The sequence below is a fragment of the Lygodium microphyllum genome, chromosome 14, assembly GCF_053477565.2.
Source record: "Lygodium microphyllum isolate KBCC chromosome 14, Lygodium_microphyllum_v1.1.10, whole genome shotgun sequence".
NCBI classification, from domain to species: Eukaryota; Viridiplantae; Streptophyta; class Polypodiopsida; order Schizaeales; family Lygodiaceae; genus Lygodium; species Lygodium microphyllum.
Genome location: NC_141148.1, coordinates 107,294,322 through 107,438,500, shown reverse-complemented (window position 1 = coordinate 107,438,500; position 144,179 = coordinate 107,294,322). Strand labels below are relative to the sequence as shown.

The 144,179-nt window shown below is 42.0% G+C and overlaps 1 protein-coding gene across 1 annotated transcript; it reads left to right on the top strand.

Annotated features, from left to right (window-relative positions):
* The first annotated feature begins 50,459 nt into the window (after positions 1-50,459).
* ELM1 (fission ELM1-like protein (DUF1022)) lies at positions 50,460-108,602 on the top strand. The gene is made up of 10 exons (XM_087693202.1): positions 50,460-50,939; positions 97,066-97,295; positions 97,453-97,549; positions 98,801-98,950; positions 99,033-99,159; positions 99,252-99,364; positions 107,327-107,390; positions 107,483-107,576; positions 107,668-107,776; positions 107,858-108,602. Exons 1-10 carry the CDS (start codon positions 50,754-50,756, stop codon positions 107,957-107,959), a joined length of 1,272 nt encoding a protein of 423 aa, XP_087549328.1. The 5' UTR covers positions 50,460-50,753; the 3' UTR covers positions 107,960-108,602.
* Positions 108,603-144,179: the final 35,577 nt, after the last annotated feature.

The following is a 144,179-nucleotide window of genomic DNA, read 5'->3' as shown; positions in this document are numbered from 1 at the left end:
TTACAAGTTCCTTGTATAGATACTTTTAGAGATTATAGGTGCTTCTTACTACTTATAATAGGCACTTTATAATCACCTAATCAAACTCTTCCATTAATTCTATGCTTTAATTTGTAATGTATCTAGAGTATGTACTTTATAGTACCTATGGTTTTTATAAATAGGCTATTTAGGTGTTTGCCAATCATGAACCAAGTTATATGCCTAATTAAATACTAGTTACTATAGATGTTTTTGTAGCACCTATGGTAAGTAGCTTATAGATACTTGCACTAAACAATTCAAGATCTACCACATAAGGGACTTGTAAAATATCTACACCAAGTACTTACCAAGTTCATTAACTTAAGTACATAGTTATAATAGATCCACCTTTCACTTAACGGTAGACATGATCTTGTCTACTCCAAGTAGTACCAATGCGTTAGAAAGTGTAGAAGTCCATGCTACAACTTCTTTCATATTCTTTGAGATTGTAGATCTTGCTTTCTTCATCACATGATCCTTTTTTTAAAAGCTTCTCCAACTCTTATACAAGCACAAATTAAACAAACAATCATCATTATATTTTTAGGAGTGCCGCTTTTTTACCCTTTTATATACATGAGCCACAACTATCTTTGTACGTCTTGTTAGTAGTAGGCATTATGCTTTCCTACACATCATATAGTTCTTACTTGATAAAGTTCTTATCTGAAGGAGCATTGCCCACATGCTACGAAGTGCTAGCTACACTATCGACTTTGATCCAAACATTTAACTTCTTTTCAATTCCCCCTTGGTAGCCTCTTACAATGCTCCACAACCTACTCTATAGTAAGTGCCACACAACCTTATAAAACCAATGGGGTCTTTCTTGGCAGTTTGACATTGCTTGTATGCAAAGCATTGAGATGTGTAAGTAATCTCATTTTGATAGTGGGGCCTAGTACAATTTGCATTCTTCCATGTACTTTGGACATAACATGTGCATGAAAATCTTTGAACCTTTCTCTCATATGCAGTAAATATACCAAGCCGCTCATAATTGGGGAAGTCTTTAGGACTGAGATTTTAGTGGACCTTGCCTTCTAAGATCAATCCATGCTCTTCATGGAATCCATCCCTACTAAAGCAAAAGTACCTTGGCTTTGGATAGCAAAACTTGTCTACTCAAAAAAAAAAAGTCAAAAAGATCATAAGAAGGTCACACATGTATCATGAAAGAACTTACTGAGGATTACTTGCTCTAGAGAATTTTATAGAGCTTTCTTTGATCTGATCCTCATCTGATCATCCACAACACTAATGGTAGACTTATTACTTGTTGAAGTGGGCGCCTTTTTTGGAGTGTATTTTGATAGTCATCTTCGTTGTACTACAAATAAGAACAAGCACCATGCATTGTAAAACAATCATATGTTTGAGATCCTTATGTGGAAACATATCTCTAAAATATTTTTTAAAAAGAACACAACTCTAACTAGTGAAAATACTAGGACCATTTTTTTGACTTTTGCCATTCTAGTTTGCAATACATAGTCCCAATGTAAAGCATAGAAAATTATCACAAAAGTCAAGTGTTTATTTGTCATTTGTGGTACCTAAAGATTAAGCAATGCACTTTTTAAAAAGAGAAGCGCATTTTGAAATAGGTAAATATTTGAGAGTTTAATCTACTTCCTACTCTCATTCCAATTATGGAAATCTTGCATGTGCAATAGAAAATGCCAATAAACATGCAAATTTGATGCATCTCAAAACATGGTTTACAATCATGGATCTTAACAAGCACACTTCAATAGGGATATCTATATAAAACTAGAATTTGTTACACATGCATAGACTTGTAATTTGGACTTCTTCATCATGCTATAAAAGGAGTTGACCATCCTAACCAAAGAGGTTTTGACAAAGAATACCTAATTTAACTACTATGTTTAGCAAAGATAGTAATAAAAAACCCTCAAACCCTAATATAGAGATTAGTCTTCCTCAACATGAAGTTATTGAAATACTTTTTAAAATTAATATTGAGATTGCTATAATGATGGGGGATTTTTTAGTGAGCTTTCTTAGGCGATCTTTTCTTTTTTGCATATCTTAGTTTTAGGTGAGCTTTTTCTCCATGGTTTAGAACAATTAGATCATGGTTTATTAGATGTAATCATATCATTACAACAAGTAGGTTTCCCGAAAGATGTCACATATAAATGAGTGGGTTTTGCCTCCAATTAATCAAGACACTTTCCTTTGCATCCAATGGAGTCCTACGTATTTCCCACCATACTCGATTGGATCCAAAATTGTGGATTGCTCTATCAATGGTGTTGACAATTCCAATTTCAAAACTATTATCTAGTGCACAATTCCTCCATTCTTACTACTGACACCTCCACTATGACCCATCTAACATGTGTTACTTGCTTCCACACAATCAAATCAAATTTTTTGAGGGCATCGCTTTTGTTTTCGGTCTCTAATTTACATGAAAACCTTGGCTTATGATAGTAAATTCCTTCTCCTTTTGTACTACATAGTCTCCTTATTCCCTTATAGTTCTTTTTTACTACATAGTTTCCTTGCCCCCTTATGGTTATTTTGCACTACATTGTCTCTTTGTTCCCTTACAGTTCTTTTGTTCCTCAAACATGAGAGTCCCCACAATTGCTTCATACACCACACTTGTAATTTGTGACATGCTTGAGATGGTCCCTTTGCAAGCTCATTGTAAAGGTGCTTCCATGCTTGAGCCATTATTAAGATGTCTAAAAAAAATGTGTGTGTGTTGATTATATACAAATTCTCTCTCTCTCTCTCTCTCTCTCTCTCTCTCTCTCTCTCTCTCTCTCTCTCTCTCTCTCTCTCTCTCTCTCTCTCTCTCTCTCTCTCTCTCTCTCTCTCTCTCTCTCTCTCTCTCTCTCTCTCTCTCTCTCTCTCTCTCTCTCTCTCTCTCTCTCTCTCTCTCTTAGTGAGCTTAGGTCTAGGTTAATTTCAAGCTCCTTGATTTTTCGTATTTGAGTATCTTTGTGAATTGTGAGCCCTCAACTATACATTGTTCTGCATGGTCCCATGTCCTCTTGCATTTCTTGGCATCAGAAACATTATGTTTGCTTATAATATAAACTTTGTTACAGCAACATAAATTGCAAAGCTTTGGTGGTCCATTGGTTAATAAGATTCACTTATGATGAGCAAGTGGTAAGACCGGTTGTTCCTAGATAATCATATTTTTGCTTTTTACATTATTGGTTAAAGGGATGCTCAATTAGACATGTTTTAGTTTTGATAGGTCTTTGTATTTTGGATTACTATCTAAAGTGCTTAACTTATACATGTTTTTATTTTTTAAAATTATTGTCTAAAGCAATGGTTTTAAAGTTTTTAAGACTTTGAAATTTACATCTGAAGCCCACAATGTACCAAGTCGAAAATGGCCATATTGTTGATGAATGTTCACTAGGTCCTATAATATCTCAAACTTTGAATATAAAAAATGCATTAAAATAAATGTTGTTAAAAGAGCATATACATGGATTTATGGAGAATTATGACTTTATAACGTTATTATAAAATGTATTAACATGGACACTTAGTATTGTTAAATGGCTTAGCTAAAAAAAGAAAATCTAAACATACATGGATGCCAAGTCTTCCACATTGACTTAAAGTTCAAAATGAAAATGCAACATGAGAATGTATAAATGTTGAATTTAACTAAATTTTTCACATCTTAAAATGTGCATTTGAAGGAATAAAAACCTTAATCCCATTCCAAGTCTCTGAGAATGGGTTGAAGCTAATGACCTCACAACCCGAATCGTGATATAAGCATGTTTGCACTTCTTACCTCAAGAGTTATTCAATCAAGGGCAATTGCCAATGGCTTACCTACAAAATTTTAGGATACGGAAATTCCACAATATTACGTGCTTTTCATTTACTAACATGAGGTAGATTTACTAGCATTGACACAAAGGTAATGGCCCATTATCACTAGCTACACTTATACGACAATTAAGGGAGCATGAAATTGACCTAGATCAGTAGTCACCTTTCAAATGCTAGGCTCACAAACCAGAAAAGAGATCACAAATGTGGCATGGAAAAGGCAAGTCTGCCAACTGCTATGTGGTCTCCTCTGTCGCTTCTCTCATGTCATTGGTGTTGTTTGTGTCGGTGGTGATGGCAAGCATGTGGTTGGTGGTGGCAATGCATGGTGGGGTTTGACTTGGCAGTGGCTATGCTAACAAGCATTGCATTGCTAAGTATACAATGCCAAACCAACAACAACCAATATAAGGACAAGGTCATTGATAACATATAGATCTTGTTGTTCACCCTGAAGACACCAAATCGAGCATATGCCCATTCATCGAACTAGACCGCTCGGGTGTGAACTAGAAGAGGGTCCAAATAGAGATGATAGTGCACACAGTCCTTGATCACAAATAGTAGTATATCATCTCATGGTGAACTCTACCATCATCTATCTACCACCTCAAATCGTCCTCGGCTACCATTAATGGCATTTGGTCCCAAGATCACCTTGGAATGCTTTGTCCCTTGAAAACTAGTCTACTAAGCCCTCGTCGCTCACCCCTTGACTCATCCTGCTATCCAAATATCCACAAAGGTCACCTACACAAATAAAAATTGATGTGAGCATAATCAATATAAAGATTCAAGCAAAGTACAGTGATATAACTCCACATATACTAGAAGGTCGATAGAAAGGTCACAACAAAAGGATAACTCCGCCTTGTTCTCAAAGATTTCTTGGCCTCCTGTCTTTCCATCATTGTTACCTGATTTTGCCTCCTCTACATGCTCCAAGCTTTGGGCGGCTTCCATCCCTTGCAATATTGACCCCTCTATCCTCATATTGTCCTCATCTACACTAGGAACATTGCTTTTATCATATACTCTCGCACTTCAAGGAGCTAAAGGTACAACATACCTCCATCGAGGTTGTTGGGGGTTTGGATAGAAAATTACATGTTCAAAATCACATATATTAGAGATTTAACATTTGTGATGTAGACCATGTCGTAATAAAATTTTAAAAAACATAAGGTCATGCACATGTTCACAATGTGCCGGCAATACAAATGTGTCACACAAATCCATCCATCTTTTTTCGAAATCTATTTTGAGAAATCCAAATGGACCTCGTCAAACAGTTGCCTCGGCTCCTTCCACTACCACTTTGAACCACTGCACATCGAATAGATTCATGGAGAAGCTATGGTAATCCACCATGATAATACTTTGCAAGTTCCCAAACTACTCCATCTCATCTATAATGATGTTTGGATTCATGGCTCGCCCTCGTCAAACAGTTGCCTTGGCTCCTTCCAATACCACTTTGAACCACTGCACATCGAATAGGTTCATGGAGAACCTATGGTAATCCACGATGATAATACTTTGCAAGTTCCCAAAATACTCCATCTCATCTATAACAATGTTTGGATCCGTGGCTCACCCTCGGTTCTCTTGCTCGAACTTTGTCATGATACCATAATCCATTGTGGAGCGCATTTTGTCGATACACTCCACACGGAAAGATCATCCGCATAACCACACCACACTGTATATTTTGTACTGTACATTGAAATGGTTAATTAGTTGTCACATATAAAATCTAGATATGACAGCTTATAAAACATGTGGTCACCTTTGGACTACATCCCCTTGAGAATTCCCACTCCTCAATTGAGATCTCCACCCCTTCGCGAGAGGCTACGATCAAAGCTCCATATAACCATCACATTGACATAAACCCCGACATCTCCTCCATGCTCTCGGGATATCCAATCGGTCAATGGCACATACTACGTCAAAATTCGGATCTCGCTTCTTTTCGATCTTTCCTGACTTGCTCATACCTAGCGAGCCGCCACGTCTCCATGGAGGAATGGTGCAGCATACAAAAACAATTCACTTTCTCCTCCATTGCAGCATCCATCCTTTTTTCTACCCCATTTCCAACCACCACATCTCCAATCAGTCTATCATCGTCCTTCAATGACCATAGCATACTATTGTCTGAATCCACCGTTGGTAGCCACTGTGAAATATGCACTAACTTCTCGCCACACCAACCAACCTTCAGCCATACTACCTTCTGGCTGAGCTCATTTTCACACAAAACCTTTTAGGGTTTTCATGAAGTGCTCCAAGAAGAACATCCATCGTGTATGGACAGGTCCAGCAATCTCCACATCTTCTACAAGGTGCACCAAGAGCTGGGTTTGTATCGTGAGCATGCTGGTGGCAAGTACTTCTCAAAGAGACAGACTGTCTCCACTACTCCCCACCTTGCGAATTCAAAAGAGGATGTCTTGATCTCCTTCTGTGAGATCCATTGCACTAAATTTGACAACCTGTAAATCGCCCTGTGTATTTCTAGAGTAAGGCATCCTACGATCATGATCAGTAGTACAATCTATCACAAATGAAGAAGCATTACGAATAATGACTACACTCCAAATAGCAAAATACGCAGGCCACTTATAATCCATTCGTAGTACAAACCTGACATATCTTATGTCAATCATGGGATTTCAGCCCTGATACTTGGTCGTCTTTAGAAAATGTGGATTTGAGAGAATGCATCTTACCCCTCAGAGTCCGGATAGACCTAATAATTTGCTTCACAAAGCACTTTTCTTTGGTGGAAAAAACCCAAGGACCGCGAGTAGTTGCAAGTGACCATCAGCACCGACTGAGACTGCCAAAGCACCTCCATCTTGCCTACCTCCTTCAAATTCATTCGTGCCCCTGCAGTGTCTCTATAAGTGGTTGATCTATAAGTGGGACCAATACGGCAACTTGTAGAAAACTAAGAACCATCGCATTCCATTTGGATGTGACTCCATGTGGACCATTTTCAGCTCTTACCAACTTTGGATGTGTCACCATAGGGGTTTGGCAAGCAAACCAGACAAGGTAGATAGAGATGTGTCTTCAAGGGATAGATTACAATGAATGTTTAAAGGTTCAAGAGGTAATTCACGGTCAATCATAGGGTTTTGGGAGAGAAGAATGTATGGGGGTTCAAGAGCTTAGCCTCCGAAGATGGTAGAGATAAGAGAAGGGTTGAAGGTTTCAAGCCAAGTTCTTGAAGATATTAATAGAGCTTCCAACTACATGTTCTTAGCAAAGATCACAAGAGTCTCATAAGTTCTAACTCAAATCAAGCTTGTTTTCTTGATTGTAAGAGCAATCACAAATTATAAAATCAAGTACAATATACTATCATGTATCATAAACAACTCTGCATCCCATCATTTATACATGATGCCATAGCATGAATCAACTTTGCATGATTACATTCAATGTAGACTGTTAGGGACAAAAGCTTATGAATCAATTACAAGGCTTGTAAGGCAAAGATTCTTGCTTCAAGAGAGCTTCAAATTGAGTTCCTGATAAGGATAAGTTACCACGGCCAAGAAATAAGAGAAAAAACTCTGCTAAATTCAACTCAAAGCATCTATGAATTATCTACAAACATTGCCCTGCCATAGGGCACATAATACTTGCATATTTTGACAAGATGTCTTCTGTAGAGTAAGAAATGAATTAAAAGAACACTGTTGTAGCTAATTCTTTGAATATGGCTGAAGATATTAGCCTCAAATCAGCCCAAATATCTTTTGGAATTTACCTCTGATGATAGCATAAACTTCCCCTAACACGATGTCGGTGCATTTGGTGTCGAAAGTCTACCACGGGGGTAAGAGACAGCAAGATGAAGGGAGATTCATGGAGAGGAGTAGATGGAAGAGAAGGGGTTCGAAGAAATAGAAGACGTAGAAGAATACTCCCAGAAAGAAATAGAAAATGTAGAATAATACTAACAGAGATAAAGCCTATCAGTTTATTTCTGCATTATGAGAATATAAAACTCTTGTAGAGAAAAACGTGTATAAAATAATGCATTCCTCTATGCTGCTCAAATCACCAATCTGATGCCTCCATTGGCTCCAAAAGAGGGTAAAATACTGGCACACGACCAGAATTTTGCTAGATCACTCCCTCTTCATCTCCCACTTCAGAGTGTTGTTCACTGCCTGAAAACAGTAATCACTGTCATGCGATTTTGCTAATCTTTCTTTTTATATAAAATCCTCTCAAAATAGCTGAAAGCTACATGCCTTCTTTTACATGTTATCCTAATCTAGAAGTTGTCTACAATTTTATGGATTTTTACAAGAGATAATATCTAAACTATCAAAAATTTGCTAAAACTTGTCCAAAAATCTAATATATTTGAACCATGGACACTAACACTAATCCAAGATCTCCTATGGCTATAGAGCCACTCACGGTCATGTTGCCCCTAGCAAACCTACATGAGGCCCCCAACAAAGATCTAGATGAACTAGAAGAGCAACCAATAGAGGAAGAAGGTTAAGAGTATAGGGAAGCATACAAGACTATGGAAGAAACCTTGAAGATATCGTTCCAAAAGGTAATTGATCACCCTCTTCCACTTGAGATCTTATAGCAAAAAGAATAGGAGAATTTATAAGAAGATGTGAAACGGTACTAAGAAAGACACAAATCAAGCACCTCAGTAATGTTTGGCTTCAAGGTGAGTGAGGAGAGGAGATTCAAGAGACCACTACCCCTTGTGCACAATATAGTTCCTTATTCAAGTAGTTGAGAGCATAACAAGTAAACTGCTCAACCAGTTGAATCTCCTAGCCTACCATAAGCTTTGCCATATGTAGGGAAGCAGGAATAAATACCTCCAAAAAAAAATTGAGGGAAATATGGCTAGGCTTACTAGACTGGTGATACCCCATCCTCAAAGACAACAAAAGAGAATGGGAAGCTTACAATTACTCACATCAAGATGAAAGGGTATCCCCTCTAATGCCCCTATCCATGGAGGCACATGAAGAAAGTAAGCGTGGAAGGTACAAATTTTCCTGCATTCCAAATGAAATGGCCATCCATCTAGACAAGACCTACTAGTTTCAACCCTTAGACCTAGTGCCTTCCATTGGCCACTTTGTGCAAGATTTCAACACCTCCCAAACCCCTCCTTTATCACAACTTGTAACTACATCAAGCTACTATAGCAACTAGTCACACCGTATGAAGATAGGATCCCATCATTATTATTTCATATGAATGCATTATCTTACTATTGTATTGCCTATTGAGAGAGGGTGTGTGATAGAGTAGAGTAGAGCAGTTTATTATCATCCACGGAAGGCCAAATTATGACCCATTGGACCTTTCCAGATATACAATGTTTCTCCTCCCCCATGGTAGGAAAGGGTAGCTACAATGAAAGAACTATCTATGCAGTGTGGTTCTCCCAAAAGTGTAACATATAGGTGATGAGAGCCCCTAACTTTGATATAGGAGTAGTGGTAAGAAATTGGTAAAATGGTGATAGAGAGAGGAAGTGAGGGACAATAAGTGAAGCTCTCTTCTTTCTCCTATCCTTACTGTGGAGTGCATGGTGCACATGCTTGTGGAACTAGGAGATGGATCTAACCTTGGGCAAGCCCTTGATGGTGTCCCATACTGAGGACCCAGTTTGTGCATAGGGGAGGTGCTGTGCATGGGGCTTAGGGTGACATGTCTAACCATAGGCAAGAATTGCCTTCTTAGGTATGTCATGCCCATGATGTGCCCTAAGCATGTGTCGTGGGGAATCAAAAGGGCTAGGGGGTTAGACATGGAGCCAACCGTAGACCAAGGCCACCGGATGCACCTAACTTGAGAACCCCTAGGTGCAGTGACTGTGATCGACGTGCAGCTTGTGGTGTCTTGTGTGTTATCTCTTTCCATTTCTCTCTTCTTCTTTTTTTGAATAAAGAGAGCCTCGACTTTGGTGGGGTAGTACAAGATAGAGGATTTATTCTTCGGGTTCTTGAGCATGGGATGTGGACGTAGGGGGCTTTAATGATTTATATGGAAGTGCCTACTTAGCATGTACCCTTTTTGGCCTATTCTAACATGGAGAGGGGTGGTGGAAAAAAATGGATGGCTATAGTTGGTGAAATGGTTGTCATTCATGTCCTCAAGGAGGGCCATGCAAAATGATAGGAGTAAAGCAACACGTAGCATTAGCCGAGTCATGGCGCATCCATCTATTCCCGTAGTAATGTCAAAAAAGAGCGGCGGAAGATGGTACTTTTCTGTTGTGGGGGGTTGCCTGAGGAGAGTCCTAAGTAATCTAATATAATTACATATTGTTACAAAGGCGGGGTTTGGACGAGGTTTGGACAAGAGGAGAATTCCATCAGGAAATGGGCCATGGAGTCCCATAAATCTTGTTCTGAGAAGGCGAGTGCTTCCTCCAAATTTGTGGCATTGATTTTGTAGATCTTCGGGAAGTCATATCGGCCATGGATGTCAAGGTCAAAATCTACTCCACCCTCCGAGGATATGGTAGATAGGTCGGGCCATTTCATTCTAAGGGCAAGGAACCACAAAACGACATCCACGCATCCACATTACCATTCCAGACTCTTCTTCTCCACTTAGGTTGGGATTCGTAGCCTTTCACCATGTGGGGCACCTCCTTGTCCCAATAATCTGGGGATTCTATCCCCAAGCTGTTGGATTTTTCTCTCTTTCAGCGAGCCATCAGTCACCAAGCCTTCTTCCTATGGCGATTACTTCCATTACCACTTTGATGGATAGTACTTTGCTCAAGGCCACTGGGTATCAGAAGGTGAAATCGAAGGGTTGGTGGAGATTTTTCCACTACTCCCAAATTGATAGCTCCTTATTCCAGTTCATGGGTGAGCAATCCCTTTTTGGTGGGATGGGAGGCTGTGGAGCTATAGGGGTTGTGCTTTTGCCCTTTTGTGTGCTTGATCTAACATTCTAGCCCTCTTCTTTTTCACTTCTGCCCTCCTTTCTGTTGTGGCATCGTGTTCTTGAGGGGGCTCTGGTTGTGGTGAGGGAGGTGGTGAAATCCACTCCCCATCTTGTTGTGCTCCTTCATGGCTTGACCCTGCTCCTACCTCCAGTGGTTATTCTTCTTGGAGTTCCAATGCGTCAACCTCCTCTAGTGTCAAGCCTGCTCTCAACAGATTCTCTCATTGATCTTCCCCAATCTAGTTGAGACTTGTGTCTTGGACCCAGGAGCACAACCCTTGTTTAATTGCCTTGTGGGCTATCTCCAGTTTTCTTTTAAGCACTCAACTGCCTCCTCCTCCTCAAAGAGTGTGATTTCTAAGATCGTGCTAAGGAAGGCATGTTGTTGGGCTTCGAGACTAGCTTGAGCAGCACTTGCCCTACTTTCTACTAATATTATGCTTCCTTCTGCAAGGGCCAAGCGGCTCGCTAGGTCTTTCACTTTCTTCTCGCTTTTGACTTCCAATTCCCTTGCCTTCTTTTTCATCTCTTCCAAGCCCTCACTTTGCGTTTGTGACAAGGCCACTATCACCAGCTCCTGCCTTTTCCATTTTTGTATAAGTTCCTCTTTTTCTTCTCTCAGGCACCCAATCTCATTTTCTAATCTTACTTGTTCTTCCCTTTGTCTTTGCATTCCACACTCTACTCATTCCCTCTCTTTTTTTTGTTCCTCTTGTTCCTGTGCTCTCTTTGCTTACAGCGCGGTGAGCTCTTCCATGCCCTCTTGGAGTTTTCTCATCTACGTTTTGAGTTGTGCCTGCTGTAGAACTAGGGGTTTGTACTCCCTTTGCATTCCGAGCAGCTCTTGGTTCTCTTCTTCTAGTCGTTTTTGCCACTGTTTCTCTTCATCTTCCCTGGTCCTTAGCTCCGCTTTTAGTACATGGATTTCCTTTTGTTGCAAGCCCACTTGGTGGGTCTTTTCTAGCTAGAAGGCGTTTGACATTTCCCTCTCCGTTTCCAGCTTTGCCACTGTTGCTCTTTTCTCCGCCTTTGCCCTTTCCAATTGAGCATAAAGCTCCTTGACATACTCATCCTGGTCAGTGGGTTGTGCCTCCGTGGTAGGGGTACATGTTCTTGGTCGCTTGGGCCCTAGTTGAGATTCGGCATCTACAGCTGTTAGTCTTTTCATTCCTATCGTTGGGGTTCCTGCACTGGAGGTGGGCATTGGGGTATGTGCCTTATCAACTAAGAACTGCACCCATGCCATGAGGTTACTGGCGTCTACTGTGGCTGGAGTGCCTGGCATTGCTGGGACGATGGTCGGCATATTTGGCAAGAGGGTAGGTGGGGTCAGGTGGAGTGTGGCCTTGCCCTTTCCTTCTAAGACGGGTGGAGGTAAGTCTTTTGATGCTTGACCATTGGTTCTTGCCCTGCCCTGCCTTGGCGGGCTCATTGCTGCTAGTTCCTAATGCCTGCACTATTGCTCAACAGACATGTGCATGGCTTGTGCCAAGTCCTCCTCTTCTTTTCTTCTCAACTCCTCCTCCTTGTTGAGAGTGGAAAAAGATTGAATTTTTGACTAATTTTTGTTGTTTTTGAGGTCTGAATGATTGATTTTTGATGGATTTAGAGTGATGTATGGTTGTTATTGGAAGTATTTGAGAGTGTTTTGGATGATATTGATTATGTTTTGGAAGTTCGTGATGATTTTTAATGGAGATATGAAGCTCTATGATGTTCTGTTAAGGTTCTGATTGGTTCTGTATAGCTTCTGTTTTGTTCTGATTTTCTTCTGTATGAAGCATGGATTGATGTTTGATGAAGATTCAGATGTTTTGGAATCCTATTGAATAGTTTTTGATAGTATGGAATGGTATGAGTATGAGTAATGAGATTCTAATGACCTTCTGTAACCCTCTGTAGACCTTCTGTAGAGCCTCTGTCTCTGCTCTGTCTCTGTACTGTAACTGTACTATAGCTGCTCTAGTACTGTTCTGTAGATCTTCTGTATAAGTGTTCTATAGAATTTATGTGTGACTTTGGGAAATTTTTCTAACTTTTGGAAAGGATGAATCTAAGTTCAAAAGAGCTAAAACAAGTGGAAGATGCAGCTGCTGAAGACTGAAGAGAAGACTGAGTGACAGTGATAGCAACCCACTGGAAGTTGGTAGACAGAGTGTTTTTCACAACATACACTATTAAAACCCTCAGAAGATGGCATTATTATAATGATACAACAATAATCCTAAGAAGAATGAGTTTTGATACTTTTAGAACAGAATATCTTCCCCTCTGTAGTGGTTTGAAAGCTGAATTCAGAGATAGTGAAAACAAGGAAGTAGATAAGATGTTGGCCAGAGAATCCCTCAGAGGACTGAAGCCCTCTATGATACTATCATGTTGAATACAGACCAACTAGTTGGAGCCAACCCCCTAATGAATGACACAATCAAGAGGTAAGCGTTAGAACGAGTCCAGAGGTACGTGAGAAGAGAGAAGGCAAAAATCAAAGCTGAGAACGAGCTCGCAGCAAAAGCTTCCTTTGACGCCCTAAAAGCACTCTTTACAGAAGTCCCCATGACAACTCAAGATCCCTTTCTAGTCAGATTCGTCTTGGAAATATTGATGACATGCTAGCAAATGTAGTCCCATTGCCAGTCTTTAAGGGAGAGTACAATGAAGACCGTGATCTTCATGTAGCAGAGTTCATGGTAGCATGTGTGGCTAACAATGCCAGAACCCCTGAGCATTGGTTAGCAATATTCCCCGCCACTTTCAAGAGCGTGGCATTTCAGTGGTATGAGAGACAAGCAGCACGAAATTTTGGCACATGGGACGACCTGAAGTTGGCCTTCCTCACTAAATTCAGACGTAAAGGTTTCGAAGAGCGGATGCGAGAGGAGTTCATGAACCTAAGTCAGTCCTCTGGAGAAAGAGTAGAAGCTTATGTCTCACAAATGGAATCCATCCTGAAGAGATGGACTAACCATCATTTGGATGAAGGCATTCAAAAAGGAGTGTTTCTTAGAGGCCTACAACCAGAAGTTTGCAAGGTCATAGAATTAAGAAGACCAGTCAATCTGCAAGCTGCAGTGGAAGGTACAAGATTGTATGACGAAGTTGAAGGAAGGTTGTCAATGACTCTAGGAAGAGGAGTCTTACCTCCTCCCATGCCAGGAATGGTATATCCACCAAATGCAGTCCCAAGGACAGTTCCCTATCCCTATCCCCAAATGCAAACAGTGCCCAGTATAATGCACCCAATCCAATATGGTCACCGCAGACGACAGTGCCTCAAATGATGGTTCAACCACAACAACAATGGCCTCAAACAATTCCTCCAATGGCGACTCAACAATAGTGGAATCCTATCAACTGGAATCAACAACCCCAAGTCTCAACAAGAGCTCTGAATCAGAGCCAGAACAGAGGACCTTCTGGATCAACCCAACCAGTGTATGCAGTAATTACAGAGGCTTTACAAAATCCCACTACAAGTACTTCAGGAGGGGAAAATCTGAAGGACTACTTATCCAACTCAATTGCAAGTATCAAGAAAGAGCTTCTGGATGTGATTACAGAGTAGCTACAGATACTGAAGTTGAATACTGCCAATATATCCACTCCTGTGGGAGTTGGAAGAGATGTGATGGGCTCTAATACATGGTGCAAAAAGTGTCATCAAATGAGACATTTAGCCACTGAATGTACCCGGAAACCAACCATTCCTGGAGCCTTCTATTCCTACTGTTTGAGAAAGAACCATACAGAGGATATTTGCTCTCTAAAAGAGATGCATGAACAAAGACAGAAGGATGAAAATGCAAGATTCAACTTGTTGAAATCCAAAATGACAACACATGATATTGGACTAAAGCCTAGGGAATTTGGTCCTAATTTCAGTCCAAGAAGGTTTCCCTCTCAAAGTTATAGAGGATGACAGTATGGTAGTGGTCAGAGATAACAGGTGGAATGTTACAGATGTGGAGAAAATGGGCATATCTCCCTGAATTGTCCAAATCCTAGACGATCTATGGATTATAAGCCCTTATGCAGCCGATGCAAAGGTGAAGGCCACACTGCAAAGGACTGTCCGAGTCCAGCCCCTATAAAGGCCAATGGCACTGATAGCCAACAGAAGGTACAAGAGCCTGCCTCCAATTTGGTAGAGTTGGAAGTTGTCGTTGTTATGCGCACCAAGAAGAAGGAACCAGTTGTTCAGAACGAAAATAATTCTCCTGCTAAGACTGTGAAGTTCAACCTGCCAACAAAGGGACAGAGCAGTACAGAACAGAACAGTGCAGTACAGAGCACTGTAGTGCCACAAAGAGTTACAAAGACAACCCCAGAGATAGGACCAGAGGAGATAGATGAGACAGAAGCACTTCCAGAAACAGAAGAAGTGCCGATGTTGCAATTATTAGAAGAAAAAGGAAAGATGAAAATGGGTATAGCCCCATTCCCCAATCGGTTGGAGAAGCCTGTGGATCCTATCAAAGATTATGACTTGGTCAAAGACCTACACACTTTTTAACCAAACCTAACATTCTGGCAGTTGCTGATGTTGTCTCCCAGCTGCCGAAAGAAATTCAAAAGCATCTTGACAAGAAGACATGGACTAAGGATTGCTCCTTCAACAGCGACTAAGACCAATAAGGCCCCAGAGCCTGTAAAGGAAGTAGATGTGGCTAATGCCTTCCTAGATCCTGGAACCCCAGAGATTAGTGTGTGGATAGAAGGATGCTTTATTTCAGATGCATTGATTGATGGAGGCTCATTAGTAAACATAATGACGGATGTAACAATGAAGGACTTAGGGTTGCAAGGAATTCAACCTACATAGTGGCTTATCAGATTGGCGGACCAAAGCAAAATCAAACCGTTGGGCATCCTCCCATACGTAAAAACAACCCTTGTAGGAAGAGACTATTGGCTGACATATCTGGTGGTCAAACCAAATTCTTATGGAACCTCATACCCTCTGCTATTGGGTCCACATCCATTGAAGTCATAACTGACTCCTCCAATGAGGTAACAGATGGTACATCAGGAGATGAAGAGGTTGTTAAGCAGATCTTTCCTAAGAAAACAAAGGCACAGTCCCTAACAGTGGGCACTATAAGCCAACTGCCAAGGGAAGTAAAACCCTTGTCCATGGGTGAATATCTCCTGCCTCAACTAGAATTAACATTTGAAATCACCTCTGACAATGAAATAGAAGCATGGATGTACTATTCTCCCTGTTACATGACAGTCGCAGAGACAGAGTAGAGACAGTACAGTTACAGACCAGAGACAGAGCGGATACAGTACAGATACAGAGCAGATACAGAACAGAGATAGAACAGAGATAGAGCGGATACAGAGACAGTAACAGATATAGAGCCAGAGCCAGAGCCAGAAGCAAAGTCAGAAGCTATAACAGAAGCAAAAGAAAATGTAGATGCAGAGATAGAAGATCTGTTCTTCTCCTATAGAGCCTCTACAGAAGCAGAGACAGAGCCTCCAAAGAAAGAGGATGAAAATGATGAGGAAGAAAATGAAGCAGGTTATGAAAGTGCAGATGAAGAATTTTCTCTGATAGCAGATGATCTTGTTGATATCCCTACAGAGGCCTCAAAGGCAGAAGATCTCAGGGTGTTGGATCGAATGACCATGGTTCCATTTGGGTTGACCAATGGACCACAAAGTATGCAGAATCTATATAAGCAATGGATTAAAAGCATAGAAATTAAGTTCACCAATGGCTCCTGTCGCCCTAACTGTTCAGTCTAGAGAAAAGATGATGATGATGCCCCCTGTCAACAAAAGCCAAAGCCCTCATAGCCCCGGCATCTAGAAGGTCCGTGCTATGTGACATTCCTAGACGCATCCTCTAAAGATGAATACCTAAGTCCAAAAGAAATTACCACTCACATAGAAGCAAGCAAAGCTCTGATACCCTTCCAGCAACCTCAACGGACAAAGGAGTCATCTGTTCAGAAGGAGAACGTTGGTTCTAGCACAACATCAGACGAGGATACTACTCTCTTGAAAGAGTCAGACCTCTACCCAGAAGCAATTCATGGGACATTTATCTACGAAGTGGAAGGTGAAAGACAAGTAACATTCCTGGATACTGACGGTACTAAACGTCACCTAAAAGTGGATCTCAATCTTCCAGAGGGAGAACTAGTGGTCCTGCAAAACCTAGTCAAAGAGAACTTAGACATGTTTGCTTGGTCATATAAATACCTAAAGGGGATTGATCCCACAGTATGTCAACATCATATTGACCTAGAGCCTAATGCCAAACTTGTGAGGCAAAGACAAAGGCGTATGAATCCTAATTACACTGCTCTGGTGAAGGCCGAATTATTGAAACTCCTTGAAGCCGAGTTCATTTATCCTGTGGCTAACAGTGAATGGGTTTCGCCCATTGTGGTTGTACCCAAGAAGAACGGGAAACTTCGCATATGTGTGGACTTTCGAAAGCTCAATTCGAAGATGAAGAAGGATCATTTCCCTATCCCTTTTACAGATCAACTGTTGGACATAGTGGCAGGCCATGAGCTCTATTCCCTCTTGGATGGATTTAGCGGCGAATATAACCAAGTCCAAATTGCAAAAGAGGACCAATCCGAAACAACCTTCACCATAGAATGGGGGACCTATGCCTTTAGAGTGATGCCATTTGGGCTCTATAATGCTCCTGCCACCTTCCAACGAGTAATGATGGCTGCCTTCCAGAATCATCTGCATGATTTCATTGAGGTGTATCTTGATGACTTCTATGTCTATAGTTTGATCTGAGAGCACTGGGGACACCTAGAGCAATGTTTTGACAGATGCTGAGAGTATGGGATTTCTCTCAACCCCGACAAATGTGTCTTTGGTGTCTCATCAGGAGTTCTTTTGGGCCATATTGTCTTAGCACAAGGGATTGCAACAGACCTGGCGAAGATTGAGAAGATTGTCGCCTTCATAGCATCGACAAACCTCAAGCAATTGAGAAGATTTCTTGGCCATCTAGGCTACTACATAAGATTTATTGCACATTTTTCAACCAAGGCAACCCCTCTGCATAAGCTCCTAAGGAAAAATGCGGATTTCCTTTGGACTGATGATGACTGTGAAGAAGCCTTTAATACCCTAAAACAGTGCCTTATCCAAGCACCTATCTTGCAGCCTCCTGACTAGACGAAGGAGTTCCATGTGCACACAGATGCTTCAGTTGAAGGGCTAGGTGATGTCCTATGTCAAAAGGGCCCCTCTAAATTAGATCAACCAAATTATTATGCAAGCCAAAAGGTCACTGATAGGGAACAGAACTATACAGTGACAGAGCTTGAGTGCTTGGCAATGGTGTTTGCACTAGAGAAGTTTAGACACTATCTATTGTCAACGCATTTCAAGTTCTACGTGGATCATAAAGCCCTGTCCTTCGTGATGAACAAAGCAGATGTTAAAGGATGACTGATGAGATGGTTACTCCTATTCCAAGAGTTTGATTTTGAAGTGGTCACTAAGCTTGGTCGTTCCCATGTCCTAGTGATCATCTCTTACGGATCCCTCAAACAAAGGAAGAGGAACAGGATGATCCAGACCTTCCTGATGCTTCCTTGTTTCTAGTTGAAACAGTTACTCCCTAGTATGCAGACATATCCAATCTCCTAGCAACTCAACAGTATCCTCCTGGCATCTCAAGCCGTGAGAAGAAGAAGCTTCTGTTAGAATCAGCCCCCTACACTTTGCTAGGCGGTGCACTATACAAGAGAGGCAAAGATGAAGTGCTGCGAAGATGTGTTGCAAGGGATGAAATCGGCATCGTATTTAAAGCATGCCATGACGAACCATGTGGTGGACACTTCGCAGGAGAAGCAACTGCTAGGAAGGCTCTGTTAGCGAGATACTGGTGGCCGTCCCTCCACAAGGATGCATATGACTACTGCAAGAGATGTGATGCTTGTTAGCAAATGGGGAAGCCCACCAAAACAAGTGCCATGCCACTGCAACCCATTCTTCCCCTAAAGCCGTTCGAGAAGTGGGGGATTGATTTTTTGGGTCCCATTGATCCACCCATTAGACAAAAGCAGAACCGATACATCTTAGTATGTATGGATTATGTCACAAAGTGGTGCGAAGCTAAAACCCTAAAGCAGGATGATGGTAACAGCGCAGCCTTGTTCATGTACGAGAATATTATCACCCGTTTTGGCAGTCCTCTCGAGCTGGTAAGTGATAGAGGTACTCATTTCCTTAACAAAATCATGGAGGAGTTGACAGAGCTGTATAAGATTCGCCATCATAAGTCCACTCCTTATTATCCTAGAGCCAATGGCCAAGTTGAAGTTACCAATCACATCCTTTGCTCGATTCTAACAAGAACGATTGTTGCACATCGTCGCAACTGGGACGATCGACTTATAGAGGCCCTTTGGGCATACAAAACCTCCCATAAGGCAGCTACATGACAGACCCCTTTCTAGCTAGTGTATGATACAGAAGCCGTCTTTCCTGTTGAGCTGGAATTGCCCTCTTTGTGAGTGGCAGTTAAAGAATGCTTGATGAGTCACTTCAATGCCATCTCCTACACTTGGAATGCTTGGATGAGATACAGCGGATGGCCCTACAGTGCATGGAAACCACTCAAACGCGACACAAGGCCTATCATGACAATTTTATCAAGCACAAGGAGTTCAAAGAAGGTGATCTTGTTCTAGCCTATGATTCGAGATTTGGCAAGTTTCCTGGCAAGCTTCAACAACTGTGGATGGGCCCGTACAAGGTACTTGTTGTCAATCCTAACGGCTCTGTTCAGGTGCAGACTGTTGATGCCTCTAATGATCCTTTCCTAATCAATGGCCATCGCCTAAAGATGTACTTTCCTCCTTGGGGATCTTGACAATCACAGTCAACCTACCCTTTCCCTTTTAGGTGGCGCACCGTCCTTCTTGTTGTGCTTCTGATAGCCCTTATGATTTTCCTCATGAGGCAATCTCGTTCTGCTACCCCCTCTCCAAAACATCTCCACCCAACCTTGTTCTCTTCTCGTCTAATCCAACAATGATGGCAAGGTTGGTCACATGGTATTTCTACCATTTTTTTTCTTAACGAAAAGGGGAAAAAAAAAGGAAAACAAAAACAAAACAAACAAAACCATTATGGGAGAAAATGAAGAAATTCCATGTCATAACAGGCCTCGTTCCAAGAAAAGGTGGAAACACCCTTGGGCGAGACGCTGACTGTGGAAAAGGTGGTAACACCCCGCAGTTCAGGATAGCTGACTCACCAGCAGAATCTTTCTAGCAAGTAATTTGAAGTCACCTCCCTTGGTGCGCTATCTCTGCAATATCAGTCCGTCTGTCCTTCTTAACAGACAACTTTTCTTACCAATCATTGAAGTACGAGATTTGTTGGCTACCTCCCTGGGTACGCCTCGTCTTCAAGATCCTGATGACAACAACAGCCAACATGATCTTCATCATCAACCCCTTGAGTGACGCGAGCTTTCATCCTAACAGGATGGGGATGTGCGTATGGTTTGTCCTCTATATCTATCAACGTAGCGTGAAACAGAGGTGGGGTGAGTGACCAGTTTTTCCCTTCAAATCAAATGAGAGGTGAGATGTGTGAATGGAGTATTGCATGCACGGGATCGGCCTCTCAATGCATAATGCACAATATGTTCCTGTGCACTGCACCATAAGGCTCCCTGGCCTTCCTTCTTGCACTGTATGCCGGCACATGGTGGGATGCACAGTTGCACCATCAAAGCGCACAAGACATACAACCTCTGCATAAGTGACCGTGAGGATTACATCAATGGGTTTTAGGAATGGGTTGCCCTGTGTATCTTTCAACAGAGCATGAGACAGAGGGTGGACTGAGTGTGACTAATGTTTCTTCAATCAATTATTGAGAGGTGAGGATTGAGTGACGTTACGACCCTTGGAGTCAGGTACTTTCCCGTTCCCCTATGCACCCACGGGTTGGGTCTCTGCCATCAACACAGGACACGTCATTCTGTTCTATACACTGCACTACAAGGCTCATCTGGCCTTCCTCCTTGCACCTATGCCATACGGGGTTGGGCGCACTGATGCACCATCAATTGTGCACCCTGGCATACTCTCTTTGCACCATCCCTTTGTCGATTTCTAAACCTGGTGTGAGCTCTGGGTTTTCATCATTATTTCCTTGAGTGATGTTAGTAATGGGGCGAGTGACTGCTCTATCATTCCATTTGCGTGATTGTGAGTTGAGTGCAATATCTCTCGCCATCGACCAATTTCCTACGATTCTTTCAGCCAGCTACCTCCTTGGGTGCTGCCACATGGTCCCTGCCACGAAGGACGTGTACTGTGAAGACAACTTGTACTTCTTGCACCGACAATGACACAAGACGCAACCTCGATAGTTGGCATTCCTCCTCGGAAATATAGGCCAAGTTTTTCTCACCCTACACCTTCTGCTTCTTAGTGACGGTTATGTCTTAAGTGTGGGAACGCTCATGGTTAGTCTGATGTGTGGTACTAGATCCTTCTTGTTCGATTTACCCTTCCTGCTAAGGTTTTAAGTGTGGGGACGCGTCCCTGCACGTCTATGTTGCATACCTGCATGTATATACCCTATTCTAATTATGCATCTATGCCATGACTTCATTTTAACCTGATGGGGTCCCTTCCCCCCTCTTTCGTTCTATTTCACCCTATCCTCGAGGTTGTTCCTTGACCGATTGCCTTTATCCTTTGTTTTGTGATTTTTTTCATGTGAATGCACCCTACGTTCACTGAGACTCCCATCCAACCTTACAGCCATGTTTGTCCCTTCGAACTGCCTATTTTTCCTTCTTAGCAACCCCTATTCTAACAGACGGTTCTCAAGTTATTAATTTTTGAAGCAATTCCCGTAAAATGGATAGTTTTCAATGTGAATGCATCTTTATTGCTTCAAAACCCTGATCTGATGTGCTAGCCCTATCCTACCCCTTCCCCTTGATATTTTTCCTTTTTACTCCGTGTCATCCCGATGCACGGTTCATCTGTTATGAATTTTAACGGGTTTTTGGGCCCTTTTCGTACCTATTTTTTACATTTTTCCATGTGAACGTGCCCTATTTTCACCAAAATTCCAATTTAATTTGACAACCGTGTCATGTCAACCTTTCCCCCACTTTTTCATTTTTCCTCCCCCCTCTTTCACTTGTCCGATTTTTAGTTATTAATTTTTTCAAGTGTTTTCGATGTGATTTTTGTGTTTTTTTCCACGCGAACCCCTCCTAATTTCCCCCAAACTGAGTTTTGATGCACCAGTCCTCTGAATCCCTTTTTTTCGGACATTTTTCCTTTTACTATCCTCTATTCCGGTACACGGTTCTTCCCATATTAATTTTCGAGTCTATTTTCGAGTCCCTTTTTGGGGTTTTTCTCATGTGAATTCAATCAAAACTGTGTTTTATCACGATAAGGTTGTAGCACACATTGTTCTACACACTTTTCCTTCTTTTCGTACTTCATTCTGATGTGCGAATTTTTTGATATTAATACCCGTATGTGTTTTCGGGTTTGTTTTTTATGTTTTTCCCATGTAAACACCCTAATTTTGCCCCAGAACCCGTGTTGCATATTTCCATCCTTTTCCCCTCGTCTCCTGACACATTTTTCCTTTTTACGGATTTTTGAATCGACGAACGGTTTAGATTTTATTACTTTTTTTTCATTTTTCCCATGTGACCGCGTTTCTCGTGTCGCGTGTGAATGCTCCTGGTTTTGGTTTTACGCGCCTCGGGACGCCCCCGTGGCATCCGTGGCTTGCGCGTCACCATCCCTCCCCCGTTTAACCCCTTCACTGTAAATTTTTTTATCCCTGCCCGTGTATATGCACGAGGCGGGGTGTTTTTTTTTTTTTGCCCGCCCATTTTCTTTTTTTAAATTTTATTTTTATTTTTCCCAAAAAAAAGAGAAAAAACAACAAACAAGAACAAGAAAAAGAAAAAAAACAAACAAACAATAAGGACACCAAAAAAAAAAATCGAATAAATAATCATAATAATAAATCAAAAATTTTAAAAAAAGAAACAACAAAGCAACAACAAAGGAAAAAAAAACAAAGAAAAAAAAGGAAAAAAAAAAGAAAAAAAAACACATACATGCGTGACCGTTGTCGTCCCTGCGCTCCCCTTCTCCCTTCCTTCTTCTTCTTCTCCTCCCCTTCTCCCTTCCTTCTTCTTCTTCTCCTCCCCTTCTTCTCTTCCTTCCTTCTCTTCCTTCTTCTCTTCCCCCCTCGGCCGTGCACCTGCGCCCTCGCCGCCGCCCTGTGACGCTGCCTCCTGCCGCCCGTGGACGCCTCCCATCGCGCCATCACCAGCCTATTGACGCCGCCTCCTGCTGCCCATGGACGCCTCCCTCGTGCCATTGCAACCCTGTCGCCGACCGCCAGCCCTCCTTCCTCCTCCTCCTCCTCCTCCTCCTCCTCCTCCTCCTCCACACTAACCACTCTGGTTAGTTTATCTAACCCTAGGTTATTATCTAACCCTAGTTAGTTAACTTAACCTAACACTTGTTAATCTCCCTAATCCTAGTTAACTTAACCTAATCATAGTTAACCTCAACTAACCCCAGTTGGTTCCCAACTAACCCTAGTTAATTTTTCCACTAACCCTAGTTAGTTCCCAACTAACCCTAGTTATTCCCAACTAAACCTAGTTAGTTCCCCATTAACCCTAGTTAGATGACTCTAACCCTAATTGGATTAACTAACCCCTAGTTAGTCTAACCTAACCACAGTTAGCCTCCCTAACCCTAGTTAGATTAACTTACCTTCAGTTAACCCCCTAACCCTAGTTAGACTTACTGAACCTAACCAGAATTTACCAGACTTAACCTACCCAACTAGACTAACCTAGTTAACCTGACTAACTAGACTAACCTAATTTACTAGACTTAACCTAAGTAACTAGATTGACCTGACTAACCTAACTTAACAAACTAACCTAACCTAACTAACCTAATTGATTTACTCAACTAAATTAACTTAATCAACTTTCTCAGACTAAGCTTACTTAATTCACTTAATTAACTCAGTTAGCCCCCATTCCTGCCCTTTCTCCTTCGTTGTTTTCCCACTGTGTACGAGTGTGCTAGCGGGCGTTCACACGCGAGAACGCGCTTCCGACTTGTCCGTGCGGTGGCGTGTTGCAGTCAGCCATTCACACGTAGTCATCCTTCGCTGTTTAGACACAGCCTGGGTACCGCCTTTTATTTTCCAACCCACAAATATATAAAAATACATAAAAATAAACAAAAAACACATAAAAATCCAAAAATTCATTTAAAATTCAAAAAAATTGATTTTTTTTGAAAATTTACCAATATTGCTGAAATCATTTGGAATATTTTTAAAGTGGAAATTTAAAAAAATAAATTGTAGAAAATTCAAAATCTGAAAATTTATTCAAAATTACATGTAAAATGAGTAAAATTCATTAAAAATTAGTAAAAATTCAGAAATAAATTCAAAAAAATTCCAAAAAAATCCGCAAACCCCCTTGCCTCTTTTGCCACTAATTTCTCAATTAAAATGCTTCCATAAAAGGCCAAAATATTATTTGAAGCAAAAATCCTAATTTTAATAATTTACTTTATAAAAATTCATTTTAAATTCTAAAAATCAGTTGAAAAATCATGGATGAATTACAATACATTGTTAACACTTGCTAGATGGCTAAAAAATCACTCTTACACTTCATAACATATTCATGTGTCATATATCTTAAATTTTTTTTAACAACAACAAAAAATAAAAATAACAAAACAAATAAACCAAACCAAATAATATACACAATACAAACACACCTAAAATTCAAAAATAAAAATAAATAACCTAATAAAATGTCACCCATTGTTAATAATTTCTTAATATGAACCCTTCATTAAAATAAATTTCCCTCACTACACATTTCCCCCCCCCCTTTTAATAAACACGCTTCATGGAATGGGCGCGTAAAGTCCTCTTAGTTGAAACTGATGGTCAAGGTTATGGTTAGGTCATGATGTACATTTTTATGGTATTATGGTTTGTTTATGTGCTACAATTACGAGTACGGTTTGTAGTTTTTTCTTTTTTTCTTGCCTGATACAGGGTTTTGGGTACCTGTTTGTTGCATCGCATGAAGTTTTCAATCGCATATGTGTAGAGGTCATGCCGAATTTTTTCTAGGATGTGGGTTGTTTGGGGTGGTAAATGGGTTAGCTACGTATGTGTGTGTCCTTCTTTTGATTGATTCCTTTTTGATAGCCCTTTGGTTGTTTTACAGGCATTCTTGGTGATTGTCTGTGTTGTGGTGTGTGTGTTTTCCATCTGAATGGCGCCTCCTACTCCTCCTCATATCCAGTATGTCCCGCTGGTCAGTAGGGATTATTCTTCCCTACTGGCTTTTGAGCCTATAGTGAAAGCAGGACTTGCGACTTTCGTGGCTGCTTCATTCCCACTAATTCTAGATGATACATCCATGTGTGATGAGTTCCTTGCATCATACAACAAGAAGTCGGGCCTGGTTCATGGTGCTTCCATGATATTGACACACCGAGGGTTAGGAAAGGATTTGTCTCTTCCCTACAAAGGAGAGCCCTTTGTTACAGCTAGACAATTATTCTCCAACGATGAGATTTTCAAGCTGTTACAAAAGCAGACCAAGGAAATTCTGGATGTCAAGAAAGTGATAAACACTTCAGGAGTATCTTTTTCCATGATCACTGATCCTCTTTGGAAGTTAGTCTACTAGTTTCTCCAAGACAGGTTTATGCCTGCCAAAACAACATCCCATTACTTGTCCAAAGAGCTCTTCACATCTTCCAGGATTGTGTTAAAAGGGGTGGCCATTGATTGGAGTACTTACCCGCTTACAAAGATGGACCAACCTTTTGTCAAAGTAACCAGAGGAAATGTCACAAATGTCACCTATAGTTCCTACCTGTATGCTTTCTTGACATACTCGGGGTTAAAGAAGGGTGTGCTTCCACCTCCTCCATCTAATCCAGTACCTCCCCCTCCACCTTCCAAAGAGTCAAAACCTATTGACATAGAGGATCTTGATTCCCCTCCTCCACTGGTCATTCAGCGAAAGCGCTTGAAGCATGTGGCAAATAAAACTCCTTCAGTTCTTCCTTTAGTCACGATTCCTGCTACATCTGGGAGTGATCTCCCTGCTTACCTCACATGTAACAATTTGTTCAGAGCACGTAGAGAGGGTTCCTTGGACATATCAGTCCCTTCCTTGAATAGTTTAGTGTCAGGAGATACCATTCCATTCCTCTGTAAAGACATCCAGAGTTTGATTGAACTTTCAGTGAACAGCCTGTGCTCAACAGTTGTATGCTTCTTTTTATGAAGAACGGATGCAGTCCACAGACCAATTGCATAAGGCAACCTCAGAGTTAGCCTCTGCTAAAGACACACTTGCAGATCTGTTTAAGAAAATGGAGCAACAGACCCAAATGATTGAGACTCAGAGAGAAGAAATATCTTCTTTGAGGATTCAGTTAACATAAGCTCAATCAGAGGTCACTAAAGTCTCAGAGGAGAAGGAGAGAATATCTAAAGAAGCTCAAGAGTTTCAGACTCTTTTAGATGCAAAACTCTCAGCCTTACAGACTGCTCATGACACATTGGAATCACAAGCTTCCCAAATCAAGCAATTGCAAGACCAACTGACGCAGTCATGGTCTGTTCCTCCAAGCCCCAATGTTCCTATGATTCCTTCTATCTCTAAGCAAGACTTGGCAGTTCTCCAGAGACGGGCCACATTGTGTCCTTTGTTCCAAGATAAAGTGAAAAGATTGTAGTCTAGGATGGATTTGTTATGGTCTACATTTGAGCACTTTAAGGAGTATGTTCCTCCGGACCATTCTTTCTTTGTCCACTATCAATTGCAGAAGTTGGCCTTGTATATGAAGCTTTCAACGATGGATCTTCCTCTTCCAGAGGATGGTTGGAGTGGGGCTTGGTCTCCTGAGTTGCTGAAGAAGTGGTCCGTATGGTGTTTGAAGATTCTGTGACGATGAATACCATGTTGCTGACTAACATGTATCTACGAGGTGATCTGTTGATTCCAAATGAAGTAGATATGGCTTGGTATGTGGGGGATGTGGTTTTGCAAGCTGTCTTGTATGTCAACTATTTGGAGTTGCAGATAGATGACATGTTCCAGTGCTATTCTTCAAAAGTGGCTACTTGCCCTGACAATTCCTGGCACTCCATGATTGATTCTGTGGTCCTGAATCAACGTCAAAATACAGCTTCTACCTATGTGCAGAGCACTAACCAACTGAGGGTGGATCTCTTAGCTTATCTTTCCAAAAACCATCCATTTGATTCAACCTTTTTTTATGCCTATCAGAGAAGATTTGTCTTAGGTCCCTCTGTTCCTAGTCTATTGTACTATCAACAAATGGCTCATTGCTATGATACATATCTTTCCCTTTATCAAATTAATTCAGCAGCAATCTTACCTCTTCTTTTCCAACCTCAATGTTTTCCTCAAATTCCCATATTTACCTATTATTATTTTATCGAAGATAGAGTATTTTCCCCTTCTCCACCGTGCCCTTCACCATCTATCCATATACCTTCTACTTTTTCTGTTTATCAATTAACACCTTTCCTAACTGATTCCCTTAAATTTTTAGCCACTCCTTCTTTAACTTATTCCTCCTTTTATGATTTTGCCTACCCATCTCTTCATCCTCTTTTACTTATTCCACTTCCATCTCCTGCCACTTCTATCTCTCACCCCCCTCAGTTGGTTAGTGAATATGAAGGGTTTGATCAGTAGATTCCTAGAAGAAGAGGATGGAGCTCAACTGATTCTCTTACAGGACCCCAGATAAAATGGCCAATAATTCTAGGGGATTGGACAACTGCCAGTCAAGCATACTAGAATTACCTCCATTTTGCTCACAAAGCATACCAAAATTACCTACCTGCTTTGAGGAAGAACTTGCAGCTCTCTAAGGCCTTATAGACCCTAGATACCACAATTGAGGTTAGCACCTTGAGCAGCAACAATATCAAAGATATGCCACAGTAATTGTCAGGATCAGTAAGATCACCCTTCTTCGGGATGGACACCACAATGGATGACTCCAACACCTCCAGAATCTTGCCAACCTCAAAAATCGTATTCAGTACCTTCAACATTGCTATCCCATAGGGGGACTTCGGGATTTCCCTCTGTCCACGGCATCCATTGTCCTTGTATGCGATCTTGAAGACCTCTAGGGGGATGCCGTCTATGCCTGCGGCTTTATGTCTCTTTAGTTTCCTAAGCACATGTCGGACTTCATACCACGCAATAGGAACATCTAAGTCCTTAATATGGGGCCTTAGGCGCAAGCATGTATCCATTTGCTTCCAATGGTTGACGTCATTACTTGTTCCTAGAGGGTCATCATACACCTTAGAGTAGTGGCTCTCCCATATCTTCATGAGTTCAGGGGGTTCCGTCTGTAGAGTTCCGATAGCATTCTTAAGTGGTTGAGCCTTTTTCCCACCCCGATTCCTGACCCCTATGATGCCTTTCTGGAGCTTCCACCACTTATAAGCCAACTTGGCTCGCTGCAGACCCTTCCCCTTGGCAATTATGTGAGAGAAGCTTTGGTTCTCGCTATCACGACAAGCTTGTTCGGCTCATTTCTGAATCTCAACATACTCTTCGAAAGTCTCAGGGTGAGACCCGAGTCGCTTCCAAGCCTTCCTTTTCAAGTTGATAGCTCGACGTGCCTTGGGGTTGAGCCTAAAACGATTCCTGGGTGGCGGTGGTGGCCTAACCGTCATGACTCCGTTTTCTCGTGCAATAGCCTTCATCGTTTCCGTAAAGGCTCTCGCCAAGCAATCTGGGAGTGGGTCCTCCCCCTCCGCCTCCTCATTGAGGCTGACCAGTGCTGCCCACCTATTGCTAGACAGGAAAGCACTCGCCGTCGCGTCTACCCTGCTCGCATCGATACAGGGTTTAGACTTGTTTCCACATCGTCCACAGTTTGCATCTTACAAGTGATAGGCTAGTGGTTGGAGATATCGGTCGCTCTAAAGACATGCGCTACTGAGAGTCTGGAGATCGCGGCATCATTCCCAACAAAGAAGTCGAGATCTGACTTTCCATGGCCCATCTTGGAATGGTGTGTAAGCTCGGAACCAGCAATGCACAACACAAAGAATTCGTGGAAATGTGCTTCCAGATATCGACTTAAAATCTTTTGCTTGCAGTTCCAATCACCCCCGACTACCATTGGAATTCCTTTCCGATTCAGGGTCCTCAATTTCTGGCACATGTCCTTCAGCACTTCTTTTCTCATTGCACACAATAGTTTTTGGGGGATATACACATTCCCATGGATCCATGGCCCTTGCTTCCCTGCGTCACAAGGAAAAAACTGCACTAGTAGGCAATTCGGAGTCGATTGGCAAAGCTCAAATGCTCTATATTCCCAAGAGATTATGGTGACCAATCCTCTCTCGCCGAGAATGTTCGAGCCCATGCATTGGAATGAGTCATAACCAAATAATCGCAGGGGCCATCCCCCTTGAAAAATTCGTGTCTCCTGCAGCCCAATCACGTGCCAATGTTCCTTTCGAGCCAGCATATCGAGCTCACCCCATTTGGAATGGAGAGAGTTGATATTAAGACTCGCCAGGATAGATCTCTTATCAAGGCCTTGGCTTGGCCGCGATGGGGCTACATTCTTGTGTTCACCAAAGGGAATCGACAGGTGAGCATGCCACCGACAAAATGCACATTCCTCTTTAATATGAGTCAAAATGCTCAAGGATGCTTCACGAGACTCGACCATTATGTCAAACCACACAGATCGGTTTCGTAAGCACCTAATTCTATCGCGCTTCTTAACCTTCCTATATAAATCCGACCGGAGCATCCGTCTCAAGGCACCCCACATAGACCGCTTTGTGAGGCTTCCAACCCCCCATATCACAATTCTCGGGTACGTACGCAAACTCATGGACCTTAATGCTATAGCCATGTCTCTATCCCTCCTCGCGAGGACAGTGTGGGTCTCACTACGAGGCATCGAGAATCCCACTATGGCAGAGGCAATCGTGCTGCCATCACCGACACTGGTTGAGCTGTGCTCGATCGAGGCATCACCGACCGTGCTATTACAGGGTCTCTCCCTGTTCCTCTCACTCCCATTGTGTCTAGTCACCTGGGAATTTTGCCATGCGACGACCGAGGCATATGTCATTGTGCTCTGTCTTCTCCCGCGATAGAACCCTTGATCGTGGGCTAATGTACCTGTCTCGCTTGTCATGTTTGGTAATGGTATAAACACGGTCCCCCATTGGGATCCCATCTCCTCCATCCCGAGAGGTCGCTAGGGTAACGACGCTGGTTGGGTACCTAGGACTTCCATTCTGATCCTAGTACACCTAGGGATTAGGGTTTTCACCCTCTCCATTGCCCCAGTTTAAAGTCCCTGCTGGCACGACTATCTCGTATGCTTTAGGAACACTTCTCGTTCAGGGGGAGCGCTATGTTAGGCAAACCCACCCCTAGGCCATTTACCTCGCCCGGCTCCAGGTTTTCTCTTTTTAGTTTAGGGACTGGTGAGTAGGCGATATCTAGTCCGCCACCCCAGAGCATCGTCGGCTCTCAGGGGCCAACACCCCCTCATGGTCGGAACCGAGGCCTCGTGTTCCTCGACGCGTTGAATGTCTACTCCCCTATGACCGGTCCCCAAATCTGGCCGCAGGTTTCAGCAAAGCCATGCTCGGGACCTTGAACTCACTACAAGAACCAACACCCACCCGCTTAAGTGCCCAAATCTATGCAGGCACATAAGCAAAGTTCGAGTCCAGGTGGCAAGCGAGCAGCATCCCTATGAAGCATTTGGAGGGAATGAAGTTAAGTTCTCACCCTCACTTGAGCTTCATAGCTCCACGGAACCATGTGTGCTCGAGTCAATTTCCTTAAAAATCATCAATCACCCCCCAAATGGACCTGTGCATTAGGCAGTTGGATCGCCCCTTGTCTCAATCCGGTCGCCTAGGTCAAGTGCTATGATGCACGTTGGGATCTCGTGGCATCAACCCTCTTCTTGAGGGTTAGCCTTGGTTTCCCGGAGATCCTGCATGTTTGTCATCTGTGGCAATTTTTCTGGGACTAGGTCCCCACCCTTTTCAGAGGTCGAACTTGGTTTCGCGACGTCCCGGGGTTGCCATCCCCTTGAGCTCCTGAACGGATCATGAGGTTTCGTGTCGCCCCTCTCCCTTTTCATGCCGAGTCCCAGGGGGCATTTCATGCTAGGATCCTGCATACTCTTGGGTTACAAGTTGGTTGCACAACTCGTTCACCTGACATAACTCTTGGATATGTGGCTTTCGTGTGACGAGATGTCCCCGTAGGGGCATCCCAAGTCACTATGGCCTATCTTTGAAGTGCTTTGGCATAGATGCATAAGCCCCTCGGCGAGTCTCTGACTTCAACTTCCTTAAGATCCCAATGGTCTATTCAACTTATCGGGGTACTTGGAGTTAGCCTAAGTTTCCCTTGGAGAAGGAAAAAACCCTGCTAATTTTCCAATTTTTTGGGGTAAAATACGCCCAAGTATTCATAATCAACCTCTCTGTAGCAAGAATATACAAAACCCGGTGCATACATCTTGCAATAAGGTAGGAGTGGGCATCAAACATGTCACCACAAACACTACCTTACTTCTTGAAAAGATGCATTATGGTACTTGTCGTATTTTGAACCCACCTCGTGCAAAGCACAAGTTGAGACCAAGTTCAAAGGAAGGCACGAGTTCATGGCTCACCGGACTCTTTCGTGTGGCAAAGGATTCCCCTTGCGCGATTCGCATTAGGGCGTGAGACCTTGGCTGCACGTCACCACTTGCTTTCTCGCTCGCCTCAAAGTTGACCGAATGGAGTCTCCGTCGATTCTTCAAGCTTATTCCTTGCTTCCTACAGGAGTTTCTCGGGTAATTCCCCTTGGAGGTCTTGCCGGCACCATGCCACTTAGAGGGTAAAACACGCACACAACACATACTACACTCCTCTGCAGCAAGTGTATATGGGTACCAAACGCATCACCGTATACTCCTTGCGATTGAGCAGGTGTGGGCATCAGACATGTCACCACACGCGCTACTCAATTTCTTGAAGGGGTGCAGCATGGCATAGTTGTATCTTGAACCCACCTCGTGTTATCACGAGTTGAGACCAAACTTGAAGGAGATCAAACCTCATGGCTCACCTTCACTTTTGTGCGGCAAGAGAGAACTCTTGCGCGAGTAGCATTAGGGTGCGAGACGTTGGCTACACGACACCACCTGCTTCCTTGCTCGCCTCAGGAGTGACTGGATGGAGTCGCATTGTCATTCCAACCTGCTTGCTTCCTAACGGAATGTCTCGCATATGGTGATCCCTTAGTTTGGGCTTGTGAAGCTCGTAAGCTGGGTGGCCGCAACAAGGCAGGCCACCATGCACCCGGAGCAGACCACCATGCACCCAGTTAACCCCCTCAGTTGGTTAGTGAATATGAAGGGTTTGATCAGCAGATTCCCAAAAGAAGAGGATGGAGCTCGACTGATTCTCTTACAGGACCCCAAATAAACTGGCCAATAATTCCAGGGGATTGGACAACTGCCAGCCGAGCATACCAGAATTACCTCCATTTTGCTTACCAATATTCACAATCTCTAGATCCTTCAATGAGATTGACAGTTCATTTTGCTTGGTATCTAGCATACATGAATAGGCATTCCCATAATGATCAAAAGGCCATTCCAAAGCTTTGTATGAATATCAATGTGAACATTGATTCCCAACAGCTGGATGTCCTGTATTTTCATGCCCTATGTCTAGCTAGCAGATACCTTGTTTTGCTAGAAAGGATGTGCTACCTACAGTTCTTTCAAAATCCTCCAAAGACATTTGTAGATGAATCTTTCTCCATGGATCGTTTTCGAAACCACCAAGCCTTCAAAAGAGATCATCTTCATTGATACCTTTGCAACGTATTTTGGATGATTCTTAATGAGATATATCTCTCTTTTTGGAGGTGTCATTCAGATGGTTGTGTTAGTGTTTGTTTGTGTGTGTTGTAATAATTGTATGTGATGAGTTTGTGCTGATTGAGAATAATTTGTTCGAGAGCTCTTTTCAAACTATTGATGGTGATGATGGATGGATGCCTATGGTGGAAAGCTAAAGACGAACCTCTTATATCCTTTACAAATTTGTTATGGATTTTAAATGATTATCAGATGTGTTAACGAATAACGAAATTTTCCTTTAGTAGTATTTCTCTATCAGATACAAGTGATAATTTGGGGTCGTGTTTTGGAAAGATTATTGAAGATACTGAAGAAGATCAAAATTGAGCTTTTTAATGAACTTATATTCTTCTTTTCCTTAGGTCGTGAGGACGCTTCCTTTCTAAGTGTGGGGATATGTTGAGAGTGGAAAAAGACTGAATTTTTTACTGATTTTTGTTATTTTTAAGGTCTGAATGATTGATTTTTTATGGATATAGAGTGATGTATGGTTGTTAGTGGAAGTATTTGAGAGTGTTTTGGATGATATTGATTATGTTTTGGAAGTTCATGATGATTTTTAGTGGATATATGAAGCTCTATGATGTTCTGTTAAGGTTTTGATTGGTTATGTATACCTTCTGTATAGCTTCTGTTTTGTTCTGATTTTCTTCTATATGAAGCATGGATTGATTGATTGATGAAGATTGAGATCTTTTGGAAGCCTATTGAATAGTTTTTGATAGTATGGAATGGTTTGAGTATGAGTAATGAGGTTCTGATGACCTTCTGTAACCCTTTATAGACCTTTGGTATGAAGATGTTGAAGATTATGGTTGATTCTATCAAATCCGTGGGAGATATCTACTATGATGTTGCGTGAAGAATTGTTGTTTTCTTTGTTTCGATGATCAAAAGAATGAAATAAAAGCTTGTTGATGTTACAAGATAAATTTTCTTGCAGTAGAATCCATTTTTCCTTGGTGTTCCTCTTGGGGCTCCACTCCTATTCGACGGCTTTTCTCCTTCTCTCTTCGTCCATTCTTTTTGACTCAGTTTTGGCCTTTTGCAAGTCCACTTCCTCCTGATTTTTCTTTACTGTCTTCTTTTTAGGCGTCCTTGCCTTCCTCTTGCTGGATTGAGCTTCTTGCTCTCCCTCTTCTTTATTGACCGTCCTCTCACTTGATTGCTCTTTGTCTTGACGAGGAGGTGACCTATCAGGCATTTCATCTGATTCCTCTTCTCCATCTTGCGCCTCTTTTATCACCTCTTGGATAAGGGCAATCAAGACTCCTCCATACCTTATGAATGAGGCCTTGGCTGAGGGCTTCTTCCTGTCAGTTCTTTTCAATGTTGGGGATTCTCCACCCTCCAGTCTACTTCCAAGGGCTAGTGTTCTGGTGGTTGATTGATCTATGGTTTTTGTGACATAGCCATTACAATCCACTTCATGCAGTGAATGAGCTACCATGCTCTCCAGCACGGGTATGCTGATCCTATGCATGAGCGAATTGTATCTTTGGCTGAATAAGAGGGAGTGGATCACCTTGGCTTGCAGCCTCTAACCTCTACGTTGGGAATGTCCTGGATGCTTATGCCATCATTCGTCAAGACACTCTCTTTTTTTATCCCTAACATGGCATAGACATCTCTTTTCTGCCTCTTCTCCACCTTTGGTTCCAATCCCAACACCTTTTCTACTAATGTCTTACTGAGCAGGACATGCACATGCTTGATTCCTTCTTTTCTTGCCAAGGATACTATCCCACTCTCCTTATTAGGGTCATATGTCCTCAAGAATTCCATGCACTTAGTGTGGTCAAACCAAACTTTTTGATGTACATGGCAAGGTTGCACTAGTCCACAATCCTCCTGACGACCTCCTCCCTGGTCACTACCCCTTCAATGTTGTGGATGCTCCTAAATCTAAGATAACAGTACGCCCAATTCTCAAGGGAGAGGCCGTACTTTGCTATTTCCTCTTCTATGAAGGGGAGGCAATGGGCTTGGTGTTGTTGCGATATCTTCAGCTCGTATCATAAGCCATGGTTTGTCATTAGTACTTTTCCAAACAATCCCTTGCTGGGAGAAAAGACTTCATGCTTGGTAGATTAAATTATTTTTAGTATAGTATTAGACTTTTTTGTCCAAGCAGTCTATTGATTTAAAATTTTATTGTCAATTCCTCAATCACAAGTTGCTTCATCCTACCATTGAGGTCCCCTATGTGTGTTTTTCCCTTATTGTTCTCCTTATGTGTTTGGTTTGATTCACCGTACCTCCCCACCTTTTGAATTGAGCAAAATCCTTCCTAGGATTAAAGGTTTAGAGGATGAAGGACCTGTAGCACATAATCTTAATGTTTTAGTGTTGCATGAGCTAAGCATAGAAATTCGGGTTATATTTTAAAGTAGCATAGTTGTCCATGTCCAAAGGGCGTATACCCAGATGCGTAATATAAGTGAGGACATCAAGCAAAAAGTCATCGGAGTCCATTCGGCTAGCGATGTGCAGCTCTTCCTTGGTGAGGATGCGATCTAAATAAGGATGTCCCTTAATGTGTTTCTCCAGCGGTCGGTTATGAATGGTAGTCAGCACCCTATAGGAAGTTGGAGCTACATAAGTTGGGTCATATTCCAATGACTTGATTGTGCGTCGTTGCTCAACGTTGGTCATGATTTGGCATCCTTCTAGTTCCCATTGCAACCAAAGAGTGTACCATTGCCGCAAGAAGGATGATTTTATGTCACCAAGTTGTTGCAATCGCGCGATTTCTTGGTTTGTGGCCATGAGTGCGGCTCTATGATACAACATAATGAGTCAGTATGTGGTTGCATGTTCTTTGGATATCTCAGTTGCAATTAACTCCTCAGCTACTTTAGAAGCCTTTACAAATACAAATTCTGACTCTTTCCACAAGCAAGGGAGCATGCGTATTTCCATTGCTATAGGCTCTTCCAAGAGACCTAGGTCTAGTATATCATAGTTTTTAGCTAGTGTCATGAAGGTAGCATCCAAGTGTCTTAGGCAAGAGACCAAGTCGTCACCCATATTTTCAGCTAGGTCCGCAACCAAGGTTAGAATTGAGCATCGTTGATAAGAGGGTTTAAGGCCAACAGTGGTTGAGGCTTAACGGCAATAGAGAGTTCAGGTTGTTGTTTGGTTTGCTCCTAGGGGTGTAGCTTGGCCTCATGTTTGATGGGTTTGGGTATAGCTACGATTGTCACGCTACTAGATGTTTCTGAGATCTAAGGAGCACCATCGGTGCTAGATTTGGGTGGTTTGTTAGTATAGCAGGTTGCGATTTTGGGTGATAGATTCTCACTGATCTAGGTTTTGGAGGTTTGATTCTCTTGTGGCTCGAGTGTCTTTGGCTTAGTGTTTCGTGTGGTCTAGTTTGAGGGTGGCGTTTGAGTGGGGCTTTTGGTTGTGTTGACTTTAGGTAGCCAAATCCAAGTGTTACCCTCATAGTAGCCTTGCACTTGCAATAAGGTCTTGGGGATCCCGACCATGCGTCATGTTTTATAGTTTCGTCTTGGCCTCCTAGGCTTCGAGCGTGGGTCATTAGCCTTGCGCGTTGTGGATTTTTCGTTCCGGGTGGTGGTCCTTGATGTCTAGGTACCCACTTGAGTTGGGGTATATGGGCTTCAACGTTGGGTTCAGCGGTTTGCTGGCATTGGGGCTTGGCGGATTGTGATGAGTCATAACCCCTCTCCGTAGACTTGACGGTGGGTTTCTCTATCGGTGGCTTCATAGACTTGGAAGGAGTCATGCTGCCCTTGCTAAAAGCTGTAACTATTTAGGCGTTGCCTATGGCTAGGTGGATACGTTGCGACTCGTAGTCGACAGTACAATGAGCTCACTTCTTAAAGGTTCCTCCCAACAGGGATTCTATGCCTGCATCTTTAGTGTTAGGAAACACATAGAAGATCATCGGTATGCTTTTAGACTCGATAAAAACTATGACCTTGCACTTTCCCAAAAGTGTGTAGGGTCGGCCTCCATAAGGGCTAAGCTTAGCATTAGTGGGCTGCAACTGCGGTTTGCCAATTTGGGTCCAATGCTTATGGGTTAAGACATTAAAATCATCTCCCTCGTTCGTCAATCAATACATTGATGGTGCATGTATGCTTGGAAATGACCGTTATGCTTAGGTAAGTTAGTTCTACAACTTCCTCATCCTCATCATCCATTTCAGTGATAGTGGCTACTCGTACAGGGGATGCTAGCATTTGTGGCTCATGCAAAGGGTGCATGGGAGGGAAGTACTTCTTTATGCAGCTACCATTGAAGAAGCCTCTCTACGTTGCTAGTTACGCTGATGGTTTGAACCCTAAAAGGGTCTGGCCCTCAAAACTTCAATTTATGCTTATGTCCTTTGACTGAGTATAGCAACACTAAGTCTTCATGTTCAAAGTTGCACTGCTTAACATGCTTGTCAAACTAGCGTTTGCATCTTGCCTTCTCACATATTAGTGCATGGGTGGCTAAAAGCCAGGTTTTCGATAAGCATTTGAGCTCAATTAAGCATTCTGTCCATGCCTCTTTCCCATCCCATCTCTCTTGAAGGGCTATCCTAAGGCTAGGTACGAAGAACTCCAAGGGTAGATTTGCATCCGTACCAAAGGTCAACCTAAAGGGGGTCTGTCTTGTAAGTCATGTGGTAGGCCCACAAGGTCGCCATCAACTTGTTATCCCAATTACTATGTGAAGCAGAGATGACCTTCGTTAGGACATTTACTAAGATTTTATTTGTGGATTTAGCTTGACCGTTTGCTTGAGGGTATTAGGGCGAAGATTTTCGATGGATGATTAGGAAGGAGGACAGGAGGTGAGCTGTCACTTCGTTGATGAAGTGAGTGCCTTGGTCGCTGACTAGTTTGATGGCGCAGCCAAACCATGAGATCATCTACTCCCATAGGAAGTTGGCAGTGGTCCTAGCATCGTTTTTTATCGTAGCTCGTGCTTCTGCCCATTTCATTAGATAGTCGGTGGCCACAATGATGTATTTGGCTTGTGAATACCGTGCTGCGAGACTAATAGGTTCGATGAAATCAATCCCCCATTTCTCAAAGGATTCTCATGTGATAATTGGGGTTAGCTCCATGTGATCTTCACGAAAAGGGACTTTAGTTCGTTGGCACTCATCACAATGCTTCACAAATTGTGCTGCATCTTGGAAGAGAGTAGGCCACCACAATTGGGATCGCAGCACTTTGCAAGCTATCGCGTCTCCGCTGAAATGTCCTCCTACGATTCTGCCATTGTCATGAGATTCTTTGCCCATGGTTTAAACATAAAAATTTTAACCTTTACATATATTACTTAGTCACTTGTAATTTAGACAAACTATAAGAGACTTGCCTAGTGCAATAAAACATTAAGCCTAAGTCCACCAGCATATGGCATGGTGAAGCAAAGATGGTGGGGAACTCTACCTTAAAATGCAATAAATTTACCATGGTCCCTTGTCAAAATGATTGAATTTGGTTACTTACTCATAACCTTCCTTGTATTGTTTACATGAAGTTGCTACAAGTTTTATACATCATAGTATATTAAGCAAGAAGAAATATAGTCATGAGCAAATGGCTTGGTAGACTTCCTTGAGTTTCATTTTTTAGAAGCCAATGATGAGGTTGTGTACTTCTGATATTCAAAAATGTTAAGTATATTTACAAGCCAAGTCACAAGGAAAACTGGAGTTAACTAAGTTAACTATGCATATGACATTGTATATGTCTTGTAGCATTGCCTATGTGACTAATGAAATAGTCAAGAGAGGGTAGCGTGAACTACGCTGCATTTTGCGGGCAGAACTCAAGGTTGAGTAGCCACCATGGATGGAGAAGGGGAAGAGGTGTCCAAAGCTATCACATAAAGGGGTAGTTCAAGACATGCAACCACAGCTAACTTGTCCACTTGACATGTAAGTGCTACTCCTTCTGTGCTTTGACGAAAATGGAAGACCGCTCTTGGCTGAGTTAATAGGACAAAACCATGTATTCAAAGGGCAGCAGCCCATACAAAAGAAAGCTCAATTATGAGTCTTGAGGAAGGACTAGGCCTTGACCTATGTATGCTAAGTTTGATCTCCCATTTCAAAAGATACACTAAATCCACTCTCATGAGTCTTTTAAGAGCTGAATAGGGATTGCTATTGGCATTCTAAACCTGTAATATGAAGGGCTGAAGTTCATCTTCATACATTCCTGTTTAATCTTATCACAAGGGGCTCATTCTTGCTCTTGGAAGCTTACTACAACTCCCATTGTAGAAGCTTGTAGAGAGGTGTGTCAAGAAGTCTTCTTGACTTGTTTATGAGAAGGAAGTGGGCTGAATATTTCAGCCCAAACAAAGAATTTGTGGCAGCATCACTTATCTTTCTCCCCTTGAAGATTCATGGCATTGCTATGCTTGATGCAAGTGGATATTTCATAAGCATGTGGAAGGGGTAACAAAGGAGCATCTTGATTGCTCTATGTACATGCTCGGGGCTGAAATAGGTGGCTGATTTTAAAGCAAACAAGTGCAACAGGAATTCCTTCTTCTCCCCTACTTCTACATGCCTATTACAAGCTACCTATTGCTTACTTCATGCTCTTGAATACAGGGCTATTTTTGTACCTCATCAAAGTGCCTTCTTGGGAGATAAATGTCATGAATGTGGGCTGAAATAGGCAGCCCTCACAGTGATTTGTGGACAATAGTTCCTTTTACTTCTCTATTGCTTCATATGGTATGATTTGTACTTGTATTTGGTTTACCTATGCACTCTATATTAGAGAAAAGTTTATGCTATCATCAAAGGTGAATCTTGGGAGTTTATGGGCTGATTTGGGCATGTTATCTTTAGCCATATTCAGAGGGTTAGCTTCAACAGTGATCTTTTAATTCATTTCTTACTTTACAGTTGACATTCTGTCAAAATACGCATGTATTATGAGCTCCTATTGGCGGGGCAATGTTTGATGACCATTCATTCATGCTTCGAGTTGAATTAAGGGGAGCTTTTCCTCTTAACTTCTTGATTGTGGAAACTTAACCTTATCCGGATCTTTATTTGAAGCTCTCTTGAAGAAAAGTTCATTATCCATACATTGAATGGAATTATACAAAGTTGAATGATGGGATGCAGAGTTATTGATGATACATGTACTTAATTTCACAATCTATGATTGCTCTTACAAGAAAACAAGCTTGACTTGAATTTGAACTTAAGAGGTAATACTCTTGTGTCAACCCTTCTCCTATCTCAACCAACTCTGGAGACTAAGCTCTTGAACCCCAATACAATCTTCTCTCTCAGACCCCAGTGATTGACCAAGAAGTACCTCTTGAACCTTTTAACACTCATTGCAATCTACTTAACTCTTAAAGACATTTCTCCATTTATCTTATCTAGCTTTCTTGCCAAACCCCTACAACGACCTTCAACCCTACGCACAGTGACACCGTGCATCTTTGTCACAGCACGTCATGTATCTAATGCTCGACACTCATCTGTACAGTAACCCCTCTTGCCCCATCCTGTAAAGTTGATTTGCTATCAATTGATAGGGTTGGATCTTCATGATGAGGTGCCTAAGTCAGGCCTTTTCTATTGGTCATTCTGGCAGTCTATGCTCAAGCACTTGAACTATGTTGTCTGCCCAATACGGTGTCATGTCAGCTCTAAACAAATCCTTTTCATTGGATAAGCGAAATAGATGTGCGTATGGCAGTTTATCCACAATGCCTTGTCTAGCAACTTCTCCCATGGGGATATAAGACAGATGGTCAGCCATGTAATGCTACTTCCCTTTACGTACTACCACATAGAAGTCAAATTCTAAAAGTAGAAGTAGCCATCGAGCGATGCGTCCTATAGCACAGGATTTATTAACAAGATATAATAGGGCTTGATGGTCAACAAAGAAGGTAAATGGCGTAGCCAAAAGATAATTCCAAAATTTCTTTACAGCAAATACCATGGCCAACCCCTCTCTCTTTGTTGTTGAGTAATTCATTTTGGTCTCAGTGAGTTGTCTACTAGCAAAGCTCACTAGGTAGTCTAGGTTGTGTTCATCGAGTTGGCACAACACAGCTCCTACGATGAATTTTTAAGCGTCAATGTGTACATGGAATATGAGTTTCCAATCTCGGGCTTGTAAAATTGGTGTTGTGGTCAGAGCCTTTTTCAGTTCCTCATACACGCATTGGCATTCCTCGGTCCAATCGAATATGATCAACAGCTTGTATAGAGGCCTAGCAATCAATGCATAGTTCGACACGAACCGTCGGTAATACCCTATATGTCCCAAGAAAAACTGAATACCCTTGTAATTAGTTGGGGGTGGAAGGTCAACGATGACCCTAATCTTTGAGAAATCTATGGCAATGCCATTCTTCGATATCACATGTCCTAGGATGCATCTATACTTCACCCAAAATTGGCACTTCAAGGGATTCAACGAGAGGTGATACTGTCAACACTATTCAAAGACCGCTCGGATTCTGTCTAAATGTTCTCTCCAAGTAGAGTGAACACACAAGTAATCCACAAAGACCTCTAGCTCCTTCCTAAGCATGTCCTTGAATATAGTGCACATTAGTCGTTGGAAGGTAGCTGGTGCATTAGTCAACCCAAAGGGCATGACTATGTAGGCAAAGATACCCCATTCAGTGGCGAATGTGGTCTTATGCATGTCATTAGGATGCACTTGCACCTAATTGTATCCAGACAAGCCATCTAAGAAATTGTAGGCCTCTTTGCCAGCTACTCTCTCAAGCATGTGCTCGGTGTACGACAATGGATAGTTATCCCTCTTTATTGCCATGTTTACCTTCTTGTAATTGACACACACTCTAATCTTTATGTTCTTCTTTAACACGATGACTATGGGCACAACCCAATCCATGTGTTCAATTTCGTGGATGAATCCCACTCTTATTAACTTATCAATTACTTCCTTGATGGCGTGGGCATGCTTTGGATTCATGGGATACGGTCGCTGATTGACCGGTGTTGAGTCAGGTGTCATGGGTATATTGTGAGTCACCACACTTAGGTCTAAGCCTTTGAGCTCTTCTAGGGGCCAAGCAAAGACGTCTATATATTCTCGCAAGGGAGTAACAAGACTTGCCTCGTCTTGCTCAGTCAACTCATCGGCTATAAAGACAAGTCATGGGGTGTCCCCTTCCTTAGCTAAATTGGCCTCTTTGACCTTGGCGGGTCACTTGCTTGCCCCTATCTTTTGGCTCCCAGCAAGATCACCACCCTATCTTCGTTTTTGAACTTTGTGAATCACTTTGGTAGGTCTTGCGATTTTTGTTGCTCATTTGTCTGTGTTTCTTTAGGCAGCTTTCATCATTCTTCCCTTAACTGTGGGTGTCTTAGGTGGACGGGTATATTGAGTCACCACACTCAGGTCTAAGCCTTTGAGCTCTTCTAGGGGCCAAGCAAAGACGTCTATATATTCTCGCAAGGGAGTAATAAGACTTGCCTCGTCTTGCTCAGTCAACTCATCGGCTATAAAGACAAGTCATGGGGTGTCCCCTTCCCTATCTAAATTGGCCTCTTTGACCTTGGCGGGTCCATCGATTGGTTCACTTGCTTGCCCTGATCTTTTGTCTCCCAGCAAGATCACCACCCTATCTTCGTTTTTGAACTTTGTGAATCACTTTGGCAGGTCTTGGGGTTTTCATTGCCCATTTGTCTGTGTTTCTTTAGGCAGCTTTCATCATTTTTCCCTTAACTGTGGGCGTCTTAGGTGGACGGGTAGGTCTCCCTTAGTGCGTCTAGTCTTAGGAGGTCGAGGTATCTCAAGATTGCTATCTAAGCTGACTTCTGACTCACAATCAAACTCTCTGTCTTCGCTAGAAGAGGGGCTCTCTCCTGGTGGTCGTAGCTCAGAATGTGAGCTCATTCGTAGCAGTGGTGCATCACTTGATTGGGTTAGGCCTGCCTGCTCGTAGTCAATTGCGCCTATATGCTCCAACTAAGTTCGATCACAGTCCTTGTGTCTGACTCCTTTGTCTACTTTAAGGGCGCTCTACTTGCGCGGTCTAGAGTCTACTCGTATTTGTTCGATTATATGCCCCCCAGTGTCGTATTCTATAATATCGATTTTCCTTTCACTCTCATCACTGAAAGGACAACAGTCTTCGTATTCATAGTCAGAGTTGTCTTTTCTCGGTTGCTCATCATTCTCCAAGTTCTGATATATCTCCTCTTGCTGGTTGAGGATTAAAGCCCACTTGTACCTCAAGTTTAAATCATGCACCTTAGACCATCACCATTCAAGCTCGTCTAAGAGATCTTGGAGAGGCTTGAAATTCGTTCCTGGATTGCCATCCAACTTGTCTATCAGATATCCTAGGATCTCCAGGAGTTCTCATCTATTGTTTGGGACTCAGAATGTGAAGGGGTTGGGTCTTCTGAGTTGGCTTCCAGCCATCATGCAGACTGGTACTAAGGGTGTGTCCTTGGGTTTGCTAGTTGCCTTGATGGCTTGCTTGTACTACTCATTGTCCGAGAACGGCAGGTCAATGGTAGCAAGAACATGCATCCAGTCTCACTTGTCCTCTGGGCATGGGATATACTTGGTAAGGGCCCCATAGGATCTCTAATATGTCCATCACCATTCAACATGGTGGAGATGGCATCTAGGTCAATCGGCATAGTCTTCCAAGTGTCCATCTCTCCTCTTACAACCTCCATTCGATTGACTAAGAAGATGAGACCATTGCCCCAATCTTCTACGACTCTCTCATTGTGCATCCAGGGTCGGCCTAGTAGGATGTCGTAGTCCACTCCCCATGACTATAAAGTCGATAGAGAATTGGATTCCTACGATCTTCAGTGGCCAATTTTTCAACACTCCGAATGGTCTCACCTTCATTCCATTAGCCAGTGTGACATTTAACCTAGTAGTCTCGATCGGTGGGTTACCCCAAGTTTGGAGTACCACGTGGCTTAGTACACTCACTCCTACCCCTGTGTCTACGATCCCCTTTCTTGTGACATCCCCCTGAGCTAAGATTGGTAGGATTGCATGCATTTTCGTGCCTTTCCAAAAAGCATTGACGTACAAGGATTTAGGCAAGGAGTGCAACGTCAAACTCGATAGTTGCATTTTTGCGTCGTGCTCAGGCAAGTTTGTGGTAATTGGCTCATCTGATTCCTCGACCCACTATTTCAACTCTTGCCATAGCGTTAGATGTTGCCTAAGCAGGTCGTCGAAGCTTAGAGTCACAGGGGTGGTCACCAGTGTATTAAGGCAGTTGTTAGCCACTTGCCTTTCTCCCACAACTCTGCGGTTCTTGGCCAATGGCCTTGACTGGTTTGCTAGCCTGGAGCATTTAGACTTTGTCTAGGTGGCCCTGCTTGTGGTGCCATCGCCTCCCTTGATTTTGGTCATGGGAGAGAGACTAGCATGCTTATGCTTGAGAGATCATTGATCTTGTCTTCTAGTATGGGCTTAGCATCTTTCAGATGCTACTAGGCCTCCTTCACCCACTCTTTCACCTTCTTGATGGCTTCGAGTTGGCACTTCGAGTTGGGGTACTCCCGAACCTTAGCATTTTCCTTTTCGACCATCCGTGGAGTCGACATTTCTTCCTTTGTGTCAATGACTTTCCTCCCAAAAGATAGTGTTATGGCACTTTCGGTTTTGAGGGTGACCTTGGTGTCTGGCCTTTTCTTCCTACGTCTTCGACTCTTCTTTTGAGCTGAGGTTGCGTCAAGGTTACTAGGCCCTGGCAATGATATGCCGGCCTGCTTCGTTTATGCGCGGGCAATGACATGCAATGGGATAGACGTGGCCTCCCCATTGAGTGTCTCGACACCGAACAACCCCAATGGAATCGATGGCTCATTTGCCGAACTAGAGGATGGCCTCCGTCTAGGGCAATCAATAAAGAGATGAGTGATTCCACACTCAGCACATCTCAGGTCAGCTTTATCTCTATTCTCTTGCTCCCTCTCAGGGCAATGCGAAGAAATGTGTCCTCGATGATCGCAAGCCCAACACATGATTGGCTCTTGGGTCTGTGCTCCTAGGTCTCTGTCTCTCCCTCTACCTATTGCCCCCATCATCAATACTGGTCGATAGTCCATAAGGACTGTGTTGCCTTCTTCATTGTACAATACATTGGATTGGAGTATCACTTGTTGGTGAATGGGTTACGTAGGGTCCCGGTGGTCTAGGGATACTTTTAGGATTTATCTCCATTCTAGGGATGGATGGCTTAGCATCATTAGGCGCAGGGAGGGCCAATGGGGCTCCCCTTCCCAAGAAGTTCAATGGCCTGTTTGCAAGGTAGGGTTGACCGTAAGGTTGTGGGTATGGGAGTCTTTGAGGTAGTTGACAATGCATGGTGAACCTACCGCAATTAGCACAAGGTCATGACTTAGCGTCCTGGCACTTGGCTAGTAGGTGGTTCCCACCGTAATGCACGCATTGGATATGTGGGTGAGTTAGACGTCTCATCATCTCATGCAGTTTAGCTATTTCCATCTTCATCTCTGCTAGCTCTTATCCTGAGTCGGTGCCCTTCCCTTTGTCTTGAGCGCTTGGGCATGATCTCTCACTCGATGTTGAAACCCTCTCGGAATCCTTGGCGTTGGACTCTTCATGACTCAAGCTCCTGGAGCTTCTCTCTTTGAGATGGTCATCCATTTGAATAGCTTCTTCAAAAACTCTCACGAGTGCATCTTGCTGCAAGCTCGAGTTACCAACCAAGGCTTTATAGAGCTCTTCACTTCGTATTCTGTTAATAAATACCGTGGATATTGCTCTTTTGGTTGGTCTCTTGCCCATAGAGATTCTCTTGAAGAGGCTCCTCACATGGGTCATGTAATCGTGGATGTCCTCTTTCTCTCTTTGCTTGATGTTCATGAGTTGTACTAGTAGGCTATCGAAGTACCTAGGTTTGAAAATTTTCTTAATGAAGAGAATTTTCAGGCTGTTGAAATTGGCTCGCTTCGCAACATCTAGACTTGTGTACCAAGTCTGGTCCTTGTCGCCTAAGCACAGTCCGAAAACTTGGGAGTATTGAGTAGGATCGTGAGGCCAAACCTGCTCAAACTGCTCCATAAAGTTGTATGGGTCGTCAATTGCTTGGTATTTGTTTAACTACTTTGCTATCACTGAGATTTTTGATTGGCTCTTAGAACCTTGGTTGACTCCCAACCTTGCCACCCAGTAGCGATGTTGCCAATGTTGAAGCACTCTGTTCTGCTATCGTGTTATCTAGCAACTGCTTCGTCAGAAGCTCGCTCAGTCTGAGGTCTCCTTCTAACACTCTCACTCTTCGACAGATTTTTGCTTGCCAGGGCTAGTACTCTATGGATCTCTTGCATTTCCATGCTCTGGCGCAAACTCCTAGTTTGCTAATCCTGGTTGTATGCGGCCAAGCCTTGTAGAGCTTTGCGTGCTAGCTTTCTCTCCTCCTCAAGGTACGCTATGATGTCCTCTACAGGTCTATCGCAGTATTCTAGCCTGGTTTGAGCATCATATTTGTTCACTAACTACTAGACGGCCTTAGGAAAATCTCTTAGGTCAAGTTCTTTGTTGCTCCTACGGCCTGAGATGCCCTCTTCCATGTCCAAGACTTCCTGTTCTGCCAAGTTTTCGATCAGGTTGATAAGGTCGGGTAGATCACTTCCATGATAGTGTTTGTCCTTGTTGCGTCTGGCTTTCTAGTTGTGTTCTTCGCTTGGTTCTACTTTTGGGGATTCGATCGTCCTTCTATGTCTTGGGATCTTCTCTTACTAGTGGGTTCCTTCAAGGTTTTATATCTGAGTGAGTTCATTGTTAATTACAATCAGTCCTCAACTTACTCTCACTCTCTGTGTGTGTGCGTGTGGGTGTATTCTTTTCAGTGAACCATGTGTAACCAGGCTCCTTCCTCTCTTCAAGTATGTGTTTTGGGTGTTGGAAATCAGAGTGAGTGAGAAAACAAGGTGTCTACGCAACTCTAGTGCTCTTGTTTATGGGTTGGCTTGATAGGGTATGTGTTTGGTTTCTAGCTGTCCTCGCTAGCTTATAGGGTTTTTCACCGCGGTATTCTGCTCAACTCACTCAGGGTCAAGTTGGGGTCTTACAACAAGCCCACAACACTAGACACGTCAAGCTTGCGGAAACATGCTACTACACAATTCCTAACTATTCGATTGTGATTTCTAGATCTGTAACTACCCATGAGGCATTCTGTGGATTCTTTCGACATGGGTCACGCTCCTCATTGCTGGGGTTTGTTAGATTTCTAGATTTTCTCTCTCAAGCTGTGTCCGACTTACTAGAGTTCGATTTTGAAAATCGAATGTCCGATTTACCAGTGTCCGATTCTAAGAATCGAATAGGGTCAAGTCCGATTGTCACAATTGGACAAGGTGTGTCCAATTGGACGGCATGGGTTGGTTCGATTGGGATACATCCAATTCTCGGAATCGGACAAGGGAGCTTGGTCCGATTCGAATGTATGTCCAATCAAACATATTATTGGATCTGATTCCATGGTTCGATTGTCACAATCGGATAGGTCGAGCGTTCGATCAAACGTGGTGGTGTGTTCGATTTCTTCTCATCCGGTTCTTGGAATTGAACGGAGGTGGTGTGTCCAATTATGAGTTGGTTCAATTTTCAAAATCAAACGGGGTGTGTTTGGTCAGACTAAATGGGCTTGTCCAAGTCCGATTCTAGGAATCGGACCATCCTAGTCCAATTTTGGGAATCGAACACCGCGGAGAGCATCCGATTCCGCCGACTGAAAACGCTCATCGATCACGTTTTACTAAAAATCTCCACTCTAATGTCACCACCGCCTACAAAAACTTCCAGGAATCAAGCAGGGGTGTAGGCCAAGGGCATCCTATACCTGAATATTGTCAAAAGCTCCGACACGCTCCGATCGATCCGAAGTAAATTTGTGACCTACAAGTTCTCTCTCTCTCAAAAGCCAGGACTGCGAATGTGGCTTTCCCTAGTTACTCAGGACCTTAAACCCTTGCTAAGCAGCACTGCCTTAGTCTTCTCGATCACTTCCCTTGTGACTCTAGCACATCTGAGCACTCTTTTTTTCCATTTTTTCCCTGTTAGTGCCATGCTCATGCCTGTTTTATAGCTGGGAACATTGAGCTTTCCACTCAGATTTCTCCCTCTTATCCTACTCTAAATGCAATAAAAATCAAAAGCAAATTAATGAAATAATTTCTCCTACTCAACTAACCATTAAAAAAAAAAACTTACTCGTAGCACAGATTAAAAACTCAAAACCTCCTATCTATCTCAAGCTCCGGTTCAGGGATGAAACCCTTACTTTGATGCTTGATTTGAAGCACGTAAGCACTCAAGCTTGAATCCTTTGGTCCCGACAATGTAACGAAAATGTAGAGGTGAGCTCAAGCTTAACCACCAAGACCCAGAGGCCGCTTATTGTTCAAGTGTTTCAAGCGAGCACTAATGGTGGCTACCTCTTACATAGCCGACATACTATCCCTCTTTACAAGTGTAGTGAGCTTACCTTGATGCGCGATTGAGTTACTTCCTCTCTCAATCACTTAGCTCCACGATTCGTGATGCAAGCTCAAACATCCTCAAGCCTCTTCCTCCAAGCTCCATCCTCCATAGCCACACGCAAGACAAGAGAAGAGAAGAAGAAGAGAGGAGATGGTGGATGGCTTCACCTCCAAGATACCTCACCCTCACACACACACTCCCTCACTCACTCACACTTCCTTCCTCAAGCACTCACAAACAAGCGTCCACTTTGCCACACACCAAAGAATGAGCTCTCATTCACTTTTTGAACTTTATATACATGCCCTAAAATTCTATGGGTATCCATCCCATTTTTCATGGCGCCTAGGCCATTTTTTCCATTGTCCTCCTATCTTCCTAGCTTCCTTCCTATCGCCCATCTACCTTTACAATTTGCACGGGTGAAAGCCCATCGTTCTTAAAATAAATCATAATGCGCCTTGCACTCTTTTACAAAAGTATTGATTTGTGCTTTTTCTTGTGTGCCTTTCTCCTTGATTTAGAACTTTTCTGCCCTTATTGTGTTTCCATTGGTGCTCCTTCGTCTTCCGTTTCGCTTTTGCCTTGGCATTGTCTTCTGCTTTAGATTTTTTGGATTTTCCACCTTGTTCATATGAGGGGTTAGCACTTGTCTACTTTGAGATTATAGATTGTTACTCAACACTATTTATATAGAGACAAGTTGGCATAAATGTCTATAGAGAGAAAATAGGAGAGGCTCAGAGAGCCCACACACATGAGGTCTTCCATTTGGCATCTAATAGTACACAACCTATTAGACCCTAATGGAATTAAGAGCACATATCAATAAGAAAAAATCCAAGTCCTATTAGATATTGGGACACATGGACCGACAAAGGTTCTGTTAGACAAAGTGAAGCATGCATCTACTTATGAGACTTGAAATAGAAATATGAGCACATGCCTGTTTGTCACAATTTGGTGATGAAGCCTATGTCAAAATCATAGGCGCATATTCATTTTTATTGCTCTTAGACAAACCAACATGCATTTTCTATGACCTACAAGGATTTGAACCCTAATGCAAGGTCTACCAAAAGGCCTTGCCTACTTAGGCTACATATAAGCTATCTAACACACAAAAATGATTTCAAAGCCATCAGTTTAGGATTTCTAAAAATATTGTTTTAGATGGTTTTCTATTAACTTATAGGGCACAACGTTATGCATGAAATTTAGAGAAGGTTGAATTTGTACCTTGAAAAATAGCCTACTCACATAGGGGCAAATTTTACTTACTTAGTCATTTTGAAAAGGGGAGATTTGGAAGTACTCCATATAGGATTTGGTCCTAGCTTCGGGTAAATTGTCAATTCTCATGTAGTATAGATATGGCAATCACAAGGAATTGGAGATTGTGCACTTTGCAATGGCATGGTGATTGGGGAGGCAATGCTAGCATTCTGTGATTTGATGCCCACACAATTGAGCTTTGCCTACCCTATGCATCAATTTGGCACGTTAGGCTGTGATACCTCTCCATTTGGCCTGCAGGTGGGGGTGGAAGGGGCGTTGTGTTATCTTATTGCCACGTCGACCAAAAAAGGGGTTCTGTAAATCTAATGGAGGGCCACATGCCCAGGGTCAGAGAGATGCAAGTACGATGAGAGAGAGAGAGAGAGAACTTGGCATGTGGGTCCTAGGAGTAGGGAGGGGGCTTCAATAATAGAATGGGCATGTAAATGTGTAGAGAGAAGATGACATGGAGTGAGCTTTTAAAATAGAGATATGTTTTTAATTATATAATTTAAAAATGACATGCTTAATATAGGTAAATTTTAACGAGTAAAAAATTTGAAAAAGGGAGGTTTAGGATAGGTCCGCAAGTAGTGTGCTGTCTCCACATAAGGTTGGCCCTAGCTTTGGGTGATTTGTCAATTATGATGTAGCAATTTATCAATTATAATTTAGTAAAGTAAAGCAAAGAAAAGATGGATGTAGATTATAAACCGCCTTAGGGAGGCCGCTGTAATTACATCATTAGATCATATATGGAGAGGCAATTAGTAATACGTGGCCGCATTATTAGTAACCACAATCAAAATGCGCGATGCTTAAAGCAAATGGAAGCGTTTAAAAGGTACACGTGAGAAGGAGAGCGAGCGAGTGCAAAAGCTGCTTATTATAGGTATCGAGAGTGGAAAGTTGATTCTTGCAGTTCTGAAGCTTTCGATTGGGAACGTGCTTATCATAGGTATCGAGAGTGGAAAGTTGATTCTTGCAGCCCTGAAGCTTTCGATTGGGAACGTGCAGAAATTTGGTTCCTTGGTATACGTCCTTCGTTCCCCCTGGTGGATATATCATGCTGTGCTGTTGGTGTTTTGGTTGATTTTTGGGAGCGAAGAATTAGAAGGGAGGGAAGATGAGGCCCATCCGATTGCCCGAGCCCCCTGGCAGCAGCGCTATGAGCGTCCCTGAGATTTTTGACAGGGGAATTTCCTGCGTCGTGCGCCGGGCGGTGATCATTGGCAATGGCGCTCCTGGTGCTGAACATCAGTGCATCGGCCTCGTTAGCGCCCTCGGCCTTCAGGAAAATTCATACCTCTATGTGAGTGCCGTTTCTCTGTTGTTGTGAATTCATAAACAAGAGGTTAGCGTATATTGCAAAGTTTCTCTGTTGTAATGTGTGTATTGCAAAGTTTGGCAATAAAGTGCAACATCCCAACCTTGCTTGGCGTTGCAACACATAATAAATGCGTCTTGTGTGATGATTGCTATGTAACAGTAACGTTTGATATATCAGAATGGAGGCCTATGCTGCACATCTATTGTGTTGAAGTTCTTCAATGTGAAATATATAGGAAAATACCATCTAAAGCCAATCTTCTTATAGTATGCAGAGTGCTATGGCAGCAAAGTACGTCTAAATTTTTAAAAAATTTCAGCTCTTTTACTTGGACTATTGGTGAGGTCTACAAGGTAGGCAAAAGTGGGGTTGTATTGTCCAAGGTAGGGCTAGAATTATGGAATTTTGTCATCCCATGTGACTATGACCTTTCTACCCTACTGAAAAATATTTCTTGGCTAATGCGAAGTAGCTGAACTTATCTCATTAGATTCCTCTTATCAAGCACATAGAAAGGGCAGAAAGAAAATATATCAGAAAATGCCACCGTCTAAGTTGCTGAGAAGAGAGGGTTTTCATGACATTTGGCACTTCTTGAGAGCATAGACATCCACCAATAACTCCTGAGTCATAATTGGAGCCTCATTTCCTATGGCTAGCTAAGGCAAGAACCATCTTAATGGTAGCCATGCGAGCTGTAGGGGCAAAAGTGTTGTTGAAGTCCACACCAAGCCATTGTGCAAAACCTTTGGCAACCAACCGCACCTTGTGCTTACCCACCGTGCCATCTTTAAGATACTTGGTTTTAAAGACCCATTTCACTCTAACAACCTTGTTATGAAGGGGACGTGGCTCAAGCTGCCAATTTCCATTCTGCTTAATAGCCTCAAACTCTTGCCTTATGGCCTTCCACCAATGAGTAGAGTGTAGTGCCTCTTTCATAGATGTTGGCTCTTGATCATATGTGGCATGGGTCGTTAACCCGTAGTCAGTACACACAAGCTCCCCTACGAGTGCTTGGTTCCTTTGAGATTGCTGTGGTCCATCCTACGGCTGCCACTCCTCAGGAAGTCCTTGAATCCCTACATGTGATGCACCTCCCATCTCTTTGCCTTTGCAAAAGTCGTTGGAGCATCCATTGGTGGGGTGGTAAGTAGGGAAGCAATCTCCTCGTTAGTAGGAGGAGCCTTAAAGGCACTAGCTCGGTGCCCAATTGTCACTAGGATCTCCAAGTGTGCTCCTCATCCTCTTTGTGGTTGGAGAATCCACAAACCAAACATCTTGGTTTCTATAGACAGCTTGGGAGTTTGGATCATAGATAGGGGACCCCTTTGATTGGGAAGTGTAGCCAACAAACACTTGATTTTTGGACTTGGGCTTGAACTTGTACATTCTTTTCTCATAATGAAGACATAAGCATCACATTTTAAGACCTTGAAAGAAGACATTAGGATCTAGTCCAAAATAAGCATCAAAAGAAGTCATATTGGGAATGGCTAAGGTGGGTGATCGCTCAAGGATATGGACAATAGTGGCAATTGCTTTGGCCCATAAACACTGAGGTGTTGGCCGATGCTCCCTCATGGTCGGGTCCAGCTCAATCACACCCCTATTCTTCTGCTCCAAAACACCATTCTCTTCAGGAGTATTGGTGTTGGCAAATTCTTGATGAATCCCTCGCTTCACACAAATAGGGCATCTCATCGAAGACAAATTCTCCACCTTTGTTGGATCTCATTGTCTTTAGCTTCCACCTAGAACAGTTTTTCTCAAAGAGAAGCCCGTCTCAAATGAGAGCTTTTGGTTTTGACTTGAGAAAATATGTCTAAGTCATTTAGATAAAATCATCAACAATGAGCATGAAATAAAGACTCTTGTTGAGAGAAGCATTCCTCATAGGTCCACACTAATAAGTGGAAACAAGCTGCATGGGCTGAGTAGCCTGTTTAGAAGCCTTGTTAGGAATCGAATCATGCTGTTGTGTTGCCCCAAATGTAGGATATACAATGGGGATGGCTCACCCCAACATTTGGCAAACCACAAACTAGTTGATACGAGTTGCCTCCCAAAGGTACTCGTAGTAAAGATGGCTAAATTGATCATGTTACAACTTGGTCTGAGGCTATGAAGAAAGAAGCAAGGGAATAAGGGTTGTGGAACTTTGCATCTTGTAGACACCATTTTCCTTGTGCCCTTGGCACAATACTCGTCTAGTTGTACCATCAAGAACCTTAAAGGAATTTGCATCAAACTCCATAGTGAGACCAATTCCATAGATTTTACTCATTGAAAGAAGATAATAGTCTAAGCATGGTACACAAAGAACCTTTGAAATATGAGCACCACTCTACCCATTCAAAATAAGTTGCATGTCACCTTTACCATATATAGGAACTAAAGAGCTATCACTAATTAGAAGATGCCCATGAATTGGGTGAATATGGGCAATACCATCTGGAGGAGAAGTCATATAGTAGGAGAGCAAGTGTCTATAATCCACTCTCAAGTTTGAAAAGCCATCAACACTACATCAGTAGCATCTAGTGTAGAAGGCTCAATCACTTCTAGATGAAGGAATGCCGTTGATAAAGGAGTAGCCACCACTCTTGGGTAGGTGTTGTTGAGCTAAAAATGCATCAGCTTGACTCAGATAGTCCCAAAACATAGTTAATTAATGAAGTAACCTTATTACTTTAAAAAGAAATGCAATCCTAGAGAGTAACCGTGTCCCACTGGCCAAACCCTAATTTGGGTATCCCAAACTTTCTATAAATAGGCATGCAGCCCACCACTCTTCATCAACCTCGTCCTACCCACACCCCGTTTGTGGAGGACATCACGGTTAGTGTTTCTCTTCGTAGTTGGTATGCATTTGGTGCTTGATTCCAACCTCTTCCATTTGTCGCCTACCTCATGGAGTTGTTGCCATTATCAAAAAGCTTGCATTTGTTGTTGTCAGGGTATCCACATATACTATTGCCATCATTTGCATTTAGTTGCCATCATCATTTTGCTTGAGTTTGTAGTCATTCTCTCTCCTCTAGCAGTCTTTTCATCATTTGCATTGTTGCCATCAGTTTCCACCTGTCACCCAAATGTAAGTTTTTTCCATTTGCACAATCGCTGGGTCTTCTCTCTCTTCTTAAATGTGTTTGCTGCAAATTCTCTCCTCTCTATTATCGTCTCCATCAGATCTAGTTTCCCAAGTTGCATTTGTTAGTATTGGATACACGGAGGATGCTTTGCTGCGTTTCAGGACCCGTTTCAGAGTACGGCACTCTCTAGCTCATAACCTTTGCCCTGATCCCAAAGATACTAGAGTTTGAGATTCATTATTCATTACATAGTGTGTTTGTTGCATCAGTTTGTGCTTTGTAGTATGATTGGTTTTGTGTTTTTTGTGTTTAGAGCATTTCTTAGTATGGTACTAAAGCTAGGTACTCTCTCAGAAACCTTGGTCTTTGTTTGGAAAGCTCATCCGCAGAAGCAAGAATAGGAGGGTTAGATGACTTTGAATGCATTCACACCACGGCTCCAATCTTCATAGCTAAACATGGACAGAAACGATCAAGAGTGGATCTCTAAGCTTGCTGTTGCCCGATCTGGCATGGGTGGAGGACCATCAGACTACCATGGAGTCCATAGACCATATCAGATTTCTGCTGCTGAGTTGTTAGCAGTCCAAATAGCTCATGTGTGAGCCTGTGACCTATGCCAGGCATGACTAGGTTATTTAGGCATTTTATTATGGTTATTATGATGCTTATTTGGGGCATTTTATGTTGGCCAACTTGCCCCTATTTTGGCATTATTTTCTTCTTATATGTACCTAGTTATCGAGCATGTCTCTGAGTTCTCTTCTTTTATAGTGTTCCTCTATTTTCTTTCTCTTTTGTCTTGTGTTCAACAAATTTTTTTAGCACTTGTCGATGCTTCCATTGCTGCACCACTTTTGACATGGTATTAGATTGCAAGATCTAGGTTCTTGCTATGATTTTTCTGATGATTACAAGTCTTTTTTCCCCTTGCTGATTAGGCTTGTGTTTTTCAGGCCAGCTGTTGAGAAACCCTTCACCCGCAGTTTGCGTTTTTGCGTTTTATGTTTAGGGTTTGCAGCCCCAAAAAGGGGTGCTACCCTAGACTGACTGTGCCTATTTATAGGCCACTCTCTCATTCATTCCTTACGATTGATTCATTCAGTCTGTCACCTCTTCTCTCCAACCTCTCCACTACCCTTACACCCCTTCAGGAGGACATTGTGGTTTGTGGTTCGTGGTTGTCTTCATCGTCTTCCTTGTGCTTCGGCACCCTTGTTCCCTTATATCACATTATTCCATGATTCAGAACTTCATCATTCCATTCATCAGAGTTTCTTCTCTCTTCTCTTCTCTTCTTAGTGTCTGTTGAGTTCACTCTGCGTTCCTTCTTGCAAACCCTACTGTCTCGCTAGTACGTCATCTTTTGACATGGTATCAAAATTGGATTTGCTCAAACAACAGCAAAGATCCTCCACTCCAGTGACGTAAAAGATTGGTAGCGGGTTCTGGCATCCACTTCTCTTCTTCTTCCACTGCATCAATATCTCGTTTTTGCAGGTTTCAGGTGTTTTCAACTTGCTGCCCACACCCCTTTCTCGGAGAACATTGTAGTCTCAGCTGTCCCTTGCTGTCATCTATAGTCTGGCGCTTGTTTCGGGCCTTTCACCCACAGTTTGTAGCTGTTTACAGCAGAGCGATTGTTGCTGATCACTCTCCATTCAGAAAGTAATCTCGTTTTTGTAGATTTCAGGTATTTCAGCTTGCTACCCACCCCTTGGACACGGAGGACATCGTGGTCCAAGCTGGCCATTGCCATCTATAATAGTCCGGTGCATGTTTCCAGCCTACCACACACTATTCGGAGCTGATTTCAGTATACTAATTGCTACTGCTGGTTATTCCTGCGTTTTTAGTCTCTCTCTTCTGCAACCTGTGTTTTTTGTATTTCTCTCTTGCACTGTCATCTACATCAGATCCAGCCTGCGTTGGCTGCGTTCTCCCACAAAGATCCTCCTCATCAGAGAAGACAAAGATTGGTGGCAGGTTTGGCATCAACATTTGATTTCTCTATCATTTCTACCGCGCATTGGGAGATATCCTTTTTCTCCCTCCCATCCTTCCTTCTCCAGTTTGCCACACCGGTACCATGGCGTCTCCATCGCAGATTGTTCTTCTATTGGGTGCTACTACTGTTGCACGAACGGTCATCCCACCGAAGACTGCCAACTTCGACCTTTGCTCCCCATCCCTCCGAAGTATATGTGTCTTCCACCAAGAACTCCTTGTGCCACCTCTCCTTTCTAGGCCACAGAGATCGTTCTGCATCGGCTATTAAAGTATTATGCTCGAGGCAATAAGCCACACCCAACACACACTAAGTCCTTTCGAGTACACAGAGGCTCTAACACCTTACGAGGCAATAAGCTCTCCTAGAGGCCACCCCATAACGCGGAGGTTTCTCCCACCTACTTCCAAGTATAGTGGCTTCCATGGCCCACATCTCCTCCACAGTCTACTCTCTCAAGAGCTTGCGATTGTTCCCCACCCTTGGCTCATCCCGAGTCTTCTCCTTCCTTATCCTCTTCCACTCAGGTTCGAGAGGCCACTTTTGGGTGCTTTCCGGCTTCTTCTTTCGAACCCCGGATACCTTCTTTGGCATGACTGGCGGCAGTTCCTTTGTCATCAGATGCTTCACAGTCCGTGAGCCATGAGTGGTTGGATTCCCTTTCTCTCTCAGATTGGGATTAAGAGGGGAAACTTCACCCTCAGAGGGGGGCTCCAATTTTGCTTCGGCTTTAGAGGGGGCTTCTACTTCTACTCCTTTTGATTTAGAGAGGGACCCTATGTGCAATGAAGTTCTTCACACAACACCACCTTTCACTTTCAAGGAGTGGCTCTTCTTTAAGCATTCATTTCCTCTACTCATACCTAGGATCTAGAGGATTTACTTAGATCGAGGCCCTTGGGTCTTCAGCAGCGACTTGGTGGCTAGGCCTTCGTATTCCTTCTAGCATGGAGTGATGGAGCTAGTGGCTTTTCTTCCGAGGTCGAGTTTCGGGTTCTACAGTTCATCCAGTCTCCTGACTATCTTCAAAGGTCTTCTTTCAGGTGGTATTCTTTGATTAGAGGCGGGATCTTCTTTGTCCCTTGGTTAGCATGGAGTCAACTCCCAAGATCGAGTATAGGCATATCCTTATGGTTCTCGGCACCACACAAAGTCTGACATTTCTCCTATGCATTGCATGTTTTTATCATCTTTGTACTAGGGCGCTTGGGCAAGTGAACAATTTTCCCATGAGGGACATTGTCCAAGTGACATCTGCCGCATGAGCATTCTTCCGCATGTAGCATTGCATCTCCACCTCATTGTTCTCTTGTTCCCCTTTTTGGGCCTGAGAGGGGGTGCTGAGACACCCTTCACCCTTTACCCGTAGTTTGTGTTTTTGTGTTTCTGCATTTTGCATTTAGGGTTTGCAACACCAAAAAGGAGTGCCACCCTAGACTGAGTGTGCCTATTTATAGGCCACTCTCTCATTCATTCCTTACGGCTAATTCATTTAGTTTGTCACCTCTTCTCTCAAGCCTCTCCACTACCCTCACACCCCTTCAGGAGGACATTGTGGTTTGTGGTGCGTGGCTGTCTTCATTATCTTCCTTGTGCTTCGGCACCCTTGTTCCCTTGTATCACATTCACTCCATGATTCAGAACTTCATCATTCCATTCATTAGAGTTTCTTCTCTCTTCTCTTCTTTTCTCAGTGTCAGCTAAGTTCACTGTGTGTTTCTCCCCACAAACCCTACTGTCTCGCTGGTACGCCATCTTTTGACACAAGCAACCTACGTTTTCAGCATACGCCTAGAATCCAGTGTGCAATTGTAAGTTTGTTGCTTTAAATGCCCAACCAGCATGTATTTTTCATTTTTTGCCCCTAACCATGGCTGATTGACTCTTTGTATAGGCTGTTTTTACTGTCTTTGATAGTTTTCGACTGGTTTTACTTTATTTTGCAGTAGTTAGCCTTCGTTTTTGATCGGATTTTGATTACACTGCATGTAAACCCTCTTTTTGTGAAGTCTTTGCTGTTGGTTTGGCTATATTCTCTCTCTATGTAGCTTCTATTCTCTATCTTGTGTTCTTATCCTCTCCCAATGGCTCCTCCATGCACTTTTACAAATGATAAGTTACATGGACCTGACTATCTTACACGAAGTGCTGTGATGAAAGGGTGGTTTGTGTAGATGCGGATTTGGTACATTGTATATGGAGCTCTTTCTTGGCTTCAACGTTCTTTTCCTCTCCTCCAAGATTTTGATGAGGACAACCATGAGGAAGCTGTGCTTACATGGGATTTGGGTGATGCACGTGCGTATTTTGCACTGCTTCAGTGTATTTCTAAAGAAGTTCTATCGGCAGTTACCTCCTATAGGACCACCAAAAATATGGTTGAAGCTTCGGATGTTGTATGTGGCACCTGGTAGAAGTGGTGGAGCAATGGAAGTATAGACAAGTGCTGAAATAAACTACTGAACACAAGACAGAAGAGACAAAACAGAAGAAACATTGCAAAGGTTTAAGGAAGAGAACTTAGAGATGTACTTGGGAAATGGAATTCATATACCAAACATGAGAATGACATGTACAACATTGAGTCACTAGCTGCGTGGGTATTGGCACTGGCTCCCCTCTCCAACAGGAAGACCACTTGAAGAATGATGATGACTCAATGAGGAGGACGAGGAGCCCTTGAATAAATAGACCCAAAATATGCCAAATATGGCATCTTGTTGGCCATCATTCAATGTTGGTAGACTGGCATAAAATGCCACAAATGCCACAAAAAAATTACTAAAATAATACCTAAAATACAGACTAAAATGTGCAGCCCATTTGGCATGCACAAGCTCACACATGAGTTGACAATCCTGCTAAAAGCCTCCCTTAAATCATGGGTGATTTGATACAACATAATGATACAATGATAATGACTCATCGGTCCATACAACATAGAACCACCTGTTGGGAATAAAGGCTCATCGTGCCTTTTATTGTATTTGGGTGTGGACTCACCCTTACACTTTGTACTTTATATATATTCAAAATCTAAAATGTGGTACATTCATCATTGTACCGAATACCCATTGTGTCGTGCTCACTCTCTCTCTATTGCTCTCAACTCTCTGCACATTCACTCTTAGCTCAGATCACGCAGAGACTCCACTATAACACCACTAGAGTAGAACCATGGATACTCCAGTAGTGGGTGATCAAGCCACTACCAAGGTGCCTCAAAGAGAACCTAATGTCAATGTTGATTGTATCGATTCCTAAAAATAGAGAAGTCATAATAGATCTCTATGTCCATCAATAATGTCTCCCAGTAGCATGCAAGACTATTCTGTCAAAAATGCCTCTGGAGTTTGAACATATGTGACCATGGATTCCCTTGTGAAGAAATACCCTAACACAAACACAAATAACACCGTATGACAAAGTACAAGAAGAACATAGTTAGGGTTAGGGTAACTCAGAGACAATGAAAAGACAGAATGAATGAAGTGATATGACTACTGAATATACAATCCTTATGCAGCAAACACACTATGCAGTGAATGAATACTGTATCTCAAACTCCTGTATCTCAAGGATTAGGGCAAGGATAATGAGCTGAAGAGTGTGTTGTACTTCGAATGGATCTCGAATTGCAACAAAGCAGCCTTTGGATGTTGAACACTAGCAAACACAGCCAAGGAAGGTTGGATCTGTTGTAGACGGTAGAGCAGGAGAGAGAAAGACTAAAAACACAGGTGAGGAGAGAGAAAATAGTGAACTTAGCTGGGAGGAGAGAGAAAACAGCAAACACATGCTGCAGTAGAGAAAACAATAGGCTGAGGAGAGAATTTGCAAATGCAGCAGGGAGGAGAGAGAAAATCTGCAGGGTGGCAGCTAATTGAGGTCACTTGCGATGTTTCAAGAGGGGGGTATGTCATCCGAATGAGAAATGAACTTATGAACCTAATGATTTAATTAAACATCACAAAGAATTTTAATTACAATGAACTTTAATTTTGGTATCCCTAGCTCTTGGCATGGTGAACATTGCACTGGCCATCTAGGCAACTATGCTGTGCAATCCAATATGCTGCCCTATTGCTAGATAGCTGTTGCCTAGCTGTTGGCTTGCTACCACGACCTAGCATTAAAACTCCAATAAAATATAGGTGACAAACCTGGAAACAACAACAAACTGATGACAGAGAATTGGAAACAGGCGCCGGATGAGTGAAGACTGCAATTGACAGCTTGGACGGCGATGTCCTTTGTGAATAGGGTGGGGGCAGCAAGCTAAAAACACTTCAAACCTGCAATAATGAGATTAGGGCTGAATGGAGGGTAGTATACCTATTTATGGGATACAGGCACTCACTAGGAAACACATTTCTTGTTAAATAAACAAGGTTTCTTCCTTAATTAAGCATGTTTTGGGGCCGTTTAAGTAAAGCTAATGAGTTTTTAGCTCAATACCTCCTTTCAAGCCCAACAACGGTGCCTCGAGAAGTAGGCTAGCCAAGCCCTTTTCTTTTTCTTTATCTTTTACCTCAAGGCGTCCAACCCCAAAGTAGTCAGAGAATCGAACAAAGGGTGCGTGTTGGCTGCCCAATGGCCAACTAAGACTACAAAGGTGATGGCTACTGTCAGACGGCTCCGAAGAAGACCTTAAAAGCCAGAGGAAAAGCAGTAAAAATAAATGAGCACGAGCGATCCTTCCACCTCCCAGCCTTGCCTAGTTTATTGCTGGCCAGACCCATCGTGATCCGATTGCCAGCCGTCAAACCTTGGTGAGTCCTACTATTCTTGGACTCTCTTTGGTTCTAGGCTCCCCTAAACCCCGTTCGGGCGCCCAAGACCCCGGACGGTCATCCTCGTGTATGTTTCCCTTGATTTACCTTAATGTCACATTTCCTTCCCCTTAAGAATCGGTTTCGTCCTCGAAAACGATACTTGGAAGGTCTAACTGTAAATTGGGAAACCTTTTCTTTAAAGTACTTACTCGCTCCCATGTTGAGCTTTCTTCTGAATAATCTTTCCACTTAACCAAACATTCTTGATAAATAGTATTCCTTGTTCGTCTATTACGAACATTTAATATTCTTTCTGGTTCATGTGGATTAGATTGGTCATTTAATAGCTCCTCAAAATCATCGTTTAAGATTAGATTATCCAAATCACCCAGCTTCTTCCTTAATTTACTTGCATGAAAAACTAGATGCATTTTACTACCAGCAGGTAGTTGGAGCTTGTAAGCCAATTCTCCCACCTTTTTAAGTATTATGAAAGGACCACAATACCTTGGTGAAAGCTTTGGACATTGTCCCTTTTTCATAGTTTTAGTTTGTTCAGGCACCTTAAGATAGACTAATTCTCCTTCTTCAAAGGAGATGTCTCTTCGGTGAGGATCTGCATATGCTCTAGCTCGATTTTGAGTTTTTTAATATTTTCTTGAGCAAATTTTAACATACTATTCATATCCTCCAAAAAATCCTTAGCTGCCTGAACCTTTTCCTTATGCAGTCCTACTGCATAAGGAACTCTGGGCTGAAATCCATACATTAACATAAATTGACTATATCCAGTGGAAGAGTGCTTGGCACTATTATATGCAAACTCTGCTATCGGTAGATACTCTTCCCAATTAGTTTGCCTTTTACTTATATATTTCCTAAGCATATCTTCAAGGATTTGATTAACCCTTTCAGTTTGCCCATCAGTTTGCGGGTGATCCGCCGTACTCATGCTAAGTTTAGTATCCAACTTCCTAAATACCGCACGCCAAAATTGACTATCAAATTTTCTATCCCGATCAGAAACTATATTTGTCGGAAGGCCATACAATCGGTATATGTTCTCTACGAACAATCTAGCCAATTTTGGTGTTTTAACATCAGTTGAAGTTGGAATGAACCTAGCCATTTTGGTTAACCTATCCACAATCACCCACACAGAGTCGTGCCCCCTTTGTGTTCTGGGTAAAGCAACAATAAAGCCCATGGAGATACTCTCCCATTTTCCTGAAGGAATCTCTAGTGGATGGAGAAGTCCTCCTATTTTCAATCTTTCAGCTTTATTAACCTGGCATTTATTACATTTGACCACATAGTCAAGGACGTCCTTATTCATTCCAGGCCAATAGAACTGCCTTTTAATAAGACTATAAGTCTTATTAACTCCTGGATGTCCCGTGCTAGGGGTATCATGACACTCAAAGAGTATCTGGAGTAAATAACCATTATCGATGGTAAAATTCTTCCACTTGAATCCGGTTTGAGCAACCCCTAATGCTCCATTTCCTTGTTAAACATCCTCAGATATTCCTTCCTCAGTAGAAGCACTTTGATTTGGATTCCCATTTTTTATTGCTTCCCATATGTTGGAATATGCCGGATCAACTTGGCATTTCCCTTGTAAAGATTCAAGCAAGTTGGAAGTGAACTGAGTAAAACTCAATTCATTAATGATGGGCATTCTGTTGAGTGCATCAGCTACTATATTATACTTTCCTTTTCTATATCTTATCTCATAGTCGAACTCTTGGAGAAGTTCGGCCCATCTGGCTTTACGCCCGTGTAAATCCGATTGATCATTAAGCCACTTAATGCTTTCATGATCCGATAAAATCAAAAGTTTGGCACCGTACGGATAGTGCCTCCATTTCTTCATTGCATGTACTATTGCATATAGCTCCCTCTCATAAACAGAATAATTCTATTTTGCACGGTCTAATTTCTTGCTTTCAAAAGCAACTGGTCGACCTTCTTGTAATAAGACCGCGCCTATCGCCTTATCACTGGCATCAGGACTTAACTTTGGCCTCACATATTGTTTCTTTTCAAAAGGTTGTTTTTTACCCTTAGAAAATGGCATTTTTCTTTTAAATTTGCCCACAAATTTTGAGGTTTCCAATTCCTTAGACTTGGGCTCCGTATCAGTGAGACTAGTGAGTGTACCTGGACGCATACTATCTTCATTGATTAATGCAAATTTAATTGCCTCTTCTAGCGTCTTAGGTGAACTCCTTTTTACTTCCTTTTTATAGGCTTTATTTAGTCCCCTAATGAATCCTCTTGTTTTTTGAAATTCATCTATTCCTTCCAATTTGAGGATTATCTCACGATATTCCTCCAGATATGTCAGCAGGGGTCTTCCCTTTTGTCTGGCATAATCCCAATCTTCCCAATTTCTTTCCATTTCATTTCCAGGAAGGAATTCTTTTAAAAAGACGGATTCAAATTGAGCCCAAGTTTTAGGTATTTTATTTGCCTCCTTTAAAGTTCGCCACCATTTATATGCTTTGGGCCCCAAAGTTAAACTAGCCTCCAGTGCTTGGAGATGTGGTGGAGTATTTTTAAGTTTATGTAAATCTTCCTATTTTTGGAGGAAATTAAAGATTGTATCTTTATTTCTATCTTTTTCCTCCCCGTGAAACTGAGGGGGTTTCATATCCTTTAGAACTGGATTATCCCTCAACTTGTGGTGGGGTTCCTTAGGATCTCGCACAGTCACATCTAAATCTTTCGATGAAGATGGGACATCCAAGGTTTCTATCTTATTTTTATCTCTTTCTAACAATAAAGTTAATTGAGATTTTATTTCAGTGAGTGTTTGAGTTAAAAATTCCATTTGAACCCCCTGAGCCTGTACACGAGCAGTAAATCATCAAATTGTTCTCGTGTAGCAAAAAATTCTTCCCACTGTTTTTCTTGCATCTCTGGTTCATGGGGATCTATCATAGGGTGGTCCCCAGAACTAGAACCTTCCATTACTCTCTCTTTCCCTTTTTCTGCCATTAATACACTGGAATTGCAAAGCAAAGATAAGAAATTTGCATACAAAATAAAGTACTTCCCTGGTTTTAATGGCAGGCAACTGTTGCTGGTTTGTAAATAAACCCGAAGAGTAAGGAACAAATTTTATCTTCTGAACTAAGCCGGCCACGTAGGAAATGGAGCTTCTTTGCAGAAACGACTAGTATTCAGCCCCCTTCTTAATGATCACGCAGGCCATCAATGCACCTTTCCTGAACTTATTCTCTGCTCAGCTTGTACTTGTTATGCAAGTGCAGTCGGGGCTGGCGAGAGGAATACCAGACAAATAAAGATAGCGTGCAGTCGGCTGGTCACAGAGGGACCAGAGAATAGCGTCAGTCTTACGCAACTGAAGGGCCGGCCTGCGGGAAGGGGAACAAGGTGTGGTCCGTTGATTGCGCTTTAAGACGGGGCTCAAGCCAGGATTCGGCACACGATTCAGGATACGGCGTTAGACATAAAAGATAGCTTCCCCGCCAAATGATAAGTGACGTGGTGAAATTAAACGCCACGTCAAATTTTATATGACGTGTCACCAGGGCGCCGGAAACGAACAGCTTCACGAGACCCGTCGGCTCTGTCTTCTCGTCGAACAACTTCACGGATCCACGAAACGAGACCCGTCGGCTCTGATACCAATGTCAGACGGCTCCGAAGAAGACCATAAAAGCCAGAGGAAAAGCAGTAAAAATAAATGAGCACGAGCGATCCTTTCACCTCCCAGCCTTGCCTAGTTTATTGCTGGCCAGACCCATCGTGATCCGATTGCCAGCCGTCAAACCTTGGTGAGTCCTACTATTCTTGGACTCTCTTTGGTTCTAGGCTCCCCTAAACCCCGTTCGGGCGCCCAAGACCCCGGACGGTCATCCTCGTGCATGTTTCCCTTGATTTACCTTAATGTCACAGCTACCTTACTAAGAGAGCCCAAGTGATCACCCCAGAGAGGCCAAGGCATTGGACAAAGGGCGCACGATGGCTGCCAGTGACCTATCAAGTCTAGCAAAGACGAATGGAATCAACTATGGAGCCTTTTTTCTTAAAGGGCTTTGTAGGTTTGATAGATTTAACATTAAGTGAGGATTTTAAATCAATTTTCGTCCTATTGGGTATTTGTGCCCTAAATGGGAGAGTAATAAGGGATGGTTAGATCCAATGGAATCTTCAAATGAAGGGTTTGACATTATCTTCAGTGCATATTGTTGTCCCAAAGGTGTAGAAGACATCTTCTTCTTCTTGCCTTCGATGTCCTTCTTCGAAGCATTCAAAAGTCAAGTGAATTGAGGATCCTTTGCCAATTCAGCAAAGACATTTGCTGCTGTTCTCATCCGATACTTGAAGTGGTCATCAAATTCCTCTTCAGTTTGTTGGTCATCAGCCTCCTTATGCCTTGAAGGCCGTGCATCTTGCCCAACATCAACATTTTCAGCTTGCTGTCCATGATCTGAGCCTTGTCCAAGGTTAGGCATTACATTTCCTTCATTTCCATGTGAATGTTCATACTGAGAGGCATCATCATTGCTTGATTTCATCTCACTGTATGATTACATATTGCTGTAATTTCTCAACTGAGGGTAAAAATCAGCACTAGCACAAAGCTTTGGCTTGCAATCAGGTGCCTCAGGCCCACTAAATCAAGAGATTGAGTGGTATCCCGGCAATGGAACCATGCTTGATTCCATCTCACTGTATGATTACATATTGCTGTAATTTCTCAGCTGAGAGTAAAAATTAGCACTAGCACAAAGCTTTGGCTTGCAATCAGGTGCCTCAGGCCCAGCAAATCAAGAGATTGAGTGGTATCCCGGCAATGGAACCATGAAACCGGCCTTCCTTTTGTGGATGGGTGGCAATTCTCTGATTACAACTTAGTTACAGTAGTAACATTTATTACAAAATTGAGAAATGTAAATTAACTTACAATCTTGGACAATGGACACCTTGTTGATCCCAAAACTGGTGTCCCTTTTAGTATTTCTTTAACTTAATTAAAGAAGAAGTTGATGTACAATGAGATTCTTCCAATTTCTTTTCAGTATTCCAACTCCCCTTGTTGTCCAAAATGACCAGCAAGTCTTCAATTTGATTTGCCCCTTAATTCAGGCAGTCAATTGGCATTCACCCGCCTTGGTGGAGATGGAAAATGCCTCAAATTCATTGATTTGTTGGTCCCTCCACTTGAATTTGACTGAAAACATCTTCAGCCTTGTTGAATCAAAGTCCTGGAGCTTCCAGTTTTTGGCATGCTTCCGAAGGTTGCTGCTAAAGGGTTTATAGCAGAGAAATTTGAAATTTCTTACTCTCTGGTGATCTCAATACTGTAATCCTCAGAGCAAGGCTGGGAGATGAGAGAGAATGTTGAGGAGAGGGAAGATTCAGACTTTCTTTGTGAAGAGTTGAAGAAAACCAGTCATTTACTGCTGTGGCCTTGTCTCAATAGCTTGTAGATGCAAAGAATTGAAGAAAATCAGTCATTTACTACTGCTGTCCTGTCTCAACAGCCTATAGTTGTAATCTTTAGAGTAAGGCTCGAGATGAGAGAGAATGCTGAGGAGAGAGAAAATTTAGACTTTCTTCGTGAAAAACTGAAGAAAATCTATCATTTATTGTTGTTGCCTGGTCTCAATAGCTTGTAGGTGTAAAGAACTGAAGAAAGTCGATCATTTACTACTACTGCCCTGTCTCAACAACCTATAGATGCTGTTACCTACTATTAATTGGTCTTCTCCTGCCCTTGGTTGCCTCAGAAGTTCCTCCAATGGCTGCAAATCAGACCAGTAGCATCTCTTCCCTCTCTCTTGCAAGTTGAATATACTAAAATACCTCTTTTCAGCCTCTAAAGACTTTTTTTAATCTTGCATGGGTATTTTTGATAAGTGGTAGCCTTTCCAAATGATTTTCGAGCACTACCCATAGTTAAATATTAATTTTTAGTCTTTAAATACAAAAAATTAATCTAATAATTATTTTGGTGCCTAGAAAAGTAATCTGACTGGCCAATAATTAAATTGGCAAGGCAACTTCCATTCTCTAGTATCTTTACATTATCTTTGACCATTGGATTGATGTTAGGTATCATTTAATGCCACTTCTCTAGTGTCACCAAAATTGACACTTATTGCCAAATGGATGACCTAGGCCAACAATTGACATCAAATACCACCAAGTATCTGTGCAGTATAACTTATAACAACTTTTGCCTTTGACATCCCGTGATTTCCTCAGGTCTCAAGCTTGTAAATTTACTCTAATTTCAGTTACACCTCACATATGCAACATTTACTTAACCACGTGATTAAAACTTAATTTATATATTAAGTGAGGTTTCAAAAATACATGTCCTTTACATTTGTCATTTATAGTCTCTACTTTCTACTTTTGAGTAGCCATGCCTACACATATATTGAAGATCTCTCTCTTCATTTGGAATAAGCTCTTATACTGAAATTTCAACCACATGCTTTGTATTCTTCTATCTATCTCTCATCCAAGAAGCACTTTTTGCTTAGTTTGATCCGATCCAGGCACTAAAGAAGAAAATCAGCTTGCTGCTTGAGTTTGCAGAAATTAGGGTTTGAGAATTGCAATAAATTAACCCTTTTGCATATGGTTTAGACACTTGGTGCTCGTGGTTTTGTTTCAATAAATTCTTGCAAAGGGGGAGGGGTTGGTTTCTCTCTCAATGTGGTGTCGACTCTCTCTCTCTCTCTCTCTCTTCTAATTTTCATGGTTATAAATGATCGAGTTGGTTAAGTTGAAAGTATTGTCATTCTCATGTTCTTCCCTTGCACTTACAAGCTTCCTCACATATAGTTTGCCCTTCTTAAGGCACATCTCATGGGAATGGTACTCTATAAGCTTCCCCCAGAGTTTGGAGTAGCAAATGCTTTGAGGGTGCAGACATCACCTATATCCATGAGCTTTACACATATGCCCTTAATGCTGTATAGGGGAGCCTTCTATCTCATTATGGAGGTTCTAGTGAGGCTTGTAAGAGGCCTTTACAACTTTAGCGAGGGGTGATAGAAAGAAGAAGTCGAAGGCCCAGTGTTATTGTTGGAAAATGGCAGCCAGCTATGGAGAGAGAAAGGAGAGACAATGACAGCAAGAGAGCGAGATGAAGCAAAAAGAAAAGAGTGTACTTGCTAGAATGAAAGATAGAGTGAAAGTACAATTTATGTTTAGGTCAAGGGGTGACCTAACTAGCCTTCCACCAACTAACTAGAGTTAGGTTTATTTTACTCTAGAGCCGAGTGTCACTACTTTAAGTTTCTAAGACACTAGGTGTACACACCTTACATTGACACTTTAATAAGTGTCCACGCCACAAATTACATTGGACGCTGCCCATAGAATTGGCAAATTCTAACACCCCCCTGCAGTGCCAATGTGATGAAGTACAAGGATGATCAATCACCAAAGGGTAACAAGTTTAAGGACTTTTGAAAAGCCTCAAACTTCTCGCGTGGTAATGCCTTGGTGAAAATGTCTGCAACATTTTTCTGTGTGGGTACATGCATCAAGCCGATCTCTCCTACATAGCATCTCTCTTTGACATACTGGTAATGCATCTCTATATGTTTCGTGCGAGCATGAAACACAGGATTTCGTGTTACTACAATAGCACTCTGACTATCAGAAAGAATGGGTGTAGGACCCTCCAATGGTAAATGTAGATCAGCCAACAATTTGTGCAACTATATACATTCCACTGTTGTTGTGAAGGCTGCCCTATACTCAGCATCATAAGACAAGGTAGTCACTGTAGGCTGTTTCTTGCTTAGCCATGAAATGCATGAACAGGCTAGAAAGAAACAGTGTCCACTAGTAGACTGCCTAGTGTCTGCATCACCAGCCCAATCTGAATCATTGTAAGCGTGTAAGTGCAAGTCTCCCCCCCAGGAAATAATAATGCATGCGACTGAGTACCTTGCAAATATCTAAAGATCCGCTTAATAGCTTGCCAATGTATGGTCCGTGGGCTATGCATATACCTGCTCACCTGAGATATTGCATATTGAATGTCAGGGCGTGTGCTGCAAAGATTATTAAGACAGCCAACAGCCTGGCTGTAAATTGCAACATCAGACATCTCTTCACCATCATGGCTTCATAGGAGTGCACATAGGTTTGCAATCTTGCATACTAAACCTATGTAACAGCTTATCCACATATTGTGACTGTGACATGATGATACCATGCTGATTTTGGGTGAATTGAATCCCCAAATAATAGTGTAGGCAGCCCATATCTAACATAGAAAATGCATGTTTTAATTCAGCCTTAAAATCTACAATTTTTTCTTCTGTAGGTCCAGTGAGTAGCATGTCATCTACATAAAGAACGATAATCAGCAAGTGAGCAGTTGGACTATTTATGAACCCTTTGCTAGCCAAATAAGCTTCAATTTTGGAGTACCATGCACGAGGAGCTTGTTTGAGACCATAAAGAGCTTTATGCAGCTTGCATACCATGTCTTCTTTCCCTTTAACCACAAACCTTGGAGGTTGTGACACATAAACATCCTCATGCAAATCCCCATTCAAGAATGTTGTCTTAATGTCCAACTGATGTACTTTCCAGCCATAATTTGTAGCCATAGCAATCATACATCTCACCGTACTCATTCAGGATGTAGGAGCAAAAGTTTCTTCATAATCTATGCCCTTCTTCTGTGCATAGCCTTTTGCTACCAACCGTGCTTTGTACTTGTCAATTGTACCATCAACCTTGCATTTGAGTTTAAAAACCCATTTTGTGCCAATGGCCTTTCTGCCAGGTGGTAAATCCACAAGATTCCATGTAGAGTTAGTGGCAATAGAGTCTAACTCATCCTGCATGGCTTGCATCCAATGTACATCTTGCTGAGCTTTGTCCAAGGAAGTAGGCTCATCATCATCCAATAGTGAGCTCATAAACACATGCTGATCACAATCATCTACTTCCATAAAATCAATCAAATGTGCCCCCCTTGCATCATTTGCTGCATTTCTGGCAGCCCTTCTAGTGCGTTGAGGTATAGGAGCATCTATTTTACTCTCTTGGAGAGTCTGTAACAGCCATCTTGGGACTGTTTTGGCTGCATTTATAGCAGCCCTTTCATGCTGTACTGCTTCTTCCGCTGCATGTGGCAAACCATCATCGATACCCTGCTGTTCGGGAGCATATGGTGCAGCAACAGCTTGCTGTATTAAGTCTGTCTTGCCATTTACAGTAGGCACAGACTCCAAAGTAAGTGGCAAAAGACCCTCAAAGACATCACCAATGTCATGGGTGGCTGGCATTTTGAAACTGATCATGTGAAAATGTAGCATTTTCAGCAAATAGGACATCTCTACTGACAAAGACTTTCTTCGTACATGGGTCATACAAGCGATAGCCCTTGCTCTCCGAACTGTACATTTTACAACCTTGTCATCAAGCTTCCCACGAAGCTCTTTTGGAACATGTGCATAGGCTATGCAACCAAACAACCGAAAGTAGTCTACTTTGGGTTTCTTGCTATGGGAAGCTTCGAATGGTGCGATCGTCTTCAGTGCCTTAGTGGGTGCATGATTCAACACATGATTTGCACACTGAAGGCCTTCTAGCCAAAATTTATGATGTAGCCCCTTGCTGTTTAGCATACAACAAGTCATTTCCATAAGAGTCCGATTCTTCCTTTCAACAACACCATTTTGCTAAGGAGTCATTCTAACAGTGGCTTGATGCGTAATGCCATGATTAAGCAAATATGTCTCAAAAGCACAAGATATGTACTCTCCCCCTCTATCTGTGCGAAGTGTTTGCACTTTTAAGTGAGTTTTAGCTTCAAGCTTTGCAACAAGATGTTTGAAATGCATAAACACATCAGATTTTGCCTTCAGCCCATACACCCATGTATACCGAGAGTAGTCATCAATAAATGTAACAAAGTACTGATGGCCTCCAAGTGCACGTGTCCTCATGGGACCACAAACATCAGAGTGAATAAGCTGCATTTTTCGGACAGCACGCATTGCACCATCCTTTTTGAAGGTAAACCTATGTATCTTGCCTAAAATACATCCCTCACATGCATGAGGAGGTGGAGTCTCCATTGGAGGCGATGGATCTATCATATGACACCTCTGAAGGGTCATCAAATTCCCAAAGCTCATGTGTCCATAGCGAGCATGCCATAGCTCCGCATTTTGCATAGCAGGCAAAAGAGTAGTGACTGTTAAAGCATCATGAGATTGTTTGTCATATGTAACCTACAAAAATAGACCCTTATGTAGTGTGCCGGACAGCCCAAGTGCATAATCCATCTCTCTATCTCTAACAGTGCATTTGTCATCCTCAAAGATGACCAGAAAGCCATACTTATTAAAAGCAGAGATAGACAACAAGTTCTTTGTAATGCCAGGTACAAACAAGACATCTAGAAGCATGAAATCACAACCATCTGCAGCAGTAATTAGTGACTGTCCCAATGCCACATACATCATAATTGCTGCTGTTCGCACATGTAACACGTTTCCCAGCAGGGGCTGAATGCAAAGAGGTAAACAAACACTTCCTGGAAGTGATGTGCTTTGACGTCCCACTGTCAAAATACCATGTTTGCTGCGTTTCAGCAGCATTAAATGCTGAATCAGCCATTGAAGAATCATAACTACATGTAAGAAATGCATAGTCCTCCTCTACAAAGTTGGTTGAAGTATCATCATCAGTAGATTTGCTGGCTGATGTTTCTTGGATAGCCAAACCAGAGTTCTTTTTATTCTCTTTGGCCAATCTCTTTCTGCATTCATCGATATAGTGATCGGGCTTCTTGCAATAATGGCATTTCCCCTTCTTTTAAGTCTTTTCTGTGTCTTGGACAACCTTATTTGATGGCTGTCCATTATCACCCTTTTGCTGATTTTTTATATTTTGCTTGACTTTTCCATTGCCTTCGAACTTGGAAAGCATAGCCACATCACCTAAATGCAATGTCACATTCTTCCGAGTCTGTTCCTCTTGCAGCAAGAGGCCTTCCAACTCCACAAATATAAGGGCCCCCTGTCTCCTCCCCCCCTAAAGACAGCATTAAAGAGGTGTGGTTACCAAGATATGACTCTGGAAGAGAGTTTGGTGTGATGTTTACCAATTCAGCATCCTAAATGACCTCATCAACATTGAGTAGCTGCTCACGCAAATCCTGTATGTGAGTAAGGTGCTCTGTCATGCTATCACCTTCATCCATGGTCACATTGGCCAACTCTCTGCAGAGATAGGATATCCTGGCCTCATTGTGTGCTGCAAACATACACTCAAGTACATCCCATGCTAATTTTGAGGTCTTACAAGATCGAATGTGCGGAATAATTGCCCTTTTCACTGACAATGCAATTAAAGAAAGTGCCTATGCATCTTTTGAGTCCCATTTCCTCTGATCCTCGGTACGAGGGAGAGGAGGGGCAGCAGCAGTAGTAGCACCAATACCACCACCAATAGTACCAACAACCAGTTCTCGAGCGTTACGCTGAGGTGTCTAAGGTGCAAGACCTCCTGGTCGGTGCAAATCACCTGTAACATAGTCCCACAAGTCCTTCGCCACAAGAATGTTACTGACCATAAAACTCCACAGTGGGTGAGCCATCAATTGTCCTCCTAATTGAGGACACCAAGGATGTTGCAGTGATCATTATTTCCGTAACGTGCCATGCTGTCAATGATAGACTAAAATCTGCTGCCAAATACTTCAATGTTGAAGTATAGAGTATACTCCTTAGAGTACCAAAATCCCCCACGGGATTAAGAAACAAGTATCAAACTGTCACTTCAATGCCAAAGCGTGCACAATGCTACCCAAATCAGCACTCAGCCAGTAAATTACAGTACTATAATGGTGTACCACACCTACCTCGAAATGTGTGCCCACAAAAGTACAAAATACAGCAACTTAATGCCGATTCATACCAAAATTTACTGAAATTTTCCAAAATTCTCTGCCCAATCTGACTGTAACAGCAATTAAATGCTGTTGTACTGCTTGTTGCTTGCCTTGGAGTGTGTGTCGGGCAAAAGCCCCAAATTTCTTTATTAAATTTCAAAGAAATTGAAAAAATTTGTACCTTACAGGTGGAATTTTTGCAGAAAGGTCGCCTCAAGATGCATATCAAGCGAACAACAGCTGAAATTTGCCTCGTGATGCGTGCCGGATTTAAAAAAAAAACTGAAAAGCCCCAAATTTTCTTGAGCCAATGTGGAAGAAATTGCGCAATGTCTATGAGTTTGGTAACAATTTGTGCAAAGGGCCTCCAATCGGGCAAAAGCCCCAAATTTTTAGTGGGAATGTCCAAGAAATTGAGAAATTTCTTCGAATTGGTTGTCAATTCGAACTCCAGGAGCAAAAATTAGCAAAAGCCCCAAATTTTTGGGCAGCACAAGCTGAGATTCAAGAAGAGATGGCTGAAATAGACTGGAAATTCCAGAAATTTCGAGAAAACCCCAAGTCTGAAAATTAGGGTTTTTGCACTTTTTAGGGTTTGCAGAAATTGGCGGGTAGGACTAAGAAAATGGTGGGCAGAGCTGAGAAAATGGCGGGCAGAGCTGAAAACGGCAGCAGCTCTTCCAAAACAGCAACTCCTCGGGCTGCGTGCAGGGATGCGTGTGGGACTGCGCATTGGACTGCGTGCAGGCTGAAAACAGCAGATCTGGAGCAGATGACTGAGCTGGACAGATCTGGAGCAAATGGACAGATTTGGAGCTGATGGCTGAACTGGACAGATCTAGAGTAGACAAGAGATGGCTCAGCTACAGCTCCTCTACTTGAGTAGCAACTCACAACAGTTGAAAACTCTTCCTAGAGCTGAGAACCAAGCTGCTAGTAGTAGGACCTTGGGCGGGATGGCACCGGCTGACGGTGGCTGAACGGAATCCGCGCATACAAGTTGCTCTGATACCAAATGTTGGAAAATGGCAGCCAGCTATGGAGAGAGAGAGGAGAGACAATGATAGCAAGAGAGTGAGTTGAAGCAAAAAGAAAAGAGTGTACTTGCTAGAATGAAAGATAGAGTGAAAGTACAACTTATGTTTAGGTCAAGGGTTGACCTAACTAGCCTTCCACCAACTAACCAGAGTTAGGTTTATTTTACTCTAGAGCCTAGTGTCACTACTTTAAGTTTCTCAGACACTAGGTGTACACACCCTACATTGACACTTTAATAAGTGTCCACACCACACAAGTTACATTGGGCGCTGCCCATAGAATCAACAAATTCTAACAGTTATCACTGTGGTAAGAAGGGACACTTGTGGAAGAACTGCAAGGAGTTAGCAGCCTCACAGAAGAAGGAGAAGAAGAAGCGGGATGCGGCCTCCTCCGATGAGTCATCCTCTTCCTCAAACTCCGACTTTGATCCTCTAGCTAAGGAGAAGTCCAAGGCGCAAAAGAGGTCCACTTCTTTAGACTAAGGGAAGGGCTTGATTGCCCTTTCCTCTGTTGCTTTTTAGTCTAGCTGAGGTTGTCATCCCACACGACTTTTCAATGCCAGAGAGGGAGTATGAGAGGTTGGTGAGATGGGGCAGTCGAGCCTCATCTATATAGGTATATAAATGCATAGGTTCCAGAGAGGGACGCCCTTGACACATTGATCAAAGTTTGGCAGGTTCAAATCCTGGAGCTAGGATTGACATCCAGGTTCATGATGGGCCGTTTCTTTGACAACAAGCGGAATTGGCTCCTTGTTTGAGCTCACATGAGGGGATACTTTGGCGGTCTTAACCAAAGGTAGGGAATCCATGGCCACATATGTTTAGAGGCATTTTTGACAAGTTGGTATTGTATGCTATTGTGAGACACTGTTGATGGACATAGCGATCTATTACGACTCTTCTCTATTTTCAGAAGCTAGTATGATCGACATCGACATCTGGTTCTCTTTGAGGCACTGTGGTGGTGGCATGATCACCCATTGCTGGGGTATCTATGGTTCTAGTTTGGTGGTTTTTTATTGTATGGACTATGATTAGCCTTTATCATTGCATCATTGTATTATATTAGATCACCCATAATCTAAGAGAGGGTGTTAGCAGTCCAGACAGCTCATGCGTTAGTTTGGGCATGGCTAGGTCATTTAGCATTTTATTATGGTTATTATAATGCTTATCTGGGGCATTTTATGTTGACCGACCAACATTAAATGTTGGCTGACTTGCCTTTATTTTGCCATTATTTTCTTCTTATATATACCCATCTTTCTCCTCATTTAGTTAGATCACCACCTATAGGTTCTATGGACAGAGGGAGCCGGTGCCAGTGCCTTGGAGATAGAGACTCACTGTTGTACACTCATTCTCATGTTTGGTATATGGATTTGATTTCCCGAGCACATCCGAGTTCTCTTCTTTTGTAGTGTTCTTCTATTTTCTTTCTCTTCTATCTTGTGTTCAAGAGTTTATTTCAGCACTTGTCTATGCTTCCATTGTTGCACCACTTTTGACATGAGTATGATCTCATCCTTATGCACAGGGCTCAACAAGATGTTGAAGGTAAGCTTGAGTTATCCCCTTTAGATTTGGTGCATAGAACTAATGATCTTGTAGGACCTCGGAATCTTCACTACAAATTGGCTATCCGCAAGTGAAACTTGGCTCAAATTACACTCCACTTTCATAGTACTTCTTTTCTCCAATGCTAGGTACGAACTTTATTATGTCAGATTCTATGTCAATTGATTATGTATTTTCTGTTGAATCAAGAAGGAACTTTTCAAAATAATCTTTGGTTTTTAACTAATGAGGAAGACAAGTATTTCTTTATGAACTCAAAACTAGGTAAGAAGCTGAAATAAGAACTTGTAAGTATTCCTTCCCTTTCTTTTCTTCAAACAATTTTGTTTCTTGTGGTCAATTCGGAGTAGGTGTATCTTTATCTAATGCATTTGATGGACAAAAGGGACCAACCATGTCTCGTATCACCACATCTATCACTAATCCATTTGGGCTCCCACCCATCACTCCCTCATCTTCCGTTGCACCTTTCTTTCCCCTTCCATTAAGTATACCGCATTTACCATTACTATCCACACCGGGGGGTTTCGCACACTTAGGCACAACCTTTAGGACCTCTACATACCTGATTTTGGGTGGTGTACCTGTGACGAAGGCCCGACCTCCCACACACACTTTCGAGTTCTCCCTCTAGGAGTGCATCCCAGAGATATTGGAGTGTGGATCGTTTGATACCGCAGTTTGCCTTTATGGCATTACCTAGTGGACTATGTGGTCATTTTGTTGTGCCTCAGTTGACATTTGTGTTGAGCTAAAACACGCTTTATAGCCGATTAGCACCTTAAAACAACCCCAAAACATGCTTAACTAATGAAAAAGGAAAATTTGATGCGTGGTTCGAGAGAGTTTCAACGGTCTCCCAAAGCCCTAATTTTTTGGGGCACTCTTCAACATCTATAAATAGACCTGCTGCCCACCATTCAGCCTCATCCTTTGGCGCAGGTTTCCCACTCTACTATACAGATTTTAGCCATCAATCACCTACCATCTACTATCTAGCCATCATGGCTGGAGCCCATCACTATCCAACCCTAGGTGGCTTATTTTCAGCCATCGCCTTGCTGTTTGCAGGTCTCTATCTGCTGCCTTATTATAGTACTGGACCAGCTTGCGTTTTCAGCATTTGGTTATTGCACTTGGGATTCGTCTTTGATGGATGTGACTCTTTAATACTGGATTGCTTTGCCCTTGGGCATTCTGTACACTCTTACATTCATTTATAGCATTCATTCACTTCAGAGTTTCTTCTCTCTATGTTTGAGTTTTGCGTGTTGCGTTGAGGGTTTGAGTTTTGCTTGTCTCTGTTTGAGTCTTTGTGTTTCAGTCTTGGTCGTATATGTTGTGTTTCCTCAGTGCAAATCCTAGCATATCTTCACATGGTATTAGAGTCGATGCTCTTCCAAAGAGTATCCCTTAGTGATTGTGGAGACTAATCTTTGTGTGAAACTCACACCCAACTCGATTTTGACTCATAATGTCTTCGATACCTTCTTCTAAGGATTCTTTGACTCCCTATCAGGCTTCTTCATCATTGGCAGCTTTGAGAAGGCATTATGGTCTCAAGGAGAAGGTAGATACATCTTCACCTTTACCGTTGTCTTCTTCTCGTTTTGGTCACCTTACAAATGAAGAGTTTGAGAAGTACTTGTGCATCACATATAGTCAAGCTTACACCCCTCCAATAAGTGCTACTACTCCGTCTGGACTGATTGGTGAGACTGGCCATCTCTCTAATCTTGGAGGAACCACGACATTCAGTGCGTCTGGCGATCCATCTCCTTTATCACAGCTAGGCCTTGTGTTAGGTTTGTATAACCCTTTTGAGTCATATGAGCCAAAATCCTCTCATGTTTCTTCCTTTGTTATACAGGATCTGGATGATTTTCAGTATGTTAACGTTAATAGAGAAGGCTCTTGAAGCAGATACCTTTCATTACGTATATCTTTGCCATTTGTTTCATTTAAGCAAGTGAACTATACTTCTCAACTCCCTCCCATCCCACCACTATCTTCTTCACCTTTTGATCTACTCATATTTTCATTCCAAAATCTTGGATTACATTCCACATTCGCTTGAAGCATATTAGGGGTTGGATCTTCCATCTTCGCTTTTAGCATTTTCTCTTTCTCCATACCACAATCTACCTACTCTCCATTCACTCCATCTCTTGGTGCATCCTTAGTGGAAATGTCACTCTTTAACAATGTACCTTCCACATACCCATACTTTACCACATCCTTCCACTCTGGGACAGCTGTGATGGGCATCCCCCTCACTACCCTTAGACACTCACAAACTCTTCTCATGACCTTTCAGATGCAATGATATCCATCCTTTGCTTATGAACTGTTATCACACATCCCTTGGGTTACTCCTATGTAGGGATTTCCATCTTTTGTTCCCTGTGTCCATATCCCTCCACCTTGGGCTCCACAGGTGGTTACCATGCCCATACCTAGTCCGTGCTTGTCTACATTTAGATCCACTATACACACTTCTCGAATGTATAGTGGGCACTTTGGGATTCCTTCCCAAGTGTACTTTGCTCTCCCACCCTATCCCCATTACATACCATCTCCATCTCCTAGCACTACCACTCCTGTTGCAATGGCAAAAATGCCTTCATGGATAAGACTTGTTTTAATGGGTCAAATTTCACTACTTGGTTGAACTTCATGCAACAACAAGTGCTTGAATCTTAGGGACTTTGCGACTTCGTCATTGGTATTGAGTTGGGATCCTCGATTAGCTTACCCTAATCACATTCCTCAATGAAAAGGCCGTAATAACACAGGTAATGTTAAGTTAATGCAAGGGTTGCTTCCTGAGTTCCACTCATAATTACAACATTCTCCCCTTGCATTTGAGCATTGGAGTCATCTCATTGACCGCTATGTGGCTCGAGATTGCACTCGACGTATCAATCTCTATTTTGAGCTTTAGGAGATCAGGTCATGTTTTTCTTGAACAAGTTGCCCGACAAATATTTTCATTTTATCCAGCATTATCTCACTACCTAGATTGCTAACCTTCTATGAGTTTAAGTGCCATATTTTGCGTTACGTGAGGATATACGATCAAGTTTACAAGAAGTCCTCCACACACATCCATTCAGAGGTGCGAGGGTTGATTGCCTCTTCTTTGGGAGGAAAAACCACGAGTGGCAAGAACTCGCAAGATGCGAAGGCAAGCCAAAATAAGGGTGATTCCACTTTCTCTTATGGAACCAAAGAAACACGACCCCTTTGGTAGCAAATTCCTAAAAAAAATAGGTTTTGTATTCATGTTAGAGGTTGGGCCATATGGACGAGGAGTGTTGTACCAAGGTTGAGGGTCTTCCTCCTAGAAAACCATCGTAGATTGTTGTGACAGTCTCCACTTTGATTGGTTAGTCCAATGGATTTATGCCTCTCGTTGCTACACCATCTACTCCATCTGTCCCAATAGCTACTAGATATGTGGCACATGGACAGTCTTAGTAGTCTATCTCCTTCACTACTCTTGAAGGATTGGCTAATTGGTTTGCTAGTGACTCATCTATTGCACTTTACACATCCATTTCTAGGGCATCCGCTGCATCTTCTAGGACCCCTTTCCCACCTCATCATATATGATGGTGGCCACACACAACCTTTTTCTTTTTAGACTTCCACTGCATACATACATACTCATTGCATTGTCCTTTCACTTAGCTTTGCTTTGCTTTATTTTCAGTTTTGTTTTTTGGAGCATCTCACTACTCACCTCTGTGCTTGTAGATTTTGATCTCTTTTGCAAGGTTTTGTATTTTAGTATAGGGCTAACATTCAGGCTTGCATTAGTCCTTCCTAAGTTGGAGATAGGAGATGTGCGACATTCCTTTCATGGTTTTTTCTACTTGGAGTTTTGCTCTTCTACTAGCGTGGATACTTCCCCTCTCGAGGCGGATCATGCAGTATCTATCTTGATGCTATCATCCTTGCTCTTCCAATAGGGATACTTCATCATCTTCATCTACATGGTTCTTGGCCGGATCTTAAGTTGTTTCCACCAGTGGATTACACCACTATACTTTTTCCCCATAATACTTCATTACCTTTCCCTTGTCATCGACATCCTTAAGTGGATGGATATGCTTGTACTGTTTTGTGACGCGTTGGGTATACCATTCCTACTCTTGTCTTCTGGATCACTATTTAGTATTACTTAATTGGCCGCCACTCCTAAAATTAACTTTTCACCAAAAAAAAAGTTCAACGTGATTTGATTTGTCTTTGTAGGGCTTGGTAGGCCACTGGGCAGCTAACGAGCATCCTTTGTTTGATCCTCTTTGGGGTGACTACTTGGACTCCCTTGGTAAGATAACCATTGCCTTTGTAGTCTTGCTAGCCCATTGGGCAGCCAATATGCACCTTTTGTTCGATAGCATGGCTGATTTGGGGTGAGATGCCTTGGGGTAAACATTGTAGGCCTTTCCTTTTAGGCTCAGTTTTGGGCTTGAGAAGGGGTGTTGAGCTAAAATATGCTTTATACCTAATTAACACCTTAAAACAGCTCCAAAGCATGTTTAGTTAATGAAAAATGTAAATTTGATGTGCGGTCTGAGAGAGTTTCAATGGTCTATCAAAACCCTAATTTTTTGGGGTACCCTTCAACATCTATAAATAGATTGGGTTGCCCACCATTCAGCCTCATCCTTTGGTGTAGGTTTCTCACTCTACGATACAGATTTTAGTCATCCACCACTTACCATCTACTGTCCAGTCATCACCGACTGCAGCCATCACTATCCAACCCTAGACAGTCTGTTTTCAGCCATTACCCTACTGTTTGGAGGTCTCCATGTGTTGTGTCATCATAGTACTTGATCGGCCTGCGTTTTCAGCATCTGGTGCCAAGCGACAGGCTGTTGCCATCTCTCCTATCGGTCAACTACTGTAGTTCTTGCGTTTTTGCTGTCCAATAAGCCATCTACATCAACAAACACCTCTCCTGTTGTTGCTTGACAATTCTCTACCTCGGATGATTAGTTTTCAACCTTTCTCTGGTGGTACACTACTACATTTACTAGATTTCAACCTCTGACTACTTTGTTTTGGTATCAATTGCTTTTCTTCATTAGCATCATTGGGAGCTTCATGAGAAGGCTTGGCATTTTCTTCGGTGTATCTTGTTGTCTTGAAAGTGTGGAAGATGATTTTTACTTCTTGTCCTTGTTGTCCTTTGGTGGAGCATTCAAAAATCGAGTGATTTGAGGATCTTTTTCTAATTTAGCAAAGAGATTTGTTGCTATCCTCATTCAATTTTTAAACTAATCATCAAATTCCTCTTCCCCTTGTTGGTCATCAACATCATTTTGCGTTGAAGGTCCCACATCTTGACCAACAACAACATTTTCAGCTTGTTCATGTTGTGAGCCTTGTCTAAGATTACACATTGGATTTCCTTCTTCCGCATGTGAATGTTCATATTGAGTGGCATCATCACTGCCTCATTCCATCTCACTGTATGATGAAATCTTGTTGTAATTACTCAACTGAGCACAAATTCAACACTGCACAAAGCTTCTAGCTTGCAATTGTCAGACGTGGATGTAGCAATGGAGGCGTAGAAGAATGTGAAATAAACTTTTGGACACAAGATAAAAGAGAGAGAGAAGAGAAAATAGAAGAATATTGCAAAGGAGAGAACTAAGAAAGATGCTCGAGAAATGGAATCCATATACCAAACATGAGACAAGTCGCGTATATTTGTGTGTCACTTGCTGCATGGGCACTAGTACCTGGCTCCTCTCTCTAGTGGTACCTTCGAGTAAGAACTCGATTGAGAAGCACAGAATGTATAGGGCATAAATATTCCCTAAATAAGAGTTGGTAAAACCGCTCTTCGTCCTCGGATAGGGTGGTAATTCCTTGCTCAAGTATTAATTATAGCAAGCATAAAATTCACATAAACTGAAAATGTACACTTTACACTTTAATCTTGGACATTGGACACCTGGTTGGCCCCAAAACTGACACTTTTTGCGGTATTTCTTTATCTTATATTGCAAATGGGAGGAGTATAATTGAGATCCTCTGATCTCCTCTGCTAATACAAGTGCCTCTTGCTATCAAAACTGACCAGCAAGCCTCCAAACCAATTTGCCCCTTGGTTTGCTTGGGGATTGACCTTCATTCTACTCCTTGAAAGACAAATTCAGCCCCAAATCAGATATTGGTTGGCTGGTCTCTTGAATCTCCTCGAAATTCCTTAATTTCAACTGTTGGAATTCAAGTCCTAGGCCCTCAATTTTGAGCATGCATCTTGAGGTGAATGTCAAAACCCTAATTTCTGCTGTAAATTAGGGTTTACAACAAAGATTAATTGAAATCTCTTCCTCTGATGGATCAAACTGTTGGAAAATGCTTAGATAACTTGAGAGATGGTTAGGGGATTTCAGCTCCTGAAAAATAGAAAAGAACCATGGCAACTCTTTGTGTCCATCATCAATGTCTCGCAATTGTATATAGGACCTGTCAGAAGTGGTGCAGCAATGGAAGCATAAACATGTGCTGAAATAAACTGCTGAACACAAGACAAAAGAAAAGCAAGAGATAACACAATACAGATGAGAACTCAGATGTATGCTCTGGAAATGAAATCCATATACTAAGACATGAGATAGTATAGATACAATGTGAGTCACTGGTTGTGGAGGCACTGACACCTGTTTCCTCTCTCCAAGAATTGACAATTGATGAATGAATAAGTGAAGGAGGGAGCCAAACAATATATAGGACAAATAAATGCTCAAAATATGACTGGTCGGCCAGCATTAAATGCTGGTCGACTAGCTGCAAATAATGTCAATCCACAATAAACAATGGCAAATAAAATGCCTAAAATATCACTGTGCCCAGCTTGCTGAACCACAAGTCTAGACTCAATCATGAGGTGACTAATCTGCTAACACCCTCTCTCAGATCATTGGTGATTTGATACAGTACAATATACAATGATAAGGCCATATCATAGTACACACAATAAGGTCCATCATAGTAGAACCATGGATACCTAAGTAGTGGGTGCGCAAGCCACCACCAAGGTGGCTCGGAGAGAACCTGATGTTGATGTCGATCGTACCAGCTTCTGAAGATAGAGAAGATCATAGTAGCTCTCAATGTCTGTCAACAATGCCGCTGAAGTAGCACATGTGACGATCCTATCACCAATGCTGCAACGCATAAATGACCATGGATTCCCGGTCTTTGGCCAGACGGCCAAAGTGTCCCCTCATGTGAGCTCTAGACAAAAGCCACCCGCTCTTTGTCAAGAAACTAGTCCATCATGAATTTGGATGTCAATCCTAGCTCCAAGATTTGTACCTGCCAGACTTCGGTCGATGTGTCAAGGATGTCCCACTCTGGATCCTGTGCATCTGTATAGAAATATAGATGAGGCACGGCTGCCCCCATCTCACCACCCTCTCACACTCCCTCTCTGGCACTGGAGAGTCGTGAGGGATGACCGCATCACCACCACTAGAAAGCAGCTAAGGAAGGGGCCACGAAGCCCTTCCCATGATCGGAAGAAGAGGATCACTTGCGTGCCTTGGACTTCGCCCAGGCCGGAGGATCAGAATCGGAATCTGAGGCAGAGGATGACTCGTCGGAGGAGTCTACACTCCGCTTCGTCTTCTGCTTCTTTTTCTTCCTGGAAGCCGCTAACTCTTTGCAGTCCTTTCTTAAATGACCTTTCTTGCCACAGTGGTAACATTGGGCCTTCGACTTCTTCGTCTCCGAACCCCTCTTTGAAGCTGCAAGAGCCTCATTGGAATCTCCATGGAGCGTATCATCAGTGGATGTGCATGGAGTAGCCATCTGTAGAGAGAATTTAGAAAGAAGTAGAGAAAAGAAGGTATTTGGAGAGGGAACACAGCCAAACCACGAGCACAGACTACAAAAAGCAAGAGTTCACATACAGTATAACCCAAAATCTGATCAAAAGAAGCCAAAATCTGCTACACAAAGTCAAAAAATCAGTTCAAATCTGCCAGAAACAGCAAAAACGGCCTGCTCTGCGAGTCGCCCAGCCGAAAATAGTGCTGAAAACAACAAAACGCAGGCTGCACACTGCATAAACAGGTGTAGGGAATTGTCACCGGCAGCCTGATGATAAAAACACAGGCAGCAGGAGGTGTTGGACAGCAGGCGATGGCAAATCTGTAGAAAATGCAGGTCAAACAGGTTGCCTGTATGGAGCAGCAGCCACTTGACCTTAGTATCCCGAAACGGCGTTTCGGGGCTGCCGAAATGGACCGGCTATTTTGGACCGAAATGAAAACGACAGACCAGTGTTTCGGCATCCTCCGGTCCATTTCGGGACACTCCAGCTGTCGCCGCCGCCGCCTCCTCTTCCTCCTCTTCTTCTTCTTCTTCTTCCCCCCATTAACCTTTACTTCTTACTCTTCTTCCTCTTCCTCTTCCTCTTCTTCTTCCTCTTCCTCTCCCTCATCCTCCTCTTCTTCCCCCCATTAGCCTTTACTTCTTCCTCTTCTTCCTCTTCCTCTTCCTCTTCTTCTTCCTCTTCCTCCTCCTCCTCTTCTCTTCTTCTTCCTTTTCTTCCTCTTCCTCCTCTTCTTCTTCTTCTTCTTCTTCTTATTTCCCCCATTACCTAAAGGCTAATCATGGCGTTGGATCCATATTGGAGACACGTCACTCCAATCAAGGGATACGAGGGCTCCGGTGGATCAAAGAAGTGGCGATGAAACTATTGTGGATTGGAGAATTCAGGGAGCATAACACGCGTGAAAGACCACTTGGCATGCGTTTCCAACAAAGACATCGGGCCTTGTTGTCCACACTACAGTTGCTAGTAATTCATTGATGTTGATGCTTATTACTCAATTACTAGAGTCTAGAGACTAGTACACAGTGCTCAGTGCTCATTGGACTTTGGGGTTTTAACTGAGTATTCACATGACATAGTTACATATATCATTATATCTTGATTTCACTTACTATGCATCTTGATTCTTGTTCCATTGTTCTTGATGTTAGTCTCCACTGTTCTTGATGTCAGTCTTCCATTCTCTTTAGATCATAGATGATTTAGGAGTCATAAATTATAATTCATTTGTTGCCTTCAGTTTTGAAAATTGAGTCTTAATTGTGTTAAGCTGTCTTCAGTTCCAACCATTGAGTCTTAACTCTTCAATCTTCACTTGTGAGTCGTAACATGTGTAATGAATCATGATTTCAATCATATAACATGGACTTAAAAGTTTTGTATGAAATTTGGGTACATGTTATTGTAGGCATTGATATATTTACATACCCACATAATATTGTATTTATTTTAGTGTACAATCCGAAACGCCGTTTCCCCGTTTCCAAAATTTGGCCGAAACTTCGAAACTTCGGTTTTTTCCGTTTCCGAAACTCCCCTCTACTATGCACCTGACTAGCAAGGGTGAAAACAGTCCAAAAATCAGCAAGAAAACATAGCAAAAACACAAATCCTGAAATATGATACCATGCCAGAAGTGGTGCAGCAATGAAAGCATAAACATGTGCTGAAATAAACTGCTGAACACAAGACAAAAGAAAAGAAAGAGATAACACAATACAGATGAGAACTCAGATGTATGCTCAGGAAATGGAATCCATATACCAAGACATGAGTTTGTACAGATACAATGTGAGTCACCGGCTGTGGAGGCACTTGCACCTGCTTCTTCTCTCCAAGAACTGACAAGTGATGAATGAATAAGTGGAGGAGGGAGCTAGAAAATATATAGGACAAATAAATGCCCAAAATATGACTGATCGCCCAGCATTAAATGCTGGACGATTGGTTGCAAATAATGCTAATCCACAATAAACAATGGCAAATAAAATGTCTAAAATGTCATTGTGCCCAGCCTGCTGAACCACAAGTCCAGACTCAACCATGAGTTGACTAATCTGCTAACAGGACTATCCTATCAAAAATGCCTTTGAATATATGCGACCATGGATTTCTAGCCCTTGGCCAAAACCGCCAAAGTCTCCCCTCATGTGAGCTTGGACTAGGAGCCAATCCCGCTCTTTGTCAAATAATAGCCCATCATGAACTTGGATGTCAACCCTAGCTCCAAGATTTAAAACGTGCTAGACTTCGGTCAATGCGTCAAGAAAGTCCCTCTCTAGAACTTGTACACCTATATACGTGTATAGATGAGGCTCACCGGCTCCACCTCACCACCTCCCACTCCCACTCCCACTCTGGCATTAGAGAGCCGTGAGGGATGAACGTATCACCTATACTAGAAAGCAACAGAGGAAGGGGTAGCTAAGCCCTCTCCTCTTTTTGACAAGACAGATCCCTTCCATGCCTTGGACTTCACCTTGGTTGGGTGATCTGAATGAGAGTTTGAGAAAGAGGGTGACTTGGCGTAGAAGTAGGTATCCTACTTCTTCCTTCAAGCTAGTGACTCTCGGCAATCCTTTCGCAAGTGTCTCTTCTTGCCATAGTGATAACACTGGGCCTTTGACTTTTTCTTTTGGTCACCCTTCTTTGATATTGTAAAGACCTCACTGGGACCACTAGTTTGCAATGGAGGCCCCTTGTAAATGCAAAGATGTCTTATGCTCAAGCAATATCAATGATATTTGTAGAAAACTTATGGGTGTCGATGATGCTTGTGTCAGAGTGCAGCGGAAGCGTGGGACCAAGACTGAGAGAGAGAGTGAAGGCAGAGAGAAGAGAGAGAAAGAGACAGTGGAAGATGAAGATCTGCTGTATAAAGTGTGCTGTATACAAAGATATGTAGATATATACACGGGCACAGTGCGCGGGACTGCGTGTCTCCACCTCGACGATGCAACCTGCTGTTCACCTCGAAGTATGTTGCAGTTTGCACGAATCTCCAGCCTGTAATCCGCAAACAGAATTGTGAAGGAATGTGCTGACTGCGGGCTATAAATAGCCAGAAATAATGCGATCAGAAATGGCAGGTCGGCAGCCGACTGGTGAGTCCGACTGGAGTGCCACATGGCTGGCCGACTGGTCATTGTAACCAGACTGCCACGTGGCCTGGTGACGTGGCTGCCTGCCCGACAGGGACTGATAATCGCTAACATCCCCTCTCAGAACCTGGACGAGGCAGAAGCCTGAGGGATCTGGCATGTCTCCGAAGTAGAGCCTGGGGAAGCGCCTTCGTAAACAAATCTGCAAGATTGTCCTCCGTCTTGCAATACTCCACAGCGATGGTCGCATCCAGAAGCTTCTCCCTGATGAAGTGGTATTGGATCTCTATGTGCTTCGTCCGGGCATGGAAAATAGGATTCCGGGCCAAGGCAAGGCAACTCTCATTGTCGCATTGCAGCAAAGTAGGACGAGTCTGGGGGCAACCAAGCTCCTTCAACAATCTTCGAAGCCACACAGCCTCACATGTGGTGGAAGACGCGGCCCGATACTCCGCCTCAGTAGATGAAAGGGCAACCGTGGGCTGTTTCTTGCTACTCCATGAGATAACACCTGCACCCAAGGTAAAACAGTAGCCTGTAGTAGACCGCCTGTGGTCCACATCGCCACCCAATCCGAGTCACTCCAACCTGCAAGTACAAGATCTGAACCACCTGTGCCTGCTGGATAATGAATCCCTAAGTCAGAGGTCCCCCTCAAATACCGAAGTATCCGCTGAGCAGCCTGCCAATACACCGTCTGAGGTTCACTCATGAACCCCGCCAAGAGACCTACAGCAAAACAAAGATCAACACGAGTGTTGAGGAGCCAAATCAATGATCCAATCAATTGACGATAGCGGGAAGCATCCGCCAAGGGAGAATCTGAATGTGAAGTGGCCGTCCAGTTCGGATCCATAGGAGTAGTAATGGTCCGATAATCCTCCATCGCAAAGGAAACCAAGAGCTCCTGTACATATCTCTGCTGAGAGATGAAAATTCCCCTCTGAGATTGATAAATCTCATGGCCCAAGAAAAAGTGAAGTAGACCCAAGTCCGTCATCTCGAACGCCTGATGTAAAGCTGCCTTTGTCTCTTTGACCTTTTGTACATGATCACCTGTGACAATCAAATCATCAACATACAACACAAAAAGCACACAACCAGCCTCGGAAGTGTATACACAAAGCTGCGGATCGGCCGTGGAATGCCAATATCCCAAGTGTGACTGAAGGAACGAGTCGATCTTCTCATTTCATGCACGCGGAGCCTGCTTGAGGCCATACAAGGCCTTCTTTAACCTGTAGACCTGCCCATCTGAAGATCCAAAGCTAGGAGGCTGCTCTACATAGATCTCCTCCTTCAAATCACCATTGAGGAAGGCCGACTTCACATCCAACTGGTAGACAGGCCATCCCCTATGGCCAGCCAAGGCAAGAACAGCTCGAATACTCGCCATACGAGCAGTGGGAGCAAAAGTGTCATGACAATCAATCCCTGGGCGTTGTGCAAAACCTTTAGCAACAAGGCGAGCCTTGTGCTTGTCCAAAGAACCATCGCTAAGGTACTTAGTCTTAAAGACCCATTTTGACGCCAATCACCTTCTTATGAGAGGGGCGAGGCATGAGATACCAAGTGCCATTCCTCTCAATAGCCTCCAACTCGGCTTCCATAGCTTTCTTCCATAGTGCGGACTGTAAAGCCTCCTTCACAGAGGTGGGCTCTCGATCCTGCATAACACGGGTCATCAAACAATAGTTAGAGCAAACAAGCTCCGTAGAATGTGCCTGGTGCCGCCGTGACCGCCGCGGACCATCCTGCGTCCCCACTCCTCAGGGACCCCCTCGATCCCTAAATCTCGGAGTGTGTCACGGGCCCAACGAGGAGGAGGCCGAACCTCTCCTCGTCGCTCTCCATCAGCAGTTGAAGACTTTGGGATTCCACCGGTGGTAACTCCTCGGGGGTGACCGGTGGAACAGTAGACTCTGTATCGGAAACATAATCAAAAGGCGCTGGCTCCAAAGGAACTGTCTCGGGAGCCCAACTCTCCCCTGGATCTCCAAGAACGGGATGCTCCTCACCCGTTGCTATGGCCGGAACCTCCAGGAACCGCACATCTCGACTTGTGTACACATCCTGCTTTACGGGATCATACAACCGATAGCCTTGGGATTGAGAGCTGTAGCCAACAAACACCCGTCTTCAGGAAGCCACTTCAAATTTATCACGATGAGTCTTGGAAATGTGAACATAGGCATCACACCCAAAAACCCTAAAATAAGAAACATCGGGCTTAGTCCCAAAGTAAGCCTCAAAAGGTGTCATCCCATCAACGGCCGAAGTGGGGGATCGGTTAAGGATGTGGACTGTAGTAGCCACAGCCTCGGCCCACAGAAACTGAGATGTCTGTCGGTGCTCCATCATGGTGCGCGCCATCTCGATCACACTTCGGTTCTTCCGTTCAAGAATGCCATTTTCTTGAGGAGTGTTGGTGTTAGCAAACTCCTGGTGAATGCCTTCATCACAAAAACGAGCAAACTTATTAGAAACAATTTTACCACCCTTGTCGGATCGCAAGGTCTTCAATCGCCAGCCCGATCGGTTCTCCTCAAAGAGAAGCCAATCCTTGAAGTGGGAGAAAGTCTCCGACTTCAACGCCAAGAAATAGGCCCAAGTCATCTTGCTGTAGTCATCTACAATCAACATGAAGTATGAGCTCCCTTTCAAGGACTCGTTCCTCATAGGGCCACAAAGATCCGTATATACAAGCTCCATCGGTGAAGTAGATCGTCGCGACGCTTTGTTGGGAATTGCATCCCTATGCTGCTTTCCACGAATGCAGGAGACACATGGCTGCTGGCTCACTACTATGTCCGGCAACCCTCGAACAAGCTGTCCACATGACGCCCTCCGAAGATAATCATAGTTAAGGTGACCAAACCGAACATGCCATAGCTCTGACTGTGTTTGAGTGGTAAGAAGAAGAGTAGGAAGAGCGGTAGAAGATGTCAATTTGTAGATGCCGTTCTCCTCATATCCTGATGAGAGAACCTTCCTTGACCCACGATCAAGGACTCGCACCGAATCACTATCAAACTCCACCAAAAGTCCAAGTGAACAAATCTTATGAACCGAAAGTAGATGATACCCTAAACCTGGCACATGCAAAACCTCTGAGGTATGGGTACCACCACGTCCATCTGGAATAAGCTGCATCTCACCCCATCCTGCAATAGACACCGAAGAGCTATCTTTGATGAGAATCTGCCCACGCGAAGTTCGCAACCGGGCAACACCAACTGATGAAGGAGTCATGTGCCGGGAGGCACCATTGTCAACAATCCACTCTCGAGCTTGGGGGGCTGTCATCGCAGCATCAGAAGCCTCCGGTGTAGAGTCCTCAATGACTGCTAGATGAAGAAACGTAGCTGATGAGGGTGCAACCACCGTTCTAGAATCCTTCGAGTCCTTCTTGTTGGTGTCCTTTTTGTCTTTGTCGGGGCAATCCTTCTTCCAATGGCTGGTCTTACCACAAATATGGCATATTGATTCTTTGTCCTTGTCCTTCTTTGACTTGTTGTCCTCCTTCTTCTTCTTTTGGTCCTTCCCCTTCTTTTGAGAGGCTTGACCTGTCAAAGCTTCCGACTTGGAAGCATGCTGTCCCTTCAGTTGTTCTTCTTGGTCCAAGACTATAGGAACCAACTCTTTCCACCAAAGAGTAGACTCACGCCCCGAAGCAATAAGGGCGGAGTAAAAAGCACCGAATCGTGGCGGCAACTGGGACAGAAGTGTGATCGCCATGTCTTTGGAGGAAATAGGCTTCCCCGCATTCTGAACTTGCATTTGAAGCTGTCTAAGCTTGTTGATGTGCTCCCGCAATGAAGAAGACTTGTTCACGGAAAAGGTCCGCATCTGCACCTCCAAAGAAACCCGCTTTATAAGAGTCATCCGGTTATACACCTAGTCAAGCTCCAGCCATATCTCCCGAGCCACCGTCAAGTGCTCAATGTGGGCTATCACGGCTGTAGTACAAGACAGAAAAAGAAAAGAACGAATCCGGGCATTCAGTTTGTCCCAGTGAGATTGTGCCTTGGCCAACTCCGCACGAGCATCGGAAGAGAGTTTGGACTCATCTCTCACTGAGGGTCGGTCGATCTCCTCCTGTACAAGCTCCGCCAAATCGTAAGACTCAAGGATGGCCAACATCATCACGCGCAAGATGCGGTAATTGTTGCCATTGAGCTTTTGATCTGAGGGAAGAGCCGGTAAGACAGGCACCTTCCGATCCATGATCGCCTGGAACTCCAAGTCAATCTCTGTAGACATCTTCACCTGTAATGCCTGCACAAAAACGCAAAAGCAACCACCGCTCCACTTCAAACAACAGTAAACAACAGCAAATCCACCAACTGGACTCCTTTCCCGCGCGCCCACGCTTGCTTCAGCCTTGTTCCGATGCGCAGCCCTCCCGCTCGCCCTCGAATGCTGGAAATGCAGCCTTGTGTCGCGATGGAATCTCCTCTTCAGGCAGGTTCTTCACTTAGTCAGCCCTTCTTCACTGCTCTGATACCATGTCAGAGTGCAGCGATGCGGAAGCGCTGGACCAAGACTGAGAGAGAGAGTGAACGCAGAGAGAAGAGAGAGAGAGAAAGAGACAGTGGAAGATGAAGATCTGCTGTATAAAGTGTGATGTATACAAAGATATGCAGATATATACACGGGCGCAGTGCGCGGGACTGCGTGTCTCCACCTCGATGATGCAACCTGCTGTTCACCTCGAAGTACGCTGCAGTTTGCACGAATCTCCAGCCTGTAATCTGCAAACAGAACTGTGAAAGAATGTGCTGGCTACCGGCTATAAATAGCCAGAAATAATGCGATCAAAAATGGCAGGTCGGCTGCATTAAATGCAGCCGACTGGTCAGTCCGACTGGACTGCCACGTGGCTGGCCAATTGGTCAGTCCGACCAGATTGCCACGTGGCCTGGTGACGTGGCCGCTTGCCTGACAGGGACTGATAATCGCTAACAGCTTGAGCCCTCAAAGTATTGGCCACTCCATCAAACTTTGGAGGGAGCTTGTAGAGCACAGTCCCCACAAGATGAACCTCTAGAAGTGTGGATTGCATGTGTTGAAGCTAGTCTTGTACTTGTGTGACACAAAGAAAGAAATATTGAATAGTATCCTTTAGCTCAAACTTTATTTGCTAGAGATGTCCATAAAGAGTCTGGCACACGTAGGCGAAGGAGGCTTGTACAACATCTGAAGCTTCACCCAAATCGTGGGAGAAGTCTTACAGGCGGTGATTTTTGGGAGAACCCCTTTGGAGATGTAGTGAAGAAGAGCAAAATATGCACGAGCATCATTAGAATCCTATGTGAGCACAGCTTCTTCATAGTTGTTCTCGTTAAAATCAGCTTGAAGAGGATTAGGACACTTAGGATGCTTACAAGCTCTAGATACAATGTACCACAATTGCTCCTGCACAAACCAAGCTTTCATAATAGCACTCCATGTGAGATAATTAGGGCCATGTAATTTGTTATCAATGGAGCAACAGGGAGGAGCCATCTGGAGAGGATAGGAAGATAAAATAAAGGGAAGAAGAGGAGGGGGAGCGAGTACAGTTGGCCAACAACATAGACTGCACAAAAACAGAGCTCACAAGTTGTAGACACAAGCTGATCTCAAAAATTGACCGCAAAAGATGGAATACAACCACCAAACATTGTCAAATATCAGAATATGCTGTTGTCGAGCCTTGAGAAGCATTAAATATTGTAAGCACATCAGCTGTCCATGAAAACATAGATTAATTAGCAAGAAAATATATAAAATTTTGGAAAAGGCAGATAGGTGAGACCAGGACGTAACCTTCAGAAGGTAGGGAGTAGGGTGATGAAGTAGACAACAATCACCAGATTAGCAAAGGGTTGATGAAGACCTGAAATCATAAAAAAAATACAACAAGAGCATAGATTGTGAAATTTGATACCATGTCAGAAGTGGATGTAGCAATGGAAGCATGAAAGAATGCTGAAATAGATTGCTGAACACAAGACAAAAGTGAGAGGAAAGAGAAAACAAAAGAACATTGCAAAGAAGAGAACTTAGAAAGATGCTCAGGAAATGGAATCTATATACCAAACACAAGATAGTCGTGTACAATAGTGAGTCATTGGTTGCATGGGCATTGGCACCATCTTCTCTCTCCAACAGGACCTCCAAATGATAACTGACTGAGGAGGAGCACAAAATGTATAGGGCATAAATATGCCCTAAATAAGAGCTAGTCAGCCAATTGGCATCAAAATGCCCTAAAATGCCATAAATAATGCACAATAAAAATGGCTAAAATATCTAACATGTGCTCAGTCCAATCCGAGATGCATAGACTCACACGAGCTGATATACATCTAATAACAATCAAGTGTCTCGGGCCCACCAAGTCAAGGGATTTGATGGTATCTTGGCAATGGAACCATGAAACCAGACCTTCTTCTTGGAAAGGGTGGTGATGACTTGATTAAGCACTTAATTACAGCAATTAAGAAATTCACGAAACTGAAATGTACACTTTACTATACAATCTTGGACATTGGATACCTTGTTGGCCCAAAACTGGCGTCCCTTGTAGTATTTCTTTAACTTATATTGCAATTGGAAGGAGTACAATCGAGATTCTTTTGTCTCCTCCCCTGATCCAAATGCCCCTTGCTGGCATAAATTATTAGCAAGCCTTTTGAGCACTTTGCCCTTTGATCTTTACCTAGGACTTGTTAAATCCTGACCCTTGGCCTTGACTGGCCAAATGCTGCCCCAAATCAATTGGGATGGGCTAGCATCTGAAATCTCTAGCAATTCCTTGAATTCCAGTTGCGGATTTTAGTCTTCAATGCCTCTAATTGTTGACATAGGTCCCAATGAGGTTGATAAACCCTAATTTCTGTTGTAAATTAGGATATACAACGAAAGTTGCTGTGCTGCCCACCAAATCTGGTCGAGATCTACTCCAAATGTCTGAGATTTGCTGAGATTATGAGCAAATAGGTTGGAGAAGGTGAAACAATATTGTAAAGAGAAATTTCTGAATTTCCTTGTGTGAAACCTTAGGAAATGGCTGCTGCCATTGTCTAGATCAGCCTAGAAGCTGTCGCATGTTGCCAAATTGGCTAGATATGGCTGTCGCCTCCATCAAATGTTGTCGTCAGCTCCTTTAGGACTCATGAATGCTGTTACTTGCTTCTAGGAAGGCGCTTCTTGCAATTGGCAATCTCCAAATGGTCTCCATTATAGAGAAATGCAACCAATGGTGTGTTTTTCCTCGCTTTCTCCCAACCCCAATGCTCTAAATGAGCCTCTATAGCCCCAAATAGCCTTTCCTGCATTGCACATGAATTTTTTCCAAGTGGTAGCCATCTTTTTCCATTTTTCAATAACTTCTAGTCATTTAGATAAATTTTAAAATTAAATTCAACCCTTTTTTACCTTGCCCAGAATTAGATGTGCCCATCCAGAATTTAATTGGCTAGACTATTTGCAACCCAAGTGATTCCAAGCTTTTATTGACCCATGGACAAGCATTAATTAATTAATTAATGTATAGTCCCTAGTGTCACCACTGACACTAATAGACCAATTATTTGTCCTAGGACCAAACTGACATCAACTGTTACCTAGAACCCAATCAGCATAAATTGTCACAACTTTTGCCTTTGACACCCATTGTTTCTTCAAGATCCTTGGTCTGTTATTGTGAAAGATATGCTATGTGCATTACAACATTACACATTTGATTATTAAATTAATGAAATGTCTCTAGCAAAAGCAAAGCATCTAAAAATTTCATGGTCCTTGTCACAATAACTCTTCAAGTAAACTCGGAAATACACAAAAAACTTTTGTGTTTTGGGGTTGGGTTGACCAAATAGAGAGAAAATCAGCTATACCTTGCAAAGAGAAGTTGTAGATGCCCCTCGTACTTGGTAGAAGATCCAAGTAAGGCAAAAAATCTGTGTATTTCTTGACAAATCTATCTACTCCAAATAGCAAGTTGAGTGTGATCTTCTCTTCGTAGAACCTCCAATTCCTCACTTTGGCGATTACAACATATGTCATGAGGATGTAAAATTTTATTACTTTGCTTAGCATTTGATTAAAAGTCAATCAAATGTGCAAATGTGACTTACATATGTGAGATGCACGTCAATTATATCACAATGTGGGACCCAAGACCCCAAGATATTAGTTGGCGCCAAAGGCAAAAGTTATAATAAGTTGTGCTTGATGGCAGGGTACTAGGTAGTACTTGGTGTTAAATTTGGGCCTTGACTAATTTATTGGCCACTAATGTTAATGGTGATATTAGAGACTAGGTATTAATTGCTCAAGGATACTCGAGGGACAAATTGGCCAAGCCAATTTACTTATTGATTGGTGAAATTAATTTTTTGAGTGCTAGACTAATTATTAAATTAATTTTCATTATTTCTAAAAATTAATTTAATAAGCTAGATAATGCTGGAAAATTTGTCAAGAGAGTCCAGCATGTAGTCATCTTCTACTTGGGAGCCCAAAATGGCTATCACTAGCCTCCAACTATTGTCTACTTTTTTTGGCTCTTCTAGGACTCTCACCTTTGTTGCTGTAGGCCTTCAAACAGCTGTTTCCATATTCTTGGCACGTTTCCAATGCTATAGAATAGTTTAGCAACCTCTCCTCCCTCTCCAACAGCATTCTTCTCTCTCACAATGGTTGGAAAGACTTCCATTAGCCCCCAACAACTTATTTCCCAGTTGCATGGGCAAGCTTTGCCAAGTAGCAGCCTTCTATTCAAGAGGCAAGCCAACCAATTTCAATTTTGGGCTAAATTTGTCTCGGAAGAATAAGGGTGAATGACAATTCCCCAAGCAAACCAAGAGGCAAATTGGTTTGAAGGCTTGCTAGTCATTAATGACAGCAAGTACCGGTTAGATTAGTGGCGGGGATCAGTGAATTTCAATTGTTCTCCATTCATTTGTAATAAAAGATAAAGAAATACCAAAAGGGGCGCTAGTTTTGGGGCCAACAGGTTGTCCAAGTATTAAGACGTTAAGTGTATATTTCAATTTATGTGAATTAATTACTTGTTATAATTACTATCAAATTAGATTATTACCACCCTATTCAAGGAGGAAGGTTGGTTTCACCATGTGAGAGTGTGCAATGGAAGAGGAAACATGAACATGGAGAGAGAAGGGAAGAAGAAAATAGAGAGAAGGGAAGAAGAAAATCTACATTGAACTCCAAAAGAATGCTGAATACAACGAGGACTGATGAGTCCTTACATGCAGCCCAAGGCATAAGTGAAGGCATCGGATCAAGCTGATAATAGAAGGCAGCACCAAAAGACAAAGAGTATCCTTGTATGTTAGATAAAGTTGAAACTTGCAAAGCTGAATGATCAGCCAACTAAGGGGTATGCTATAAATAGCCAAGAATGTCAAAAACTGGCCGATTTGATCTAGGAGGAGCCATAAATGCTGGCCAACTGCGCATCATCAATAATATAATCAAGAAAATGCTGATCGCCATTATAAATGCTGGTCACCCCATCTTGGCCAGTGTGAATGCAGTTCAGACCCACTAAAAAGGAAACGCATTGAACTGGAAAAATAACCAGCCAGCGTGAACACACCTAAACTTGACTGAAAAAGAAATGCATGCTTTGAACAGAGCTGCCTCCTATGTCAAAACATGACAGATTGAGTGCTAGAAATCCTAATGTCCCTCTCTGACTCAGACTTAGGCTCATGGGCAGGAGATGATTGTGCATGAGACACATGAGTGCTAACAGTAGAAGACCATGTGTAGCAGTCACCTATAAATAGGCTGCTAGGGTTGTAAAAATAGGAACAGGTTGGCGATAAATGTTGGCTGACTGCACTCGCTGATGTAGCGGCCTGTGTGACAGGCCTGTGCAACATGCTCATGATGCTGCCTGATGTGGCCTGCTGCACGTACTGCTTGGACCTGCCTGTCCACCTACTAGTGCCTGTCCCAATTGCCCACCCAGCCTACCCACTGGTCCACAAAGCGACTCAAATTATCCATGTATGGAGAGTAACAAATACTTTTGAAAGAGATGGTTGAACAGATAGTACTAGGCTCTAGGGCCTTGCTTCAGCCCATGAAGGGCTTTCTGCATGTGGAACAGCTTTTCCTTATGGTTCGGGATTGAGAAAGCTGGGCCAGAAAGACCTTTCCAAGGCACTATTCAGAAAAGGCACCCTTTACCTCTATCCTCCATTTGCTAGATCAGCCAGCCATGACGAGTGGCCAAGCTCAATAACAATCGTATGTACATAAATGTGAGTGTTCGTCCAAATCCTTGCACTATTAGTATGGCCTTATATTTGTCTCAAGTACCATCCACTTTGGACTTCAATAAAGAAAATCTTGTCAAATCTTAACCCCTGTTTCTAATTTGAGGACTCTACCGGATAATCATGCTCATTCCATATTTGGAGTCCTGAAGCTAAATATTTCATTGTATTTTTGTGCTGTACTCTATTGATTTACTTTTTTATATCCTGAAATTTTGCCCTGCTCTTTTCCTAGGTGCTCATGAATTTGTAACTCACTTAACATGTTTGCTCCTTTATAATCCTATCTACTAGATCGCAGACTGTGCTATTGGTAATGTATGTGTGAGATTGCCAGACGACATAAGTTTTGCAGAGCAGATCTGAGTTGCCCAAGTATGTCTTGATCTAATCATATGTGCTGTACCTTAATTGCTGCAGCGTGTTAATCGACCTAAGGGGGGGTACAATAGATGGCTAAGATGGTTGCCAGTTTCTTTACACAAGATGATTGATACCTTAATGAAACGGATTCGGTCAGATATGCGGCACCTGATGCTGTCTCAGAGTGTTAAAGGTGATGATTTGCCAGTAGAGAAGGACCCTCTAGCACTTGTCCCTGAGGCAGATGCAAAGAGGATTGCGGCAATGGCACGAGAGGATGCTGAAAGGTATATTTGACGTGTTGCTCTTTCTCATGGAAGTCCTTTTGTTAGGCGACTGCTGCTGGTATATATGAACACATTTGGGATGCTCAAGCAAACTTATATGTCTGTTTAGTCGTTCACTGACTCACAGTAGTGGGCTTTTTTTAATCTTTTGATATAGGGAAGGGCCCTTGTTGGTGGTTGCATCTGGCCGTGACACTGCGGCTATTGCTGCAGCAGTGAAAAGACTCTCTTCACGAGACACATTTGTTGTGCAGGTATCAGCATAACAACTTTTGCTATAATATCAAAATCAACTGAAATTCTGTTTACATTAATAAGGTAATTATGGGAGACAGGCGCGAGGGATGACCGTCCGGGGGCCTTGGGCACCCGAACGGGGTCAAGGGGAGCCTAGAGAGTAAGAGAGTCCGAGAATAGTAGGACTCACCTAAAGCGGATGGCTGGCAGAGGAAACGGGGAGAGAGGAGCCAGCACTCATCTAGGCGAGGTTGGGAGGTGAAAGAAAGGACTCGTGCCATTTCCCACACTAAGTGAGAGAACCGTCGTGAGGAGTTTTGCTACTTCTCGTCATCTCGTCATTCGTCCACACTTGATACTCGTTAGCCATCCCACAAATTCTCTATGCATCCTTATGCTGTCCATTCTCCCCTTTTCCTGGCGGAGAAAGTTGGAAGTACTGCAAGCCTGCATAGGGGAGAGTTAAGCCAGAAAAATCACGAATATCAAGGTCACCAGAGTTGAAAAGGCATCCAATGGGAAGTTGGGAAAGCTCTTGTAGATAGATGAGTACATTGAAGCATGGGGTGAGGCCAAGAATGTGGCTCTGTGTGGATGAGTTGAAACAAAATGGCCCAAGAACATAAAGTCCGAGTCTGGAGAAAGCGAAGGAGATGGAGATGAATTCTCTCTTTACAAAGAGGTCATATAGCTGGGGGCCTTCTTGGGGGCAAAGGGGGCGTGGTGTGGGGCAGGGAGAGCACCAGTGGCATAGCTCTAGGCAATAGACAACATGGAAGCAGCCAACCTGGATACCTGGGTTCTTGGTGGGTTCTATACTTTGCTTTGGTAGCAGATTCAGATTTCAGCATTTCCCTTAGTCTTTCAGCCTTTGAGTTGTCAGCTGATTTGTAGTGGAAGTATAGCAGATGCCACACATAAAATTGAAGTCTCATAGTTGATGGGCCTAGCAACACTGTTTCTCCCATGCAAGATCTTTTGGGTCTCATCATGGTCGACCAGAAGATGCAGACACATCCGAGCAGGAATGGGAAGGGAAACGTTTAGTTGAGCAAGAAAACATGGTAATCCATGAAGAACAATTACCAGTCAAATGTGGAGAGCATGTCATTGCTACAGATGTGCTAATACAGAAGTGTTTTAAACATGTTGCTCAACAAAGGTCGATGTTTATCTTGTTTCAGTGAGATTCAGTGTAGTATGGAGGTCATCATGTTTTATTTGCACTGAAAGGGAAGAAATTGACTAACCTTGTGTGTTCTGTGCAGATACAACTACCCAGGACTTCCTTAGATCAGTACGATATGGTGATTACCCCTCAACATGACTATCATGTGTTGACACCTGCAGGATCTCAGGAGGTGCCACGCTTTCTACGGCGCTGGATCTATCCACGGCATCCACCTGACCAGCACGTGGTAAACTACTGACTCCAAATTTCCATGCAGCTGCAGGTGTGTCAAAAGTTCTTTGCTGTAACACACGATGATCCTGTTACAGGTTCTCACTACTGGAGCTCTCCATCATGCAGATGCCTCTACACTTCGTTTTGCTGCTGCAAGATGGCACGATGTGCTAGCACCATTACCAAAACCCATACTTGTAGTGAATATTGGGGGTCCCACAAGTACTATCAATCACGAATTCCTAAATTTTTTAATTTTTTGGACATACTATTGTAAATGTATTTTCTACTCATCATATGAGTTGTCTTTGCAGAGCATTGCAATTATGGAGAAGATCTGGCTATGGAACTTGTCACTGGCTTGAAGTTGGTTCTTCCTACATGTGGAAGTGTGCGCATCTCTTTCTCACAAAGAACTCCAGTGAAGGTAAATTTCTCATATTAACTGTGAAAGGCAGTAAAATGATCAAGCAATAACTTTGGTCAACTGTGTAAAGACAAAGTCCAATTGGTTTATCATCATTAAGAATTGTCATGCATATGTTGTTCATAAATGGTAAAGCATAGGCCAAAACTTGCAGCCAACCAGTGTGTCTATGCACATATCTGGTACTCCTGACTTCTGAGTTTGCCTCTTTGAAACGTGTCTTTCTTGGACCATACTGCTTGACTAGGCCACAACCTGGGGTTGGGAGGGGCTATTTTGGATTTAAGCAGCCTAGACTTCAAACATTTTTAATAATTGTAACTGTAGAAAGAAATACTTTAAAATTTCACATAGAAAGGTCTCACTATGTCAATTCACATTGAGCCATTCTTGCTTTAAGAATGGCTCAATATTCCATACTGCATGGTGTTAATTCACACAGAAAGGTCTCACTATGCCAATTCACATTGAGCCATTCTCGCTGCAAGAATGGCTCAATATTCCGTACCGCATGGTGAAAATCTCATAGCAGGATAACCCAATTGCTATCATAAAATGCTAGCTAGCAATTCACAACTGAACCATATGAAGTCAAAGTTTCAGGCCTTTTTCTCTTTGGGAGCAGGACAGTAACTGTGTTCCTGTGCCATCAATGTAAGCATTTGACATACCTTATCCCTCGAAGAGTCAGAAACAAGTCTCAGATTTTTTGAATAACATTCTCTGCCTGTTGTTAACCCTTCTTATAATTCAAATTGAAGACAAGCTGTATGAGTACCCACCACTATCGTGTGCCATACACAGGCACAAGTGTCTTGTTTTAGACTTGCTTCTTAGTTTGTATAATGCTCATGCTGTCACGAGGACATGAAAATTTGATGCTTTGCTTATGTTTGATTGACATTTGATTAAAGGATTAATCAAATGTCCAAGGTGAATTTTCGGTGTTAGTTTGCCCCTAGGACCATTAATTGGCCATTAAGTGTCAGTGGTGACACTAGGGACTAGGCATTAATTAATGGATTAATGCTTGTCCAAGGGTCAATTAATGCATGGACCACTTTGGGTTGCAAATGGCCTAGCCAATTAATTTTTGGATGGACAAGGTTAATTTTCTGGGCATGGATTAAGGGTTGAATTAATTTTCAGAATTAATTAATTTTGAAAATTAATTAAATGGTTGAAAATTACTGAAAATGGATTAAGAAAACTGCCACTTGGCAAAACTTTCCCATGCAAGTGGGGGAAAGGCTAAATAGGGCTGAAGGGAGAGGGAAATCTCGTTTTTTCATTTTGGAGCTGTTGGAAAGAGGTGTTGGACTGTTGCCGCCAGCTTTTGGGGCCATTTCCCAGCCATTGGAGACCATTTTGGTGATGGAGATTGCATATTCCTGACCTTGGGAAGCTGAAGATCACAGTCTCTGATGCTCCTATTGTTGTTGGTGCATCTGTTTGGGGCTGGTACAGCAGGGTAGCAGCAGATTTTGATCAGTTCGCGACAAATCTAAAAAATCTCTCTCTCTACAGCATTCTCTCGTCTCCTTCAACCTATGCTCAGCCATTCTCAGCAATTCTTAGCCATTCGGAGGAGATCTCAGCTATTTTTGGTGGGCTGATCTATAATTTCTACAGTAAACCCTAATTTACAGTAGAAATTAGGGTTTAGCAGCCACCTTGGAATCTGTGCCAGAGATTGAAGGCTCAAGGGACTGAAATCAGTAGCTGATAATTGAAGATTATCAAGGGATTTCAGGAGCCAGCCCATCTCGAATTGATTTGGGGCAGCATTTGGCCAGCCAAGGGTTAAATTGGAGAAGAAGTCTTGGATGAATCAAGGGGCAAAAGACCCAAAAGGCTTGCTGGTCATTTATGACAGCAAGAGCAATTGGTTAGCAGGAGGAGATTGAAGAATCTCAAGTTGTACTCCTTCCAATTGAATGACAGCTAAAGAAATACTGCAAGGGGCGCCAATTTTTGTTGGGTATCTCACACGCCTTACTTACGCCTACGCTCATATGGGAGTGTGCGGGTGATCACTAGGACACTGGGGCACTTTTTACTCTCGGTAGGAGAGGTTTTTTCCCCCAGATTATGTGTACTATTTTGTATGTGCTTGTGGTGCACACTTACGGGCACTTACTGTGTTCGGGTGTGAACAGCCCCTTATAACCCTAAGGTATAAGGGTTATCATTTGTACTTTCAGCTTACACTCTATTCAGTACTATTGCATTGGGTGTCGTGCTCAACTCTGTCTCTCACTCTCACACTGTCTACTGCACTTCAGCTGCACCTCGATCCTCTCCCATCTGACATTTGGTATCAGAGCTCAGCTCAGAGCAGTCTTCAGTCTGCAGTCTGCAGCCCACTCCAGTTCAGCCAGCCCCCGCCAGTTCTGCCCCAGCCGCCTGTACCTGTGCGTGTCCTGCACAGCGTGCTATCTGTCCTGCACAGCGCGCCCTGCCCAGCGCGCCACCTGTACCTGCGTGCTGCCACCTCTGCCCAGCGTGTCCTCTGCCCTGTGTCTGCCCAGCGTGCCCCTTCGCCTGTCAGTCTGCCTGCGCAGCCTCCCTGCGCTGAGCTAGACTGTGCCGTCAGCTCCAACTGCCAGCGCGCCACCTGTTTCCACCACCCAGTCCTGGGTACCGCCTCCTCTGCCCAGCGCGCGTCCAGTCCTGCCTGCGCGTGTCACTGGACCTGCACGCCTGTACCTGTGCGTCAGTCCGACTGTACCCAGCAGTCATTATCTCGGGAATCGTGCCCGTCGTCAACACGCAGAGGTAACATTCTGCACTTTTCTTTTACACAGGAGTTCGTGCAACAGGTTCAGGTTCAGCATTGGGAAACGTGCTGAACAGCAGGTTCAGTTTTCAGCATTGGGAAACGTGTTGTGTCTGTCTGTGACACATTGAATGCACATTTTGGGGCTTTTGTAACAGACATTTGTGACAGAAATTTTGGGCAGAAAATTTTGGGGCTTTTGATGTTTTAGTGCTGCTGAGCACTAATTGCACCTTGGAAAGCGTGCATCAGTGACAGTTTTTGTGACAGAGTACCCTTTGCACATTAATTGCAGACTTGTGTTTGCTGCAATTTCTGGAAATTTGCAGATTTCCAGCCCGTACTGCATTGACATTGCTCAATTGCCTTTTGGGAAATAATGGCAAATCAGGGAGGAGATGTATTCACCTATGTGTCCAAGGAAGACCGATTGGATGGGAACAATTATTCCCTTTGGTCTTTCATGATGAAGAATGTATTAGTGGCAAAAAATTTGTGGGATTATGTCAGTGGAGAGGAAGCACGACCGGGAGTTGTGGCTCCCGCTACTCCTCCTCCAGGAGGACGTGCAAGAGGGCAACCTCAGCCCCCTCCACCTCAGCCCGCTCTGCCACTTCCCCCAAGAACTGCAGCTCAGAAAACTTGGGATACACGGGATGCACAGGCTATGTCGCTGATTGCATTGGCAGTTCAGCGTTCTATCATTCCTCATATTCGTTCAGCAGCTTCTTCACAAGAAGCTTGGTTGATATTGGAGCAGATGTTTGCAGGAAAGAATGAGACTCGCATCTCTTTCTTGAAGAAAGAGCTAGAGACTCTAAAGATGAATGAGGGTGATTCTATGCAGGATCATCTCAACAAAATTCAGGACTTGCGGAAGCAACTCATGAATGTGGATGAGTACTACTCAGATGCGCAGCTGATTTCTATGACATTGAATTCACTGCCTCTCTCTTACTTGGCTTTTCATACTGCCTTGAACCTCACTATGAGGATTTCGAAAGAGCCCATCACTTTCATTCAGCTTGTCAGTTTGCTTCTAGAGGAGGAACAAACTAGACGGAACAGTGGTGTGGATGGTATAGCCTCTGAGCAGGCTTTTATGTCAAGGCAGAAGGGTAAAAACAGTCAAGGGAAAAATGCTTCGCAGAGTTCTGGTAGTAGTAACACTTCACAGACAAGTCAGAAACAGGGGGGCACGCAAGCCAAGAAAGGAAAATGCCATTACTGCAAGAAGCCTGGCCACTACATCACTGAGTGCAGGAAGCGCATCGCCAAAGAGAAGAAGAAGGAGTCAGGGATGTCTGTTTCTGCAGCTCCTTCCACTGCTAGTGAGTCCGCGTCCTTTGTTGCAGACAGGGACTATTGTTTTTACACTTGCAGTTATGATGTCTCTTGGGCTGATAGAGCATTTAGCTCTACAGAAGATGCTGACACTTGGTTCTTTGACAGTGGTGCTTCACGGCATATCACATCTCGTAGAGATTTGTTTGCTTCTCTTGGTGCACCTCCCGTTGGGAAGTCTGTTCAGTGTGCTAATAATGCATCATACCCTGTTCGTGGTATTGGGGAGATTCAGCTTACAGCCATTGATGGCTCTATTCTCCGCCTACAGGATGCTTTGTATGTGCCTGGCATTAAGAAGAATCTGCTTTCCATTTCTTCTATGGCACGTTGTGGTTTGCAGGTCACCTTTGATGATGACCGTTGCATGGTCCGTGACAAGGAACACATGACATTGGTCTTGACAGGTTCTCTGTGTCATGGGTTATATGAGTTGGATGCTCTTTCGGTAGATCAATCTGCATATTTGACATCCACTCTTACTCCTGCTATGTTAGAGGCAGAGTTATGGCATGCTCGTTTGGGGCATGTAAACTATGGCAGCTTGATGCTATTACAGCGTACTCAGATGTTGGATGGATTACCTCTCTTGGAGAGACCTCCTGAGCATTTATGCGAGGGTTGCATTTTGGGGAAAATGCATCGTTTCTCTTTTCCCCGTGATGTTGCTTTTAGAGCAACAGCCAGATTGCAGCTTGTGCATTCGGATGTTTGTGGGCCCATGCAGACACAGTCATTGGGTGGTTGTTACTATTTTGTAACATTTATTGATGACTTTACACGTTTGTGCTGGGTCTACTGCTTGAAAAAGAAGTCTGAAGTGTATGATGCATTTTTGGCTTTCAGTGCACTTGTGGAAACTCAGTCTGGTTGCAAGATTAAGACTCTCCGTTCGGACCGAGGGGGGGAATACATGTCCTCTATGCTGAATTCTTATTTGCAGCAGAAGGGCATTATCCATCAGTACACTACTGCATATACTCCACAGCAAAATGGGGTAGCAGAGAGGAAAAATCGGTCACTCATGGAGATGGCCAGATGTATGCTGAAGGCAAAGAGTTTGCCTCATAGTTTTTGGATGGAAGCCGTCATGTGCGCTTGCCACATTTTGAACAGATGCCCTACCAAGGCCTTGAAAACCGTCACACCTTTTGAGGCTTGGCACAGCCGCAAACCTTTTGTTGGCCACTTCCGTACTTTTGGGTGTCTTGCATATGCCCATATTCCACAGGTACTTCGAAAGAAGTTGGACAACAAGGCTGTAAAATGCATCTTTATGGGATATAGCAGCGAAAGCAAAGGCTACAGACTCTATGATCCCGTGACCAAGAAGGTTTTTGTCAGCAGGGATGTTGTATTTGATGAAAAATCAGAATTATCCTTGGCTGGTTTTGATACATATCAGGCTGCCCGTGATGTCTTTGAAGGGCTGCTGCCCATCACATTTGGTGATTCAGCTGGTACTTCAGCAAATGAACCTAATGTTCAGCCAGCTGCTCCTATGGAACATGCAGTAAATCAGCACATTGCTGAAACTGAAATTCAGCAGGAACTTGTACACAGTCAGGAAGCAAGACAGGTGCCTAGATGGTACACGCAGACTATGAGAGATAGTCATTTGGAAACACCCTTGGCTGGTCGTACTCGAAGGCAAACTCGACTGCATGATTCAGCACATTCCATGGAGTTTGTTATGGCAGCATGTACTCATGATAATGAGGAGCCTGAATGTTTTGAGGATGCACGACATAGTGTGCATTGGATGGCAGCCATGCAAGCTGAATTGGATTCTATTCATAAGAATCATACTTGGGATTTGGTGTCTTTGCCAGTTGGCAAGCGTGCCATTGGTACGAAATGGGTCTACAAATTGAAAAGGAATGCAGATGGATCCATAGATAAGTACAAGGCACGGCTGGTAGCTAAAGGCTACGCACAGAAAAAGGGCATTGACTATGAGGAGACCTTTGCTCCTACCTCCCGTATGACGACCATTCGGTCTATGATTGCCTTGGCTGCACATTTTGGTTGGAAAGTGCATCAGCTGGATATAAAGACTGCATTCTTACATGGGGAACTTCAGGAAGAAGTGTATGTACAGCAGCCCATTGGTTTTGCAGTTGAAGGCTCAGAAAATTTAGTATGCAAGCTGAAAAAAGCTCTATATGGTTTGAAACAAGCTCCACGAGCTTGGTACGCAAAGATAGATGCTTTCTTGCTTAGTCAGGGGTTTGTAAACAGCCCATCTGAGTCTACCCTTTATGTACATAAAGAGGGGGGATCCATGCTGATTTTGTGTCTATATGTAGACGACCTTTTGCTCACTGGAACACGTGCTGATCAGATTTCAGCATTCAAAAATAATTTACAGCAAACTTTTGACATGTCTGACTTGGGTATTTTGCACTATTACTTGGGCATCCAGTTTGTACATGATGCTAGAGGCATTGGATTATGTCAGTCAAGGTACATTGGGCAACTTCTTGAGAAGTTTGGCTTACAGGATTGCAAGCCAGTTTGTACACCCATGGAACCTGGGCTCAAACTGTCATTACATGATGACAGTGATTTGTTTGATATCCATACTTATGCTCCAGCAGTGGGATGTCTCATCTATCTATGCCACACTCGGCCAGACATACAGTTTGCCGTTTCAGTTTTGAGCAGGTACATGCATCAGCCTCGTATGTCGCATTGGCAAGCTGTGAAGCGTGTGTTTCGTTACTTGCAGGGTACTAGAGCTCTTGGATTGCTTTATGCCAAGGGGGGACCACTGCAGTTACATGCTTACAGTGACTCTGATTGGGCTGGTGATTTTGATACTCGTCACTCCACTAGTGGCAATTGTTTCTTTCTTGGCTCGTCATGCATTTCTTGGCTTAGCAAGAAACAATCCACTGTTGCCACGTCGTCATGTGAAGCTGAGTACAAGGCAGCCTTCACTACTGCAGTTGAGTGCGTATGGCTTAGACGCTTACTTGCTGATTTGGATGTATCTGTTACGGAGCCTACTCCTTTATATACTGACAGTCAGAGTGCCATTGCAGTGGCACGGAACCCTGTGTTTCATGCTCGCACGAAACACATAGAGATTCACTACCACTTTGTCAGAGAGAGGCTACATGCAGGTGATATCAGCCTTGTCTACTGTCCTACCACCAGCAATGTGGCAGACATCTTCACCAAAGCTCTTCCACGAGACAAATTTGAAGCATTTCGCGATGCTTTGAATTTGACGCCCTTTGGTGGCGGATGATCCTTGTACACTTGATCACTCTTCACTCCAAGGGGGTTTGTTGGGTATCTCACACGCCTTACTTACGCCTACGCTCATATGGGAGTGTGCGGGTGATCACTAGGACACTGGGGCACTTTTTACTCTCGGTAGGAGAGGTTTTTTCCCCCAGATTATGTGTACTATTTTGTATGTGCTTGTGGTGCACACTTACGGGCACTTACTGTGTTCGGGTGTGAACAGCCCCTTATAACCCTAAGGTATAAGGGTTATCATTTGTACTTTCAGCTTACACTCTATTCAGTACTATTGCATTGGGTGTCGTGCTCAACTCTGTCTCTCACTCTCACACTGTCTACTGCACTTCAGCTGCACCTCGATCCTCTCCCATCTGACAATTTTGAGGCCAACAGAGTGTCTACTGTCCAAGAATGTTATGGTAAAGTGTGTATTTCATTTTATGTGCATTTATTTATTGCTGTAATTATCTCTTAAATTAGGTTATCACCACCCATTCCAAGAAGGAAGGCTGGTTTCACATGCATGTGTGGTGTGTGTAGCACCTATTTCTGTGGAAATGTAATGGTGTTCTCTTATGTATCAGATTGCTGATCTTGTCCAAAAAGAAATGAGTTCATACCCAAAGGTTTATATCTATGATGGTCAAGGTGATCCTTCTCAAGATTTATTTTTCTGTTTCAGATTAGCTTTTAATTGCTGGCACTAAAGCCCATTGGTGGTGATATGTGCAAACCTGCAGGTGCTAATCCACATCTTGGCCATCTGGCCTGGGCTGATGCCTTCGTTATTACAGCTGACTCTATTAGCATGCTTAGCGAGGCTTGTAGCACTGGGTGAGTTGAAGATGAAAATAAAGTCTGCAGTATCTTGTCCTTGTTTGTATATGCATACAGGGACTCATGTTTGTTTCTTGGTTGTGAGCAGCAAGCCTGTCTATGTCATAGGAGGAGAGAAGTGCAGATGGAAATTTTCTGCTTTCTACAAGAACCTTCGACTTCGTGGTGTTGTAAGATCATTTACAGGAGCAGAAGATGTAGGCCACTTCTTTTTGAAAGCATACAGCTCATTTATGGATGTTCAAATGCTGAAAGCTAACATAATATTCACATGGCAGATATCTGAAGCATGGAGTTACCCTCCATTGAATGACAATGTTGAAGCTGCAGCTCGAGTACGACAAAGTATTGCTGAAAAGGGTTGGAGCATTGGTAATTAACTTTGCAACAATCAAAGGCAACCACCGTAGAAGCTCATTCTGAAATTGTGAGCTGCTTAGCTGCTTGGGTGTGAAAGCAATGAACTACATTTGCACACCTATTTGCCATCCTGTTGTGCAGAGATGATCAATTATGTATTGTTGTTCATAAGGATGAAGGTTTTCCAGCTTAGCTTCATCAACATAACTTTTGAGGTGCAAACTATCTTCTGAACCATTTTTGGAGAACAGGTCTGTCAAAGATACTATAAATGAGCAGATAGTACCTACTATTATACATCACACAGAACAGAAGCAGATGCAGGAATACTGGAGGTGACCTTTGCCATGGTCATTTACTCTGATCAATAGTGTGGAGATTTTTTCTTTATTTTCCTTTCAATGCAATATTGAAGGCTGCAAGAAAATAAAGCATGATCAGGTTCTCATAAGGAAATAGAATACTTCAAGCCACCAGATTGGGGCATATTTTTCAACAAATTCTTCAGCTAACATTATCTGTGTATTTCCTACACATATAAAGGCTCTTAAAACTCCACAAAAGGAACTGTAAATTATGTTTTTACCAAATCAGGTTTTTTGGCGAGTTGTAGCAATGCGGATGGTTTTTGCATAGAATAATGTACAACAAATCTTTATGTCTGATCAATTCTGTGGATGTTGGGGCTGACGTTTAAACAATTCTTCAGCTAAGATCGTATCTGTATTTGTCATAGATCTAAAGACTGCAATTCTGAAATCAGTAAGGAACTGTAAGTACCAAATTCAAGTTTCTTGGGAAGTTGTTGCAATGTTCCTCAAAATAATGTAATCTGAATTGTTGGGACCAAATTTTTCAAGAGAACAGCAGGAGCTGGTGCCATGTCCACAGTATGAGCAGTGGAGCTATGGTGGTAACATTGCTATCTTGTAAAGTTGGATGGTGGATGTTGCCACCGCATGGGCCTTTCCTCTTGAAAATAATGGGCATGGTTAGTGACGCTGGAATTTTTTTTCAGGACCTCGTATCTGCTGATATGACTTTTCTTGACTGCACCTACTAATTCACAATAGTAGGTTCTTTTACAGCCTTTGAAATTTGCTCATACTATCAAATTGGTACTTTGTGCTTGTGACCACTACCCAGTAGAGTTGATTTACTGACGAATGATTGAACGTTTGTATAAGCGGGGATTGTTCAGAATGTGCTTCTTGAATGGCACTGCATATCATTTTCTATGTAGTGAGGGTTGCTACACAATGATCAAGACGTGGTCTCTACAGATGTAAACTGTTTTATGTTTGATATTTGGTTACAATGTTTGCAGTAGTTTTGGGTCACGGATTTCAAAAAAATTATATGCTAGTTTTAAATACATTGAATATACAATGTTTGGGTCGGTCTTAGGAGGATACGGGTTGCAATTGTGCATGCTTATAACATGACCCTAGAAAATAGGAGGGAGACTTACCTTGTTATTTAAGCTAGACGAGGCATAAAATACTAGAAAATGGAACGTGTAAGCATGGCACTCTCAAATAGAGCTCCTTGACGTACAATGATTTGTCATTTTAGAGTGAGGTTTCTAGTATCCAAATAAAAAAAATCTATGGTGGATAGGTGCAAGACAAGTACTTGATGAGAGCCATGAGACTTGAAAATGGCTTTCCCATCACATAGACATCCTAAGCATTATAAAATCGTGAGATAGAGGAGCACCTTGAAGTAGGAGGCATTGGATCATTTGAACTACAAAAATGTCAAATTTATGCTTGCATTATATAGATGGAATGACCTCTTTGGGTTGGTTTGGCATGAGAAACCTTGGTGTAGCTCCATGAAGGGACAAAATGAAAAGCAAGATGATGACCCTAATCAACAAGGAGGAAAGCAAATGCAAAGAAAAAATTCCATTGGGAAGAGCCCATATTTGTACATGCATGTAGAGATAGAATTCTCAATAACCTCGTAACTTTATATTTATTCTTATCATATCAAGCATGTACTTTCAAACACTTGTGGCAAGAAATATGAAGAACTTATTTCAAGAATAGACAAACTTTTGAACACTTGCTAAGAATTATGAAGAACTTTTAGGAATAGACGACTTTAGAAGGATAACCAATAATCTAAAGAATTGGGTGATTTGTTAAGCACTATGTTGATGGGAAGAGCAAAAGCTAGAAGTTTTCTCACCAACTTCAATAATGTGCAATACAATGTAATTTGGAAATAATTGTGTAAATGTACTAGTATGGCTAGTGATATTGTGCTAGCAAGCAAACACATGAAAGTTGGATAGAACTTAATAACTTTATTGAGGCAAACTACAAATAATATGAGTTATTCTTCATATTTTAAGGACACAATAAAGAGTCTAGTACACACAACAGTAAAAGCTTGGGTTAAAACGACATCATATATTTTATGTGGTAAGTAGAGGTTTTTCATCTTAAGCTAACAATAGTTACATTTTCTCAAAGCCCTAAGAAGCCTTTTTTCTTTGTTACTCATGTTATTAAAGTGTGAAACATACTTTGTTGATAATTGTTACCATTGTTCATATGGAACACCCTAGGTATAGAGAAATCCCACTACAAAAAGTAAGAACATTGTAGTTTAGAACCAAAAAATATGGTGAGATGCTAGAAAAAGAAAAATCCATCTATAAGTTGTTCAGTACTTTCTACAAAAGACAACTTTGGTATATAAGTTCATAACATACTCCACAACAAATGAAAGAAAACATAGAAAACAATCCAAATGTTGTTGAATATGAAGTTTCTCATTAATATGATGAGAGTTTACACAAGCTAATTTGGTTTCAATCACATTACTTCACAATGAATTTGATCAAATAGCACTTTCTTTTTGCTTTCTCTTCTTTCTCTTTGCCTTCTAGCAAGTATGTGAGAAAAGCCCAAATATTTAGACAATTTTTGGCACATGTACTAGTAGGATGGGCTCATCTAAGTACTTGGCATCATAAATCTTTAAAATATCTAGATTAAGCCTTGCAACTAATGGACAAGTGCGGGATCCACCCCAATCTCAACCCTTCTGCAACCAAAACGACGCAGGAAGCCATCATTATCATAAATTAATACATGTATAATAAGTAAAATTCAAGAAAGTATATTACAATGGATTATTTAAATATTTAAGAAATTTACATATCTAAATATAATTGTGGAGCTTCTATTTTCATGATTCTCAGCTTGTACCATCCTCTCTTTCTCCCAAAGATTGATGGAGTCCATTGTCAATTCTTCTACAATAAAACTTTTATTTAGCTCCTTTCCCATCTACTAAATATCCAGTTTTCTTTGGATATTCGCAAACCCTCTTCAATAATAAGTTTTTCTAATTACCCTTTAGCTTTCTTCAAGCAAAACCAAGTGTACTAGTAAACAATCTATGGTATTGGTATCTAGAAAGGAAACCTTCTCCTCTTCATAAGACTTTGCAATAGTATCTATGCAAGAGTCCTCTCTATGTGAATTTATAAACATGATTTAGCAAAATGAATTTCTTCCCAAGCATGGGAAAGGAGAGAAGTTTTGTCAGAGTAAGTGGCTCAATAATATCTGAGATACCTTTCTTCTTCTCCTGTTTTGTAAGATTTGCCTCTTTAAAGTTTGCTATATCAAGTTCCCTCAACAAAGCTTCCTCCTCCTCCATGGGCAACACCTCCTCAATATCCATATTAGCTAGTTAACATATTCAATTATCTTACAATTGTCTTCAAATTGGTGAAATTTGGGTGGATTTGTTGGCTCTTCTTGGTAGGCCAAGAGGGATGTAAGTCCAAAATACAAGTCATTCAGTTCACACTTTTGTTGGTATAGAATGAACCATTTAACATTGCTAGAATCTTCATGAAATTGCTCTAGCTTTTTTTTTTACAACCCTCCTTTTGTTGTTAACCCTACATTGAAATGGATAGTGGGCAACATATTATTGGGCAAACCTCGTCTTGGAAGTATTTTGGAGGGTTGTCCAATCTTCAATGCCTACTATGCCTTAGGAGGGAATCCGACACTGTGAGACCCTACAACATAGCATGGGGAAATTTGACACTACGATCTATATCGTAGGTTTCGAAACAATTTCTTTATGTTTGGCATGTTTGAAGATTGTTTGCTACATAGTTAGTTGTGAATACATGTAAGATTAACTACTTTAATCAAAGGATTAGGTTTACTTGGGCAGTAGTTAGTATCTTCACTTTCTTCTTACACTCCCATTAAGGTGCATTGGCCTTTAACCAAGGGGTGGTTGGGGTAAAGGCCAATGGCCAATAGTCAAGCGTGCACCTTCGTATAAGTACACACTATACAATCATATATACATGAAGATAACAAAGGACAAGGGGACCATTCATTGTATCCACAAAAGCTATCTTCTATGCTTCCTCTCTCTCTCTCAACCCTTTTGCACTCCATATCTTTGACTCTGGATCCTACCATCGTCTCCCTCTCATTTCTCAAAATTCACATGGGCACAATGAAAGATGAATGTTAAATATCAAACTAGTTCCATTGGGGATGATGCTCATGATTAAGAAGACAAGTATTGCAATGATGCATGTGATATGGATGAGTGTACTAATGTAGATGATTATGCACATAACAACCAAGAAAAGTGTGGTCCCAAATGTGACACTTTGTAAAGTCAAGTTTATGTCAATGGATGTGTCAAACATATACAAGAAGACATTAATCATAATAAAGATTCTAATAACAAGAAAGATCATAAAAGATCCAACGATTAGTCATTCAAGCTCAACGAAAACTCATATAACCCATACTCTCGATATCATTAGAAACACATTATTTCTCATTCTTGATAATCCACATTAATTATAAATGTAAGTGTAGCATGATAAATTATAAGAAGGAAGATGTAGTATATAGTAGGATGTAGATGGTAGTAGAGATGTACAAGATATAACATCTTAATTATGCATGATGGACATATTGCAGATTGATGAGACTCACCTTCAAATAGTCATTATGAGGATTACCAATATGCCAATGAGAATAAGGATGAATATGTTCATATCATTACAGTTATTAAAGGAGGATAATCATGACATTTAATCTCTATACCTATTTTGATTATTTTAAGTTCACAATTGAATTGGGAGCCATATTGGCCATCATATGAGCCTATAGGATGGGGATGATGAGGAACATGGATTATATAACGATAGCATACCTTAATATGTTATGATGTTGAAAAAGGTAGAGCCGTTCCCAAAATTTCCAAAAAAGAGTCCATATTGGCATTGGCCTCTTCCTTTGGCAATTTTGGGAGCAAGTTTGTCTATTGCACCCTCAACTTTTGGTAAGGAAACTCCCTATTATCCTCATCATTCTCTTGCTAAAAAGATCCAAATCACATGTGTGGCAAGAATAAGAAACATGATGCCACAATTTTCATGATGTTTATAATGAGGTTTTCAATGGGGCTTGATGTGATCATGTGGAAAATAGGGATGTTGATGATGGAGTTGGTAATCTAAACTAAACAAGAAGGGTAGGGATTATGGTGTGCAACATGTGGTACAAGGTGTTGACTTTTCTTTTTCTAGTAGTTTTTAAAGCCAATTTTTCTCCTGCACCCTTAAACTTTGGCAAGGAAACTCTCCCTAATCTTTATCATTTTCTCAATAGTAAGATAAAATTGACATATGCATGATCAACTTGATTTTCAAGATAGCAAGAACAAGTATCATGATGCTACCTCTTTTATGATGGTGATGATAGCATTGTCAATGAGGCTTGTTGTGTTCATGTTGAGCATATGGATACTAACAATTGAGTTGGCAACTTGGGTGAAACTAGACAAGGAGGGTAGGGATTTTGATTAGGAATCCGTTCTACAAGTTGGTTGACTCTTGGTTTATAGTGAGGTTATAGGGGACAAACTAGCTCCCAAAACTACCAAAAATATGCTCACTTTTTTGGTAATTTTGGGAGCCAATTTGTCTCCTAACCCCTCCATTTTTGGCAAGGAAACTCTCCATTATCCTCAACATTTTGTTGTTGATAAGATCCAATCCACGTATACATAATGAACCTGATGTTCAAGTTGACAAGAAAATACATCATGATACCACCACTTTCATGATGGTGGTGATAAGGCTATCAATGAGGCTTTCTTGATCATGTTGATTATAGGGGTGTTCATGATTTTGTTAATGAATTGAACTAGAAAGAAACTAAACAAGGAGGATAGGGATTTTGATGAGAAATATGTACTACTCTTGATTTAGGTGAAACTATAGGAGATGAGCTAGCTCAGAACAGCCAAAAACAAGGTCATGATGGTGATGATGAGGATGCCAATGAAACTTGAGTTGGTAAACTAGACTTAAAAGAGTCTTTACAATGAATAGTAACATGATAATAAATCTTGCACCATTTGTGAATCGATCACTTGACTCATTTCATGGAGTACTCTTAAGAGGCATGAGGTAATAGTGAGGTTAACATGCGAAAAGAACTAGAGGAACACACATGCACACGGACACATGAAGTTTTCATCCTTTAAGAACATCATGCAAACACAACTTTATCTAATAGATTACAAAGAATCAAGCTCTAATACAATAAAGATGTTTCAAAATGTGCATGTATGTCATACATGTGTGTGTGTGTGTGTGTGTGTGTGTGTGTGTGTGTGTGTGTGTGTGTGTGTGTGTGTGTGTGTGTGTTAACAACATTAAGTCTTTTACATCTAAACAATCTTAACCTTTTAGAATCTCTTTTCTTACACTCAGAATTTTATGTGTATGGTTAAACTAATTCAAATTTTTAAAAGGTCAATCCAAGATGAAAACACATGTAACCATGAAGCCAAAACATGTGTAACGTGCAAATAACAAAGGAATGGTGAACAAGACCAATCCAAACTTGAAAAACATAAAGCACTAATAATAATGATTTGCTTCACATAGACAACTCATGGTTGCAACTTATTTAGATAATGCAATTGAATTTGATTTAGAATACATAATATTTTTTCATAAGATAGGACAAGCTTTTTCAGAAAATATTCTAGTCTCTTTGTGAGAAGGGAGCAGTGGTGGGATGGAGGGAAGAAGCTGAGTGCAATTTATATGGGTACAAAATGAATGTCACTCTTATTCTTTGTTATCTTCAATTATATATAAATGTACAATGTATACATATACAAGGGGTTCCTGCTCAATTATTGGCTATTAGCCTTTACCCCAACAACCTCCCACAAAGGACAATGTAACTTTATGGAAGTATAAAAAGAAAGTGAAGATACTATCCAATGCCCATTAACACTGTAGCATGAAAAGCACTCAAAAGGTAAACTCTTTGTAAGAAGATCTACAAGGTTATCATTTGTATGGATCTCGACAAGGTCAATGCGCTTGTCCTCAAGCACCTCCTTAATGAAGTGATAATTCACCTCAACGTGCTTCATCTTTGCATGAAAGATAGGGTTCCATGCCAATGGAATGGCACTTGACTATTATAATGCAATGTAGGCACCTCTCTTGCAATGCCCAAGTCTTCCACTAGACGACTAAGTCTTATAGCTTCCTTGCAAGCCTCAATGGCTATAACATGCTCTACCTTAGTGATAAATAAAGGTGTGCATGGTTGCAAATCAAGATATCTAAGAGATTGCATATGTGAGAAAGTGAAGGCAAAATCTATAGTAGACCTCCTAGAGTCTACACTCCCTACAAATTTAGCATCTACATATCCAAGAATAGATGTACCCTTTCTTCCAAGCATATGTACATACATCTAATTCCATTCAAGTATGTCATGATACTCTTTACTACCTCCCAATGCTTCTTGCTATGGTTCGCCATAAACCTACGAACCACTCCCACTACATAGGCAATGTCTAGACATATAGCAACCATGGCATAAGTCAAGGTACCAACTATGGATGCATAAGAAACCTTGGCCATTTCAACCTTTTTCTCATTTGACTTGTGGCTATTCTCTACGCTAAGTTTCAAATATGGAGGCAATGGAACATTGTTAGACTTCCCCTTCTCCATATTGAAATTCTCTAATACCTTCCTAATGCATTCCTTCTAAGACACGTGGAATATCTTTTTGTCTCGATCTCTCATAATGCACATACCAAGTATGTGACCACAACATTACCCAAGTCCTTCATGTCAAAGATTTCTTGCAACCTTTTCTTTAAATCATCCACATACATAATGGACTTCCCAACAATTAGCATATCATCAACATATAGAATTAAGATCATGAGGCTACCATCCCTAGCCTTCCTTGTATATAGTCAATAATCGATCTCACTCCTAGTGTATCATTTATATTGCATAAATGCACCAAACTTTTGATGCCAATTTTGAGGTCAAAAAATGGCCTTGTAAGGGAGTTTAACCAAAAGATTCTTTCATAAAATGGGGCCATAGTAAATTTTCACAACTAAGATCCACTTCCAAACCCTAGCAACCCATCTATCAACAAAAAGCTCATGAGTAGGTTCTAAAAATGTAATCTTCAACAGGTTTCAAGTTCACATGTAAACTTTTTACCATGGCTCCATTTTTTGGGGGAATATTTTGGTCAAAGTCTCTTACAATGCTATTTGTTGACCTTAAGTTTCCCTTAATAATTCCCTTGAAGCTTTTTCAAACCATATAAGCTCTTATGTAGCTTACACACCAACTCGTCTTTGCTTTCCACAACAAACCCCTCAAGCTATTGCATGTAAATATCATGCAAGTCCCCGTGCAAGAAAACTATATTTACATCCATCTAAATCAACTCCATATCCTCCTTGGAAATCAAAGTAAGAACCATACAAAGGGTGGTCATCTTGACTAATGTGGTGAAAAGATCTCATCAAGATCAATTCCCTTCTCCTGCTTAAATCCTTTGGCTACAAATCTCGCCTTGTATTTAGGTAATGCATCAAATGGAGATACCTTCAACTTGTAGACCCACTTATATGGAAATGCATATTTTCCCTTAGGAAAATAAACTAACTCCTAGGTAATATTCTTTTTGAAAAAAACTCTCTCTCACTACATAGCCCTCTTCCATGTATGATTGTCATCCCTAGTCATAGAATATGCATAACAAGAAGGCTCACTACAATTCATGACTATGACATTGTCTAGAGATAGAGTATATATATATGGCGATCTAGAAACCCTTGTAGACATACGTAAAACTAGCTCAACAAGAGCCTTTTTCTATCCCAGCCTATCCATCATCTTGTGGCACTCCCATCTTAGCATTACCAAGCTATCCAAGCCCTACATCATGTGAAACAAGTCGTAAAATCTGCTCATATATTGGTTGCCCATCCTCTTGAGATACCACTCTACAGATCTTAACCATCTTTATAGGCTACTTATGCATCTTATTCTCATTAAAGATGATATCATGGCTGCATACTACCCTTTTAGATTTTTCACCTAACTCTTCATAGCCAAGAAAAACGCATTTCTTAACCTTAGAATCAAGCTTACTTTGCTTTTCCCTAGATATATGCATAAATGGATCACAAGCAAAAACATGTAAGTGATCATAACTAGGTCTCTTGCCAAACCATAACTCCTTGGGAATCTTGCCATCCAATGGCTTACTAGGAAACCTTTGATTAGATGCACTATTGTCTTTATAGATTCTACCCAAAATCTGTTAGTGAGACCAATTTTAGAGAGCATAGTATTAACCCTTTCCTAAATGGTCCTATTTGTATTCTTAGCCACACAAATTTGAGTAGGATTCTCAAGAGTTGTCAACTCTCTCTTGATACCTCAGCTTGCAAAAAAGTTTATAAAGACATATGAGGTGTACTCTCCACCATTATCAATCCTCAAGCACTTAAGCTTCTTGCATGGCTAATTCTCTACAAATGCTAACAACTTTTAAAATGTATCTAATGCATCACTCTTCATGTGAAGAGAATAAGCCAAAACCTTCCTTGTGGCATCATCTATAAAGGTGACAAAGTACAAATCTCCGCTCAATGAAATCATGGGAATTGGCGCACACAAATCACTATGAACCAAAACAATACATTCTGATCTTCTATCTCACTACCTCTCTTATGTGACATTTTAGTCTGTTTTCCAAATAGATAATGCTCCCAAAGGCTAATATTTAAAAAATTTAAATAAGGAAGATAGTTCAAATGGCACAAAGCTTTCGTTCAAATGACTAAGATATGCCCCAAATAGTGATGTCATAAAGAAAATGATGGTTGTTCACTGATAACTACAACATGATCTTTAACATTAGAAACATGCAAAGGATACAAAGTACCATATTTTAGCCCTTTGGCCATAATAAGAAATCCCTTGCAAATATTTTACATAAGATTACCAAAGGTCACTCTAAACCCAGAATCATCAAGCTATCCTCCTATACTGATCAAACATTGTACAAAATAAGCATTCTACATTCCTTTTGCTACGTGACTTGCTTCTTGATTTGCCTCTCTCACGAGAGTTTCCCCTAGCATTTGACCTTTCTCCCACTATAAGTGCACTGGAGCTCTTTGATTTGGCATTGTTCTTTCTATCTACATGCTCGATGAATAAGCTACTCTCAACATTAGCACTCATAAGACCATGTGTAAGTGTAGAGTTAGTAATGGCAATTCTCAAAGTATTCCAACTCTCAAGCAAGGTGACTAACAAGAATGTGGCCTTCACTTAATCAAGACGATCTTTTGAGATATCAGTTGGCTGAAAATAGCATTAAAATCATTGAGGTGATTAGACATCGAAGCCCCCTTCTCCATGTGGAGATCGATGAATTTTTTAGTAAATCAACTCACAAGGCTACACTTTTTTTTTTCATACATATCATTGTTGACTAATTCTTAAACCTTATAGAAAGGTTTCTGTGGTAAGATAAATGCCATATAACTTTCAGATAAGTAAAAAATATGGGGAGTTGTCCAATTGACAAGAATGCATCCATATAGGTTGTTTAAGTAGCCTCCTAGAGCATCAGTATAAGCAGCATAACCCATAGATATCATTATCTAGACAAATCATCAAGTCTCTCTTTTTGTTTCTTTGTTACACACACAAGCAGGTCCCCCCTACTTCAAAGCAAGTAGAGCTTGAGCTTGAGCCCCCTAATATATTCAAGTAGACCCTTCCTCAAAACCATTGCTTCCCAAAAACAAGCTATCATGTGCTTAAGCAGTTCGTGTCCCTGCATGCATCAAAATGATGTACCAAGATCTCTTATCAAGCATCCAAACCCAAGCTATTTTACTCCAAACCCAGCCATAAATGGCTACCAAATCACTACTAAAGTGGGCTATTACAGCTCCAAATCGAGACTCAATGGCTGAAGCACATGTTTGACTCTGATCTAGATCCTAGTAGATGAGAATAGTATCTCTATCAATGTGTAGGAAGCAAACATCAATGCCAAAGAAGCTCGAATTCTTGACCTTTAGTAATGAAACTTCACTCATCATGCTCCTCACTCCAAGTACGAGCTCCCACAAACAATGAATACCGTTCTAATACGAATTTTGATGGAAGCAATGATGAGATGCGAGGTAGAAGCTATGAAGTGCAAAAGGGTTGAGAGAGAAGAACATAAGAGAGTCATGTGGGTACAAAATGAATGGTATCCTTTCTTTTTTATCTTCACTTATATATGACTGTGCTACCCAAAATGGTATTGTAAAGTGTATGAATAGAATGATAAATGAAAGGATGCTATCTCATATTGGTTTTAATCAAGGATTTATGGCTAAGGCTATGGTAACTAATGTGCATTTGATAAACAAGTCAACTAATACTACTTTGGATGGTGGCATTTCTAAAGAGGCATAGACAAGTAAGAAGCCCTCTTATGATCACTTCAACATGTTTGGTTGTGAAGCTTACATGTATGTGCAAAATGTAGAGGCAAGCACAAGCTCTACCGCCAAGACCCATGGACCACTTATTATTTAAGTATTCCAAGCCGAGCACTAATGGCTACCTCTCACATAGCCGATGCACTATCCATCTCTACGAGTGTAGTGAGATTACCTCCATGCCCCATCGAGTTGCCTCCTCTCTCAAGTACTCCGGTAGCTCCACGATCCAAGTGCAAGCTTCAAGCGAGCTCTATCCTCAAGCTCCATTTCCGCGAGCAAGAGAAGACAAGAGAAGAGAAGAAGAGAGGAGAAGATAGAGAGCTTCTCCACCACGGTCCCTCACCCTCACACACTCACTCCCTTACACTCTTACACTCCCTCTTTCAAGCACAAGCTCAAGCAAGCAAGAATAATAATAATAATAATAATAATAATAATAATAATAATAATAATAAAAGAGCTACTTTTGGCCATACACAAGAATGAGCTTCTTATTCACTTTTCAACTTTATATACAAAACCCTAAATCTCTTTTGGGCGGTCATCCCCTTATCCATTTTTCCCATTGTCCTCCTATCTTCCTAGCTTCCTTTCTACCTCCCGTTTACTTTTACAAATTGCACGGGTGAGAGCCTAGCACTCTTAAAATAAATCATGGTGTGCCTTGTGCTCTTTTACAAAAGTATTGACTTGTGTTTTTTCTCGTGCGCCTTTCTCCTTGATTTAGGACTTTTCTGCACTTCTTGTGTTTCCAGATTCTTCTTGGTGTGCCTTCGTTTTTTGTTTCACTTTTGCCTTGGCCTTGTCTTCTGCTTTAGATTTTCTGGATTCTCCACCTTGTTCGTCTAAGGGTTAATATTACCCCCCTCCTAGACGAGTGCAAGTCCCATGGCACTCACCGTCATAGATAGCAAGCTTTGGCATGCACTGAGGACGTGGGTGGTAGGGACATATGTAGTTTGATGTGGAGGAGTTTTGGTGGTGGTGCGGATGAAGGTCGTTGGGGGCATGTTGTTGGCCTGGTTGGCTGGTGATAGGGTTGTTGGAGTTGGTGATAGGGCTGTTCTTTGTTGGGAATTGCATTGATAGTGGGCACAGGTGTTGGTTTTTGGGGATTCTGCACGTGACGATTCTTTGGGGGGATTCCATGATGATAAAGGACAAGAGTTCAAAGTTGAGTGTTGATGAAGAGATGATGGTACTTTCGTTGGAGTCTTCAATACATGCAATTGAAAACCTCTCATATGGTATCTCCCTATAGGGGTTAGTGCTAGTCTTCTTATCATACACAAGATGTAGTTTGATTAGTTTGGGAGACAAGTCGACTCTAAGTAAGTCGAGAGTAATGTGAGTGCACATATTATGTGAGTGCACGTGCATACTTAGATATTATGTAGTTAGAAGACTGCCGGTCTGGTTCCTCATAGCAATGTGTGGATGAAGCAAGGGTTCAATGAGGTGGAAAAAAGTATTGATGTTGAGGAGAAGTACACTTGAAGCCTTCTTGTGACATCATTTGTGATTTTGTCAACACGAAGTAGCATAATTAAGCTCATTCTGCCTTAGCTTTTTGTAGCTGGTGGCTTCTTGCAGTGGTTGAAGAGGATAGTGTACTTTCCATGGTTTTCCATGCCTTGCTTACCACTATTGATTGCAATGGCACTGAGATGGAGTGCGAAAAAGAATTGTGCAAATGGTTCAGGGTGATAGGTCTAACCATAGGCGAGATGAGCTTCCTAGGTATGTCTTGCCCTTGATGTGCCCTGAACAATTGTGGGGAATGTGTAAAGGGCTAGGGGACTAGGGACAGAGCCAACCGACCAAGGTCACTGGACATACCCAATTTGAGGACCCCTAGGTGCTATGCTGTGATCCTGAGTGCTTTTTTCTTTTTTCTCTCTCTCTTTTCCTTTTGTTTTCTCCTCTTTTTTTTTAATACAATGAATGTAACCAATGCAATACATTGAGGTGATCAGCCTTTCATTTGGACTGAGAAATGTTGAGATTCAAAGACTGTGAAAAATGGATATTACAAGGATGATTGTGTTACTAGCCTCGATGTTAGAGGAACAGTTGTTGAGATGGAGAGATACACTTGAGATTTTGCAAACCTCTTTGTAACATGTGAGACATCGGTACAATTGAGGTAGCAACTATAGTGAGCCAAATGTAGAGTTTGGCCAAGAAAGAGAGAGTAGCCAATGACTATGATTTGAGCCATACTCAAATGCAATGTGTGCTTTATCTGCATGCGTGATTTTCTCTTTTAGCAACAGGGCTTTCGTCATGGCTCTTTGTGGGGTTGGTGGTCTTGTCGTGACTTGGACATTGAACGCTTTCGTACAAAGACCTGTGTCATCCTGCATCCATTTGACAACTTGAGAGTACATGTAAGTCATATGCTTCACTCATAATGAGTATGTGCAACTCAAAAAGATATCACTTATCTGAATCCCATAGTGTTGACTTTGATGCATATCACCTATGCTTGATTATCATTGCTTGTGTGTGTGATGGCTTTGCTTTTTTGGTATTATCTATACACGGTCACAAAACTCATTGTTTATTTATATACACGTTTGTAGATCCATGTCACTTCATGAGGATACAAACCAATTGTAGAACTCTGGATTGTACTGAAGTGTGGCAAACACATCTAATACTTATGGCAGCCTACTCAATAAAAATAGATATTTTGCAATATCGAGTAGCATGGTACCTTGTCGAAGTCTATTGGCAACATGTAGCTCCTTCTCAGTGAGAATTTCATCAACCAGAGAATTCTCTTGGCTAGTTCCGGCTAAGTCCATACCTTGAATGGCAATCAGTACTCGAAAGGAAGTTGGTACCACATAGGTTGGGTCTCTTTGAGACTGCCATTTGGCCAATCGCTCCTCTCAGACTGTCATAATTCGGGCTCCAAGTTTGGCCATTGTAGCACGGTTTTCAAACCATGATTTTCACTTTAGTTGCTCTATCTCTAGGAGATTTGGTTGGCAAAGCACATCGTTGAATGTCCTAGTTAAGTGACGAGCGTAGTTCGTCGGCCTCCTCATCAGAGATGAGTTGCATGCGTTCATGTAGGAGCTTGTCGTAGTGCTCATTAAGATATTCTTGCTTTTCCCAAGATAGCGGATATGGCAAGTATTCCTCAAGCTGCTCCCTAGGGAATGTGCCCATGTCTGCAAGGACATGGACATGTGCGAATAATTTGAGTTTAGCCTCCCAACTCAATCAAGCACTCTATGACACTTCTATGTTCTATGAAGGTTTACTCAGTTGCTATCTCATGCAAGGTTCTGGGAGTTTTCCTAGACTTTAGCATAGCTGGGGGCTCAGGCCTAGATGAGCAAGATTGTTCAATGCTAGGATTGCTTTTGTCCTTGGGGTCTTCATGTTTCTCCTAAGGCTTTGTTGCTCTTGTATCATGGTTCTCCTCGAATGTAACTGGTATAGATTTGTCACCCTATTGTGACAGTGTTGTATCCACTCTAGATTGGTCAATGCAAGTTCCATTGTCAGTAGATTGAGTGTTGCAAGCAACCATTGATGGTAATGGTTGCTTTGACTTATCAAAACACATGGATGCATCTGAGGTTTCACCGCTATTAGGAGAGATAGCAATGGGTTCATTGGTGGATGGGCTTGATGTTTTATTCCTCATCTCTTCAGTGCTCTTGGTCTTGATCTTCTTAGCATCTACCACCACTTGCAACTACCGTTTTTTTCGTTTTTTTCTCCTCTTTTTCTTGGGCAATTGAGGTGTATCCTTTAAAATTTTTGGACCTTAAGCTAAGTCAGCCATTGATGTGCTTGGTTGGGCCGCCTCAACCCTCTCTTCCTCGAATGTGTCCTCATGGGACGTGACCGCGGCCTCCTGAACAGCCTCACTAGGTTGTGAGGTACAACTGCCTCTCTTTGTGGAGAGTCTAGCTCTTTAGCCAATTCCCTTTCATTTAGCTCCTCATCCGATTGCATTAGCAGTTGGTTGGGCATTTTCTCTAGACTTTTGTCCTTACCCATTGGAACATGCATCCATTGCTTCTTATAAGAGCGGGTGTTGTGTTTAGAGCTTTTTTTCTCTTACCCTGGAGGTTTGGGTGACTCTAGTGTAGAACCAAGAAACGGTTTAGGGTTCTTGCCATGTAGGCTTGGACAGAACTAGCTGAAGAATTCAGGGTTCTATTAATGGGCAAGGTCTTGAGTGAGGCAAAAGACATATGCGCTAGAATCAAGTACCATGCTCCCTACTCCTAGCCTGCTAGCCACGTGTAGATCTTCTTCTAGAAGCAATTTATCATACAAGGGGTGTTTTTGGACAGTGGCAGAAAGTTGGACCTCATGGACCATTGCCAAAACTCTTAACGAGGTCGGAGCGATGTACGTGGGATCATGTATTGATGTCCAAAGGGCTTTTCTTTGCTCATCGACGAGTGTCATTAGTCGATGGCCAATTTTGGCTGCCAAACTCTAGTTGGAGTACCATTTCTGCACAAAGTTGCATGGTCCTCTCCCTTTTTGTTTGATTTCTTCAAGCTTTTCCTTGTTTATCTCACATTGAGTAGTATGGAGTGAGGGTATTAAGTGCAATTCTCTAGATGTGGCCTTTGGGATGTCCTTCATGACTTCTTGAGCGATTGCTACATAGCGAGAGCAAACATGTTGTTGCTAGTCCCAAGTCAAGGGTTCATCTATGAGCTTTGTGTGCTCTGGTGTTGGCCTTCCAATGTCCACATGGACGTATGCATGTGCGATGGTTGTCAGCTTGTGATATCTAGCTTCATCAGGCACTTCATCTCTGGTTCATTGGTTAGATGCGCCATCTTCTTGGCCAAATCTTTGAGAGATTTCTCCTCAAGCCTAGGTTTTAGGTGCTTTGAAAGCGTTGGAGGTATCAAGGACGTTGGTTGCAACACCTCTTCCACAAGTGAATTGTTAAGGACATGCTCCGCAAGGGGCGTTGTCACGGCCAAAATCTATGACTGTTGTGATTCCCGATTGGAAGTAGTAGGAGATGGTTCAATGGACTGGCTACTATAGGTGGATTGCAGTGTCAAGTCCTTAGGCAGATCGGAAGTGGTCATGTCTTTTGTTGCCCTTTGAGCATTCACTTATGCAGATCGAGCATCAGCTAGCCATGGTGGATTGCACAGGCATATTCCCTAGGTTAAGAATTATGGGTGCTATCATGTCCCACACCTTGGACATTTGGAAGCTCAGATGGAGATAGAGATTGGGATTGAGCAGCTACACTTGATGACTGTTGTTGTGCTTCCTGTGTCCATCTAGGGAAAGAGAGTGTAGGAGATTTGGGACTCCTAGGTGGACTTGGCATTGGCTGAAATGTTTGCTCATGGCTATTAGACGATTCTGCCATTTGCTTTGTTGAGCAATTGGCCTTATCATGAGCAGCATTGTACCTGTGGTGCTCATTATCCTCTTGGGAAGTCAAAGGCTCCTTAGGCACTAGTGGTCTTTGTGCACACTTGACGGTTATACCATACATCTGCTTGTTAGGCATGCTAGACTGAGGATCTACCTTTTGAATAGTCATGTTTGGTTTCTTGCCTTGAAACTTGGTTTTTTGTTTAGATTTCTTCCTGCGCTTCTTTGCTTTTGATACGGTCTAGCCTTCAACTGATAGAGGCAGTTTAGTAGGGGGTTTTGGTACCCAAATCCATTGGTTACCTGCGCAATACCCTTGAGCATGTAGCAACACTTTGGATATCCATCATGGTGTTGTGCTGGCTCTCCATTGGTACCTTCTTCTATAAGGCTTGGGCTTCTTTTGTGGTCTTCTACAATGTTTGTAAGTCCAAACCCTATCATTGGCATTGTCTCCTAAGCTTTTTGTTCAACATGTGCTTGTGTCAACTCTTTCAACAAGTCCTTGCTCTCATTACTAGGCTTACTTGGTATGTGAGAGTGGTCATTGTCCTTCCCTTGAGGTACAAGTTCACTTTTGTGGGATGTTCAAGGTCACTACCGATCAATTCGTGGTAACTCATACCATGAAGCAATAGGCTCTACCGCTTTTTTGGTGACCCATCACAACCCATGCTATCTTTGAGAGTCACCACCAAGCGATTCATGGCAACCTTGTGCCATGGAATAGCCTCTTTCACTTGGTGGAGACCCTGTTGGAGTTGCAAGGAGAATGGAGATTGCATAGAGATGGAGAGAGGGTGAGAGAGAGAAGACACCATATTTATGGTGCCTCAAACATCTCTCTTGTGAGCAACACTTTATTGTCTTATCACACATAGAATAAAGAATGAGTGTGTACATTAGTGTGTCTTTAAGGGAGATAAAAGAATGAGAGAATGTATGAGGTATAATGCATGTGAGTTACTCTCAACCAATGCCCATCAACTCTCTATAATGTGCAAACTTTTAAGAGGACAAACTCTTGGTAAGAAATTCTATAGGGTTATCATTAGTATGTACTTTGATAAGCCCAACTCTCTTATCCCAAACTACTTGACGAATGAAGTAATTACCTCCTTCTATGTGCTTGGTTTTTGCATGAAACATAGGACTCTTTGCCAACATGATGACACTTTGACTATCATTATGCAACAATGGTATATCTTCACAAAGGCTTAAGTCTCCCACTAGAAGATTAAGCCATATGGATTCTTTGCATACCTCCATGGTTGCAATATACTAAGCTTCATTGGATAGATAATGCCGCTCATTTCTGAAAGTGAGACATCCATGAGATTGCATCAACACATCGTGTAGCTAACTTTCTATTGTCAACATTCCGTGCATAGTATGTATATGTGTATCCAAGCACACCACTCCTACTTCTTCCAAAGCATATGCACATATCTCTTGTAACACACTCAAGTACCCCAAGTTGCCTTTCACTACTTCCCAATACTTCTTGCCAGGATTTGACATGTACTCATTCACTACACCCTTTGCAAATGCAATGTCCAAGTGAGTGGTAGTCATAGGATATATGACACTATCCATACATGATAAATATGGAACCTTGGCTCTTTCATTCTTCTCCACATTAAATTTGGGACAATCATCAACACTAAGTTTCACATATGGAGGTAATTGAGTACTAATTATCTTTCATGCCTCCATATTGAAATGTTGCAACACTTTTCTAACATAATCCTTTTGGAATTGGTAGAGCAATCTCTTTTTTTCTATCCCTAATTATGCACATGCAAAGAATGTGATTTGCATGTCCTAAAGCCTTCATTTCAAAGGTTTCCATTAACCTTTTATTCAAGGCATCAATCTCATACTTGTTTTTCCTAGCTATTAACATATCATCCACATAAAGTATCAACGCTATCAAGCTTCCATATTTAGCCTTTCTAGTATATATGCAGTCATCCATCTCACTTCTCTTATAGCCATGAAACTCCACAAAGGTATCAAACTTATTGTACCATTCTCGTGGAACTTTAATCCATAGAGACTTATTTAGCTTGCAAATAAAAAGGTTGTCTTGTATCCAATTGTTCAAGGTCCATATAATTTTTAACCACTAAGGTAAGCAAAGTGCGAAGAGTAGTCAATTTCACTACAAGTGAAAATATTTTATCAAAGTTCACACCTTTTTCTTGCTTAAAACATTTGGCCACTAACCTTGCCTTATACTTTGGGTTTACATCACTTGGAATCTTCAACTTATAGATCCACTTGGATGGTAAAGAATTTTTGCCCTTTGGCAAAGAAACCAACTTCCAAGTCAGGTTTTTCATCATGGAATCCATTTCAAGCTATATAGCTAGCTCCCACTTAAACTTATCATCACAAATCATGGCCTCTTTATGAAGGCTTTTCACAATCTATCAACATCACTTAGTCAACCCCAAGCTGGAATCTCTTAAGGGGATGAGAGACATGGGGAGATTTGTGTAACACAATGGAATGACTTAGAGTGGAAATTTGAACCTCCACTTTTTCTTCATAAGGCACCATAAGACTCTCATTCTCATGCTCAATAAATCTTCGCGCTTCCTGCTCACTAGGTAAGGCATCACTTGTGCCCTCTATTTACACACAGTACACTAGAATTTTCCCTTCATGGCAAAATAATAGGTGGCACTACAACTTGGAAAGTAACCTTTCTTGTTTCCACTTCCTTAAGAGGCTACTTATGCATCTTCTTCTCATTGAAGATCGCATCATTAGTACAGACAATCTTTCTATCTTTTGGATCCCAAAGGTGATAATCCATTTTGCCACTCTATCCATAGCCCTAAAAGATGCACTTAATGGATTTTGGTTCTAACTTATTGTGCTTTTTCTTTGGTGTTAACCCTTAGATGAACAAGGTGGAGAATCCAGAAAATCTAAAGTAGAAGACAAGGCTAAGGTAAAACTGAAACAGAAGACGAAGGCGCGCCAAGAAGAATCTAGAAACACAAGAAGTGCAGAAAAGTCCTAAATCAAGGAGAAAGGTGCACGAGAAAAAGCGCAAGTCAATACTTTTATAAACGAGGGCAAGGCACACCATGATTTATTTTAAGAGTGCCAGGTTCTCACGTGCAATTTGTAAAAGTAAATGGGCGGTAGGAAGGAAGCTAGGAAGATAGGAGGATAATGGGAAAAAGGGCCTAGGCCACAACCGACCATGTAAAAAAGGGGATAAGGGGATGACCGCCCAAAAGAGATTTAGGGTTTTGTATATAAAGTTGAAAAGTGAATGAGAAGCTCATTCTTGTGTGTGGCCAAAAGTAGCTCTATTATTATTATTATTATTATTCTTCTTCTTCTTCTTCTTCTTCTTCTTCTTCTTGCTTCTTTGAGCTTGTGCTTGAGAGAGGGAGTGTGAGAGTGTGAGGGAGTGAGCGTGTGAGGGGAGGGACCGTGGTGGAGAAGCTCTCCATCTTCTCCTCTCTTCTTCTCTTCTCTTCTCTTCTCTTCTCTTCTCTTCTCTTCTCTTCTCTTGTCTTACTCGCAGCAATGGAGCTTGGAGCGTGGAACTTGAGGACGGAGCTCGCTTGAAGCTTGCACTTGGATCATGGAGCTACCGAAGTGCTAGGAGGAGGTAACTTGATTGGGCATGGAGGTAAGCTCACTACACTCGTAGAGATGGATAGCGCGTCAGCTATGTTATAGGTAGACATTAGTGCTTGGCTTGGAACGCTTGAACAATAAGCGGTCCCTGGGTCTTGGCAGTAGAGCTTTTGCTCGCCTCTACATTTTGGTTCCATTGTCGGGATAAACGGATTCAAGCCTTGAGTGCTTGCGCACTTTGAATCGAGCATTGAAGTAGGGTTTTTCCCAAACCGATGCTTGACATAGATAGGTAGGAAGCAAGGGAGTTTGAAGAGGTATTCGATCTCCTTAGCAAGTAGGTTTTTGGTTTTTAATTGGATTTGGAAAAGCATGTTGGAGCAGTGTAGGTATTTTTTTGTGATTTGGATGCATTAGAGTAGGAAAAAACACACCAAAATAAAGGAAAATAAGCAATAGGGTTTTTGTTGTCATAATAGGGCATGAGGGTTTGATTTGTTTTCCGATTTGCATTTTGGAGTTTATTTGCTATTCCAGGTATATACAACTCTTCTCCTTTATCCATAGCTTTGATCTGGAGATGTGTGCGATATGCAGTGACCTGAATCATGTGATTCGAGCGATTTATCATTGCATCGGCCAAAATTGCGCAATGTTCAGCTCGTCCAAGTGACGGCGATTCTGGGCCAAGTCCCTGAATCGGCCCTTGGCCCTCCTGTATTCTACCATTCAGCCCACTACCACTCGGACTCCCACCGCTCAGCTTGTCCAAATTGACCATTCAGACCAACTTGATATTCGGCCCTCGGCCCTACTGACTCGGCCCAACCCCACTTGAACAAAGGTGACATTCGGCCCGGCCAAATTTACCATTTGGACCAACTTTGCACTCGGCCCTCGACTATTCGGCCATTCGGCACTTGGACAACCACATTTGGACTGGCCAAATTTGACATTCGGACCAGTTACATTTGGCCCTTGGCCATTCGAATGGGCCAAATTGGACATTCAACCCCTGCAATTTAGACCTGCTAGGCTGAATTTGGATTTTTTCAAATATTCAACCTGTAGACCCTGAAACCAACCGAGAGATCATATAGAGCCAAAATCACATCATAGATCTATCACTAGACTAAAATCTCGAGCAAGTAGTTCAAAATCGGTCATTCAAATTGCACATGGTGTTTAGCGAAATAGCCCTGTGAGCAGGGGGGACTGCCCCCCTGGACCCCCACAGAGGGGGCTCTACCCCCTCCACCCCAAGTAGGCTGGAGAGAAAACACGTGACGTGAAAGGTCCTCCAAATTAGATCCTAGTGTAGTGATGGCTCTACACAAGCATAGATTCTCACTTACAAACAGTAACCAAAAGCCCATACCCAAACAAAGAAATAGAGACCCTAGAACCTCAATGGGATAATCTAGCCAACAAGGGCAAAAAGGCCACACCACAAAATCATGTATGTGTTGCATTCAGATTGCATCTAGTCATTGCATCTAGTCAAAGCGGAATGGAACAATGTCAAGCTATAACTGGGAGGATGACTAGAAATGATAGTCCTAATGATAGATGCACCTTGAATGGCACTGCATAGATGACCCAAGAAATCAGTAGAGAATCCACATCTGGTTGTGCAGTCGGGGACTCAAGGGCATGTATTAGAAGGCTTAAATTTATAAGCCAAGACCTGAAAGATGAAGACATAGTACTGCATGCTTATCTTAGGGTCAAACTCACCGCAAAAAGGGAGCACTGTGTCGACGCTCTCATCGATGAAGGAGCAGATTTTAATATCTTGACCTATGAAGCATGGACTCTACTAGGCCAACCAGATCTTGCACCAACTGATGCAACTCTTAAACCTTATGGAGGACACCCACAAGCACTTATCGGGAAGTACAAAATCCTTGTAACGATTGAGGCTGAAAGCTTGCCTATCCTATTCGAGGACCATCACCAAGTGAAAACACTCAAGGTGTATGCATTGATTGGGGATTTTTTAGAAAAAAACATGGCATTATCAACAAATAGTTCATGACAAGATGAGCACTATGGTTGCAGAATTCCTTCTTTGGGGGGAGGGGGGGGAGGGAACTTCTAGTGCGAGTGGAGTTAGAGATATACTTCTTGTGGGGGGCAGGCTCAATGGAGGGCATGAGGGCTCAATAAACAACTGGCTAGGTGAGAGATAAAATAGAGGACTAGGTAAAGGAAGCATTTAAAAAAAGGCAAAATGTGTGTAGAGTCCAATTTAATAGAAGAGCTTTTGCATTAACTAACAAAAATGTGTGGGGATTGAGTATATTGAGTGATTTTACATTAACATGCAAAATTTATTTGCTTGTTTATATGATACCTACTCGAGACATAATGTAGGGTGTCATCAAGGATTTTTGAAACTCATGCTAAATTCTTGGGGTTTGAAGATTCCCCACATGGTGGGGCCCTTGGGGCTAGCAATGTAAACAAAAATATTGCTAACTGAGAATCCTTCTTAGGTACCCCTTTCATTGATTCTAAAAAAGTACAAAATGGGACCTTAGGGCTAGTAATGTAACTAAAATGTGCTAGAAAGGAATCTTTTTTAGGTGTCACTCATTAAATCCATAGAGGGACTATTGACCATATAGGTATATCTTGGATCCCCAGGGATCACTTAAAAAGAGTTTTGGATTTAGAACTTTAGGATGCCTTTTCCTACTCTCGTGCTCTCTTGATCTCCTTTAATCATACCTGCTGTCTTGCTCTCTGGTGCATCTACTCTCGTCTAGCTCTTACTTGACCCTTGATCTCTCGATCTCCATTGATCACACTTGCTCTCTTGCTCTTTGGTGCATCTTTTGTGGTATGGCTCCTGCTTCATCCTTGCTCTATCACCCTTGCTCACTTGACATGGTGGATCAAGAAGCCCGATGTTGGTTCTTAGTGCGAGATGCCATCTAACAATGCAATAGCTATTTCTAACTTTGTGCAATGGGTTATCCCTCTGCCCCAAATAACCAAAATGAATAACAACTTCATACATCTAAAAGCTCTTTACAGGAGCATATGTAGTTTTCTAAAGGGGGTGCCCTCAACGGTAGTTTAGGGTTTAGGGTAGGCTCAGTTGTTGTGACCCTAATATGGTATAAACCAAGAGTGGAAAGTGAGAAGCACTTTCAAAAACTAGAGAGTCATCATATCACACTCCAGTGACCCTCATGTGCATTCAACCCCAAACGAGCCACCACCAAGCCAGAGAGCCCCTCCCACAAGTGGCAAGCCCTTGTATTGTTTGGAGGTGACCCTAGTGTGGTGTAAACTTACAATGGGTCACCACCAAATGACAAAGGTTCCTCCCATGGGTGGAAAGTCCTTACATTGCTTGGTCATGACTCTCATGTGGTGTACACCCACAATGAGTTCCACCATCAAGTGAGAGAGGCCTGTTCCACAAATGGCAAGCCCTCATATCACTTGGTGGTGATCCTCCTGTGGTGTAAAACTGCAATGAGTTACCACCAAGCAAGAGAGACCCATTTCAAGAGTAGAGAGCCCCTGTATTTCTTAGTGGTAACCTTTGTGTGCAATGAATCCCAAATGGGCATCACGAAGTGAGAGAGGGTTCCTCCCAAGAGTGGAGGGCCCTTATATCGCTTGGTTGTAACCCTCATATGCGGTGAACCTCGACTGCATCACCACAAAGCAAGAGAGGCCTCTCCCAAGAGTGGAGAGCCCTCATATCAGCTCATTCTTTTGGTGTGTGGCAAAAGGAGTCTTCATCTTCTTCTCTCCTTCTTGCTTGTGTCTTGAGAGAGGGAGTGTGAGAGTGTGAGGGAGTGAGTGTGTGGAAGTGAGGGATCAAGGGGGTGAAGCTCTTCACCATCTCCTCTTCTCTTATTCTCTTCTCTTCTCTTCTCTTGTGTGCACGACTATGGAGGATGGAGCTTGGAGATGGAGGAGGATTGAGGATGCTTGAGCTAGCATCGAGAATCGTGGAGCTACCGGTATGCAAGAGAGAGGAGGGTACTCGATCAAGCATCAAGGTAAGCTCACTACACTCGTAGGATCAACGGCGCGTCGGCTAGGTGAGAGATAGCCATTAGAGCTCGCTTGAAACGCTTGAAGCAATAAGCGGTCCGTGGGTCTTGGCGGTTGAGCGAAACTCCCATATCACCTAGTGGTGGTCCTCATATATGGTGATACCAAATGGGACCCTACCAAGTGAGAGAATTTTGTTTAGGTGGTTTGTTCGACTTGGGAAAAACTTTTCATTTATTGCTAATTTTCTTTGTTGTTGGAAACACAAAACAGGATGAAGCTCAAGCTAGATTTTGAGAATGTCTTTCGTAATACATTGGCAAATTGGATCATAAAAATGTGCATATGTGCAAATACATTATTGTAGAGAAATATTGTATTGATTTGAATAAATGATGCACAATATGTCCATGGTTATAGATTATAATCTGTCACAATGAGTATTCTTTATGTAGAGAAAATAATTCTGATTGAAAAGCGATTTGAATTGCAAGTGTTTAGCCTTGGGTATGGATACCAAGCTTCAAGGGCTTCTTATTACTTACCATATGCTAGTCATGCCATTGCAGTGGGAATCGAGAAATTGTGCAATTTGCATCCTTACAAAAAAGGATAATTTTTGTGGTGATGAATTGCAACGCAATAAATGCAAGGATTCTTGGTAGTAGTACCTTTTGATACATTATACATACACCTTAGTATCTTTAAATCTAAGCCATGTGCTATTCCACTTTATATTTCCAAACCTTTCAACACTTAGTTTCTCCCTTGCCTATTGAGCACTTCACCTTAGCTTACTGAAGTTCATTGAAACACCCAAGACGACACATCAAAATCTTCCGTATTAACCTGAAATACTCTCAACCACCAGATGTCTTGCCTATTGAGCACTTCACCTTAGCTACTGAAGTTCATTGAAACACCCAAGACGACACATCAAAATCTTCCGTGTTAACTTGAAATACTCTCAACCATCAAAATCTTCCGTGTTAACTTGAAATACTCTCAACCACCAGATGTCTTGCCCTATTTGCATGCTAAAGAGCATTAAGCCATCCATGCCTTCATCCCTCTCACTACCTGGCTAAATATTCCTAACCATCAAGGTGATAGAAACTCTCTCCATTTTCTTAATATTCACAATCTCAATTTCATCCAACTTGATGACAAAAATAACAACCCCATTTGCCATTGTATGCTTAAGCCTATAAAACCTAATCATAGCTCTCTACAAAGTCCTTAAGTTAAAGAATATATTGTTTAAGTTATTATACTTTAGTACTCTCTTCTTTCTAGGATAGCTATCTATGATGTGCAAGGGCTCACCAAGGACTTCCAAGACTCTCTAGTTGATGTTGTGCCTTGAAGCAAATACCCCTTGACCCTTTTCTTCTTCAATGTCTCTTGTATAACTTTGAATAGTTAAGTATAGACTTGTTTTACTAATCTCCACTTTGTCCAAGATGTCTTGGGTCTTCTCTATATCAAGGAAAGAACTTTGCAAGGACTTTTCAACACTTTATTTCTTTCTCTTCCTAAATATCTTTTCACAGATAAAAGTTGTGCAAGCATAGAAAGAGGCCATATTGCAATTTGATGTTGATATGGAAGGTGTGGAGGAATGGTTGCAATCAAGGGCAACTTTGGAGGGGAGGTCATAAGCGAAGGAGAGGGGGTCGCAAGTGGTGGATAGCATGTTGCAAGGGGTGGAGAGGGGGTCACAAAGATTGGAAGTATTGTCATGTGATATGGAGGAGTCGGCATGTAAATCCATCCAAACCCAACCATAACCTCGCCACCCACACAACCACTTAGCCTTCAAGCCATTTACACTAAGGTGGTATGTAAAAATAGGAGTAAAAGAAGATGCCCCTCTCTCAGCTACTACCAATGCTGCTTTGGTCCTACCATTGTAAAGCTCTTCACCAACAAGGGAGGCATGGATGACATCTCGAACATCTACCACACATTCCACTAGCTATCACTCCTTAATGCTTGATGAATACAAGTTTGCTAATACTAAAGGGTCTTATTAATCGCATGATGGAACTTCATTCGTACTAGAAAGTAGATGCAACTAGAATACACTAAAACTTAAGTCTATGGAGAGGGAGATTAGAGGCACTAGGTTCAAGGTGAAGCTCCTTATGGATGAGACTACATGGGTACTTCTTTGATTATCTTCTTAGAGCCACTAAGCCTAAAACTCGTTGCCATGCCCTTTTAGCATGATAAGAAAGGGTTGAACATCCAAAATCTCTTCTACTTTCTTTGTTGTATGATTATCCCACTTCCCTTTGTTACCATGCTCTTTCGGCATGATAAGAAAGGGTTGAACATCCAAAATCTCTTCTACTTTCTTTGTTGTATGATTATCCTAGTTCCCTTTGATGGTTAAGAAAATCCACTTGGAAACACTAGGTCTTTTGAATTAAGAAGACACCTCCATGGAGTAGAAAGATGGAGAATAGAAATGTTTGGTGGAGTGGACAGAAACCAAAGAGGAACTCCAAAGCGTGTGAAGTGGAGGAAAGAGAGGGAGGAAATGAACACTCAATTATTTCAAACAAGGAGAGGGGTATGCCATCTTTTTTTTCCTCGATAAGGGAAAGGGATAAAATATGACGATAGAACATTACCATTGGAAAATGACAACCTCTCCAACTCTCAACAAAACTAATAATTAAATCCACTTTATTGTTGGAAAGTGACAATTACTCTAGCCATTTCAATAAAATTAACCATTTAAAAAACCAAAATTTTTTAAATATCAACATGATTTTTGAAAAAAAAACATATGTAATGAAAGCCTTCTCCTCATTAGCAAGTGCATTCTCTTTGTGTATGCTAAAAGGCTAAAAAGTGACCTCAAACTCCAACTACATTAGGGCCAAAATCGTTTCAAAAATGGCACTTGTAAGAAAATGATTAAGTTACTAATTAGTTGAGGTTTTAAAATAATGAACCCTCCAAATTTGGCCATTCAGACGTGATTAATGAGAGAATTTATTATTCATTTAAGAGGTTAGCCATTAAATGCCTAAGGACATTAACTCATGTCAGAGGTCACTTTTCGGCCATTATTCTTTCATTTTGAATATTTTACTATCACATTTCCCACCAAAATCACGCTTCTTTTTTCGCCTGCATTCATTTGAATCATCGTTCTCTCCTCTTCACTTTGTTTCTTAGTTCTTAAAGTAGATTTTACTCTGTCGTAAAATTTCTCACCAAAATCACATCCGGTTCTTACCAGCAGCGTGCATTGGTCTCCCTTCGTCTCCTTTCACAAAATCTTGAGAAGGTGATCAACAATCAAAAGAGTCTCTACACAGAGGATCAATACCACTTACTTGCCGATTGAGCTATAGAGATATGGTCCTCCATGGACCTGAGACGAGATCATCTTGTTAGTTTTCAGCAGACCCAACTAGGTTGGGACATCCAAGCCGCATCTTTACTTCAACCCCTAAGATATCCATTCTGTAAGATTTTGTTTCAACTAAATCCAAGCTTTTTCTTCAATCTCTTCAATTTGATTCATAAGAAAATGGGTAAAAGAGTCCCATGGTGTTGATGCAAATTGGTAGGGATAGATATACTAAGGATAATCCTTAAGCTAATAGAATAGAAAGTGAAAATTTTCACTTTGATCTTGACACTTGAAAATAGAATATCTTCATTATACAGTGTTGTAATATCAACTTTTTAGCAAGGACTAATTGATAAGACAAGGATAATATATTATAATTAGAATAAATGAAGTACTTTGATTTTTGGGAGATAAAAATATTTACCTAGTAATAGATTAAAAATATTTATTATTCAATTTTATCTCTTAAAATATAAAAAAATTAAACAAGTAATAGATAGAAGTATTAGTGATATTGTGTATCATATCAACTTTAGGACTAAGATGATTTTATGTGTGCAGGATGCTTCGAAGAATATGAAGGATACAACTTCTTACTTAATATTAGCTCTTGGGAGTATTTTTCTCATCATACCCTCAACTATGATTAGCACTATGGGGTTTCAAGTTTCAATATCTTCAATTGTGATTCTTATTAGCACTATCAGATTTCAATACCTAAATGGTGGCTTGATGTCATGGGATGATACTACTCATGATATCATATCCTAGCAAATCTCTTAAGATCTATTCCCTTGATTTGTAAGAAGAAATAGAAAGGACTTGAATCTATTTCTTTCTCTCAGAACTCTGATTCTAAAGCAGACTGATTTTATAACTGAAAGCATCACTACATTATTGATGCTTTATCCTTGTATATCTTTTTTCAAATGTAATATATCTCAATTTCACAAAAAAAAGACCATCAAAATAATCAGTCTCCATTTCACAAAAAAAATTTACATAACTTTATTAGGCTCTGAAAAATTTTTAGAAATTTTTTAAGCTTTTTTTGAGCTCGCATTGACGATACGGCGCGAATATGGGTATCCGAGCGTCTCGGATACCCATATTCGCGCCGAATCGTCAATGCTATTTGTGGGTGGTTTTTTTTGTGATTTTTTGGGTCTTTTTTAGGCATTTTTTTGCTTAGAAATATTTTTAAAATAGCAAAAGAGCTCAAAAAAATTCAAAAAAAATTCCATGAGTTTATTAGCCTTTGAAAAAAATTTAGGAATTTTTAAAGATTTTTTTGAGCTCACTTGCTATTTTTAAAAATATTTTTAAGCAAAAAAGGCCTAAAAAAGACCCAAAAAATCACCAAAAAAACCACCCAAAAATAGCATTGACGATACGGCGCGAATATGGCATCGGATACCCATATTCGCGCCGTATCGTCAATGCTATTTTTGGGTGGTTTTTTTTGTGATTTTTTGGGTCTTTTTTAGGCCTTTTTTGCTTAAAAATATTTTTAAAAATAGCAAGTGAGCTCAAAAAAATCTTTAAAAATTCCTAAAATTTTTTCAAAGGCTAATAAACTCATGGAATTTTTTTTTGAATTTTTTTGATAGGTTTAAGATTTCACAAAAAATAAGTCATTACAAGGGGGGTGTACTTTGCACGCGCATGTTTACTCCTTCACGATAGTAAGGGAGGAGGACCCCTACGGAGATTTTGTTGTGCCACTCTTGCACCATATCAAGTCATCCATGATATGCAGCGAAAAGTATAGTACCAAACATTATGCTTTTTGCCACGTTCGCGCCGTATGAACTGCTCCACGATACGGTGCGAATATGACCCTGCGAAAATTTGGCTTTGCTGCTCTCACGTCATATCAACTTATCCTCACATGGTTGACTTTATGAATTTATGAATTATCCTTACATTGTTGCTGCTCATGCTCATAAGATCACCCTAATGAATAAAGATTTTAATATGATTAGCAGAATAAGGTACCGAGGATGATGTTTGCAAGAGAAAAAACGATGTAATTGGACCTGTTAATTATAAGAGAATGGGTGAGGTGTATGGGCAAATGGTTATTAATGTTTCTTGCACTTCTGAGGAAGAGGACTATCTTAGCATATCTCATGAGGACAAGTCCATGCTAGTTGTAAAAAGGATATTTAATTGTTAGATTCTGTAGTTTATTATTGCATAAGGTAAGGCATTTTGACTCTAAAAAATTTTAGTATATAGAATAATTGTGCTATTGATTGCAAATAACACTCCTTTATTTTTGCTATTAGCTTTAGGACATTGATTGCATCTCTTAGCCAATAAATCTCTAAAATTATGTGTATTGTTGATCCACTGTTATCAATGGAATTTTTTTTTAGATTTGGTTAAAATATAACAATGTTTTGTTTTTTAGATTTGGTTCAAATATAACAATGTCTTTCAAAGCTTTTGATTCCATCACAACTACCATAAATTTTTTTATTACATCGGATACACTCACCAGAGAAATTATCCTCATGAACTCTCTAAGTGGTATCCATGGCAAAGGAAGAATGTGGGTTGAATGGAATACTGCTTGCTTTTTGGTTAATTATTTATTTTATTTGATTATCTATTTTAGTTACATGTTTCCATTTGCAGTGCTGGCAGGCTCCTGACTACCTTCTTGGACACCACATATGAGGATATTGTTGATCCTAGAAAACCATATAACTCTCTCTAGCAAGAAGTACCATTGCAAAGTCACAAAGTCATATATATACTTATGGAAAAAGAGTGCTTTTCAAATGTCTGCAGGACAATAGATTCAAAGATACTCAAGATAGATGGAGTGAATGTAAGTCTCTTTCATATTGTTGGTTTTTTTAGGGACCCCTTTTTACCAACTTGTTACATTTTTTCTCGCAGTGGTGGCAGGCTCCTCTTCCGAAAAGTTTCTACTTAGCCAGGATACCTTCGTTCTTTGTAAATTTGCTGTTTTGAAGCAAGCCACGAAGATATGGAGGGGTACAAACCATGATAAACGTATTCTTCTTGAGATCCTTCCAACTGTCATGGACTTTTTAATATCCTGAGATATTTTGAATTTGAAACTCTGCACCGTTACCTTGTCAGGAATCTCCCAGTTTAGAGATGAAAGACTTGGCAATGGCAAATCTTCGATATTCCCATACATATCCGCTTTAGAGGGAACCACATACTGTGCATAATATATAAAAACCTTGCATTCACTAAAAAAAGACACAGTTTGATCGGCATAAATAATGTCTGCCAATACCTTATGAATGGCATGGAAAGTCCCACTTAGGCTTTCCACAGGTTGCCATTCAATACTTGTTGACGGAAAGATATCTACAATGACGAACCGTTTGTTAAAACTTGCATAAATGGAAAAGAATTATATATGTTATTCAACTAATAACTTACAATGTGTTTGTTGGGGAACACATTCGTTTGGAGGCAAGTGCATATCCTTGGCCATGTAAACATGTTGCACCTTGACAAACCAGCCTTCGGGCATAATTTTGAAGGCAATGATATGCCCCTTCCAGTGATGTTTTATATCATCTCGTTTTCTTCTTTTCACCTTATGAGAGCCCTTGCAAGATGGCAGCATGGTAACCCAATCGTTTACAGCAAAGGTTTTGGGCTCAAAATTTCCATCTGCTCCCTCGCTATAGACTGTGCAAGAGTGTATTAAACGAGAAGGGCGCCTGGAGGAAGCCATGAAAAGAATGAAAGCGCAGAGAAAGAAGCTCAAAGAGGGGTGAATGAACTAAAAAGTAGCGCCAAGAATACAAATGAGTATGTATTGGGCGCCAAAAACAATATTGAAAGATCTCCCGACTTTCAAAAAACTCATTATTAATTTCATCACATCTCTGTCACGTATTTTGTCAGATTTGTAAGTAAATAACGTCTTTGGGACTCCAAAACATGTCAAACTTTAGGGGTTTTGGCTAAAAAAGAAGTGAGAATCACGAAATGGACTCCACTATCTCTAAAAAAGAGGAGACAAGAATACCATATTCTTGCACACGTGGCAAACTCTCTTTGGCCCTTTCCTTAATCCCGTGATTAACAAAAGTGCATTTTTTGAAGCGTTTTTGGCCCTAATGAATGTGATTAGTGGCACTAATTAATGTGTTTTCAATGTGAAACTAATGGTGTAAAGAGGCAATGAAAGCTTTTGAAAAAAAAATTGATCCATAAGTTTCACAACTAAAAATCTTAGTATAAAAGCAAGAGTTGTAACAAGAATAAACAATGCCAAAGTAGTGAGGATATAAAAGCCATCATATAGGAGGTATCAAACACAAAAGTTGTCTAGGTTTGTAAGCTAGTCAATTAGGTTTGATACATGTATTCTAGGATGGCATTCATGTTGATGAACAATGGAGGGCACAACCTTAATTCCTAAAAAGAAGTGTACCCCCTCTTTACCGTAACTATTGTATGCCACTAATCTAGCCAGCCATATGCATTGGACATCCATACATTATTTTCTTATTCGCACTGCTTTTTGCACAAGATTTAAACAACCATCACTTTTTGTTCATAACATTATCATTAACAACAATTTTGAGATTGAAAGGCCTCATCAATTGCAAGGGACAATTCACTAAGTGTCTTATTCTTCACATTCAAAATTCAATATGTTATTTGCAAGCTTGCTAGGCATTCATCATATTTAGTTAGCTTTTCTTTCAAAGTTTAAGGACACTTGAGATTTTCCATTGTCATTAATGTTCAATTTTTCACTTGTGTTGAAATATTTCCACACACACCAATTAACACCATCCCACCTCAACCTAAACATGCATGTAACTTCATTCTAACACTTCTTACTTATTTTATAGAATGAAATGAGGACCCATAGGCCCCGTTGTCTATGTCTTACAAGAGATGGCGTGAAAGGATGATGGTTGTGAATCTCAAATGAACATCTGTACTATATTATCTATACCATGTTATAATTGACCAATTTTACAAATCTAAAACCAATCTTATGTGTTGTCTATATAATGCTCCCCAAGCCCCCTCTTTTTCTCATTTCAAAAAACAAAAATTTCCTTATAGCACACCACCATGCAACCTTTAATGGCTCTCGCTCAGTCACTCACTCTCTCACTCTCTCTCTTTCTTTCTCTCTCTCCACACACACACACACACACACACAGGTGAATATACATTAGGGCTTGGGAGAAATGAGTGACAATCTATCTAGCATCAATGTGGATTTCACCAGGTGTGCTAACACATGAGATTTACAATATGAGAAACTTAAGAATATAAATTAATTAATTTCCAAGTGAATTGAGGAGCCTTTAACTTCCCAAGAGGATAATGAGCACCATAGGTACAATGCTGCTCATGATAAGGCCAATTGCTCAACAAAGCAAATGGCGGAATTGTCTAATAGCCATGAGCAAACCTTTTGGCCAATGCCAAGTCCACCTAGGAGTCCCAAATCTCCTACACCCTCTTTCCCTAGATGGACACAAGAAGCACAACAACAGCATCAAGTGTAGCTACTCAATCCCAATCTCTATCTCCATCTGAGCTTCCAGATGTCCAAGGTGTGGGACATGACAACACCCCTAATTCTCAACCTAGGGATATGCCTGTGCAATCCACCATGGCTAGCTGATGCTCGATCTACACAAGTGATTGCTCAAAGGGCAACAAAATACACGACCACTTTCGATCTGCCTAAGGAATTGACACATCAATCCACCAATAGTAGCCGGTCCATTGAACTAGCTCCTACTACTTCCAATCGAGAATCACAACAGTCACAGCTTTTGGCCGTGACAACGCCCCTTGTAGAGCATGTCCTTCACAATTCACCTGTGGAAGAGGTGTCGCAACCAACATCCTTGACACCTCCAACACTTTCAAAGCACCTAAAACCTAGGCTTGAGGAGAAATCTCTCAAAGATTTGGCCAAGGAGATGGTGCATCTGACCAATGAACCAGAGATGAAGTGCCTGATGAAGCTGGATCACAAGCTGACAACCATTGCATATGCATACATCCATGTGGACATTGGAAGGCCAACACCAGAGCACACAAAGCTCATAGCTAAACCCTTGACTTGGGACTAGCAACAACATGTTTGCTCTCACTATGTAGCCATCGCTGAAGAAGTCATCAAGGACATCCCAAAGGCCACATCTAGAGAATTGCGCTTAATACCCTCACTCCATACTACTTAATGTGAGACAAACAAGGAAAAGCTTGAAGCAATCAAACAAAAAGGGAGAGGACCATGCAACTTTGTGCAGAAATGGTACTCCAACCAGAGTTTGGCAGCCAAAATTGGCCATCGACTAATGACACTCGTCGTTGAGCAAAGGAAAGCCCTTTGGACATCAATACATGATCCCATGTACGTTGCCCTGACCTCATTAAGAGTGTTGGTAATGGTCCATGAGGTCTAGCTTTCTGCCACTGTCCAAAATCATCCCTTATATGATAAACTACTTCTAGAAGAAGATCTACACGTGGCTAGCAAGCTAGGAGTAGGGAGCATGGTACTTGATGTTAGTGCATATGTCCTTTGCCTCACTCAAGACCTTGCCCATCAATACAACCCTGAATTCTTCAGCTAGTTCCGTCCAAGTCTACATGATGGCAAGAACCCTAAACCGTCTCTTGGTTCTACACTAGAGTCACCCAAACCTCCAGGGCAAGAGAAAAAAAGCTCTAAACACAACACCCGCTTTTATAAGAAACCATGGATGCATGTTCCAATGGATAAGGACAAGAGTCTAAAGCAAATGCCTAACCAAGAGCAACTGCTAATGCAATCAGATGAGGAGCTAAATGAAAGGGAATTAGCTAAAGAGCTAGACTCTCCACAAAGAGAGGCAGTTGTACCCTCACAACCTAGCGAGGCTACCTAGTGAGGCAGTTCAGAAGGCCGCAGCTACATCCCATGAGGACACATTCGAGGAAGAGAAGGTTGAGGCGGCCCAACCAAGCACATCAATGGCTGACTTAGTTTAGGGTCCATAATCTTTAAAGGATACACCTCAATTGCCCAAGAAAAAGAGGAGAAAATAACAAAAACAACGACAGTTGCAAGTGGTGGTAGACGCCAAGAAGATCAAGACTAAGAGCACTAAAGAGCCGAGGAATAAAATATCAAGCCCATCCACCAATGAACCCATTGCCATCTCTCCTAATAGTGGTGAAACCTCAGACACATCCATGTGTTTTGATAAGTCAAAGCAACCATTTCCATCAACGATTTCTTGCAACACTTAATCCACCGACAATGGAACTTGCATTAACCAATCAAGAGTGGATACAACACTGTCACAACAGGGTGACAAATCTATACCAGTCACATTCGAGGAGAACCATGATGCAAGAGTAGCAAAGCCTTAGGAGAAACATGAAAACCTTGAGGACAAAAGCAATCCTAGCATTGACCAATCTTGCTCATCTAAGCCTGAGCCCCCAGCTATGCTAAAGCCTAGGAAAACTCCTAGAACCTTGCATGAGATAGCAACCGAGCAAGCCTTCATAGAACATAGAAGTGTCACAGAGTGCTTGACTGAGTTGGGAGGCTAAACTCAAATTATTCGCACGTGTCTATATCCTTGTAGACATGGGCACATTCCCTAGGGAGCAGCTTGAGGAATACTTGCCATATCCGCTATCCTAGGAAGAGCAAGAATATCTTAATGAGAACTATGACAAGCTCCTACATGAACGCAAGCAACTCATCTCTAACGAGGAGGCCGACAAACTACGCTCACTGTGTGTACACGTGTGTGTGTGTGTGTCCCTCCTCCTCTCTCTTCGTTTATTTCACACACACAACACACACACACACACACACACTCTCTCTCTCTCTCTCTCTCTCTCTCTCTCTCTCTCTCTCTTTCTCTCCCCTTTTATTTCATTCTCTCTCTATTTCTCTCTTTGCTCTTCTTTATTTCATTCCCTCTTTTCTCTTCCTCATTTCA

Bases quoted from the DNA above. Each gene is read 5' to 3' on its own strand.
- ELM1 (XM_087693202.1), top strand. From the start codon at position 50,754: ATGAGGCCCATCCGATTGCCCGAGCCCCCTGGCAGCAGCGCTATGAGC. The intron at 99,160-99,251 runs GTACTATCAATC...TTGTCTTTGCAG, and splicing joins GAATATTGGGGGTCCCACAA to AGCATTGCAATTATGGAGAA. The intron at 107,577-107,667 runs GTGAGTTGAAGA...GGTTGTGAGCAG, and splicing joins AGCGAGGCTTGTAGCACTGG to CAAGCCTGTCTATGTCATAG.